Source organism: Macrobrachium rosenbergii, chromosome 51 (assembly GCF_040412425.1).
Source record: "Macrobrachium rosenbergii isolate ZJJX-2024 chromosome 51, ASM4041242v1, whole genome shotgun sequence".
Taxonomy (NCBI): Eukaryota; Metazoa; Arthropoda; class Malacostraca; order Decapoda; family Palaemonidae; genus Macrobrachium; species Macrobrachium rosenbergii.
Window position 1 is genome coordinate 18,272,050 of NC_089791.1, and position 144,179 is coordinate 18,416,228.

At 36.8% G+C, this 144,179-nt stretch overlaps 6 protein-coding genes across 10 annotated transcripts; 1 reads left to right on the plus strand and 5 right to left on the minus strand.

The window, feature by feature from the left end:
* Positions 1–6,561: 6,561 nt before the first annotated feature.
* On the minus strand, positions 6,562–65,904 carry arr (low-density lipoprotein receptor-related protein 6). Its single transcript, XM_067094855.1, has 24 exons — positions 65,623–65,904; positions 48,680–48,768; positions 47,396–47,527; positions 46,837–47,027; positions 46,272–46,482; positions 43,998–44,108; positions 43,318–43,531; positions 42,934–43,097; positions 42,450–42,623; positions 41,762–41,992; positions 33,367–33,508; positions 32,208–32,372; positions 30,686–30,827; positions 26,672–26,860; positions 26,266–26,373; positions 23,621–23,807; positions 23,364–23,495; positions 22,169–22,361; positions 21,600–21,937; positions 21,192–21,457; positions 16,053–16,245; positions 11,634–11,833; positions 9,073–9,176; positions 6,562–8,806 (listed from the first exon to the last, which is right to left on the minus strand). Exons 1-24 carry the CDS (start codon positions 65,678–65,680, stop codon positions 7,797–7,799), a joined length of 4,944 nt encoding a protein of 1,647 aa, XP_066950956.1. The 5' UTR covers positions 65,681–65,904; the 3' UTR covers positions 6,562–7,796.
* A 4,565-nt stretch (positions 65,905–70,469) lies between these two features.
* Positions 70,470–76,110, minus strand: LOC136833157 (phytanoyl-CoA dioxygenase, peroxisomal-like). 2 transcript variants are annotated; one of them, XM_067094856.1, is made up of 5 exons: positions 75,968–76,110; positions 74,269–74,464; positions 72,736–72,912; positions 72,059–72,274; positions 70,470–71,402 (listed from the first exon to the last, which is right to left on the minus strand). In XM_067094856.1, the coding sequence occupies exons 2-5, from the start codon at positions 74,452–74,454 to the stop codon at positions 71,169–71,171; spliced, it is 813 nt and encodes a 270-aa protein (XP_066950957.1). In that variant the 5' UTR covers positions 74,455–74,464; positions 75,968–76,110; the 3' UTR covers positions 70,470–71,168. The 2 variants fall into 2 exon arrangements, with proteins under 2 accessions (XP_066950957.1, XP_066950958.1); XM_067094857.1 differs by lacking the exon at positions 75,968–76,110 and adding an exon at positions 75,511–75,639.
* Positions 76,111–81,398: 5,288 nt separating this feature from the next.
* On the minus strand, positions 81,399–95,339 carry LOC136833158 (phytanoyl-CoA dioxygenase, peroxisomal-like). 4 transcript variants are annotated; one of them, XM_067094861.1, is made up of 6 exons: positions 93,723–95,339; positions 92,195–92,347; positions 84,170–84,374; positions 82,982–83,158; positions 82,133–82,348; positions 81,399–81,733 (listed from the first exon to the last, which is right to left on the minus strand). In XM_067094861.1, the coding sequence occupies exons 3-6, from the start codon at positions 84,353–84,355 to the stop codon at positions 81,491–81,493; spliced, it is 822 nt and encodes a 273-aa protein (XP_066950962.1). In that variant the 5' UTR covers positions 84,356–84,374; positions 92,195–92,347; positions 93,723–95,339; the 3' UTR covers positions 81,399–81,490. The 4 variants fall into 4 exon arrangements, with proteins under 4 accessions (XP_066950962.1, XP_066950963.1, XP_066950959.1 ...); XM_067094862.1 differs by lacking the exons at positions 92,195–92,347; positions 93,723–95,339 and adding an exon at positions 86,109–86,133; XM_067094858.1 differs by lacking the exons at positions 92,195–92,347; positions 93,723–95,339 and adding an exon at positions 85,097–85,302.
* LOC136832960 (uncharacterized) lies at positions 87,493–88,085 on the minus strand. The gene is made up of 2 exons (XM_067094613.1): positions 87,921–88,085; positions 87,493–87,795 (listed from the first exon to the last, which is right to left on the minus strand). The coding sequence occupies exons 1-2, from the start codon at positions 88,083–88,085 to the stop codon at positions 87,493–87,495; spliced, it is 468 nt and encodes a 155-aa protein (XP_066950714.1).
* Positions 95,340–95,384: 45 nt separating the features above from the next.
* LOC136833159 (cytochrome b-c1 complex subunit 7-like) lies at positions 95,385–106,468 on the minus strand. Its single transcript, XM_067094863.1, has 4 exons — positions 106,165–106,468; positions 101,011–101,070; positions 98,980–99,146; positions 95,385–95,660 (listed from the first exon to the last, which is right to left on the minus strand). The coding sequence occupies exons 1-4, from the start codon at positions 106,193–106,195 to the stop codon at positions 95,574–95,576; spliced, it is 345 nt and encodes a 114-aa protein (XP_066950964.1). The 5' UTR covers positions 106,196–106,468; the 3' UTR covers positions 95,385–95,573.
* A 5,357-nt stretch (positions 106,469–111,825) lies between these two features.
* On the plus strand, positions 111,826–124,633 carry LOC136833160 (SH3 domain-containing protein Dlish-like). The gene is given in 10 exon segments (XM_067094864.1): positions 111,826–112,092; positions 114,329–114,531; positions 118,496–118,630; positions 118,982–119,081; positions 120,562–120,692; positions 120,877–120,885; positions 120,887–121,067; positions 121,711–121,904; positions 122,054–122,254; positions 124,493–124,633. Coding segments are annotated over 9 exon segments (1,167 nt in total). The 5' UTR covers positions 111,826–112,043; the 3' UTR covers positions 122,219–122,254; positions 124,493–124,633.
* Positions 124,634–144,179: the final 19,546 nt, after the last annotated feature.

Sequence of the window (144,179 nt, forward strand, 5' to 3'; positions counted from 1 at the left end):
TTAATTCTTATGAAGAACACTTGGTCACTGCCGAACACACTTACGAAAAAAATTTGTTACATTACAATCCAAATTTTGTATGTGTACTTGAAATGTGTAACTCGTACGTTTTATGATTATCTTTGGTTACCAACGATGTTTTAATATATCAGAAAAGATGGATACATCTTTTTCCTCCAAAACTTAGAGAAGGAAATGAATCTCACATTAACCTTTAACGAAATTTTGGAATCCACAATATGTGTGGGCTCCGAACAAGCAGGGCACTTCATTTTTATCCGGAACTGCGTCACTTGAGCTCGTTACAAGAATTGCCTTGCAATTATTATATTGCCAAGAACGTAAGGTTTTAGTTATAGGAATTCTCATGACATTATAATTAGAGGATAAGTTGTTTTAACAAAGTTGGTTATAATTTAGGGATATTTGGTCTGCCATGCTAATATAGAATTAAACTGAATTTAGAATTTAGGTCACAGGCCAAACACTGGGACCTATGAGGTCATTCAGCAGTGATTCCCTTTCATTTTCACAATCTTTTATACAGTATGTTTTGGTATGACTGCATTTTCAGCACCAAGCTCATGTCAATGACATCCACACACACACCATTGAAATTTTGCACCTTATGTCCTGTTGAGGTGCCTCCTGGGCCTGCCCGTAGAGGGGTCCAAGACATTTCTGGTTCTGTTGCTTAACTTTTTCCATGACTGTGTGCTTTGATGATGCAGATGCCTGAAAACTGGCAGCTCATTTCTATTTTATATGACCAACCAACCAAGTTTCAATTGTGGGTCCCTAAAGGACTATCTAGCCATAAAAAATTCTTGTTCAGCAAATTACAACTTACAAATGCAAAATTTGTAGTAGTGTTGAAAAAGCAAATTTCTATCTGACATTACCCATTCAGACTCCCAAAGTTGGGAGAGTTGCAATATATATACACATTATCATTTACATTGCTTAACATTTTCTGTATTACAGGACTGGGTCATGCAAAAATTCATTCAATCGACAAATTAAGTCATGAGTGAGATAAATTTTAGAGCTAAATAACACTTCAAATGGACTTAAAAAAAAAAACACATTTAGCTCAATGGTTTGGCATATGAGAGTATTTTTGAAATTAGTTCTTGGTTTTCAATTACAGTACTTTACAATTCTTTATTAGATGCCTCTTCTTCTCCGAGGACATATTTTGAAAAATTTAAATTAGAAATGTGCTTCCCCAACAAAACAAGCCAAGTACAAAATGGCTAGTCAGACTAATCTAAATAAGGATTTTAATTTTCAAATCAGGGTCTAATTCAATCATTTCTATACATTTTAACCTACCAAATTAAGTAAATCAGTTAGAATGTGTATCATGAATTGTGTGTGATTATAAACTTTTACATCAGTTAGAATGTGTATCATGAATTGTGTGTGATTATAAACTTTTACAAGATTCTCAAATTACAATTAACTGCAGTCTTCTTTTTCACCTTCTCCAGTTGTTTATTTAAAGTTGCAGAAGCCATATATATCTCCACAAGATCTAATAGGAACAAAGTATCGTTTAGCAGACATCAAACTACCATAGCAGTTAACTCATTATATGATTAAGAGTATTATTTTGCTGTTTTGTTACGAAACTACCCTATACATGAACTTTGTTTGAAAGTGAAACCTAGACAAACATTCATTCCAGAGTATTAGTTTAGGAAGACAGCAACAAACAACATTAGCAATATTGTGTTCCATCCATCTCTTACTTGAATAATTCTGATATCTGAGACAAATCTTGCATAAGTGTTTCATGTTATTTTACATTTAAGTGTTTTAAAATCTACCCACCATGTCACAAATAAATTTTGCAGTGGCAGACTTGCTTCCAATTAATAGGGGATCTAAGGGCAAAGTAAATGATCTTACTATACTCATCTTTTCAAACCTGCTCAGATATTAACAATTAGATATACAGAGCTGAAGTTCCTGTGTTGAAAATTTTGATAATCACCACAAGAACACTTACAAGACATTATCAGACCATGACTAACTACAAGAATTGAATTAATTTACCAAAAGTCACATGAGGAAATATTTTCTAGGGAAATAAAAATACATGATTACTGATATAGTTTATTCCTTTGGCCTATCATATACTACATAACCATAGATGTCTATGGTCAGTAACACAAAAATACATGAGGCATGAAGCAAGCAGCTCTTTACAAATGTAAGACAATTCTGTGACAGCATATATGAGGCATTGAGGTAGCTCTGGATTATTCTCATACATGTTATCATTAATGCCCACACTCACTCACAAAAACTGATGACCTAACCTTGGAGCTGCTTAATCCATACTATTTGTCTTTGTCACATAACAAGAGCAAAAATCAAAAACTACAATAAAATATTGAGGAGATGAATCACATTTACGCTGCAACTCTTACTCATCATATCAGTGACCTCAAGTACTCAAGATTCTACTTCCTATACAATGATCACCTATTCTACATGAATACTTTTTTGGATAAAAAGTGTATTTTACAAAAAATTTTTTAAGAAACTAATTTCTCTGCCTGAGCAATGACATGATAAGTAGTACAGCACAGCAGGCAAGTCAGGATATATCATCAATAAGATAGAAAGGTAAAATAATTTTTCTTCTTCTTTGCATAAGTTGCCAAATCACAATCCAACAAAGGCCTCAAGTGATTGTCTCATGTGTGTCTGCAGATTTCATTTTGCAATTCACAAAGGACTTAGTATTCTATGGCAATATACAACAACTACCATCTTGGCTATTAAATTTTGCTGCCAAACCCAATTAGACAACTGGGTTAGTAATGTGGTTCACCTCAAGGTCTTTCCTTCATTTTGAAGTCTGCAACACTTCTTAATCCTTGTAGTTGAGTTAATTCCTGAGTTATTACTTCACTTTTTCTTTCCAGACATACATATATACAGTACTTCACATGCCACTTTTAAGCCAAGACCTCTTAACAATAGTGAATGCATAAAATTTCTATAATCAACATGCAAAAGAATAATAGCATACATAAATTAAATATTATGGCACATTACAACTGTATAAAAATGCATAGAATTTTCCATGACCCTATAAAATAAGGCATGACTACAAAATAAGGCATCTCCCATCATGGTATCTCATGGAAAACCTATCAGTTCATTAAAATGACCAATCTTCCAAAGTTATGAAAAGATCATTCCAACTAAATGGATGACAAATTTAGTACAGTATTAACGTATATATCCTCACATCTCAACCTTGCCTTATATATAAAATACCAGTAACTTCATTTAAGTGGCATTAGAGTATGATAGCTGCAAGGTAAAAATATTGACCTAAATCTATACAATACTCAGAAAATCACAACACAAGTGAAATGCTTAAGAGATTATTTGGTCATTAAAGGGGCCACAATAAAATTTTTTTAAAAGTTAGAGAGTAATTGCATCACCACATGATATCTAGTTTGTTTACCATGCAGAAAAAACCTTTAGGAAAAGGAGCCTTCAATCCAGCAAAAGAAACAAAAATAGTCCGTGCAGCACACAGGACGAGAGAGAGAGAGAGAGAGAGAGAGAGAGAGAGAGAGAGAGAGAGAGAGAGAGAGAGAGAGAGAGAGAGAAACTACAAATATATAACAATATACTGTACATACATATACAGTACAAATACAGTAAAGGGAACACATGAAAATAATTTTAAAGTACTTCTCTCAAACACATTTTTATTCACAAAGGCATGAAGGATTATAGAAAAAATGGAGTGGAGGATGAAAAAGGGATAGCATACCTGCATAAACTTTTAATCTGCTACTTAGTCCAAGCTCGTTAGGAATAATTTTTTTCCCTTTTCACTTTTAATTTTGTGAAAAAAATATGCATTTGTCAACTTCATGGACTTTGATTAATTTGACAGCTTCATGGACTCTGATATTTATTTTACAGTTAAGATGAAACTTTGACCTGTATTTCCAATAACCACTACTGTTGTCTGAATCATCGATTTCTTTGACTCACTTACAACACTGCCTATGAAAGAACACACTCAATACAATGATTACGAAAAACATAAGCAACCCACATCCGAGAATATTACTTTAAACAAAGCAAGGCAAACTCAATACAAAGTAATATAAATGAGCTTCTCTAATGCATAAATGGCATGATTTGAAAATCCCATTTTTTGCAAGTTTAATTTCATTACCATAAAAGCCTAAAACGACAGAGGAAGTAAAACAGAAATTGTCTTTGGAAGCAATGAACTTGAAACCAAAGGAGGACTGCAATCAGGAATGTTGATGAGATCCAAAGTTGACTACGAAAAGTATATTCTTAACAGCCCTAATTACACATGATGGATGTTGAAAGTAAGAGGTATGAAGAGTTGAACTACTGGCAAATGTATCCATTAAGAATGCCATCTACAGAGAGAGAAAAACATTAAAACTGCACATACATAGAAGAGCAATAAGGCAATAAAGTTGAGTTTGACCATCACGGTTATACGTTAAAGTACCAAATGGTTGACATGCACACACTCACACACACAGACATACTAAGGACAAGTGAGACTTTCTATAGCTTCACAAAGGACAACACATAGGAAAGGTCCCTAGGATCTCTTGCCTCACTCATGCAATATGGTAGTACTGTATAAAAGAAAAATTTATATTTCAAATTCAAACGTATGGTAAGATCACAACATTTTCAATATAAAAGCTAATACTCTAAAAAGTGACTAAGTTTAGGTGAACTTCTATTGAAAATCCTGTGGGTATAAAAACTAATATATGTGATCATGTAAGGAACATTTGCAGCATTTACTAAGAAACCCGAGGGATTCAATTAAATTGGGGAAGAGGCATTTTATCAACATCTTAAAACATATCACTGTGTTGTGACCAAGAGCTAAATCCCCTTCAGTTCTGAAAATTTACCTCAAATCTATAAAAAAATAAACATGGATATCATAATTAAAACAGGACCAAGTTCTTTTTTCGAAATGACACATGCCATACATGGTATCCCTTACAAATTAAATGACAAACCCTACTAAAAAATAACAGTAATTAAGCCATCTAAAAACAAATTAACTCGTACAATTAGGTACGCCTAAAATAATAATTCAAAATCATTATTTTCAACAATAACATGAATGAAAATTGTCTAACTGAAAAAAATTAGCTGTAATGTGTATGCTCAACACCTCACCTATCCATGTATACAATACAATTATGGGCATTTAAATATATATCTGATACAAAAAGTCAAATTGATATTCACACAAAGCAGTTTAAAACTAAGAAAAGACCAATGTCTACAAGAGACAAAATGGTTTTCGATAGTATCACAATTGCTTTTGTTATACATCCACTGTAAGGTCATCTCTGCCCCTTCGCTCTGCTTTAAAGTCAATTCTTGTAAGTCTCATTTTAAATCTGTGTCGTGCAATACAAAATGGACTATCCATTGCATTTTGAATAATGAATGATTAAAGAACTCCAATAAACTGCTAAATGTGACAGATTAGAAATGGAAAACCTGAAATACACCTTTATGGAGGTAGATAATGGGGGCCCAAGTAAACTCTTTGTGGGTAAGTTTTGTTACTTGAAGGCTGATGGCCAAGTGGTTCCTTGAAGGTGCACACAAGCAAATATTTGAAGAAGGGGAAAAACTTGCTTAAACTTTTTCATGAACTGGTTCCTTAATGTAACGACGTTAAATGTTAAAATAAATTCAAAATTTTATTTAATGGAAGCAAGACTGACAGTTGTGTATCAAAATGTGATTCTAAGCATTAGTGATTTCCTCTATACTAGTAACCCAAGACAGAGAATTTTCCCCCCACAGTTTTCACACATGAACAGGCACTGCTATACAAAAAAATAAGTTACCCATACCTACATGAAAAACTTCATGTAACAGCAAAATAAGTACAGTAAACAAGTTTGAGGTAAATTTTCAAGAATCATCAAACATAGGAATACCAAAAATAGAATTACAAAAAGGTTGGAGGAGTGAAACCCTTGAAATTTCAGAAATAAAACTTCATACTGACATCCCATAGTTTGGAGATGAAAACAATAAACAATTTAGCTCAAAAAGATAATTTCCATATACTGTACTGATATGTAAAGGACTGGCTACAACAAATATTTATAACGTATTCTGAATGCTTTGAAAGCTGCTCTATCATTAAAAATGAGTTTTTGATATATTTCTGGCATAAAATACACATTCAGTCCTATATAAATTTAAGACATTGGCCATTTACTTCATAAATGAAAATCCATTTATTGACCATTTTTCAGCAGTCACCTTGCAATTAATATACTTCATTCAGACAAGACATAAACATTGTGCACAAGCCATCTAAACCCTGCAAAATATATAAAACACATAACTAACAGCATACAGTTATACAAAAATAGGATTAGACAAACCATTATGAACTATAGAAAACATTACTGACTGGTAAATTAATATTTGTAACTGCCTTAAATTACAACTGAGGCCATTTTAAAAATTTTTAATTGATTCTTTTTGACTAGGGTACAATGCCCATTTCTTACATATATAAAAACTTTTAAAAGCTATTGGAAAGGTAATATTTACATACTACTACATTCTAATGGGCTTTGTAAAACAATTTCCTAGGGTGACATTTTGTCTCAAATAACTCAACTTACCTTTTACGCTTGAATACCTAAAGATAATATCCAATTGCAATGAAACTGTTCTAAACATGTCAATTTCAAGAAAATTACCGTAGTACTAATATGATATGCCAATAATACATGGTGCATATGTCAAAAGACACTAATGAGATCCTAGGAGATTGTATTCAGGTGGTAATGTATAATGGAGAGAAAAAAAAAGTTCATTGCACATGATTTATGTGAATGTGTGCTTCTGCGTAAATGTGTACTGATGATGACCAATGTAAACTGTCACCTGATAATCTATACCATATGAAAGCAGACACATCTGGTATACGTAAATGCATATTCATTCACATACATTACACCTCTTACAAAAAATTTAAGACACTTGTGGTGCTCTTATAAGTCATAACATGAGCAAAAGGTTTACAGAAAATGTCACTGGACCATGGACATCCCATCCTGATTTACTTTTGTTATTGGTCAAGGCATCTCACTCTTAAGACAGACCAAGTTCTCTTTTGTCTCATAGACAAAGACTGTCCAATTAAGCCAAATGAAACATGAGCTTAGGCCCAAAGAATACTTCATAGAATGACCACAGTTCAGCAAGAGGACCATAGGGACTGATGAAAGGAATTCTATGGGGAGGTAAAATTTACATCTTAAAAATTCTTTCTACTGACCAACTGTAAACTGTATAGGCTAATTTCCCAAAATTATATTACTAAATATTCCATCCCTCAAAAAAATTCCCTACAACTTCAAATTTTTTTTCTGAGCTTGTCATCTGACAGCTTGCACCTGAAATGAAACTAGCCCTGCAGAGTATCACATTTTCAAGGCAAGTAACAGTAATCACCTAAATATACTGTACGTGTTTGTACTCTTATGTACTTATCAAATTAATGACAAAAAATGACAGTTTATGCTCCCTGACTCAGTCAATCAAACAGAGGGTTTTTTATGAAATCAAATAACACCCACTGAATGAAGGTAACAACTGCAAAAAATCAATGGACATCCAACATGTGATATAACAATATATAAACTGTAAAGCAAGTTTCTACATATTTATTTACAATAAAAAATACTATAAAGAATTGACTAATACTAGTCAGAGGCTATGGGAGATGGGGGCGGAGGGCACGGTGCACGTGTGCAATAAGAGCGTTCAGTGGAGGGGGATGGAGGGCATGATGTCAGGTCACACATGTACGGCATCTGGGGTGTGGGTGGAGGGGGATGAGGATCGGAATCATAATCTGTCATAGGTGGTGAGGAATAATAAGTTGTGGAACCCGGAGTATAACAATGGGCTCCTCTGGGACTAACAGCTGAAGAATATACATCCGAGTCACACACATCGGTGGAACATGGCGTGGGTGGAGGTGGCCTATTTCGTGTTTTATAATGACGATAGGAGTGAAGGGTGGAGGGGGTTGCATGATGAGAATTACAACAGCAATGAGGTTCCAGGCACCAGCCAATGTTTTCTGCAACAGGAGTAGGAGGGGGATTCAAAGTTTCTCTTGGGTAATGTGTCATTGAGGATGATGATGATGATGCCCCAGTAACAGGAGTAGGATCAAAGATCCTGCGACCCCCTGCACCAGAGTTAATTATTCCTACACACATGCCAGGATGAGCACCTGGTTGACCTACTATAGCCATTGAAGATGAATGAGGTGGTTCTCCCCCATGTGGAGCTTCTCCTTGTACAGGTGAATATGCTTTTCCCCACTGAGTAACCACCAACTGATACTGCCTTGGCTGCTGTGATGATGGTTTTGGCTGAGTCTCCAACTCATGATCATCAAGGAGTGACGGTCTACGCCGATAATACACCACTAATGCAGCTACACATATCAAAACAACAACTGAGGCAACCACACCCACTATGTATGGAGCCTTGCTACCTGGATCATCTGGTGTTGGAGTAACAAGTGTAGAACAAGTTGCATCACTGGGATGATCAGGGCATAAACCACCTCTGGCACAGTAGATAGCTGTCTCAACACAACGCCCAGTCGACATGCACAAAACCTCTCCTCTTTCACAACAGCCAACTTCATCACTCCCATCATCACACTGTCTTTTACCATCACATATCATAGGTTTATCTGGAAAATAGTTGAAATATTCTTCCATTAATATAAACAAAAGAATGGGTGAACACTCTGGTACAAGCAGCCATATACCTACTATAAAAGCATTTTGCTAACTTGACAGGTGGGAGACCTCCTAAACATAAAATTATAGTAACTTTTTTTATATGAAAAATGACAAAACTCTACAAGGAAGGAGTGATATCTTTTTAATGCCAGGTTCAAAGCTAAAAGAAATTGTACCAATCTTCAACTATTAAAATAAAATAAGCAAACCTTACCTATGCACTGACCACTGGAACAACGGAATTGTGAAGGGAGGCACATTTCATGACCACATTTCCATTCATCACTTTTATCTTCACATTCTGACTGGCCATCACACCTGCAACAACATACAACTTTATTCAAGTGCATATCTAAGAAGTTGTAAAGGATATCAGGGTTTTGTAACTATTCATATACCCTTCACTTGTCAGACTGACAGACAGTTCAGCATCTTTAATGATACTGACTACTGAATTTGCAACATGGAAGCATTGTAAGAAGCATGAATGACCTGCTCCAATGGGAGCAAATCATTACTATAAAAGGGTTACAGCTGAATTTGTTTGGCTGGGAGGAAGGGACACTAAAAGAAGAGGGGCTGTATGTCTTAATAACATCTTATAATTCTCTCAACAATATGGCATTTCCCGCAAAACATGTGGCTGCAGTGTGTACAGAGAAATATCTATGTGGAGCCATCAACTGTATTTACCATATGCTTAAGCACATCAGGTAACATCTTCACATTAAAGCTTGTCTGTTATGTCTTTTGAGTCAGATGGTCTCTAAATGGTCCTTTTGATGTTTGTCGGCAAGTTAAAAACAGATTGAAGGCACCAATGTCTGTTACATGGCAACCCCGTGCCCAGTCAGAAACATGATGTTTCTTCCATCAGCCTCCCTCCATCTAAAGGGTGTTTTATCCCTCAAACTAATTTGATGGTTGTCAGCCATTTGACAACTGGGTCTTTCCCTGCTTTTCTGGAAGGTGGCTTATTACTGACTGTGTCAACAATTCCATTAATCAAAGGACTTCCCTGATATAAAAAAATCCATACCTCAGTATTGTATGCCAAGATCCCCTCATTGAGGGCTGTTGTTCTCGAGTCAATTTGTCACAACTAGTTTCTTTATCTCTTGTATTCCACTGTTTATCTCAACCAATTCTTCCCACACAAGACAACTTACTAAAGTGTGCCTTGTTCAAAGCTTTGTACACAATGCTAAATTCTTTTTTACCCTTCCCCCTTTGAGCAATCCTTCTGCCCAGATGCACTGCTCATTACTATTTACTTCTGATCCATTTTCTTTGGTATTTTCCAGCTGATCTAACCAACATTAACTTTGTCTTGATTAAATTTTTCCCCTTAACCCCTTACATCAAGGCATGATCATATGAGGCACAATACTAGCTCTAGATGTTCGATCTGGCCCGGCTCAGGGGAGAATTTATATTTTGCACCAGGCAGTTTGAACGAATTTTGTGGGAAAAAATGTTCAAATCACTTGAACTGGCCATAAATGGCAACGCTAACACTTCGGTCAAGGACACAGGGGAGATCAGTGTGACTTGAGATTTCATGTACTACATCTCCCTGTCCCAGGACATCTTGTATACATTTTCCAATAAATAAACCCTAGGATTGCTGTCGGTTTTAGTTCATATCTTTTACAACAGTATGGCAGCTATAACTGTAATTTTGCAAACTAAAGTACAAAGAAATATTAAAAAAACCATGTATTGCATAACTCACTGAAAGGTACTGCATCGCCCCATCCCAGGTCATCTCATATATATTTTTCAATAAATATACTCAGAAATTGATACTGATTTTAATTATGTTATGATATTATGTGAGCTGTAATTGCAATTTTTACAAAATAAAATCTAAAAAATTATTAGAAAGAACATGTATGACTTGCTAAATTAGCGTATTTTTACGAGCATCTCTGAGAGGTCCAGCTCATGGTTGGAAATATTCACTTTCAACTTCCCAAGGAATGTACAGGATATATTTTTTAGAATTTTTCCTCTTATACCATATGCATTTGCATATCTTCCTCTTTCCACTGATCTTTATTTTAAATTTGGTCAACCTTAAAGTTTGCCCAGTCTGGGGGTGTTCTTAATGTAAATTTTAGACCGCCCTATAAGGGTGAATCTAAGAACAAATTCTTCTGGCAAGCCCTGTGATTCTATAAAATGACTCTGTGCTATGGATCTAAAAGCAAAAGCACTGAATCCTACACCTATGAACTTAAAAACATAAAAGATCATCTTTGGATCTCTTATGCTGACACACAAAATACTGCCTAAATGAAAATGGAGGTGTTACTACCCACAGATACTGCAGCACAAGCAGCCTGAGGAGAAAACTTCAGAAGCGAATGTTATTTCCAATGAAACCCTTCATAATTTTTTGTGAGGCATCTCAAGCTAACATCCCACTTTACAGCTCTGAACCTTGAATCTTATTCAATTAGCTTTAAAATACAAAATCTTCTTCATGTTCAAAAACCGTAAATGATACTGATCCAATAGTTGACTAGTATCTCTACCAACTGTGGTTGCAGTTATCAATAAAAGCCAAGTATACAAAAAACTAGTCTCAAACACCAACTCTACTTCTCTGAATGGTAAATAATGAGTATAAAAAAATGTCTACTTCTCTGAATGGTAAATAGCGAGTATAAAAAAATGTCAATGACTAAAGTTTAAATGAAGTACCACTTTCCTTGAGATTCAAGAGTTTTCACTTTGTTCCATAAGACTAAATGGAAGACCTATTCATACCTCCACTTCAGTGGAATGCAATCAACAGAACCCGAGTGACATCTGAATTCCTTGGGCTGACAACTGGGTGGGTTGATACAAGTCTTTAGGTCATCTGCCAAGGACTTTCCTTCTGGGCATGCACACTGCTGATGTTGGTCCCTTTCAAGGCACAAGTGGCTACATTCACTCCCATTGTGGCAAGGATGTCCTCGCATTCTCTGAAAACAATAAGTAAAAAGCTTAAAGTTGAAACTAATGTATGTTCGTTCTTTCATAATGTACAGTAACCCTCCTTTTCATTCACACAATCCCCTTTATTATACCTTTCTCAATGCATCAATGTACATGTATTAAATCACATTAAATGGCATGAGTGCAAATAAATTTCCACATGTGCACATGAATGTGCAGAGCTAATATCAAACTTTGAGTGGGATCACAAAAACTACCTCAGCTCAACCAGGCAAACTAGCTGAGCATCATACTTATGCTGACTGGCTTGAAGAAAAGTTAACTGACTTACTGATGAGGAGGAAGAGCAGGAACTAAGGGATATCAAGTGCAACAGTTGTGTGTAGAGGGAAAATAAGAAGAATGAATCTGTCTCAGTCAAACAGCCTGCTCTCTCTTATTGTATGATTGTTTTTTCAATCATTATTTTAGGGTAAACTAAACAATATGTACTGTTCAGTACACATGACCGGCTAATGATAAACTGTATACTGTATGAACTATACTGTGCATCACATATGCAATTCACTGAAAGTATATATAAAAAGAGAATCCACTGAACATGAAGTGCATTAACACTGCACTTAAAAGTGCACTACTGTTCAAAATCACTGATAATCTGGTCGTTATTTTTACTTTCCTGTTACACTTTTACAGCTATACTCTTAAGTGATACTACATGATTGCATAGGATTTCGTTCAAAATTCACAAACTGGCAACCTAACATGCTCCATATTTATCTCTTATTTCAATGCAAAAACACGATTATTTCATACAATAAGGCCATAATATGTTTCATAGGAGTGAAATCTGTTGTATACTTCAAAACTGTACAAAAATATCATGTATAGGCAAATTTGGGAAAAACAGTGACAAAACATTTTCAAAACTTTCATTCACTCATTGCTGATGTGTTTGACAAAAAAAATCATCATCAAGCCTCAGCTCAAATGTTAGAATAATAATAATAAAAAATAACTGTCATAACATTAATATTGCTTCCAATGCAACCAAAAAATTTGAAACACAGTAGTCCTGTTTGATTGTTTTATGCCTCAACACTGAAAAAATGTAAATAAGTAAATATGAAAGTATTACTATAGCTAGAATGCACCCACCAATATCAACGGGTGAGCAGAGCATGTGACGCAACCATTAGAGTGGCGTAGCAACATGAAACACGTAGAACATAGATCTACAATGAGTGGCGACAGTGAAATTATCTTGAAAACATTTATTTTACATTTGTTAGAGGAATATTTGGATTTTCATAAAAATAAAATGATTTAAGTTACATTTCTTAACCACTTTAAAAATTATGGTTTACAAGCAAATGTTTGCCTATGCAATTCTTCTTTTGTTAAAGCCATGATTTTGTTCCTAGCCCTAGGTGTGTTAGATTTCTTTACTTTACATTTAGCATTCACATCTCTATATTAACAATTCAGCCAAAAAGCATATGAAATTATCTACACATTCTTGCACTTCGTTATCATATGAATATATTATACACCAAAAGGAATTTTAAAAAAATAATATTTTGAGCCAGTTAAAAAACAAGTGTTCCATAGGCCTTGATATTAATACTAATAGATATGCCATCTTCTCCATATAATTTAAATCATCATCATCTTTCATTCTTCAAGGAGCAGGTAATCTCTACAAATAAATTCTTTAGTGACAAAGATTACATCTTAAAAGGGTTAGATTTTTTTTAAGCCTATAAATCATTTTGCGACATACTGACTGCAACATGACTGTTGAGCTTATTAGGACTACTGTTATAATGCTGCAGAGGTAGTTACACTGACCAGCCCAAGGAGCATTTTAAACGCACTGTCATTGACAGCACCGCTACCCTTATCACACCGTGCTTTGAGCTAAGCGATGCAAAAAAAAAAAAAAAAAAAAAAAAATTACAGTTCAAATCACATGGATTACAAATTAAGCTAATGCATAAAAGCGATCACATTTATATAAATAGGGAAAATAGTGTTAGCTGTGAAACTGCAAACTTGTCAACATGTATGGCACTGGAAAAAAAAGTTTAACATTACTTCGCAACCGTTATATCTGAGATACTGGACAATACAAAGAGATTCATGTCGCCTCAGATTTGAGCATGACTGTACATGTGCTGCATTCATTACACAAGTACAAACTTTACATAAAATATTATACCTTTGGATGTCTTGTGTTTGATGACGTTAGTTTCTTAATTACGAATACATTGTTTTGGTTCGCTTGGCTATTGTGACGATGTTCTTGAATGACACATTTAGCTTACTTAAGTGTCTTGTTTTTGGTTTTTTTTTGTTTTGTTTTTAATATATATTTACAACAAGCAAACAACAGATAATTCTTATTCTACATTTATAACAAACAATCAACATAAATCATTCTTATTTCTTTATATTCTATGACAATTTTTAAGTCAGTGAATATTTCATCAGCTAGCCAGGGTTACAGTAGGATTTTTGGGTAGCTTAGAGGTAGCATAGCCTAAGCTACCCTATAGTCTATTTCATTCCATCTGTCCACTCACCAATGTAACTTTTATGTAGATGTGGCAAATGTTTCCGATATTGTAGGCTTATTGTGATAAAGATGCAACCTATTTCTTCAGTATTACATCTGAATACTTATACTGCATATATCAAGAACCCTCAACCTTCTTATTTAGATTATAAATATACCGATTTATGTCAATAATATTATAATACAAGCACACAAATGATGAACTTGTAACAAACAATTTACTGTACTAAGGTCAAACGAAAACAAACAATAGGCTTTAAATAATTATTGTTTTGTCTTACTGCAGGTAAATAAAAAGATATCTAGTTAAACAAGTGTGAATAAAAGTTATTTTAATAATTTCTTGCATGTAAATTACATGAATAGGTTAACATTCAAAACAGCATGAAGTCTCGGGCCTGAGAGAGGTAAATAAAACAGACACTTCAGTACTGTTTGGAAAGCAGGAATACAAGCATGATGGCAATGATACTGTGGTTTTCTTTGCTGAATACTTTGCATATTTATATAATTTTCTTCCTCTGTATACAAATCATTACAATAGCTCATTGACTGGGTACTGTTGGGACTATTTAGCCAAATAACTTATCACAGAAAAGTCTGAAATTCCACCGAGTTCCCATCATCCCTAGTGTTGATGACATACATACAGCATAAAAAGCCAGCCTAGACTTCCATATAATTTTTCACCGTTGGGCACTAGAACAATACTTACACAGAATGAATAAATAAAGGTTAATTTAATAAAATAGTAATTGAGACTGAAATGGAATGAATGTGTGCTTAAAAGAGGGGTGGTAAAATAAAATATGTGGTGAATCAGTAAAATAGTTCATTGGTTCATACTTCATGTTCTAGCAGTAATATTGAAGGTTATTTTTCAGTTTACAGACACAGATAATAATATGGTATCAGAATAAAGTTATTTTTATATGCATGCACATGCATGCAATGAAACTGACCATAAAGTCTGAATGATACGGATATTGTGAATTGAAGTTTGTGAGCATATGTCTGGGCTATAATAATGAGATAAATCATAATCACTGAAAGCTCATCGTTCGTTTGTATGAAAGCTCATCACTCGTTTGTTTGATTTGAGTAGGATGTTTGACACAAGATCATCTTTCATCTGTTTGTGTTGGTATATTATCGATACAAAGTGGCATGTTTATGATTTATACAAGAAGAGCAAAGGTTCTTTGTATGTATAACCATTCAAATGTTACTGAACACTGCTTAATATTTATGACAATAAGCTGGCATTAATGGATGCGCTGATGGTCAGCCAATCACATGCCACTCATGCACATGTGCCACATCTTCACCCAGGGTGGACAGATGAAAGGAAACCTACTACAGTCACAACTGATTATTCTGCACTTGGGAAGTATTTGCCTCCCCATCAAATGTATTAGTTTTAGTAAGAATGACTTGCAGAGTTATGTGTTAGGAAAATTAACAGTTGACGTACTTTTTCAATACTTTGCATAAGACATTCAAAATAACACCATGACTGCCCGTTAATTCAAGCAAGAATAATGGTACTACACATACATGCTTTAAACAATTCTAATGATTTGTACAGAAACTTGAAACTAACGTTGAAATTCAAGAAACTGTATGTAAATTTTCCTATTTCCTGTAAAAACACAATAGTGACAAACCTGTAATAAATTTGGTGTTACAGCAATGATGTCTGAGAGATGAGAGATTCTTCCTTGAACCTTTTCTCTTTCCTGCCCAGAATATTTATTTACTCTTTCTACTGAAGATAATTCCTTATCCACCCAGTACAGATAATTCCCGTGGACAGCTAATCCCACTGGCTGTCCAATGTGCTGGTCAACGAATATCTTCCTGTAAAGTTTCATTAAATTGCAAGGTTACTAAAAATTCTACAATATTCATATGGTTACTCTATTTAAAAATCAATGTTTTTACTATAAAACATGTATGTTGTGTGAAACCTCTTAATCACAATTGGCCTCAAGCCATGTGAAGCAAATCCAACCATACCAAAAGAAGGAAAGTCCCACCATGCATGCCCCGTTCACTATCCACTGTATGCTAACTAATACTTCTCATTCTTCTATGCCAAGCTCCATTGAGAAGCATGAAGGGAAAGGATGAGGATACAAGAATACAATTAACAGGTTCGCATAAAAACTTGTTTTGTTGCAACATGAAACTTAATAATCATGCACAGCCTGAACTGAATTTTAAAATGAAGGACAGAGTAGATGAGCTTTCAAAAAGAACAAAAGACCCAGGTATAAGAGGTTCAATTTCTGCTGGCAGAGGTTAGGACAACCTCAGATCTCTCGGTAGCTTAAAAAAGTAATTGATGCATCAGACGTAACCCCCAGGATACCACACATAATTAACACCTAAAGGGTAAAAGTGGATACTACCACAAAAAACACACCTCTATGGTGCTAAAAGGAGATTATGAAGATGATGATAATGAACTGCTGGAATCCTTTGAAATGTAGTGCATAACCCTCACTGATGATCACACTACAAAAAACATCCATAGATTCTACATAACAAATTTGGATAAAAGCATTCAAAAGAAACTTGCCAAGGCTAAATGATTCTTCTAAGCATATCAGGGAGCCCCTGACAAAAACTAAATAACAGAAAAAAGAATAGGAGGGTGCTTGAAGCCTTAAGGGTACTGATTCTGAGTGTGCAAGGGCCTTCTAAGAAACATTCCACTATGCAGAGGTTCTTCACAAGAAGTTAGGGCAAATCCATTTAGCAGCAGACTTGCAAGCCAATGAGGAACCAGGAACTAGGATGAAATAGCAAAAGCCTGGGAAATGATGACTGAGGGAACCTCCATAGGTAACAGTATGGACACCTGGTACATTAGAGTGCACCAGAGGAGGATGCTAACACCAAAAGCATCATAAAAAAAAAGCAAATATACCATGGCACCTCACCAACTGGGGGCAGATTGGTCTCTAATGGCACAGAACACTAGGGCAGATGAGCACATGGGATCAGTCAAGAACACAGGATCAGTATACTGGACACAGACAAGCAAAGTATACAAAGGAACAAGTGCACAAGAGGAGTCCAGAAGCAGGACAGCCATCAAGGACTGTTGGGTTCAAGATGCCGTAAAACTGGGAGCCGAGAAGCAACAAATGTCAAAACACAGGAGCAGAGCCCTAAAAGACATCACATAAGAAGGAGCCACCACCAACAGGAGCAATGCAAGAGGGTGAACTCTTGACCAATTTGACAGAGTTGGTTGGGAGTTCCAGAGAGATAAAAGGTGAACTTGCCAGATGGATGAGAAGTGATCTTATGATAGTGAGGCCTCTGGCCTGGAAGGAAAAATCTATCTAAAGTTTGAACACATCCAGTTTTCCAAGTTGTCCAGTTCAGGGATCAAACAAAGACTTTTTGTATGGAATGCCTTTCTTGACTCAAGAAATACATCCTATTAACCCCTTCGCCACCGGGACGTACACATGTACGTCTTTTACGGTACAGTAATAAAAGACTGCGACGTACGCCTATACGTCTTTCATCCCTCCTCGAAAAGCAGAGCTGTTTTCTTCAGCTTGGATGGGTTTCAGGCGTAGTATTGTGTATGAGAGAGGTGCAGAAGCTCCACCCACTACTCATTCTAGCCAATGAGTGTCCGATGGTCGTCGTGACGTCATATTCATATGGGATATTATAAGGGGTATCGTCCAGCAGCACATGCCAGTGCGCCTCAAGCTGTTATGCATGAAACATTGTCACGATCTTGTGAGTAAACCATTTGGATTCGAAGGCTAAACTTTTTCTCCTTTTGATTGCAGTTATTTTACAGGTTTTTTTATTTTTCAGTATCATGATGTCAGATGATAGTATTTCAGATTCTGGGTAGGAATACCTGCCAGATCTGACAGATGATTATAGTGATAGTTGCTTAGAGGATGACAGCGACACCGAGATTTTAGAAGACATTGAACCCATTGTCGATGAAGGTTGGCAGTTCATAACAGATCCATTTTGTGACAAGCGCCCAGACCCACCCCCCGATTTCACGGAGGGTGACAATGGGATCTCTGTTTGCACACCTGACTTCACCTGCCCACGAGATGCATTTTGTTTCTTTTTTTGTGATGATGATATTGACAGACTGTGTGAATGGATGAATGCTCGGGCAGAGGAGTATTTTCGGTCAACAGGAAAGTGTACTATGTTTTTTGAAAACTTCTTTCATTTTTTTTACACTAACATGTAATTTTTATTATCGTTATTTTTTCTACTACAAGTTGTAGTAGTAGTGGTATTACTGTTGAATTTTTTTATTATTATTATTGTTATTATTATTATGATTATGATTATTATTATTATTATTATTATTATTATTATTATTACCAATGCCATAAACATTCATTGATGTATACTACAGTAACTGTTTCCGTAAGAAAACTAGTATACTCGTATACTGCTATTACTACTAGTACCATTTTACTAATACTTTACTACTTTTTCTGCTACTTTATTTCTACTACTCTACTACTAATTCTATTTTTTTTTTTACTTTTTCCACTAAATATTACTTTTTCCACTAAATATTACATATACATATACATATTTTATACATATATATATATATATATATATATATATATATATATATATATATATATATATATATATATATATATATATATATATATATATATATATATATATATATATATATATATATATATATATATATATATATATATATATATATATATATATATATATATATATATATATATATATATATATATATATATATATATATATATATATATATATATATATATATATATATATATATATATATATATATATATATATATATATATATATATATATATATATATATATATATATATAATATATATATATATATATATATATATATATATATATATATATATATATATATATATATATATATATATATATATATATATATATATTCATATATAGCCAATGTGTATAAAAATATTCATTGGTATGTACACAATGTTTTCACATAAGAATATAAACGAAAAATATGAATAACAGAAAGTTTAGTGGGAGCAAATGATGACTGATATACTCGCGGTCTCATGCGGTATGCAAGCATTATCGGCAGTGCAACAGGCCAGTGGCGAAGGGGTTAAGGCAACTGTCTGTTACGAATCACCTTACAGACCTATCTCTAATACTGCTGGTGGCAGACATCTTATGTGAATGCAAAAACAAAAGAAATGCAGCCACTTTACCATGAAAGCAACCAAAAATCAAACTGAAATACTACACTTGCATTCACAATGGTGGCAAAAGTTTTTCTAAATAAAGATGAACATTCTGACCTCACAGGGGGGGGAGGTGAGCCAGACAGCAATTGTTATAAGGAATATAAGCCAATTATCTTCATTTTTTCAAGTTTGCTGAACTCGTGGGCGTGGGTTTTAATAGCTATCTTAATTGTTGGTAAGTTTCACTGCAAATGACTGACACATCCAGAAAGTGCACAAACTGAGTGAAAAAATGAACTAGATGAGTTTAAAAAAAAGTGAAAAAGTGAGTACATTGCTCAAGGGATCATGGAATGAGGCAAATGGCCCCCCCCCCAAAAAGCCAAAAAATATTTAAAAACTTGTAGCATATCCACTAAAACACAAACCTTGACATGTAAACTAATTCAGAATATGGCTGAGCAAGAATATAAACAACAAAACATATGAAACAAAAAATTTACTGGGAAAACTAAAACTATCTCAAGTCGTAAGAAGCACAACAAACATTTGGAGTTGAATGGAGGAATGAGGATCATTGCATTGGAGTGTGAGCTGAACATGTGCAGTAAGACTTTTCTTCAGTCTACCTCTTTTAGCTGATTATGATTAATGGGTTACATAGAACAAATCAAACAAAGATGTCAATACATAATACAGTATACACTGAATGCATGACATACAATTAAATTGCCTCGAAAACCTGAATTTTCTTTCTAAAAGTAGTTTCACAAACTGAAATCATCTTTCTAAAGATAGAGTTTCTATTACTTTCACAGAAATTCCTTGTTTAACCTTTGCTTGAGGTGTTACTACACGACTCAATGTGTATATGGTTCTCTAATTTTACTTTGATCCAAAATGACTCCTTTTCATAGGTGCCTACTCCTTTCCAAAACAATCGCTTATCAATAAGTAGCATAAATAAACCAGTTACAATCCTCAAATACAGAGCTAACCCAAAATTATGGTACTTGGTTCTTTGCTATATTTTTTCAACTCCTAGCTGTACTACTTGTTACTTTCTCCTTTTCATCCATTTCCTTTAATTTTGTCAAACCTGATTATCCAACTTCTCTGGTGATATCTTAATAAAGTTTTCATCCCTTTTAATGAATCTCAATAATTATTTTGAAAAAAGTAGCTATAAATTTACATCTCTTTTAACTGAATTCACTCAAAATGATAATCCTACCTAGAATTGTTTAATATTTTTCTGATGCAAAAATGTCACTGAAAACAAGAACAAAAAACTTACTCCTTGTTACAAAAAGAATGTGTTCATAAAAACATTAGATTTACTGAGTATGATTTTTGTTATGCTCTTTCAATTTTCAAATCAAATAATAACTTTTCTGGATGTGCAGCACAACAGAAAAATATAGCTACATCCTGAGTAAATATTAGAATCCATGCACACAACAATACACATCAAAATCATAAACTTTACAAATCACACCAGTCCTGAAAATCAAACCGTTACTGTGCTTCTGATCTAACAAAATTTGCCCATACCTGTCTTCGCCATCAATGGTTGAGGTTTCTATCACCTTGGTTCCTGTGTCTGCCCAAAAAAGCAAATCTTCACTAACATCAAGAGCAAGAGCAGAAGGCGTCTGAAGACCTTCAGTAATGATCTTTCGTCTGTGCAGGCCATCTAAATCTGCTTGTTCTATAACTGGAGGGGATACCATGTTCACAAAAAACAAGATTCCCTTCACTGGATGAACGGCTAGATGGCGAGGCTGATTTTCTTCCTCATGCCCAATGATTCCACCAACCTTATTTTAATACAAATAAAAATTTTTGTCAGTGAACTCAGTCACCAGCACCTTGTATATTTTAAATATAGATGAATGAATTCTAGACTACATATAGCATTAATTTCACTAGTTAAACTTAACATCGAAGTGAAAATCATACCTGAGTTCCGTCGAGTCTGGTAATATTGATCACATTATTAATAGCACATGACCAGATAAGAACCCTAGTGAAAGGTTCAACAGCTATGCTGTATGGATAGATTTTTTCCATGGGGTTATTGACGAAAGTTTGCAAATGACTGCCGTTGTGGTGAGCACGACGAAGAGTATTTCCCCGTCCATCAATCCAATAAACAAATTCATCAACTGGGTCATAGTCAATGGCCCTTACATTACGCATATTATGAATGGGAAGGATGAGAGTTGGAGCCTCAGTAAGATCTTCAACCAGTCTACTAACGACTGTCTTCTGACTGAATAACAGAAATGATCTTGGTGCTGAGGATGAAAAGGGAAATCTGTCATTAATTAAAATTTTTATCCTTATAGCTCGTAACAGTATCATTACAGTCTGGCCATGAAGATTATAAATCATTAAGAGGACTATGACTAATTATTTACATAATCCATTTAATCTGTAACTGTTATTGGTAATGTATCATCACTACAATCATAAACATTCATCAAACAAAATAAATTGCAAGAGTAGGAAAATATATTTGATATTACCTGTACAAGTCTTTCCATCACTTTCAAGTTTGTAGTGTGTAGGACAAGAGCAAGTGTGGTTTTGTGAACCAGTAGATGATGGGACTGCTAAACAAAGGTGAGAGCAGCCCCCGTTGTTTATAATACATGGATTCTTCCCAGATTGGCGTGATGAATGATATATAAGAATGTCCATAATATAATGTAGCTGCCCCTAAACAGAAGGGAAAGTAAGTAAAACTTAGATTAGGTAGGAAACTCAGTAAAAAAAAAACCTGCATGGAAAAGAACAAGTTTGTCACGGTGGCACAATTTTGGTTCATAAATAAGCTTTAAAATGGGTTCTACCTAAAATTCTTTACCGGAACCTTACCATAAGAAGCTTAATTTTACATGGAAATAACTTTAATCTGTACAATATACGTATATTTCAAGTTTCACTCATTTCCATGTCAACTTCTTAAAGAAACTGACATTTCCATGCCATTTCTTCAAACCAGCTAAGTAGCAATTAATAACAAGAGGGGCATCCCAACAACCCGGCCACCGGTTGCATCACCATTTTTACACTGGCTATAAGAAGACTACTGTGTAAACATTCATCATGATCCCTATTTAAAGATTAAGGATGAAAAGCAGAGAAAACTGAACTGCCACCACACCACCAAAATGATTTAACAAAAACCAAGACCAAAATAACAGTTTAGCAAGGGACACATGGGCTTTCCCCCTATTGAGACAGCCTCATCCACTAGTTTTATTTTATCAAATGGCCTGTTCACCTACTAGCTGCTAGGTATCAATACATAAATGAAAATCTGTGTCATCTGTAACTAATGGTTATCAAAATCGATCCCATCACAAGGGTCCTACACTCAGATCAAGAATAACATACTACACCCCACCTACCCAAGATCAAGAATAACATACTACATCCTAAAGTTACTGGCACATGACAATGGTGGATAATTTGGTGTTTTCTGGATAATGTCAAAGCAAACAAGTTGACTTTGGCCCTATCACACTATGGTGAAGTCTGTTAGCAATCAAGAGGCTATTTGCAAATGATTATCCTTTAATAAGCACACTGCTATGACATTCTAATATACAGTATTTTAACACTGCAAAATCCAACAAACCAGCGTTAAAGCATACTCATGTTAATGGTATTAATTAGTAACATCAGTAGAACACTTCATAAATGAAGTTACATTACCTGTATTCTGGTTTTATTTTCTCCATTGGATTTGATAGCCCTCTCAATAGTGCCTGTCTTCCAGTCGGCCCAGTATACATAATCTTCATATAGAGTCAAACCATATGGCTGAGGTAGATTACTTACAATAACCTTTGGAAGAAAATATTTGGATTAGTTTATTTTGGTTCAATCTTCTTGAAATCACTTATGTGAAAAGGAAATGGTCACAATATTGTGCTCATTCTGTGGCAAATACACAACTCATGGGTGTATACCTGTCTATTGTGACCATCTAGGTCACTGCTCTCAATCAACATTTTATCAATGTCTGTCCAAAAGAGTCTGCTATCCTTGAAGTCAATGGTAAGTCCATTGGCACGTCCCATGTCAGTAACAATAGTTAAAAGCTGTGACGCATCCAGATGGGCTCTAGATATTCTTGGTTCCTCGCCCCACTCTGACCTGTGTGATGACAGAAGTATCTCTGAGTACATATTGAAAAAAATAAAATAAAATGAACAGTATAACCAATACAGCATTATTCCAAGCAAATGCCAACTAATGAAATGTTCACAGCAAATAAAAGGGGGGCCTTTTTTTATAATGATTAAAATCCAATACTTGGAAAATAGCCTTTGCTGAGTATCATACAAGACAATATTTATCACACATCACTAAAGCATCTAATTCCCACTTTTTCATTTACATGGTTAGACATGAAATGAATGATCTCTTCTAACTTCCATACTTTCAACCTGAAAGCTCATTTGGGTAAGCAGTCTTCATTTATGACCCTTTTCCATGATTTTCTCGACTTTCTACTGATCTCTGTCCTGCTACTTGCATGCCTACTTGTCTTCTAACATCTTCTGACTCCTCTTAACACATCCAAACCCCTCAACTGTTGAAATCTCCATATACTTTCCACTTGTTGGACAGATAGCTCTCTGAAACTTCCTCAGTTATAGCATGACTTTCTCAAACTCAGGCCATGATTCTAGCTTTTTGTAGCCACACCTCTTTAAAATCTCAATGTTCTTAGTTAATGGCCATGTCTCTGTATGCAAAGTAGTACAGACCTTATACGCACATAAAACCTTTACACCTAAATTATCACTATTATATTTTGGCTTTGAGGATACCATGAAATAAGTCTTTCATATATTTCTACACAAATTACCTGCAAATAATGAATAAAATATATAAACACTCAAAAATTAATAATGAAAGAAAAAAAAATACCGAAATGAACAATAAATGCAGAAAAATATGCACTTCACTATCAATGCAAGAATGTTAAAACACTGAGCTATGATTCACACACTCATGAAAGGTATAGTATTTTTTAAAAATTTTACTGACTAAAATACTGTAGTTTGACTGGATATACCACATCAAAATAAAAAAATGAATTACACAGATGACCAATTAACATGTGAGAAATAGGTATTTATTTACCAACACGCTAAATGCCCAAAATATTGGGCTACAAATCACATGCTTATTAATGTAATAGTTAATACTGACTAAAAGGTATCCTTTACACATGCAGTTTAGAACCAATAAAAGAAAATAAAGGACTACAGTGTTATGGTCCAGTTTTTCTAACTGTTTCAAGCCCTCATCAAATCAGTTTAAGCAAGCATGTAAGCCCTTTGCTGTGAACACTGGTGGCGAGCTGAACCATAGTGTTGGATGCACTGTCTTGTCTTTGTAGCAGCTTTGTCTTTAGCTGATTTATTGTTCTTTTTTATTTGTTTAGTAATTTCTTAGGCTTTACAGATTTCTGAATTTACGTTAGGTTGCATATTGTGTAGGTAGAGGAGTCTCTGTACACTAAAACCTTGTAAGTTTTAATCTTATATTATAATAATTATCACACTCATCTTTATGAGGGTCAGCTCTTTTATTTGTTGGCCTCATAATGGAAGATTATTTCCAAAGATATAAATAAAACCAAATTCATTGGCAATACACCCACCTAAATGTTTAGATTCTTTTCTTACAGAATGAATTTTCTAAGCTGACTGGATACTTCGTGTATTAAATGCTAATTTATTGTGCAAAGAAAATATATTAAAACATGTTAGAATAAAAGTTTTACAACAATCCAGTACAGAAAAAAAATATTCAACAATCATGTAAAACCTTTGAAAGATACTTTTTCTCAATTTTTGGACAGCATTAATCAGCTTGTCACCTCAGCGTGACCAGCTGATATTACAGCAATAATGTAATTTATTTGCTTTGGTGAGAGAAAATCTACAAAAACTTTACACTATCCAAAACAAGTTTTAAGCTGCTTGTACTTAAGCAAGTGTGCATCATTAGCCATAGCTAAAGCCTTGTGAAAATATGTAATGCAATAAGTATACTGACTGACACAATGATATCAATCCCAGTTTCTTAAGCAATGTTCCAACTGTGGTGTGCTTTGTTAGCTCTTAAAAACTCAGATTTCAGAAGTCTTCAGTTTCTGGAATTTTGGATGAAGGATTACCAACCTTCACTATTTACCCTGCCATACTTTCATCTTAGTAGGAACCACACTGAGTAGATTCCTAGCAACTTCTGAAACCTGAATACTGTATATTGTGAGTAAGTGAATTTTGAAAATCTGCACTGCATTTCTTAGCAACTTTTGACTACTGATTCATTGTGAATACAATTACTGACTGCTGAACAACTGAATGATTTCTTTAGTGAGTAAGCATAACAGTGTGATTGTACTGAAGTGTGTGCAGTGCTGTGAATACTTTGAACATGACTTATAAGCATAGTGCCAGGGAACCCTACATTCCATTTGTCATTGTTCAGAAGAGCTACCTCTCAAAACAATTCTGAGTTGCACATTAACCAACTCCCAACAAAACCAAGCCAGTGAATCGTGACTAATAAAAATATTAAAAACCAGTCTTACCAATACATGAAACCTTGTCCAGGATCAAGAGCTATAGAACGAGGGCTTGCAATATTCTGCCAAAGAAGCACCCGTCGAGAGGTACCATCCAAACGAGCCACTTCTATTCTGTTAACCAATAAAAGTTAGAATAAAATTTCTAGACAGTTTTCCTTATCAAAGCAACCCTAAAACTTGCTGATGCTTATAACATAAGAGAACAGGTTGCATTGACTAAATGTTTTCCAGTTATAGCTATGCCACGGTTAATTCTTATATTCACAAAATTTTTATATAAAATTTGAATGTTTCTCATGAATACAAAATTTCAAAACTGTAGTCAATATTGCTGAAATTTCTGGTTAAATTAGAATGAAGCATAACTGGAGTTTCTATTAACAATCAAGGGCAAACTTCATTTACAAACCTGTTGTTTCCCATGTCAGTCCAATAAATATTACGAGCAAGCCAGTCCACGGCCATTCCTTCAGGATATTCAAGACCAAACTCAATCACAGGTTCTAGCTGGGACCCATTCATGAAAGCACGGGATATGGACTTCACACTTATGTCAGTCCAATATAACCGGTTGTCAATGCTATCAAAATCTATGGACCTGAAAATAAAACATTACACCCTTAACCACCATCTTGAAAACATTTTCATGTTCACTTTCCTTACTGACTTAAAAGTGAATACGTCCATTCTCCTTTTTCAGTAGTCTACATCTTCATTTATCCACTTTTACCATGATTTCCAGGCTCTTCAAACGATATTTCATCATGTTACTTCCCTATCTACAATGCAAGTGTGAATCTGATGCATGAAAGTTTGGTCTGATTACCTGACAATGGGTATTTTACACTAAAAACAACATTATACATTAAAATGATTTACATGTATAAAACAAAACAAAAATAAGGACAATAGTTTTAGCATTCAATAATGTATACTAAAGGTTTATGAAGGTTGATATAGCATCTGTCTGCCAAATATCTTCTGATAAAAACTACACCATATTGTATAACATTTTTAAAGTGTAAAAATTCACTCAACTCAAATATTTCTTGAAGCAAATAATGAGATGTATGCCCGCAAAAACATTGGTAGAATTATGACTCACAAAATCACTAAAAATAAGAAATTCCATAAAATATTAATTCATAATACCACTAGACTAACATGAAGGTTACTTTGCCATAAACATTACTACTCCAATGAAATGTTCTAATAAAAAAATTCAGCCTTGATTTCAAATTCTCATTTCTATAAAAAAAAAACTGTGCATAATAAACATTTCAACTGAATTCCTGCACAAAAACATGAAAATTTAAACTTAAATTACTCTGCTACTTCAAATGACAAATTTTTTAGTCTGCATTCAGCTTCTGCTTCTTTGTTACATCTGTTTTCTGTCTCAATTTTGTATTAACCTCAATTCTCCTTTTATAAAACACATCACCATCAAGAACATTCAGTTTTATAATTTAACAAAATGGATAATTACAAACAACTTCCACTAAGGATCACTTTCTATTTTGTGCTTCAGAATGGAAGCCTGTGAGCATTAATTTTTTCTTTCATTGGGAGCATCTTTTCAGCATCCTTTCTGGTTTGACATTTAAACTGTTCTCTCTGGTCCCTTCCAGCTGTGATGTCCATTGACGTTTACTTCAGTTTTAGTGACTTTTCTAAAACTTTGGATCTTTCCTAGATAGGATTTTTGGGGGTTGTTATCTATGACTAATATTTCTTGGGTGTCATTATCTTTATGATATTTACCGTACTTTGTTTATGTTTTTACGGTAATCCCCAACAGGGTTGTACTAAACACACAGCAAAGGTGGATACTTATAGAGTTAAAACCCTTGGGGGTCACTATCTAGGAGATCCAAAACTTCCCTTCAGGCATGCGTATGAGACTCAGTGTTCTGGTTAAACTACTCTTTAGTCATCATCTACTAGAGCAGATCAAATGACTGAGACATAAACCTAGCATTGCCAGCAGCTGTTGTCAATGATGCAGGATAAATTTTAAAAATTTGCTCATGTCAAATCTAATACTTATATCACAATTCTGAACGTAGTAATCCTTCTACCCTCTACATATTCATTTTTTATTTTCATTCTAAAGCTCACCCACAAAAACTACCTTATACAGAACTGGGCAAGCACTAATCAAGTTTTGTACACAAAATGTACACAACTTGAAAGGTCAAAAGGCAAACACTTATAATTCTGAAGTTCACCAAATATGAATGGGAATGCAGCCCTTGATAAAAATAGAAGGCCCTTGAAGAGGTGATAACATAATTCATACCTAACATAACAACATTGAAAATTTGACTGCCTCAAAATATCTACAACACAAAAACTTTTTTTCTCATGCTAAACAAAACTATCACCCATTCACTGAGTAAATTACGTATACCTTAGTTTAACCAGACCAATTGGTTACCTAGCAATGGGACCTACAGCTTATTGTGGAATCCGAACCACATTATAACGAGAAATGAATTTCTATCACCAGAAATGAATTTCTCTAATTCTTCATTGGCCGGTCAGAGAATCGAACGCGGGCCCAGCAGAGTGCGTTCGAACCAGTAGCATTCAACACTTTTTTAAACAAATCCTTCACTAGTTGATTAGCCATTCAAGAACAATCTTCTGCAGATGCAATTGCAAGAAAACTGCTACTAATCACAGAAAATTCTTAGACTAAAACCAATTTAAAAAACAAAAATGTCAGTTTAAAAAACTGAAATGAGCACAATCAAATTTTAAACATTTAAAAGAACAGTAGAGTCACATGAATAAAAGTTGGTTTACAGTAAACCCCCTGTATTCGCAGGGGATGTGTACCGCACACCCCCTGCGAATAGCTAAAATCCGCGAATACTTAGAACCCCTCTAAAACACTTATAACTGCCTATTTTGATAGTCTGAACACAAAAAAACCCTCTAAAAATGCTTATATCCAAGTATTTTTAATTAGTGAATATTTTTCAGTGAAAAATACAGCAAATGGGCAAATTTGCCATGAATAATGGACAGATATGTTCCACAGAGAAATCCGCGGATAGTGAGACTGTATATGGTACATTGGGAGCAGTAAGATGAGCTCTGTAATGAATACAGTAAACAGTCTGATTTTAAACTACATATAAAGTTATGAAATAAAATATTCAAAAACCACATCTTCCCAACAATAACTGACAATTCTGACCAATCGTTTTACTACAGCTGAACTTCTTAAAACCAGCATTCTCTGGTCCGGGCAGCGCCACGTATTATTTACAACTTCCCGACAGCAAAAATCTGACATATCTCTCTTGTTTTTGTGAAAATAATTGTTAGTACTGTAATGAAAATGTGTAAAGTCAAATATGTTTTTGATATTAACTTTAAATGAATATACGTATATATCTTTTTAGATTCCACTTGAGAAGGCTCTACCAAGTCAAACCTTTTTAATCAAAGTAGACATTTGGCAACGCACAAATTCCTTACTCTTAAGAGTGCTTGAAATACTTATAGGTGATACAGTTTTGATAATTTCTTTTATATAGTTGTATATTTACCCATTTGACATGCCACCCACGAGATCAGATGATGCTAGAGGTAAGAAGTGCAAGTAGAAATTTTTATCTATGTTAGAAAATGATTCTCCCATTAGTGAATGTTTAGTGTTCATTTTCCTAAATAGATGGCAGTGTGCTTTGTTTTTGTTTTGATGGAAAGCGTCAAAATGCACCGAATGACCATGGAAATTCACTCTTTATTTTTGTCATTTCATTACCCTCTACAATCAAAATAAATGACGATGACATTAACAGCGAAAATTATGAAGATAGTAAATTTAGGAGATGAAAGTCACCGATAATATTCTGCAGGTTTGAGGAAAGTTAAGTTGTTGACTTACAGTTAGGCTAACTCTGGAATGTAGGCTAATATGTTAAATAAAGTACACTATTTTAAAGAAAATTATACAGTATGAAGTTATAAAATGATGAAGTGAAATCATATGAGTAATAAAATTAAAAAAAGTGGCGTCAGAACTTAGCCTACTGCTTTTAGGCTATTTGTACATCAAATTAGCTTGCAAGACTATGTTCACATAGGGGCTTAATTTTTTAGGGATGTATTCTATATTCCGGGACTTTCTGTGGTCCGGCAGTGGCCTGGTCCCAAAGTTCCCAGATTTACGAGATTACACTGTATATGAATAATTCCTAGCAATATCATTTACTGGTGTCTTGTTGTATAGCTGACAAATTTAAGGATCTCAAAAGCCTATTCTATATAACAAAAAACTGTAAAAATAATGTTTACCAAAATAATACTCACAATACAATCAACTAAAAACAAAATTGAACACAAATTAAATTAGCATTACTGTGACAGTGTACAGGTACTCACAGATTTATATAACTTTACTTACATAGCTTCTTGAATGCCCGTTACAGGAATGGGAACGTTATGGCTCGTGAGGAGAGAAATGCGGCGAATATCTTCTTTACGAGTGTACAGGAGAAATGCCTCTGGAACCACACACTGTTTCTCATCTTGCGTAAGTTCGTATCCTAAAATAAAGTTAAAGTTATTTTACTGTCATGTTAGTTCCCCAAAAAAACAGAATACGATTACTTGGATTACAGGAATTGGTTCACAGAATGAGCCTGGTACCAGTATGTTATCCAGTATAATACCAAAAAAAGTAATCATCGATCAAATAGTGCATAGTTCTAATAGTATCAATAAAATTTTACACCACAAGCACACATGTTTTATCCACAAGATTATTCAAATATTCTTGAAAGTTCAGAGATTGTAATTTCCATGGAAAACATTAGCGTGAATTTTATCATAAAGATCTTGGTAGTTATGTATTTTACAAATATTCCAACCAACATATTTTATAAATATTCCAATCAATTTCTGCCCATGGCCAACCCTCATCAAACTTGACTAAAATCTAACAACTTTACAAAAATTGTGTGAAAAGAGAGACGGGCACACTTGGGCTTAATAAACCTGATTCAATCTTGTTGGTGGAGGTAATGAAGATTCTGAAAACTAATGAGTGACGTATGGAAATCCATAACATGAAAATGCATATGCTCTTGAAAACTTGAAAACTGAAATATAAAACTGACAAGAACACCCATAAGAGTCCATTTCTAGAAATAGACAGCCCAGGGTGTGTTTTAATCCACATGAAATTACATGAGAGCTCTTGAAATTTTGCAGCTACCAAATGAGTTTAATGGGCAGCCATGGATGGTGCCGATTGCTGCCTGCATTCTAATATACTGAAAATTAAGAATTTCATCTCATTACTTAATTTCATTTACATTTAATAATAGTTCGCTGTGCTTTAGAGACACAGGTGTGCAATTAGCAAATCAGAGATGCATTGTAGAAGGTGTGAGCAAACGTTACACACTTCAACTACACACTAATAAACAAGGCATAAGTATATCCTGAATTGCAGAAATGTCATCTAGTAACTGGAAGAAAAAGAATTACTACATGTGGAGCAAAAGAATTACTACATGTGGAGCATAAGGATCTGACATTTGATGAGACATTTATATACCAATTGTAAAACATTCACAAATTATTTTTCTTTTCAAGCCCTTCTTTCTTCCAAAGTATCCATAATCCTGAGTTTTGAAGTTCTGAGATAACATGGCTTTCATATAATGATAAAAAGGTTCTTTTTTGACAATGTATGTTCCATTCTGAGTTCAGTATACCATGGGTGCATTGGTGAATTACTGTAATATTACACTTGATTGTCCAGAAACATCAATAAACTGGCAAGGCTTTGAATTAAGTTTGCAGGAAATTCAGATGTGGATTTGTATTTATGGCATAAAAAATTAAGAGTTCTGAAAGTGAACTAATCCTGTTAAAAAGTAAAATAAAGTAAAAATAGATACAGCAGCAACCAATCTTACCAATTGGACATCCACATGTATAGTTGGTGGGTCTGTTAAGACACAGATGTGAACATCCTCCATTATCCTTCCCACATGGATTGGAACCATCCTTTTTACTGACATTCACAGCTTTTAAACCCATAAGATCCGGAAGATGCTCAATTATCACTTCACGCTGACCACCTGTAATGGAATTCCATACACTGTATGTTACTTTTTATAAACATGCCATGCATATAATAAGTGCAATTTAAACTATACTCAATGAATTAACAGAATACAAACTTATTTCAGACTGCATCAATTGGCCATATTCATAAATTGAGTATATAAACATTCAATAAAATTACAGACACTGAAAAACTGTGGAGTCTTTGTCAAACAACTTTTGTAAGCACTCCTCTAGGCATTAAGAAACCACTGATCGGTGGACCAAATCACACAGCATCAACACATCTTAAACCATTGCCATCTACACAAAGGGCACTTTAATGCAGATCTTTATCTTAGATGGACATAAAAGAGCTGGGAACTTGCCCCTCTACACCCACAATTAACTCAATTCTCTACAAATTCTAAAACACAAAGACAGGGAATCACCACAAAGCATAAAATAAGCCAAAATATATAAGCCCTACAGAAAGTTCCAAAACAACAAGGAAAATAAGATAACACAAATATGGATCCAAAAAGCATTTGTGTAGCAAACAAAAGCATTATTAAAACAACTAATTATTGTTAAACCAGGAAAAGCTAGGTAACAAGTGTTACTCCACAGAAAATCACTGATTGTCATCAACAATGTGGACTGAAATAGCTGAAAGCATTTGACATCACTTATTATTAATATAAAAATAATTAAAAAAGTGTAATTTTTAAGCATGAGCAGAAAATTTAAGTGCAACAAAATGCAAGGTTAAATACAAAAAGAAAAATGAATGCTAAGCTCAGCTAAGAGTGTTCAAAATGAGACTATGTTGACAGTAAGGTTAAACACATGAGTAGTGAGGTCAAGTATGTGTTCTGCTGCCAACCATCATGCATGCATTCTTTCATACTGTGGCAATGAAGCCTCCATGATTGCTAAGACTCACCAATATGCAATGAATTATGGATAGGTTTGTATAACAAACAAAATTTCTTTCATGCTGTTACTGTAGACGGCCACTATACTCACCATTCAATTTGTTAACCCTTTCAATGCTACGACGCTGCCAGTCAGTCCAGTAGAGAAAGTTACCCAAAAGTGAAAAGCCAAAGACATGAGGCAGATGATCGCCCACTACCACTCGTCTCTCAGAGCCATCTAGAGATGCCATCTGTTAAAACATGACATTTTTATAATAAAATAAAGTTTTATATATACTTACCAAGTAATTACATAGCTACAGTTTTTAACTAGTACAACAGGTTAAATTTAAAATTTGCGGTAACGCTTTGATTATTTAGTGCAGCTGACCAGTACCGCCCACTAACGGCAATACTAAAAACGACTTAGCAGATAACCTCATTCTGTTTAGGCTTATGTCCATCGGAGGGGAGGAGGGAGGGCTCCAATCACTTAATTGCTTGGTAAGTATATATAAAACTTTATTTTGTTATAAAAATGTAATTTTTATATAACTTACCAAGTACAGTAATAACATTGCTGAATCCCACACTGGCAGGAGGTGAGATAGATGGACATATTTTATTCCAAAACATTAAGTCATGTGATGTATTAGAAACAGAAAAGTTGCTAGCATAGAATACAATGCTTGTCGTTCCTTGTTAGTTAAGAGAGCCTGCAGTAGAAACTGCCTCTGGCTGGTGCTCAACTTGACCTGTAGTGGCAAGGCGGTAAAGTCGAGGGTCACCTCTACTTCAGTGGGAGCTTTGCAGACGAGGAGTACTCCAAGGGCTGCCAAAGCATTACAAAATAAAAAAACAACTGCCTTTGCCCTGGGTGCAGTACTGCAATAAAAACAACCAGATAACACTGTCACCTACACTAAAATAAAAACCAAAACCCATCCACTGAGAGTGGTGGATGCTCCAGGTACCTTGTACCCCCTCGGCTTCCTAAAACTCGGCACCTTACTACAAGGTGAAGGGACAGTAGGAGAAGATCCTGTTTCCTTCTGCGATACGATGCCAGTTACTAATAAACGCAAGGTACTGCCAAATTTTAACACTGCTTCACTTCCTGAAAACAGTGAGAAGCAATGATTACACTTCCACAAGGACGATTGTAGAATGGACATAAGGAAGTAGCGCCTGAAAGCTAATTAGGTAGAAGCTGTTCTGACGTCTTTAGCTTTCACTTAATGTGAGGAAAATGCTCTCTTAAATCTGAGAGTGTCTCAGAAAATAAAGTCCATTATGATAAAGGCCAAGATGATCTGACTGCTTCTGGGTGCTCAGAGTATAAGCTAGCGCCAGGCTGTGGTTTGTGTCTGGAGAGTTGCACGTTCAGAGCAAAAAACTGGCACCAGGCTATGGATGGCACCAGGAGAGCTTGGATGCCAGATGAGTTATGAGCTCGAGTGCTGCCTGGCACTCGTGGAAATCAAGGATGTCTGTAAAATTCTTAAGGGATAAAGAAACAGATCCAGGATTTGGATGGGTCCTCGTTCTTGGTTAGAATCCAAGGGAAAATGAGCTACCCACATCTCCTTCTTCCTTGCTTGGACGTGCCAAGGACTTGAAAGGTCATTGAGATAGGGATGACAAAAGAACTGGGTCTCTGTACCCCTAAATGGTGAATACGATATTCCTGGTTTCCTGCCAAGAAACGAGGTAATTCGCAAAGGGGCCACGGACATCTTGACAGAAGAGACAGTGCTTGAGACACCATCTTTGGAAAATTGTCCCTTAAGTCTGGCAGATGAAGAGAGAAGATTGACTTCTGTTTTGCAATAGCCGCTGCAGCACATAGAGAAAAGACTCAACTGACAAGCCTCTGAACAGTCTGGAGCCTGTCAGGGCAAGAGCAGACCACTTAGATAGATCTCTTGAGGTAAGGTTGCCTGAGAAGACAAGGTTGAGGAAGGATCTTGCAGAGCCCACCAACAACCAAGCAGGTTTGGGAACCATGACACAGGTAGAATAGGGATAAGATATTAACACAACTTGCAGTTAACCTACAGCTTGTGTAGCTCTTCCCTGACTGTGATGAAGTTCGTGAGAGAGGAGGTCCGATGAACCGGTCTGTAGCATGGTGTCTGTTGCACATGCTATAGGGATGGTATAGAGCACAAAAAAAAAAGGGGGGGGAGATGAAGATTTCTTGAAGGGGCAAACAGGTTCAAAAAGGGCCTGCCCTAAAGTTTCCGCAGATACTGGAAACCAGGGGATTGAAGGTCCATGATGAAGACAACGTGCTTCTGACAGCTTCCTTACCCTGAATGAACCGAGTGACTCGCAGACTTCATGATCTGTCCATAGAAAAAGTATTCTTACTATTTGGATGTGTGGAGACATGGGTCAGCTCCTGCTTACAAAAATACTTTAGAAAAGTGGTCTTGTCTGAATGGCTACCATAGTCCAGGAGTGCACTAAGGTCAAAAAGCACTGAACTTTATGTGAAAAACTTCTAGCTCTACGAGAAAGAAGTGAAGAATTCGTCCATCTGGGGACCACATCCCGGAAACTCCCCAGTTCCTCAAGACGGCTCCCCAGCCTCGATCTGAGACATTGAAAACTAGGTTTCAGCTCAAGGATGAAGGAACTTCCCTTCCAAAAGTAATGTTAGGACAACTACCACCGTAGTTCCGACTTGATTCAGGGCTGTGAGAAAAAACAAAGGTGTCCTGCTGAGTTTCCCTCCCTGAGGTGGACGTGAGATAAAAAACCTTCAAGCACTTCCACTGAAGGGGACTGAAGAAGTCAGTCGTCCAGGTAAGGACTGATATTCACACCCTGAAAAAACAAAGTCAAACACAAGGGGAGTGAGGACTCTATAGAAGACTTTTGCTATAAAGGGGCCCAAGACAGATCCTCGAGCTGGGAAGACCCTGTTCCATAAGAAAGAACGGGCTGTCTGGTTCATCTCTATTTGAACTTCGTCTTCTAATCGAAAAAAGAGGGGGACTGTGGGACATGCCTTTTGCTGATGACCATGCAGACTCGCAAGCTCTTTGTTGGGTGAGTCGGTAGAGCTGCGGACTGTCACTCGATGGGCTGGAGTTCAATTCCCCGCCCGGCAGATGAAGAGTTAGAGGAATTTATTTCTGGTGATAGAAATTCATTTCTTGCTATAATGTGGTTGATTCCACAATAAGCTGTAGGTCCCGTTGCTAAGTAACCAATTGGTTCTTAGCCACGTAAAAATAAGTCTAATCCTTCGGGCCAGTCCTAGGAGAGCTGTTAATCAGCTCAGTGGTCTGGTAAAACTAAGGTATACTTAACTTCATGCAGACTCGCAGAGAAATGAGCGAACTTGTAGATCCACGTGCAGAAATGCAGACAACCTTGCAGACTAGCTGCCGATTCAGCGGACTCAAAAGACAGCCATGAGGACATGTCGATATCCGTGCAGACTCAGCATTACTGAACTCAATAATGCCTTGCGTGGGCTTTGATGACACTTTCGTGCAGAACAAAAACGCGCGGAACTGTTCATGGAGGAAAATAATATCCGGAAGTTATGAAAGGCTTGAAGAATTCCATAACCGCAAAAGCCTAGGCACCGCGAGCGGAAGTTAGGTGTTCAGCAACGGCAACCGAGCACTAGAAAGATATTGTCGAGTGCTCTAGAGCAGGTGCCGGGTGCTCAGTAGACGGAGCCATGTGCTAGAAAGTTGGCGCCAGGAGCTCGGGAATGGACCCACGCGTTCGAGAATTGACGCCGCACAGGAAAACAGGTCTGAGAAGGTGCAAGGCGCTTCTCTTCTGTTTGAAGCCCAATTAAGGTCATTCAATGAAAAGCGAAACTGCAATACGGACGTGAGAGGCTAGCTTCCTTACCACGACAGGAAGCGGAGTACAGCAATCATCAACATGAATATCTTCAGTGACCGTGAAGAACTTTACAGCATTTTCAGTCTTCGCCAGCAGCCTCGGAATTGGATAAAAAAGGAGGACGAGTTGCAAAAAAAAAAAAACTCATATAGAGACTGTCTAACCAGGCTAACATCTTGGTGGGTACCAGAGTCCAGAGTAGGCTCAACCCCTAAGGTCCCAAACAAGGAGGGGAAAAGGGGCTAGAATTTGGACTGTCTGAAAGCGGCAGTGATTTCTATGGCAGACGGAAAAGCCCGTAGTTGCAAGAGATTAGACTGAAAATCCAAAGGAGGACTCTAGCCAGTGCTCCTGCTATCAGTCAAGAAAATTATGGCTTGACAAGAAGGCCTAGATCCATCTAGGCATTAGAGGGAGGAAAGACAAAAATACATACTTGTCTTGCTCCTTTAAACAAAAGCCCAGGTTCAATCTTGAAAGGCTTCTAGGAAAGAACCATAGGACAAAGCTTCCACCAACAAGCTTAAAAACTTGGACACAGATGTCCTCGTCCGGGGGTAGACTTGGTCCCTGTGTAATTGGAATTGGCACACAAGGCAGAACAACATGTTCTTAAAAAGTCAGATGCTGAGCCAAAGAGGAACTGGTGCCGGGCCCTAGCAGGTTGGTGCCAGATGCCTGACAGCAGGCGCCAAACGGACAGGTGGATGATAGGAGGCTGGGCGCTCGGACACTAGGTGCTCGGCGGCCACTGGCGCTCGGACACTGGGTGTTCGGCGGCCACTGAGCATTCAGGGGTGGACAGTCCGACACTGGGCACTCAGACACTGGGTGCTCATAAACTGGGATACAGGTGGACGCTCAGACACTGGGCACTCGGACTCTGTCCGCTCTGACACTGCTGGGCACTCGGACTCTGTCCGCTCTGACACTGCTGGGCACTCAGATTGGAAGAGCGTTTGGCACCAATTATTGGCGCTCCACAACTGGTACATATGCCTCTTCAAAGGCCGAGATACGCCTGAAAAGCACCTTCAACACCACTTGTCTACACAGGGATCCTTATTTGTCCACACTGGAATCCCAAAAAAAAACACCACTGGTGCCTCTAACTACTCACACTGGGATCAGTATCACTAGAGGACAAAGCAAGCAAATCCCTTCCAATGGCTATCCGTTGAGACCTGTGGACAGCAGGATCGACTGAGGAGTAACTACCCGGTGGCAAAACCCCTACGGACTCCCACTGACTGACAGTATGCCTCCTCCCAGGTTTGGGGGAGTCTGACAGGGACTGGGTTTAGGAGATCCGATAGGGCCGGATAGCCACATCCTCCACTACGCATCCAGTAAGACACCTTTCCAGTGGCTGTCTGTCAATATCTGGGACCAGCAACAGGCTCGACTGAGGGGGCGACTACATGTGTGTAAACCCCCCACCTCCCTTGGACTTCCAGTATGCCTCCTCCCAGGTTTGGGGGAGTCTGACAGGGACTTTATGTCTAGGAGCATCGGAGGATGAGTAGACACCTCTTTCACTACACAACGCTTCACTATTACAAGGTTAACTTATGTTAACACAGACACAAGGCTGGCAATGGCATAGGAAGGAACCGAGGGAGCCAGGCACAGGAGCAAGTAGAAAAAATTAGAGGGCTAGCAGCAGAAGAGAAAAACTGGATGTGGGGAAAGTAGATGCCAGACAATCAGGACCTGGTGTCGGGTGCTGGGAGCTCCCAGGTTGTAGATGGCGCCAAGCAACTGGGTGTCAAGTGAGCAAGTAGTATGTATGAAGTCGATTCTCGGCTGTCAAGAGCATAAATTTTTCCAAAAGCCCAGCGCAACCAAAATAAGCACAATTCTCTCCTTACTACGTTCTGCACTTACACTTTTTCAGTTCTCTTCAAAGGAAAGTGTAATAAGATGATGTTTAATTAATTGTTTGAAGTATACAGAGTACCATCATACAAACAAATCTCAACTCCTAAAAAACATAATTTGAGACTTGCAGATATTTCATTAAAGAAAATATTGGTCCTGTAGCAAACGCAATGTTTACGTTTTATTACGCTACTCGGCAAAGATGGTAGTGAATGCAATGTTTATGTTTTATTACTCTACTTGGCAAAGAGGCAGCGAATGCAATGTTTACGTTTTATTACACTACTTGGTAAAGGTGGTAGCGAACACAGTTTATTATTACGCTACTCGGCAAAGATGGTAGCGAATGCAATGTTTACATGTCTTAATACGCTAGTCATTGAAAAATCAACCTTTCTTCAGCCAATATTTTAACTAACTTTTTCTCTTCATGCTGGTCTGCCTAAGTTATCTCTACTCAGGCAAACAGTCTATAGCCCAGCTATGCTAGGTTAAGTAGACAATGACTGCTATTATATCACTAGTAGCAGATCTTCTACTTACTAAGTGGAAGTCAAGGAAGTATTTAATCAATTTGCAAAAAATTATAAACTTGAATCAGATCTTAATAACAAAATACCAATCCTGAAAGTATAGGCTTGAAGGTTACTCGAAATCAGCAATAATACATCACCAAAATCCAATGTTTACATCGAGAATGACAGAAACAGAATGAGGTTATCTGCTAAGTTGTTCCTAGTATTGCCACTAGTGGGCGGTACTGGTCACCTGCACTAAACAATCGCAGCATTACTGCGAATTTTGAATTTAAGCTGTCATACTAGTTAGAAACTATAGCTATGTGATTACTTGATAAATTACTCATATAAAAATTTTACTTTTAAGTAACAATGACCTTCAAAATATTTCAACAGTAAGCTTAACTTCTGACTTTCAATTACATTTTTAAAATCTAACAGTTACATTAGAAAGATCACAGCTATTACTAGCATTTATTGTTTAACCAGACCACTCAGTTAACATTCTTAATTCTTGCAGGGCTGGTTCAAAGGGTTTGTTAATATATATATCAAGAAGATTATTTAATATACTGCAACTCCTTACAAATGAAATAAGAGGATAAACTGAAAATGTTGGGGGGATAATGGTAAAATCTTTAAGGATCTGAGTCTGATCTTTGATGTATATTGCACGTTGAAAACTACAGACATGTTTGACTGTTAGTGTCGTTCTGAAAATTGGCATTCAGGAGGAAATGCAGCTATCAGCATACATCTAAAACCTCTAATCTCTCCCTGTAATAGCAATCATTTCTTAAACTACACTTTTATGCTTTTTAAAGATATGTTACAGCAATATTATTTATATTGTATGTTATACAAACATTATCCGCTCATTAACCACTCAATAAAGCTTTATCCTATAATATACCAATCAGCATGACTTTTGGTATGATCTGTTTGCAATTCTGAAGATTTGCAAATGCTAGTAAGGAAGGACACAACTTCTGTGGGGCTGTCAGCTTCTTGTTGAGAAATTGCTTCCTAATGTATTTCCTTTAAGTTTCTTATAAATTTTTATTAAAAGGAAAGCCTATTCATTAGCTAACTTTAACTCTGATAAGGAACTAAAAATACTTGATAAGCTATGAGATTTACTGTATTCTTTATTAAATTGGTTGACCACGTATCTTGCACATCAACTGACTGCACAGAGATCCCCATTATCTATTTATAAGTTTGTCCTTTTGCCATTAAGAAATTTACTGCATGTTAATGAAAGGCTTGTGGCCTGCAGCCTGAAATGTGGTGGAAGCTTACAACCAAGATGTGGAACATAATGAAATGTCTAAACAATGAGGAAATAAATAGTTCATCTGTAATACCTATTTACTTATAATACCTAAATTTGGCATTCCTGGTGGAGTCTATTGTACTGGGATCAAATGTACTGCCTTAATTGTATTCCTTGGATACAGTACATCACTTGGCTATGAACCATCCAAGTGGACACAATGATGTGAGGATAATGGAGTACACCCAATTCCAAATTGCAAATGGGAATCCATCACATTCTCTCCTTTTACTGTCCTATATGCATGAAAGAAGCTGACAAAATCTAGTCAATTAAAACTGGTGGTAAACATAAGCACTTGTTCCACAACTTGGTTATTAGTCTAAGTCCACATGCATTTGTGACAATTTTGACAGCCTAACACCCTGGCAATGGGACAATTGCCTTATTAGTAAGCCTTTACAGGCTTTAATTATTCCTATCCTAAATACAGTTCTGCTAATTTTTTCTTATCCTGGCATCTTCTATTCCACATATTTTTGTTACCATTATTCTTACTTTTTCTCCTCTCCTTTCCATTCGTTAAGTTGACACTATAATCCAACCTTTCAGGTATGAATTCTGTTCACTGGTCTAGCAAAGCTACTTATGAACAACAATATTTCACTATTACAAGGATGAAGAATGTAAATTAATTAAATGACACAGGTTTTCATACATAGAAGATAACCAGAGATATAAAGGATGATACATCATTCAGTAAGAATACAATTTCACCACAGATTGCAAGAAGTAATCACTTCCCAAATTAGGTGGTGAATTCTGTATACAAACATCATCAAGCAATCAGTTTCTAAAAGTCCTTTCCAATTTCAGATGATGCAAGTTTCATCACAGATGGCTTACATTAGTATACATACAAATAAAAAGATTATTTTGTTTAACATCAAACTTACCTCAATTTTGTCTGTTTTGGCATCACACCAATAGATCTTTCTTAGGGCAAAGTCAATGGCAACACCATTGGGCCACACAAGGCCAGAGTCAATGATAACCTTACGAAGAGAACCATCTAAAGCAGCTCTTTCAATCTTAGGCTTTTTACCCCAGTCAGTCCAGAACATCAGCCCACCATCAGGATCAACAGTAATAGCTCGGGGCTCATCTAAATTTTCAGCAATGATGATCTGATAAATAGGATAGAAATAAAACTGTTTTAACTATATATCTACATTTCCTCAAGGGTACTGATTAAAGCAAAATTACCTACTGCACTTTTGGAAGGTTGTTATATGTGACATTTGACAAGATTAAGATACTGCATGAATTAAACAAAAATGTTAAGGCATGTGGCTTGTCTAAAATGAAGATATGTAAACATACACTGTTCTTCCCTTAAAGTCATATAAATCTCTAACAATTTAACACCAATCAAAACTTAACGGTAACGGTTAGTGAACTTTTCTCAAGAAAGGAGTGCAGAACTCAGCCTGACTGTAATAGGTATAACAACAATAATAAATACCAACCTCCTGAGATACTATACACTCCTCATCATCAAAGTTTTCAAGTACCCTATGAATCAACTTGTTTTCACTTAATATTCTGACACTTTGCAAAGTAATTATTCATAATTTTCATTACCTTACGAGAAGTACCATTAAGCCTTGCTACTTCAATCCGATCAGGTCCAGTATCAGTCCAATATAGATTTCTGGCAATCCAATCTACAGCTACACCATCTGGGTGAAATACTTCAGCAGAAACTACTATCTGTTGCTCGGAACCATCCAGTTTTGCCCGTTGAATGCAAAGAGCCTGAAAAAATATATAACATTTTTCACAAAATGCCAGATTCATGAAATGAACAGGAAGGAAAGACATTATATGAAAATTTATTCAATTATGACATAAAAAGGTCACTTACACAAAAGATGGAAAGATGTAAAGAAAACACTACCTTGACTTGGAACCAGGTACTAAAGTGGGTTAAGCTACAACTTTACTCAACCATCCGCTCATGCACCTAACAACACTTGCACAGAGGAGCAACTGCAGTCTATGTAGAAAATGTACACGAGTCAAAAGGAAGAATAAAATATACAATGAACAGTCCCAATCATCATACCTCATCATCAGTCCAGTAAACAAACCCATCAATGGGATCATAGTCTACTGCAATGGCATGTTTCACTCCTGATACTGGCATTACCACAGCAGTGTGATCTGGAGTATCTAAAGAAATGCGACGTAGGTCTGTCCGTCGAGCTAATATCAACATTTCTTCTGGACCTGAAAGAATGACATTAACATATAACTTAACATACATAATAGTGAAGGTAAAAATGAGACAAAAAAATTATACTGAAATCTAATACTAATTACTGAACCCTATGTAAGAGATAGATATACAGTGCAATGATCAGAGAATGTTCTCAACACATTTACAAGAGCTCAAATATTTCTAAATTCAACAGGAAAAACTTTTATACAGATAGCAAATTATGCTTACCATCAGAACAGGTAAAATTGTCAATCAACTTCACTCCAGTTGGACATGCACAGGTGAACTCATTGGGTGCTGGAGCTGCTAAACAAAGATGACTGCAACCACCATTCTTTTCTTGACAGGGTGTTTTCTTATATGGCTGACGCGCTTGATCATACACATGTATATACATAGGAGACAAATTTGTCCCCAACTGCTTTTGTTCCTCACACAACCTCTGTCACAAAAGACGATCATTAAAGGTTTCTAAAAATAAATACATCTAGTTTATACTGAACAGACATCATCATTATCACTGTTGTTATTATTATTATTATTATTATTATTATTATTATTATTATTATTATTATTATTATTATTATTATTATTATTATTATTATTATTATTATTATTGTTATATTTTATTATTATTATTATTATTATTATTATTATTATTTGGCAATTTAACCACAGCACTGAGTCAAAACACTTGAATCTCATAGGACTGGATTTTAAACTTAAAATCTTAAAACTAGACTAGTAAAACACTGTAGCAATGCTGATCAAGGAAAATTATTTTGTTTTTGCTTATTTCTTTACAACTTTTCAACAAAAAAATTCTACATTACATTTCACTCAAGTTCAAGAACACAACTTGATCTAATACTCCCATTTGGAAAAGCAACATAGTGCAACATGCCTACCTTGTCTCCAACATTGCAATAATGAATTGCTCTGGTTTCCCAATCAGTCCAATAAAGTGTATGATTAAAATAAGTTAGAGCGAAAGGATGTGGTAGCTTTCCCTGCACTACCTGCAACACAAAAAACTTATTTAATAAATTATGTACAAGATTAATGTTCATTTCTGTATCTTGTAATGACATTTTTTTCTTTCTTTAAGCCTACAACTTAAAATCATTATGGACAGTCAACAAACTATAACCCAGAATGGCTACAAAGGGAAATCAGCCCGCAGAGAGACAAATTATAGGAAACCTTTCACTATGAGCACACAAAGGTGGACCGCTACCATCTAAAATATAAGTCAGGTATGCCCAATCCTCATTCAGACTGATACAACTTCAAACCTTTCAGTTGCTATCAAAACTTGTAGGCCATAAGCTAAAACCTCTAATGTTTTTAGAATTCTTATCATTGCCAAGGAGGGGAGACAGCCACAACTCTTGCCACTTGCTTGAAATACATGACCTAATTGGTCTTTTCATATAAGAGTAGGGATGGGACACGAGTAGAGGTGGGACATGTTAATGCATAATCATTATCTAAAGTGGCTTCTTTCACTTTCCTGTCTACTACCTTATTACCACAAACCCCCATGACAAGGAACCCAGAAGAAATGAAGAGTTTTCAGCCAAGATGAAATGTTAAAACTCTACTCCTGAGCTTAATGGACTCAAGGGTGAAGCTTTTAAAACTTTCTGAAAATCTAATGCACTCCTCAAGCCTCAGTATATGACAATGCATTTACCCTTGCTATTACAGTCAAAACTATCCCCAAATCATTAACCAATGATGTCAACTCTGCTGTAAATAATGAGGCACTGTCTGGTAAATTAGCTACAAAAGATTCACAATCATGGATTACAGCAGATCCAACACCATTCTCTTACACTGAAACATTGCTGGTAAGTAGCTTCACATCATCTTTATGAATACCTTAAGTTCAAAGAATTTATGAGTTAACCACTTCCAAAGGAGTATTATTCATTGAAAAAAATTTATGGATGTAAATTTCAAGTATGATCCACTCTGAGATATGAGGATCATTAACTTGCTAAATTTTCTCCCTCTTATGAGAGATGTTTCCAATTTGCTCATTTAAACTAATTTGCAAAGGTTTAGATGATCTTCCCATGAAACCTCTTCAGTCTCCAGCTGGACAACACTGAAGGAATGGTTACTGGGGGAAGATTTACTTCTGTGAAAGAACATCCTTACTTCACAGAAAACCAGCAATAATAGGGATCTCTAATTACTTCTACAGAATAGTGTTAAAAAAAAGAAAAAGACTGACTGTGATTTTTAAATCTGTTACACGCTTCACAGGTCAATATAAAAAGAAAACGAATTCCTTGGAACTTTACTCAAGTCCTACCATCAGAAAACTAAATCCTTGCTTCCTTTTCGCTGCTTCTGACATTTTGTATAAAAAAAGTGGCACTATATTTTCATCTACACTGAATTAAGCAACTTGAGAAACTAGAAATGAAAAAAAAAATCAAATTGAAAATAAGAAATTAAGCACAAAGATGGATTAATTGAGAGTTTTGATAAATATTCTGACTATGACAGGTTTCTATCAGTCAAGTACAATTTAGTGCGCTTATCCTCATTCATGTGGAGCAGGTGAAAATATAACCTTCACCTGAGCAGCTTCAGCTCCATCTCAATGCTTATCTTTACAGATTTATCATTTTACTGGTTTCAAAATTGCCCTATCCATTTTTATTCAGTTTTTACTTTGTTAATCTTCATTTTAAGTGTCTAATAATTTTCATTACAGATGCATTTTTTTAGTAGGTTACTTTCATTTTATTCTCGTTTTCATTTTTCATTCAACATCTCAGCTCAATCAGTTTGCAGAGTCTACTAAGCTGAGTATCTTGTTGAGTATGACATAATTTTTCAGTTCCCTTAGCAATTTCATAGTTTTTTATGGCATTTCACTTTTCATAAGTTTCCAAATTTTTGTGCAGTTGTTTTGAATTCAGTTAGGCTAGTCACTACCTTACAATTTTCTCTGCTTTTTGAATGGGTTTTACCATTTTTGTGAATATGAGAAATTTGAATTCTTTCCAATACTGTATTAATACTCTCCACACTGCCTGCAATTATTAATGATATTTATCATCAAGTATGCCTGGGACACAAGGCAGTGAAAGAACATAAAAAAAAACTATGAAGATCAGGTATACAAACACAGAAGAAAATATATCTGCAAAATATCCTCTTACCAGGGTTCTGCTGTTTCCTTCAAAATCTACAGAGGCGATGTAAGACAGCCTGGCATCAGCCCAATAAATAACCTGTTGGCCATAATCAACAGTTAATCCATTTGGCCAGTATATTTCTTTTGAAACAATAATCCATCTTGTGGAAGGATCACCATTCATTCCAGCCCTCTCAATTTTTGGATTTTCACCCCAGTCAGTCCAAAACATCAACCTAAAATGGAATTAATCAGAATGAAAAACTGGAAATAAAATAACACTACAGATATGACATCACTTCAGATGAAAGATGACCATTTAATTAATTTACTGTGAAATACTGTAACAATAATAACTAAAAATAATTATGAATATAGTACGTGGATTTTCAATATCTATCTTCATAAAATAGAGAGAGAGAGAGAGAGAGAGAGAGAGAGAGAGAGAGAGAGAGAGAGAGAGAGAGAGAGAGAGAGAGAGAGAGAGAGAGAGAGAGAGAGAGAGAGAGAGAGAGAGAGAGAGAGAGAGAGAGAGAGAGAGAGAGAGAGAGAGAGAGAGAGAGAGAGAGAGAGAGAGAGACTCAACTTACCCTTCTGAAGGAACTAAAGCTATGGCTCTAGGTTGATCCAGATCTTCCCAAAAGAGAACTCTACGTAATTTGCTGTAAAGTTCAGCCACTTCAATTTTGTTAGTATCTGAATCAGTCCAGTAGAGTTTCTCCCCAAGCCAATCTACGGCCAGTCCATCAGGAGAGATGATACCTCTTGTAATCTTTATCACCTAAATATGAAAATACATTTTAAATGCTTGTTGGTTTTGTGAAAAAACTACACATAAATATAATACTCCAAAATGAATAATTTGGTAAATCAAAGACTTGAAATACATAAGTGAAAACACTAAAATAATATGCAGCACCTTTAAGTCACACAAAGCCAGTAAATTATTAAAAAATCATCAGTTTTCTATTTGCAAAATATGACTCCCAAACACAAGTATAACAGTATTCACCAATGCTTATTACATTACTTAGCCATTTGCTAAACTGTCAAACATTACACAAAACTACATCTGCAATACCTAGGATGAAAGCTGAAAAAAGCAAACATGCATGAAAGGATTCCACGGCAATTTAGACTGAATCTTACCTCTCTATGATCCTTTGCTCCACCGCCTGTTTTGTTGATTTCCACACATTTGATAAGCTCATTGTCGATGTCGGTCCAGCATACAAGCTGTCCTTTATAATAATAATCAACTGACGCTGCATCTGTCACATCCTGAAATGAGTGTGATTTACATTACAAAAAATTTTATATACAATACCTGAACATGTACACTGTTGCAACCCTCAGACCTCAGGATAACTTCAGCAAATTATCCATTTTTATGGTATGATGGAAAAAAATACCTGACCTCATTAAAAAGCACAGCAGACATTTCACTCTATAGTTCAAATAACCTTATCAACTGTTTGTTCCTTTTAAAACCTATCCTCTTAAATTTTACATATAAACAATACCAAAGTAGCTTAACAAACCAGTTACATACATCACCACTCCACAAAAAACAAACTACAGGTAGAGAGAGAGAGAGAGAGAGAGAGAGAGAGAGAGAGAGAGAGAGAGAGAGAGAGAGAGAGAGTGTGTGTGAGAGAGAGATGAGAGTGAGAGAAATGAAATTATTCCCACACTAATAATAGGGTATCACACAAGTGGACCTAACACTTCAAACGTTCCCCACATCAACAGGACTGGATTTTTACACAAATAAGATAACTATTAAAACACTTTATTTAAAAACTTAATATCATTTGTAACAAAAAAAATTTGCACATAAAAAAATTTCTGAAAATAAATGGATCCATATACAATATCAATGGATCAATGACCTGCTTAACCAGTTTTTGAAAAGAAAATAACACTGCCATGGCTTATAAATAATGGCTAATAACTCAACTTACACATAATGTGAATTTTTCACTACTATGGACATTAGTAACGGGTCTCAGATTTGTGAACCTTTCTAAAATTCAATTGTCATACAATAATTTTTAGGATTTAACTTAGTAGTAATGAAAGGTACTAAAATGTGGATGAGCTGCCTAACTACCCATTCTTTTTGCTGCACATTAAATCTAAACAATGGAACCAAGAGTGTGCAGTCAATGTAATACAAAACTGGACCCCACGTAACATCAAAATGCTTTCTAATAATTTTAGACATTATTATAAAAACAGGAACTGTATATTTTTACACACATTCCACTGCAAGAGTGAAAAAAATGGAACATAATTGCAAACACAAAACACACATACAGTATACCATCTTTAACCTTTCATCACACAAATTAAAATGCCAAATATCCTCAACACAGATCACTAAAACCAAGATAATTTTCCCTTTTTTCTTGAAATAAATAAAGTACTAACCTTTACAATTACTTGACGTGACTGCTTCTCATTCCCCACCTCTATTATGCGAATATCCTTGCGGTTGGCAAACAGGAGCTCTGGGTACCCTAAATAGAAAATAAATGTTACAGTATGGTACACACAAGATTACAACTTTGGCATTTGTAATAAAACAAATGCAATGAATGGCATCTCTTATACAAATGGCACCCAAAATCTTAAGGAATCAAATTGCAAATCTGCAGTTCCTTTGAAAAACAAAAGTTTTCAACAGTGAGTGAAATATGGAAATAAAAGTGTCAAGGGTCAACAATCCGTAGAATTCTGTCCAGGCGTAATCACCTGTTACTCTTTTAAGATATAAGAGACTGGGATCAGTTTTTACTCAAAATATGAAATACATGTAGAGGTATTTGTTTAAAAGCATAAGAAAATTTATCTAAATGACTACAATAAGCATTCAAACACTGCACATGCATAAGACATCAGTATTCGTACTGTACAATATATAGCACTGTACAGCTTTTCGTTAGTATAAAAATGCATACAGTGAATTCCAGACATTCCACAACTTTAATTTTGGTTAACTTATTTCTTTTTCACAATGAACAGTTTATTTCCTTGATAACTTATATACAAGGAGTCTTTCCCTTTACACACCAAAGTACAATATTAGGGAGTATTTTATGTTTTCACCAATAATGCTTCAATCCACTATAATGGTATCACTTGAAAAGAGGAAGAGGATAAAAGGTACACTAGAGAATGCTCTAATTATTAAAATTCTGCTGTTCCTTTATTTAACCATAATTAGATGGAAATCAGAAATAGGACAGTTACACAATAAAAAATCCCTAAATCAGGATATTTTGTGACTTGGGTGCATTGTGGCCAAGTAGGTCAAGCCATATTTTACTTCACTTTATTTCCTAATTGAGTGATTAGGAAAATTAATAGAACTTCTCTGATTTTTACCATCTCCCTTGTCCAGTTAAACTGGCATCACCATCTTCCCTAACAAAAGTTAGGGCCTTTACAAAAAAATTAGTTTGCCAAAAATAAGTATCAAACATCAGTTTTGCACTATTAAATTTTAGTTTTCTGTAAAAGAAAACTATTGTCAGCTGGATGCAATTGTCTGCTAGCCTCAGATTTTCATTTTATTTAAGGTTAAAAAAACTACTGAGGCTGGAGGAATGCAATCATCAGAACATATCAGCATTTGCAGCCCTGAAAGATAGATTTAGCAGAAAACTGGATTCAAGAAACTTTGGCACATTTTTATTTTATTTTACAATCATCTTGCAACTCACATAAATTGTTCTTGTTGCCTACTATGTAGTGCAACTCTCCCTCTTTCCTTTCATTTGGGTGATGCAGGAATATGAGCTTTTCAGAGTTTTCTGTGGACACAATCCCTTGTTTTCCATGTTACCTGCTTTCAAGGAACCTCAGTGTCACTAACTGGGTTTTGAGACATTGTGCAAACTAGGCTTCAGCATTCAAGTCCATCTGACAAAAGCCTCAAATTCTCACATAAAAAAAAAAAAATACCATTTCAATATCAACATACAGTATTTATACAGTACCTCCAATAATGTAAATCTCAATTTTACATAATACCTATGTGAAGCAAACAGGTTACAGAGATGATACTGCTTATCTGTTAGTGCCTTATTTACATTACTCTTATTCAAAATGCAGCATAGTTAAAATCGCATGGACACTAAACGTGAAGCATAACTTACATACACAAAGGCTCCATTATGTGTATTACTCTTAGTTGTCCCAGGTGCTTGAGGGTATATATGATGTCTGTTTACATTCTCTGTAACTGTTACCTGATGTGGCTTCTGTCCTTTTCTCAGACTTCAGTCTCAACCAGCATTACAGGCTGCTCTATGAGCAGGAAACATGCCATCACAAGGATGGTTTGATCTAAAGCACCAAAAGTGAAGAAAAAAGCAACACCCCAAGAATGCCCTTAAGTAACATTCCAAAGAATAAAAAGGCAAAACATTATCTAGGCCAGCCCTCCAAATCGCCTGTTTACAACCAAAAACTGGTTTACTAGGCCTAATGGGAGACAATATTTAATTACTTGTAAATGTTTGGAAGAGTCCTTGGGGAAACACATCGCCTGGAAATTGCCTCTTTGGCTTAAAAAGTTGAACTAAATGCCACTTGAGTCACAAGTGTGAATTGTTTGCTTTGCTGAGCCAACATGCTGGGCTTGAAGAGTCCAGCAGTTGCAGTCACCAGTAGATGTCAATAAGAATGTCTCAGTACTTCCCAAGTCTCAGTACTTCAATTGTGGTAAAAAGTGAGGTGTACTGTAAACTCCGCCCATTACTACTGAACAGCCATTCAACCTCCCCCCCTAGATGTTCAACAGTTTTCAACAATACCAGAATACGGCACAATATTTATCGTGTGGGGTCACTCAAAGTCAAACTGACCACTTTGACTCCGGACCATGATTCCCTCGTGGGAGAAGCAAAAAATTTATGACGAATTATTTGAAATTATGATTAAAAATTATTACATATACAATTCTGAATTCTAAAAATTCTGAACTCTTCACAATGAAAACAATATAAATGTGTTCTTTAGTTTGACTTTACTTTTAAAACAATTAAAACCCCAAAGTTGACATCTTTCAGCTTGACAAACTTCCTCTTGCTCACAATCCCAAACCGTTCATTTTCATGCTTATTTGATATAAATCACTCAAGCTTTCCCTCATAATTCAAGATTTCTATATCTGAGCATGCTCTTTTAAAACCCATTCACAATTTATGGCTCTGCTTCCTATAGCTCAACTATTTAATGAATACGATCACTAAAACCTAGTCCAAATTATACCTCATAAAATGTTGTCTTTGAATGCGGGTGGCAATGAAAATAGGGATTAGTGTCCACACCAAGATACGGAGAAGCCCCACTGCCAGTGTCACTGTAAATTCCGTAACGTAAATGAGAGAGAGAGAGAGAGAGAGAGAGAGAGAGAGAGAGAGAGAGAGAGAGAGAGAGAGAGAGATTTCTGTTGAGGAAAATTGAAAAATAAATAATGTATGGAGCAAATAATCCTCTGTACAATTTTGGGGCAAAGTAACTTTTGAAAATGCCAGTGACTTTCGAATTTATACTCTTAGACCGACTCCCATTCATCAGGTTCTGGCATCTGGGGAAACTAGACTTACAATAACAATGTCGGAACAGTGATTACATCACATCTGCATTAGGTATGTATATATGCGCATTTTCCCTCCCACATTCCCTTCAATGTCATTCCACTTGAACGCTTCCTCTCTTTGCCTATAGCGGTCTTGTGAACTATATCCAAACAATATTAGTCTCCGCAACCCCCCTTTCACCAGTTTTCTTTCTCCATTTGAAGATATTTGTTGTATTTGTTAATATGAGCCAGATTTATTTATAAACTATTATTTCATTAACCAAGCAACAACCGAGTAAATACAAGTTTCACTGGCCAAAATAACTAAACTTCTTTCTAAGCCAGCCTTGTGGTTCATACGCTTGTCAAGCAACTCCTTTGTTTACAAGACAGAGGAAACAAATGGACGCATACGAACAGGATGATGAATAGAAATAATCAAAGTAAATATTATTTACGATATATATATATATATATATATATATATATATATATATATATATATATATATATATATATAGTATATATATATAATATATACAGAAGTAATGAAATTAATCGTGTGTGTATATATATAATTAATATATATATATATATATATATATATATATATATATTAAAAAACCGGAAAACTGTTACGGAATGCATTTTCTCACGTCTCAACTGAATATATGCATTAGTTTCAAGTACGAATATGCTCTTTATAAAACATATCTTCAGAGATACCGTGGAAATGTTTAAGCGATATCTGAAGGTGTTTGCCTTTGCTTATTACTACGATTTGCTGAAAATCTGGGTATCATAAATATTTACTCAGCGAGCGTTGGGCTGACCACTGGGAGTCGAGGGGTTGTTTACCACGGGTAACAGTTCGAGGGTTAAATTTCACCAATTCTCCATAGCTGGTGAATAAATTTACCCATCTGGCAACACTGTTCATGATACGTAATTCTTAGATTCTTAGTCTTGTGTTTTACATGCTCTGGCCACTTCTTGAAACGGAATAGCAACCTTTTCTTTATCTTTATATCTGGCAATACTTGGCTGTCACGGGATGCATTTTTAAAGTAAACTGCATTTTTCCTAAACAAGCAAACACGAAGTCATTATTTGGATACTCTTCGGCGTAAAATGGTTCAATGCAGTCACTGAAGCTGTAACAAGGTATTTTATACCATAAATATGAGGATGGTTTCATACTTAACGGGAGCCGTGTTGCCAAAACAATGATTTTCATTCCATTGAAGGAGTTTGTACGAGTTTCTTAAGTGTGTAGAAGCAACGTCTTTATCTTACGCTGTACAATCCCGCTAGAAATTACACATGTTTTCACAGTCAACATTTATATAATCCTGGCAGGGTATTGTATAAGAGGACATGAATGGAGGGTTATAAGAAATTCAAACCAAGTCAACATATAATTGATTCCATCCGAAATGGCGGTAGGGTTAAGCCTAAAGTTCTCGAAACGTATATGATAACCTCGAGATGACGTCATATTAACGCCTGTACTGTACTGCTTAAACTGATTCTGATTCAACATTATTCTTTTTGCACCGTCCAAAATCTGGGCTAGAATGTACTTAACATATAATATAATCATAATAATCACCATCATCATCATCATCTTTATTCTCAGCACGAGGCCATATACATGGAATATACAAAGTAGAGTCATTACAACAGATACACACCCCAGATACACGAGTTAAAGTGATAAAAATGATAATTGGCAATATCCACACAGTTGCTAAGGTAGCAGTAGAAAAAATAGTAATTATATTATTAGCAGTGACAGTATTATTTTTGAGAATCATAGTAAAAATATTAACAAAAAGCATATTAAAAACTGATCGCAATTAAAACCAGATTGACTAAAAACTAATTTCCTGCTAGGGACCTTTGGTGGAATACTTAAGTCGGCCCAGAGGGCTAAATACGAAAAAGTGAAAAAGCAATCTCAATGACAATAGTAACATTAAAGATATATATTAATTTTAATAATAATAATCGTAATCATATTAGTAAACATAGCGATAAACATTAAAAAAACACCATCAATAATGATAAGTAATAAAATAATAACAATAATAATAGAAGAAAAAGCATATGACACTTTAGTGAATTGCAAAGACAGAGTAAGAATACACGGCACTCAGGCCATCCCAGTACGAAGGGAGATAACGCCAATTCATGATACAGACGTCTTATTATTCCATCTTTCTCACAATTTTGATCTTCTTCTTGCCTAACTACTGATGATGCAACGAATGAGCAAACTGCTACTGTTTCTCAGTCGGGTGATCAGACTGGACATTGTTCGCTGATAATGATTTTTAGATTATCCAGGCGGTTTTCTTTGAACATCTGCGTCGCAGAGTGATAGTGAGCGTGTTGGCGAGACGTCTCAGAACAAGGTCTAGAGAATGTATATTCTCTAGACCTTGTCTCTCAAAATGTCACTGTGTACATACCACGGTGATGTGTCTCATGGTTTCTCGTGCAAAGTTCGTCCAAAGGGAACACCCAAGGTCCTTTAAATATATTGTGAGTATATTTAAAGGACATTGGGAACACCCATATATGCAGTAGCAGTACGTACGGAGCAGCAGTTTCCTGTCTCGGTGACAAAAGGCAAACCTCCTTGCAATCATGTTGCCGCTTGTACATAGTTTACGTCTTTGTTCTATGTCTGCCGTAACTTTTAGGTCGTCCGTGATAATGTGGCCCAAATACGTTAATTCATGCACAAATTCCAGCCGATGATTCCCGAGGAAAATTTGTGGTTCTGCAATATGTTGCATATTGCGACCTCGGAAGCAGCGACAAGCAGTGGGTCTTGGTTTCGTTGTATAGGATATCAAATTCCTGACTATATTGGCAGCAGGTGTCGATTAGTCGCTGGAGACCTTGCACAGATGGGGAGATCAGAACTATATCGTCGGCTGCTGGATGGAATACTATAGGGGAAAGAGAACCACCTACCCTCCATCCAATTTCAATTCACCCCTGAACCTCAAGTGATAAGCCTTCCTGTTCAATGAAGACTGGGTAGCTACACAAGATGAGCTCCCACCTCATCATAAGAAGAAATCGTCTAAAGAATTGTGGGCAACATCTTTAAAGTACAAAGAGGTATAGGTAGCCTGGAAGAGGCAACAATGCCTGAATACTTGCGCCACTTAATAGTTCTTCTAGAACTAAAGAACACTCCTGACTTCATGGGCCCTTTCCAGGGTGAAGAGTTGCCTCCATTGTCCAATGACTTGTACCCCACCTGGTGACCCACAAAACCAGAAGAAAATCAAACCTTGGACACCTTATTATGCCTGCCGTTAATAGCGGTCATTGACACTTGGCTCTAAAATGTCAAGTTCTTCTTTAATCTTCATGGGTCCTAAAGTAGGTCATCATGGTCCTCAATACGTAGTCCCCCAGGGAAGATAGAAAAACTATAAGTCCCTGAAGGGTTCTATGTTTTCACCATAAACTAAGGATTGAACAAGAACAAGAGATATCCTTGACCCTCGATATGCCAATCCAAATACTGTACAAGAGGCTGTGAAGTTCACTGTCTTCATTTTCATAGCTTGTCGTATTTCTGCTTGGTTTCCTTGACAGAACTATTTTTCAATCCAGTTGTCTTACTTCTCCAGTTTTCAGCAAGAGAATGCAAGCTTCATCTGTGTGTTGCTTTCACATCAAATGCATTTCTTTAGTTTTTATAATGAGGACAGCCTTGCCTGAATTCTTTAATACAAGGCTGTGAGCCATTGTCCTCTAAATAAATCACATTTATGCAGTGCCATTTCTTTTACTGTTTCACACAAAGTTTCTACACTTCAGCAAATTTTTTATCCCAGTTTCTTAACTTGTCTATTTTCATACAGTACTATGATTATAACACACTTCCTCAATGCTTCTCCAACAGCAATTTTTATCAGGGTCACAACCCTGGTCTCTAATTCTCTCTTTAATCAATCTTTAAAGTGTTATGATACAGCATTATTTTCTTTAATAATCTCTTCTGTCCCTACATGGCACTGCCCATTTGCCCATTTCTGCAATTATGCATACTAGGGAGCACTGACACACAGACTCCATGATTTTATACTTCATATTTTCTGATTTACTCATATCATATATATAAAATATTCTAGAACTCACTGAAGCACAATGCATGCACAAGTGTGCAGTGATGTCATGAGCTGTACAGATGGAACAGACAATTAAACCAGTTGGCAGATGTGAAGAGGTGCAACAATGGAACATGGAGTCTCAGTGTAAAAAGAAGTGAAGTTAGAATACAGTAGTTGAAAACCACAAACAAATGCAAAGCTCTGTTATAAGCCATTTCAGAGCTATGTTTACACTGAAACATCATGTTCTATTACTGCTTTTCTTCATTTCCAGGCAACTTGTCTTCCTGTCTATACCACTTAGCATAACTCGTGACATCACTGCGTAAGTGTACACTTGCATCATTACATCATGTGTCCTAAAACATTCCGTCTTTATTTGTTCCTCATTGGACGGGTGGGTACCGTTCTCAGCTAGCACTCTGCTGGCCCCGCGTTCGATTCTCCGACCAGCCAATGAAGAATTGGAGGAATTTATTTCTGGTGATAGAAATTCATTTCTCGCTATAATGTGGTTCAGATTCCACAATAAGCTGTAGATCCCGTTGCTAGGTAACCAGTTGGTTCTTAGCCACGTAAAATAAATCTAATCCTTCGGGCCAGCCCTAGGAGAGCTGTTAATCAGCTCAGTGGTCTAGTTAAGCTAATGTATACTTAACTTATCTGATAAGCACCACTGTTCATTCTTTAATGTGTTATCAGTCCTATTACACATGTATGATGGTGGTATCAAGTTACTCCTAAGGTTTCTCTCCAATTATCATTTGCAATTATTCTTTTCTTGTACTTGAAGGTTTGTCTCTAACCTGCAGTGTCCTGCTGTGAGTGATTTTAAGTTTATAAAAACATGGTCCTTTCTGAAGCTGGTCAAATATTTTGCTGATAGTTTTTAATGGGATTTTGGTGAATTTTGTATTCATTTTCATTATAACCTTTTGGATAATCCATATTTAACAAAAAAGGATATTGGGGGGGGAGACCATACCTTTAGGTCACTTTACATTTGATGGAAGATCAATGGAGGACTGAACTGGGTTAACCCACCATTTCTGATGGAAATGAACACCAAACTAATTAAAATCATATAAGTATAAAAAATGACATTTTTATGATAAAAAAAGTTTTATATATAGGCTACTTACCAAGTAATCACATTGCTATAGTTTCTATTAACCGGCAGCTAAATATTTTTTTGTCGCTATTTTGTTTGGCTAGGTGACTAACCCCACTCACTTTTGGGGCAAGAGAAGAACAACTAGCAAAAGTATTCAATTTGTTTGTGCCATAATGTTCATGTGAGGGGAGGAGGAGGGCTCCAATCATGTAATTACTTGGTAAGTATATATAAAACTTTACTTTATCATAAAAATGTCATTTTTATATAAGTAACTTACAAAGTAATTACAATGCTTATTCCCACATTGACAGAAAATGGGATGCATGAACAAATCTACCCCAAAACATTAATCATGGTAATGAATTTGAGAACAGAAAGGATTGCTAGCATTAAAAAATGCCCATTGTTTCCTTACCTGATAAGGGAGCTGCTGCAGGAAGGTGTTGCCTCTACTGGCACTCTCCTTATCATGTAGTGGCGCAGAGGTACAGCTGAGGCTCACCTACTATATTAGTGGGTACCTTGTAGCAAGGATGATTCCAATTGCTGAAAGGTAATAATGTTGCCCCTGTCCAGGGCACAGTACAGAAAAAATGACAATGAAATAAACATCACTTAATACCATAAAAAGTTAAAAACCACTGCCCAACTACGAAGGACTGGAGGGCAATCCGGTACACTGTACCCCCAAGCCCCCTTAAAAACTCAACCACCTCAAATCAAGCAAAGAGAGGAAGGAAGGATTGCTTCCTACGCTTCTTCCCCCAACACAATGCCAGCCACCGAAAATGGACCCAAAGTACTGCAATTATCGTAAACTGTTTCAATTTCCTTCAAATTATGAGTTGCAAAGACTGACTTCCAGTTCCAAAAAGTCGCTTGCAATATCGAGGAGAGAGACAAATTATGCTTGAATGCCAACGAAGTGGCTACAGCCCTAATTTCATGAGCTCTCACTTTACACAATGGAAAAACTCATCTTCAACAGAAGAATGGGCTTCTGAGATGAGGTCTCTAAGAAAGAATGCAAGGGCATTCTTTGAAAGTGGCCAAGAAGGATTCTTAACAAAATACCATAAGGCATCTGAAGGACCACAAATCTTCATTCTATGAAGATAAAACCTTTGAGCTCTCACAGGACACGATAATCTCTCTTCCCCACTTGGGCCTACCATCTCAGACAAGCTTTTAATTGCAGAGGAATGAGGCCATGGACTGGAACTGGACTCATTCTTGGCTCGAAATCCCAAAGAGAAGGAACAAACAGCATTCTCTTGAGAAAAACCCACTCTTTTGCCTACTGCATGGGCCTCACCGATTCGCTTTGCGGTCACTAAAGTGATTAGAAAGAGGGTCTTTCTAGTTAGATCTCTCTGGGAAACTGAATGCATAGGCTCAAATTGGGGACCACACAGCCATTTAAGGACCATGTCCAGGTTCCATGGCACTACTGCTACCTCTTTCTTTCTCTTACTGTCAAATGATCAAATTATCCACTCCCGTATCTGAAGACAGAGCTTAACTTTGCCCTATAACCCTTGATCATTGCAGACGACAGGTTCCTGTCGGTCTTAAGATATAGTAGAAAAGTCTGCTATTTCGGCTATAGATGTCTGAGAAGACAACACACTGCACTTCCTGCACCATTCTCTGAAAATTGTCCACTTAGCCTGATATACTCTATCAGAGGACTGTTGCCTGCATTTGGCAATAGCTTGCAAAGCCGATCTTGAAAACCCCTTCTTTCTAAGAAGTTTCCTGACAGTCTGTATCTGTCAGGACCAGAGTACACAATCCCTGATGAAAATGCCAGAAGTGGGGTTGTTTTAGCAGATGAGGTTTTTGAGGTAGCAGCCTCAGAAAGTCTGCGAGGAAGTCGAGAAGATCTGGGAACCATTCCTTCATTGGCCAAAAGGGGGCCACTAGGATCATTGGCAGATTTTGGTGAGTTTGGAATTTGTTGATCATCTGTCTTATCATGCTAAAGCATGGCATTGGTTGCCCATGCTAAAGGATCCGGAACTGGCGAGCGAAACAGAGGGACAATGGTTTCTGGAAGTCACAAACAAGTCTATGACCGGAGTCCCAAACAACTTCCAAATATCTGACCAAACATGAGGATCCAGAGTCCAGGTCCATGGGTAACACCTGTCTTTGGGGACAGAACTCCCCAGAACCCTGAGCTTCCCTGAATGAAGTGAGTTGGGGTTGATTTGAAATTGCTCTGCCCAAAGCACAAAGGTCCTTGCCATCTCATAAAGGAGATCTTCTTTTGTCCCCTCTGGTTTTTATATACGCTAAAGCAGTCTGGGTGCTGTCCTGTTCCAGTGAGTTGTGATTGTCTTGTTGCAGTCTCTTTGAAAAATTGTAACCCCAGATGAACTGCCTTCAACTCCTTGACATTTATGTCATCCAATTTCTTTGTTCCAGAGACCAGGTCCTTGAGGCAAGACTTTTCTTGTCTCCCATCAGAACTCCTGAAAACCTAGGTTCAATACCAGCTCCTGGGCAGAAGTCTCGGTTGAAGGTTCAACAAGGAAAGATTCCCTTGCAACAACCTTCCTTCTAATCATTCCACCATCGCAGATCTTCTTTTATCTCTGGAGTTACTCAGAATAAGCCTAAAAAGAGCCTGGGTATTTTTTCCTGTTCCAACTGATGCTTAAGAAGAGTTGGAGCAGTCTCATATGCAGTCTGCCCAGGAGTACAAATTGTTCTATGGATGATAACATCGCAAGAAGACTTATCCATTAGTTGGCTGAGCATTGGTCCGGAAGATGAAATCTGTGAACTATCTTGAGGCATGACTGTATTCTCTCCAGTGAGGGAAAAACCTGAAAACTCTGAGAGTCAATCCCAGCTCCTGGGCTAGGAGAAGAGTCTTTTGAAGGTCCTCCAAACATTCCTCCTGATTGGGCCCTGTGGCCAATCGTCCAAGTAAAGGAGATCTTGATTCAATCAGATGGAACCATTTTGAGAAGGGACGAACACTGTAGGGCCAAAAACACTTGAGGCGCTTTCGATCAATAACCCTAAATGTTAGCATGGAACTGAAACACTTTGTTCCCAAACAGAATAACCTCTCAGAAACTTGACCTCGATTCTCTGATGTATTGGGACTCCCAGAATGAAGGAGCCTGCATGTCTATAGATGTCATCCAGTCTCCCTGGCGAATGGATGACATGATGGTTCGATTTGTCTCCATCTTGAACTTTGTCTTCTGGAACAAAGACATTCTGCTGACGTCCATGATGGGCCTCCAGCCCCTGAAGCTTTGGGCTCCACAAAAGACAACTGTAAGTCTGCAGTGGGGAGCCCACATTCTCTACTAGTTCTATCATCCTCTTCTTGGGAAGAAAATCTTGCATACTTTCTGAAGGGCCAAAGACTTCTTCAGACCTGTAGCCTGCAGGAACAGGTGACAATGTCCAGCAGGGAGAGCTGCTTATAGGGGCTTTTCTTTGAAGGGGATAAAATAGCCTTCTTTCAGAATGTTGACAATAAAGGGCTCTGCCCATCCCTCTCCTCTATCTCACACTTCTCCCAGAAAGAAGGCTGGTTTCTTCAGAAAGTTAGGGAGGACAAAATCTCACAGGCAAGAGAACTCACTGGATGAGGAAAACTCAATGGCTCTGGAACCTTAAACAAATCTGCTGGAGGTGTAACAGGCTCCATCAAAGGAATCTTTGATCTTCACTGACAGCAAAGGAGGAGTCTGCAGTGGGGAGACAACCTGGAGGTAGTCCCGGGAGGAGGGAAACCTCCTTTGAGATGCCTTCTCCTTGGACATAAGATCTTGTCTATTCTTTCTAGAAGGAGGGAAGCTGAAAATGGCTCTTCTGTGTTCCCTCTTCTCTGCTAGCCATCCTCAATAACACCGAAGACTTTCTTGGCAGAAGAAAGCACTAACTTGGGTAGTCTCAAACAGAAGACTTGGAAGACTGTGACTCCCCAAGAAAAGTCGACGTGGGCGAAGAAGGAGCTGCTAGCAAAAAGCAATTTGGGAAGGTAGCAAGAAGATACCTTAGCAACGATGCATAAGCTGAAGGATGAGCGTCTTGAGCAATAACTTCTTTTTCCTCTTCCGAGGATACAGGAGACAAAGCCAAGTCCCTAGGTTGAGGGGTTGATGGAGCCTTTTTCAACAGGCTCAAAATACTGTTGAGCTTGCACTGAATCGGGTCTACCATGGAGGGCACTTGCTTGCTAGAAGAGGGTAAAGAATGAGGCGTGGAAGTTTGAGACACAGAAGAATCCCCAACTAATTGGGGAACAACAACAGCCGAAGGAGTCAAAGTGTCGGCAGCATAAGCACGGTGGAGCTCTGGAGCCAACAGAAGATCGGGTGCCAAAGGAAGCTCAGGTGCCACTGGGAGCTTCATCTTAGTTGGCGATCCATGAATCAAAGAGTGGATGAGCAAAGATGGGCACTCTGTGACGCTCTAGAGATGATGGGCACTCTGGCACAGCAGCACAAGGAGGAGCCAACGAGCCCTAAGACGATTTCAAGCGCTCAGAAGAAACCAGGCATTCGGCAGTCAGGGTCACTTCCAACACTGCAGGCCACTTGGGAGCCAGAGGAGTCTCAGGGGCAAGAGGACACTCAGAAGAAGACGTCTTAGATGAAGAGCACCTACAAGAAGCAGGATACTTGGAAGCTGCTCTCTGACTTTCAACCAAGGGAGGAACAAAAGGAAAAACGGACTGTCCCAATGACTACAAGATGGGAGGAGGACTGTTCCTTGAATTTCTTAACAGTACTGCAAAATGGGAGGGGACTCCTCAAACAGATGAAAGATGAAAGAAGATGCATGTCCAGGGATATGCCTTTCCAGCAGCATTTGGCTGCAACCTGGGATTCTACAACAGGTTCAACCAAGGGGATGACTACCAGTGGGCAGACCCCAATGACCTCCCTTAGGCTATCAGTTTGACTCCTCCCAGGTTCAGGGGAGTATCACATTTGCCTTTGCCTAGGAGAATCAACGGGACAGGCAGCCACCTCCTCCACCAACACATCACTGACACTAGGCACAATTAGGCACTCCACTGACACTGCACTGGCACAAAGCGTAACAGGGAGCTCCAAATCACTCTTTGTCCATAAGGATCTTAACCAAAGAGGCTAATTGCACAATAGATTCAACAATCAATTTGAACCTTTTATCAATTTAACACTCAAGGCTGGCAATGGTGTTGGGTTCAGGAGCTAGAGAGGCAGGTAAAGGAGCGGGAGCAGAGCAGGAGAACTGGGTACGAGATCAACAGAAATAACAGGAACATCAATCTCAATGTTAGCATTATCACTATCATGATCAACAGGAGATCCCTGACTAACTAAAGACTTACTAATCTGTCGGGCTGTCACTTTTCTCTTTTTATCTCTAGCCAGTTTGTTTAAATGAGATCTTAAAGTCTTCCACTTCTTACTGTCCCAGTCTAAACATCCATTACATCACAAGTCTTCTGAACAAATTTGTCCTCTACAATCCGTGCAGATAAAATGTGAATCCTAAGATTCCTTAGTCAAACACATTTAAAACTAGACACACTTGAGTCTGACACTTGGAAAAAACAAGTCAACTAAGTCACAATCAGCAAATTAGGAATGTCGTTATAAAGAGAATCAAAATAAAGGCCAAAAAACATTGTCTAACTTTATCTAATAGTGCTGAAAGGCTATCAACATAAAAACACTTCACCAAATATGATGAGAAATCAATAGGAAAGAAGAATTCCAAAATCAGAGCTGCTGCTAAAAGCTGGTGTACAGCCATCAGCCAGCAGAAACAAACTGAATACTTTTGCTAGGTGTTCCTCTCTTACCCTGAAAGTGGGCAGCGTTAGTCACTTAGCCAAAAAAATAGTGCGACCGGAGAATTTCAAAATTTTTAGCTGCTGGTTAATAGAAACTATAGCATTATGTAATTACTTGGTAAGTTACTTATATAAAAACATATTTTACCAGTTTATAAGTTACTTTTGAATTATATACATTCTGTCCTTAGCCTTTTGCATAATTTTCAAAGACTTAAAAAATAAGGTTTTGCTGAGCAGTTATTTATCATATTTCAATGGAATTATTATTATCAATTCTCTCCATAAACACTTTGTTCACCCATATCTAATACCAGGGATAATGCAGCAAGAAACTATACCTTCAAGGTCCCATTAGCTAATGAGTACAGGCTGATAAAGCCCTAACCTTAACCACCACTGGCCAGGTATGGTTAGGTTACAAAATGTTCATAATTTTCATTCATTTTAATGTTTCCCACCTAAAAATAAGTTCCCAGGAGTCTTTACAGGTACTATTGCCAACCCAAAACTTTCTCAGAAAATGTCTAAAATGATGTTTTTTCTGACAGTTCAGCTGAAACATCAATAACAATACTCACACTGATTTTTGGTCCTGGACTGCCATTCTGCATTCTTGGCATAGGAAAGAATGTAGAATGGCCAGTCTGGATCCATCAATTGTAAAAAGATGTACATATTTTTTAAGCAGCTTGGTTAGGCTTAAAGAAATAGTTATTTTAAGTGTGCTGTCCCAAAGTGCTACAAACTTGACTGTGGCATAAGAATACAGATCAGCACACCTAAGTTTCCATTCGGAACCATGGTCAAGCTTTACCTACGACCTAACTAAAACAACTTAACCTAATCATTCCTAAGGCATCATGCCCAGACCTAACCAGAATTTATCTCATCTAGCCTGACTTAGGGCTCCATGCCCTGACCTAGCCCTCTGAACCCCCAAGTAACATCAAACATGTGGGCTAGCCGAGGCTACCCCTTAGTAGTACTGAGTCTGATACTTACGTTTTGCCATATTTATTTATCTACAACAGAAATTACCTGCTTACCTCATTTGCAATCACTGAGGTTAAAATTGTTGAGTTTCACCATTCTTTTTGGCCTTTTTTGAGTGTTTCAAGGAGATAATGGAAGTACTAGAACATGTTTAATCATTTCAAAAACTGAGAGATATTTACGCAAAACACTTTTCAAATACGGCTTCCAAATAACACATAGCAGGTAACAGGTGAGTGTGTTAGCACCTTGAGTTTCTACGAAGTCAAATTTGTCACATGTAATGGTAAAAAAACATTTTGGCTAAGTCAAGTGCTTCCATTTTGGAAGCTGGAATTGAAAAGAACATCTGCATCCTGATCAGAGCTCGGGCACATGCCAGCAAATTAATCACACTATTCTGGTTTATTGGATTTTAAAAAGTTAATTAACCTAGGGCTTGACCTAGGTCAACTAGGCACAAAACTGGCAATAGGCTGATTACAGTACCACATTAAGGACCTCATAAGAACCATAGAAGCAATGTGCTGTGTGACAGGGTTCACGTCAACTCGAGAGTCATAAACATGTACATTTCTAACATAAAATTGGAAGTGAACAATTTGACAGAAATCAACTGAGAATGTGGTTTTTTGGATGGTTTAGGACATGAACAACTTTTATTTTATATACTACTTTTTTCATTTGGAAGCAGTGGAAAGGAAATATGGCCCTGTCATGGCATTTTATAAACTACCTGTTTGGCATTAGGGTTTAGGGAGCCTTATCATTGGATTAGGTATACAATGGTAAGGGGTTTGGATTACCTGGCATGGTAAACATGATGGAGTTAACCACATGAAGATAACTTGTGCCAATATAACCTTTTAGCTAAACACTATAGAAAAGGGTGTAATGATGCAGTACTGGTGAAATAATCTTAGAAATCTACTGAGATGACAAATTCACAATCTTCTGTTTATGTTTTAATGTTTCTCTCCATGGGGATGCTACTGGGCATGGCAGACGCTCCGAAAGGTGCCGCGTTTAGTACCAGCCCCTTCGGAAATAAATTAAAAACATACAGTAAACAAGATGGTAAATTTCTCAATACCTCGGTAAATTTCTCAAATAATCTTGCCCATACTACACTATATAAGCCGTCTTCTATATCCGTCAGCCCAAAATTATACCGTAGCAATAAACTTCAAACAGTCACCTCCTTACATTTACCCCTACCATTTCTGATGGAAATGATAATCAAAATCATCAGAATAACATTGAAAACTATCAGAATCTTATCATTAAAGTTAAATTGTAGATATTTGCAAACACTTTTTGAGCTAGAATAACTTCCTTGTGGACGTTTCTTGGTAACTGGCTACGCCACAAATACATCACTGAATCCCCCATATCCTAACCACCACAAAAGCTTGCCTGACCTGTAAGAAGTAACACGATCCAAGCAACATTTCTACTGGAACATTTAAATAAAAATCGACCTTTAGCCAGCCAGGCTCCATACAAAACTAGTTTACTGTAAGCTTTGTTAGGTTACCGAGTAGCCTGCACTACACAAGGCTATGCGGAGCCTATTAAGACCACAGTCGCCAATTACAGCCTAATTCCTAATATTTCTTTACCTCCCATGAAACATTACATCATTTCGTCCACCGGTACTTAAAATTAACGGCCAATTCGGGCAAGTCGTAACTTACGGTAGATGACACTCACCAGTACAAAATGATAACGGCAACACAATAACAAATGCCAGAGTTATGGTGGTGTGCATGATGGTGTTTGGCGCTTCATTATTTAGCTTCTGGAGTCACTTGAGCGTCAGCATATTTTAACACTGAAACAGCATTTTCAACCACTGCTACCTAACTAGTCATGATGATGGACTTTTCTGTCACCAAGAAGTAGTAACTATCAGCGCTGGAACCATCAACATCATAACAATACACCGCGGAGGCCCGAGCGCACTTGCGAGTCTAAAGGTTCTTGGTTGCATTCTTTTTAGTAGCTGTGACACATGGCTACGATTATTTTTCTCTTTTCAGTTTGTTGATATTTTGTTTACGATGAACAAGAATTTCCACGTGCCATTTATGAAACAAACATCCTTAAAGGGAATGACACATGGCTCGGATTTTTTTTAATTGGTCAACATTTTATAAGATGAAAAATTATTGCCATCCATCATTTATAAAAAATATCCTTAAATGGAATACATCCATCACAAGTAATAATAATAACAAAAATAAGTCTTCCGACGAAGTGTCGAAATGTTGAAACAATTTTCATGGAATATTTGATCTATCTTAGGAGATAAAAAATTTATGCAACTGGGAGATTTTCAGTAAGAAACTAAGAACAGATATCATGTTACCACAAACAAGACTAGCTTGCATAAATTAAAAAGGCTTCATCAAATGCTAGCTCCAGTACGTTTATAATATATAATCAACATTTAACTAAACACCAAAAGGCATTAGCAAGAATTGCATGGTGGTTAAAGAATAAACACAACAAATACAAATTGATTTTTTACTTCTTTATTTTCTCCCATGCGCATAATGAATCTCACTGTACTTCACTATACTTTTTTTTTTTTATACATAGGTTGATGGGATTGGTAGCATTATGTTAAACCCCAGTGAGGCTATAAACTGAAGTCTTTTCATTTACTGTATATAATAAGATTAGGGAAAGAAATTTATCACAGGAACAAAGTATGAAATAAAGAACTTGTCCTGAAGGAAAACTTAATTATTTATTGAGTTATCTAAGGTCATAGCAACTGCAAGGAAGATGAAACATATTGAATATTCATATTGCTAATTTAGAGTTATAGTTTTTCTACACCAGAATAAAAAGAGGAAAGATCCCTTATCATTTTATCATGAGAGCTATGACTAATGAGAAAATGGTAAACAGGATCTCATTGTCAAGTATCCGTAGCTACAAATACTTGACAATGAGGACTGTTAGTCCTAAAAAGCTTGTCACTTTTCCTGAATAAATATCTCCGCTAGATACCATCCGGTTTTAATGAGGTCCTGTTAGTAATTGTATTAATGCACAGAACAAATGTGTGTGTTAATATATATATATATATATATATATATATATATATATATATATATATATATATATATATTATTTTTTCCATTTTCTCTATGAATGGATGGATGGATTATGAAATTTAGGGACAAGCCCAAGCACTGGGATCTATTTTGGTCATTCAGCGCTGAAGAATAGCAGAGCAGAAAAATATTCTAACGACTTCTAGTAAGGCATTCCAGTAGCAGGGCAAATTCATTTTGCATAGTAAGTCTTGGTCATGTAAATTTTGATGCAATTGTTTCGTCAATATTTCACCATTTAATGGCAACTTAATTAGATGCCCTCATGGTAAGATATATTCAATCGCCCCACAGAAATATCTTTATACTGCAGGTGAACATAGTATACAAGTACTGTACAATATATGAAATCATTCATTATTTTCGAAAAAAAATATAACAAAGGTATCTCACGGAGACTGACAGTTCAATTTAGAACATTTGTAATGGAAATTTCCTTGTTTCAAAGCAATCTTCTATGCAAACTTACTTGTCCGTCCGAAATTACTATAGAACTACAGAAAACACGAAATGTGTGTGAAAGAACGCATCTACCCCAGTGTTTATGCAGATGCGGAACGATTTTTTGTATCGGTCCGCCAATACTTCATTGGACTATTAACTCAGGTTTTGCTGCGCTCAAGTAAGGAGTTCCTACTATGTGAGTTTAGAAATTACAATGTATATAAAATATTTGCAAGCTTAAGCTCTATAGAAACACACACACATGTATATATATATATATATATATATATATATATATATATATATATATATATATATATATATATATATATATATATATATATATATATACTATATATATATATATATATATATATATATATATATATATATATATATATATATATATATATATATATATATATATATATATATATATATATATATATATATATCACTAATTTCTTACATACAAATGCGAACACAGGTTAGGTGGTGAAATGTATATTAACTCGGAGGGAGCTAATTATTGTTATTGACAGGAGAGGCAGTATGGACGATTTGGAATAAGTGTGGTATTTTTTCTTAAGAGCGATTATCATATTTATTAGAATATCAAAGCTCGACCTGAATATGCCTTTAAAGGAGTGACATTAGCTGCAAAAAAATGGTCTCAAACAATAATAGCTGTCTCTGTGGATGTTTTACGATATTTCAACTTTTTAAGGATATCATGATGAGAGAACTAAGGAATACAAGCAAGAAATGTAGGTGTATGTTTGGAGAATAGATAAGAAAAAGAGCCATCGATATGTGCAGTAACAGGAGTTTGCAGATGATGCATTGTTAGTGAGTGATGAACAGCTGCAGAAATTGGTGAAATAATCTGAACGTGTTTCGGAAGGAGAAAATGTAATAGAATTGTAGAGTGAGATAGGATAATCACAGGAAGGGTGAAACAAGTAAAGTGGCAGGATCTCAGCATGTGATTTGGAGGAGAGGAAGAGTATCTAGGGAATTAAAGATTAGGAGTTTATAAGGCATTGTTGAGCAACTCTCCTATGAGGAAATTAAGCATGGGTATAGAAGTTGAGAAAAAAATAAGAAACTAGTGAAATTAATTGTTTGCATAATAAATGTTGACTGAAAAGAACTGGAAGGATGAAAATGCAGAGATATGGTGATGTGGCAAAAAGATTAGCGTAGATGGAAAAATAGATCAGACTGTTTTGGGGTGAAATAGTCATGAGGAGACCATGAAGGATGGTAGTTTGGTAAACATAATGGTTACAAAATTCGAAAACTTTAGGATGGGGAAGGAGAGGCATATTTAGAAAGTGCTTCCTAAGATTTAATGCCTCAGAAATTCGGAGACCTAGCTCAGTTTCTTTACATTTTCAGTTGCTATGTTCCTTGCTCCTTATTTTTGAAGTGCAATCACGCGTAAAAGTTACCTAACACTATCTCTGGCCCTTAGGCAAAGCCAAGTGGTTATTTGTTTTGCATATTTCCCTTGCGTTATTTTCTTTCTTTATAAACAGGGATTCTCAATCTGGGGTTCGCTGAGAGTTTGTAAAGCTTCATTAGGTGACTTAACTTTCACTCCTGTGGTACTACACGTATTGGTTATGATTCTAATGGCTTACTACAGAACAAATAAGGCAAAAATTCAGGTACCTGAATGCAACTATAACCCTATTTTATAATTATTCTACAGTCATCTACAGTACTTCTGGTCGGTTATGTGCGAGTTAGTGAATTCATTGGGAACTTATGGAAAAAAAGGATAGCAAACCCTTTCTTACACTGTTTTGCTTACCTGTCAGGTTGAGCGTATTCTCAACGGCAGTAGTTTCTCAAATGAGTGCTCTTGTTACTCTAGTATCGTTGTAGATCCAGATTAGGTAACTGAGACTAAGGTTATGCCAGCGCAATGAGGGCCGTTCTTCTTATTCTTTTCAGCTTAATCATTATTCAGAGTCGCTATTTTTAATGAACCTTCTTCAGCTGTTTCTATCTTGAACAGCTTATTTCATAATTGGTTTTGGAAGATTATTTTATTGGGGGCTGCCCTTCTGATTCCAGCCTTCCTTATTTATCCAGGCTTGATTGACTGATTGATTGATTAATAGATTTTAGACATACATGCCAAGCACTGGGGCAGCTAAGGCCATTCAGAGCTGAAAAGGAAATTGGCAGTGAAAAGGTTTAAAAGGTGTAACAGGAGGAAAACCTCGCAGTTGCACTATGAATCAATTGTTAGGAGAGGGTGGACAGTAAGATGGAAGAAAGAGAATATGAACGGAGGTACAGTAAAAGGAATGAAAGAGGTTGCAGCTAGGGGACGAAGGGACGCTGCAAAGAACCTTAAGTAATGCCTACAGTGTACCGCGTGAGGTGCACTGCCGGCACTAACCCCCTTCTGGTTATCCAGGCTTGAGACCGGCACTGAGTTGGCCCGTCTTGCCCATGCACGTTCCCCCCACCCGCCTTCCCGTCATTGGCTGGGGGGAATAAGGGATGTTCTCTTGAGAATTAATCGACCTGACATTTCGGCTGAATAACAGTGTCACCTTGTATTGCAACTACCTCCGGGTCTGCCTTAGGCAAGAAGTATAACCTGCAACCCCGTTTGCTAGGGTACAACTCCACCGGCTTATGGAAGAAAAGACCTCAAGGACCTAGTTTGAAAAAATTACCACTATCGCCCCATTCTTTAGCTGCCCTGATTTCTCTTGCCACTAAAGGAGTGATTCCTCCTAAAGGGAGATTATCCATGTTTTGCCTAAGCGTGCGCGTCAAAGGTTTCAGCACAATGGCCTTTGTTTGAAAGGGGGTACCTTGCGGGGTACAATAACTATTCGATCCTTTTGAGAAGACATAGTTGTACATACTCTGTAGATAGTAGTACCTGATGGAGCTATGTTACTCTTACTCGGTTTATACTCGTCGGTCTGTCCAGAAGAAAATAGGTAAAGGAAAAGATCCTAAAAAAGGGCACTATATTCCAGCATACAAAACTTACAATGGATGGCCTTATTATCTGCTCAAAATGTTCCATGGATGAAAATTAATAATGAAATCTGCCTTCAGATAAGAGAAAATTATCATAAGAATGGCAAGTTCTTCACTGAATAGCCAAAGTTTTCCAGTAGGTCTATATCAAAATAATGTACATGAAACAATAAAGAAAGGTTGATCGGGGAAAAAACTATGAATGAGGTCTTGAACGACGCGACAAAGATACACTTCTTTATTACGCGTTACTTTGGCTGGACGGTCCTTGTTGGGAAGAAATCCTACCATTCAGTAAAACTCAGTAAAAAGCACTTGAGGAGTGAACTTTGTAATGGTCTAATGGAATAAAAAATAAAACTGTGAAACACCATAATTACCAAATCGGAGGTCTAATAAACAAAGAAGCAAACATTTTTTGCATCATATACCCACACGTGTGTGTGTATGCATGTTTTAAAAGCTAACCATGACTAAGAAATCAAATATAGAAATTTATTCCTGTCTTTTCTCATCTAAAAATGAAAATGAAAGTAAATACATTCAAGGAAGGCATCTTGTGATTCTAATCATTCGCTCTCACGAATCAAAGATCTCGAATAAGAGAGAAGATCGTGTTTTTTAAAAACACCAGAACAGTCTATAACAAAAATGTCTCCCAACAAACGCAACCTAATACGCTCCTGACGCTCTCTCCATCTCCGTGAACTCTTTGTGGCGTTTCTTGATGTCGGCGTCCCTGGAGATGCACTTTCCCCGTAGGACCATCCTTTGGCAGTCCGACTGGTGCACCTTTGCTAAAGGGGTGTCGTCGGCGGACATCAGCTGGATCAGGAACATCCGACGGACGCGGTCGCTCGTGTTGTCGTATGACCCGTGAATCAGCAAGTAGGAAAACACCACAATCTGTGGGGTGTTTAGGGAAAACTTTATTAAGCAATTACAAATACAGTTGCGTTCTGGATTAAGATTTTGTTCAGTCCTCTTTTTAAATTGTATTTTGATTAATTATTTAGAAAACACCTTTTGAAATCCTAAATACTTATATTCGAAGATTCAGCAATTACTCAGAGTTACACGCCATTGTTACTCATACAGCAGATGCTCATTTGTCCATGAACATTATTGGCACTTTTGGTCCTGCAACAAATACTCTTGCAGACATTCTACGGTACTCGTTGTAGTACAAGGAATGTACCAAGCAATGGGTGTATTTATAATAAATAAAACAACCGGATTAAGAATATAAGGCATAACTTATTGAAAATTTCAGCTTGTATAAAAGACTCGTGATTAGAGGTAATGCAATCGAAACAATAAAATGAATAGTTAGGAAAACTAAGTGAAAAATAAGGCTATGTGACAGTGGCAGAAGTTGGAGGGAGAATTTTGGGTTAGATGACACTATAGAAGGAAGATTCGAGATCTACAGTCAAGCTGTAGACAGACCCACCTCAACAATGTAGCTTCAAAAAGGTTGGAGTAAGAGATTTGTAAAAGGGTTGGGGGAGGCATTACAGTGTATACATATGTGCATGTATAATGAAAACCGTATTTAGTACCTGTCCACGCTTCAAGGAGAGAGGAGTTGCTTTACTAATCGGAAATTTGTCTTGACTCAAATAATGCCATCCTGGAGCATTGCTGCAGTCCTCTTGGGGTCCCAGCTTGTGAGAACCCGGGTAAACACAAAGGCCGCCGTTCTTAGGATCAGCTGCGTCCATGCTGACGAAGACAGCGATCATGGAATCCTTCTCGAAGGGGAAGTAGTGATAATCCTGTCGGGAAATGATGAGAATACAGATGAGAGTGCTCTAGATATCCGTGAATTCCAGTTTAAAATCACATAGAAAGAAACAATCAACCTGAAGTTTGTCTTATGCCAAGATCAGTTCTTCAGTGAATGAAATTTGTTTTGTCTTTCTACGTAGCCAGCAGATATATGCATGATTACACATACCTGGGTACATTGCGTATGTGAGTCTAGACATTTATATTTTTCATACTGATATTATCCAACAGCTTAACAAAATTACGAAATTTATGCAGAAAGCAGAGAGCTAACCAAACGCACTGATATTAGAAAATTTCATATAAATCTGACAAAAGGGTGAGGAAAGAATAAAGAAAACTTGAAAACAATGATGACAGGCAATTGCCCAAAGCAACACATTCCCAGAGGAAGTTGCTATTCCTATTAAGGAAATTTCACGTATCGAGAAATATGACCCACACAGACCTGATGCATAGGGAAAGGCGACCCAGTCCCAGGAGGCTTGGTGTGGGCCTTGGTATGGTGTAGGAGAATGTTCTCTGTGTCCATTATATCCTCGCAGGCATCAAGCATTTTGGGATGCATCAGGAGTCTGGTGAAGGCTGCCGAATGCATTTGCAGGCCATGGATAGACTGAACTTGCTGTTGAAAATAATGCAGTTAACAAGAAAATGTGTTTTGTAACTGGTTAAAATTAGCCTAATCCACTGCATTTTTCCTGTCAGCGACCCCGATTACGGATTAAGCTGAGAGGAAGAAGACTGAAGATTTCTGTTGTCACTGGAGTCTTTATACACTTTCTCACTTAATGAGAATGTCTGATCCTATTTTATTAATAATGGTTATACACAGATACAGATATATATATATACTTGTATGTATATGTATATATATATATATATATATATATATATATATATATATATATATATATATATATATATATATATATATGTGTGTGTGTGTGTGTGTGATATATGGATTCCAGATTCTTTAGTTTCCATAGTACTACTTTTCGAAGACATACAGTCTTCGTCATCAGGTACTGACATAGGTACCTGACGAAGAAGATTGTATGTCTTCGACAGCTGGTACTATGGAAATTACAGTATCTGGAATCTAAAGCATCCCGTGTTATTGAAGCCTAAATATACAGTATATATACACACACAACTACAGTAGCGGTAAAAAAGAACAATCACAAAACGCTATGCTAATGTATTTCGATTTTAATTACATTTTAATTATATTTTAATTATTAAGCAAACAAAATTCTTAACTGCTACTCATTTGAGTATCTATTAATCTAGTTATATTTTCTGTTATTTGCTTCTGTATTCTACTTTATTTCTGATGTTTAATAATGTTTTTTTCATATGAAAGTAAACACAATAATAATAATAATAATAATAATAATAATAATAATAATAATAATAATAATACTAATAATAATAATAATAATAAAAGTTAAAGGTCATACCAGGCGTGTATCATTTTCTGGTTGAAAATTCATCGAGACTCGAAACAAAATCAAGACATGTTGGAAGACTCGCATAACTAATAACTAACTAAAATTACAACAAGGTTTCCTCTACTGACAATCTCCACACAACTCCACGATTCTTGTAAATAAAAAAAAAAAAAAATCCGTCTCTTAATTAGCATGTGTTCACTAACAAGGGCTAACTTTACTAGGTGACAGGAATATCGGTTTTGTCTTTGATATTTGTTCAGAACATAAAGAATGCAAAATTACAAAAGGAACAGTCGCAAAAAAGGCATTATAACTATTGATTGTGCTGAGGAGCAATTCACTTTTCATCTAAATTATATTATCATCATGACCTATGCTGTCAAAATTCTCTTCCTTTTATCATTAAAACCACTTACAAGAGGAACTATATCTAATCTATACCCGAGAGAGAGAGAGAGAGAGAGAGAGAGAGAGAGAGAGAGAGAGAGAGAGAGAGAGAGAGAGAGAGAGAGAGAGAGACTCACTGTTTGTTGCTTTTGAGTGTTCCAGTCTCCCTGCCAGGTAGCCTCAAGATTACTGTCGGCCTTTCGCTTGAAGATGTCATCGTATTCTCTACCTAGCTCGTCAATCTCGGCTTCGCTCAAAATGTCCAAGACTACGTATCCATTGTCGTTGTAAAATTTCTTCTGTTCTGCAGTCAGGAACTTCATAGCGGGGACCCTACGAAGAAAGGAAAAATCATTCTGAATTTATTATAATGAAGTGTGAACTTCATATATATTCATTACAATATACATCAGTTTTGTAAGCCTTAATGACAGAGATTGTTTATTCAGAACCAGTTGTCAGCATTTCTTCACTAGCACAGTTTTTGGCCCAATTAGACGATGTCTTGAATAACATCATTTAAAAATTTTCAATTTTTTTTTATCTGAGAGGTTCAGAATCATTATATATATATATATATATATATATATATATATATATATATATATATATATATATATATATATATATATATATATATATATATGCATATATATATACATATATATTATATATATATATATACGATTATAATCACTTTAGCACAACATTCATTTACCACACATTACCATAGGTGAAAAATAGGGGACGGGGGTGCAGGTCTGACTGGTTTCGACTTTATTACCACATACAAGGCTTGGAATTAAAGTCGAAATCGGTCAGACCTACAACCAAATCTCTGTATTGTTCACCTGTGGTAACGTGATATAATATATATATATATATATATATATATATATATATATATATATATATATATATATATATATATATATATATATATATATATATATATATATATATATATATATATATATATATATATATATATATATATATATGTGTGTGTGTGTGTGTGTGTGTGTGTGTGTGTGTGTGTGTGTGAATCAGCTACGAAGAATGTAAATAACCTTTGATATGTCGGGGAACGTAGATGAACCAACAGTTTGGTATAGTTTGGTCTGATTAGTTAAGTTTTTTTTGTTCATATTAAGATAATATGAAACAATCTTTATTTAGCATTATCACTAAGTATTTAATATCTATTGAACACAAAACTGCCACTGTCATTACTAAATGACAACCCTTAAATGCAGAAAACTTCCTTAAGTGTGGAAAAACTGAAGAGATATCGAGAAGCAACGTGATTTTTTCTTATCACGAAAATGTAAATGAAATGATGGGACGTGTGCAGGGAATTATTTTACTAGGATAACTACCTACGAATGTCTCTATAAGGCAGACCCGCAAAATGAACTTTTATCCTGGACAAAATAAGGCGTAGCGTTTAGAACGTGAGTGCAGCCAGAGTTACTGGTTTCTGGGCAGCTTTATCAGGAATTCGGTAGCGCCGACGCCGATGCAACAGAGTTGATTAAAATGCGGACGCTGAGTCGCCACCTACTTCGGTGTTATGTGTAAACAAACATGTCGGGAAGGTATAATTCTTGAAACTCCCCCACTTCGAGACCTTACAAACAGAAATGAGATCGGAATAAGAACTCTCACGCAAGATGTTTCTCAAAGACCATTATTACATGTGAACCCTTGGGTTTCGTTAGTGAAAATGAGAATCATTAGGAAAACAAACCCACGTAAAGCAAAGTGATAAGCGAAGGGTATTTTTCAAAAACATTACGTATATGGGGTAAAAGGAACCAAGAACGAATCACACACCAAGCTTGTATCCAGACAGATGAGAAACAGAGACGAGAGGAAGAGACAAGGTCTCTAACGGTCACCAATTTGCACCAAGTCGGAAGAGAAACTAAGGCGATTACGCGTATGCGATAGTGCTAGTGCCTGCTACTGTCGAGTGTGCCGGCAGTGTTGCCACAATTCCACGCCACTGGCTTCCACGCTGATATATGCTTTCCTTTGCTGTCTAAAGATCATTTCCCGTAAACATATGTTAACCGGAAAACCTGTTTATCGTTACGTGGGTCTTTGACATGCTACAGCATTCAATGATAATGAGATTATTATATAGATCTAAACATTAAATGCGATTACAATATCACTTCGCAAAGAACTTCCCTTACCAAGTTAACCACAATCACTTGTTACATGTATTGAAAAAATTAAACGGATTTGTTTTTCCTTAATTAAATGGAGACCTAAAGCTGTCATTCTGTTATTGTTTCCATTCTACGTATCAATCGAGACATCGCTCGATCGACCTCTACTGCTTCATAAGTTGGCGCGTAAACAACCATTCTTTGATGGTTCTTTATTCAGTCATTATTATTATATTATTACATATATATAAATATGCAAATGACCGAGAATATAGGTAAATGAATCGTATAAGAAAATAATATATCTGACCACAGTGACCCCCTAAAAAGTGGATAAAATTTTTCCACACTTGGTGTGGCAGAAGGTGAAATGAAGATGCCACTTTTTCACCGATCATGCTATACTTGAAAACTTCCACGCCGGAGGCCACATTTCTACGTTTCGGCAACACTAGATCATCTCAGAACCTACTCTTGGTTCCTCAGATATAAAAACAGAGCTGCGGTTTAAAAAGGTCATGATAATTCTAATTAGATACGGTATTAGGCATGTAGTGTTCTTGAATCTAGAGAATGACTATAAGAAAGGCACTTAGGTCTAGGACTATCGATTATGATAACTTTAATTAGAGAGTATTTGGCATAGTGGTGGTCCAGAGTATGCCTATGAGGACAGGCACTTAAGTCTAGGTCTATCGATTATGATAGCTTTAACCACATACAATATTAGGCACAGTGGTGTTCCAGAGTACTGTATACCAGGAAGGACAGGCACTTAGGTCTAGGTTTATTGATCATGACAACTTTAATCAGATACAATACTAGCATAGTGGTGTTCCCAAGTGTCTGTAAGGACAGGCACTTAGGTGTTGGACCATCGATTCACTATTAGATTTGCTGAGGTATTTGTCGAGATATTTAGCCTCCCAATGCTACAATAGGTATTAGTATTGGTACACTAATAACGATTGTCTATTTTTTTTTTTTTTTCTTAGGTCTCTGGGCGTTTAGACTGACTGATCCATGAGAAGGGAGCTCGAAGTCAAGATTATTCTACGACATATCTTCTTGTGGCAAATTACTCTTGAATGGTAAGGAAGTGTATCACTCCCCCGCCCCCACCCCTCCCATTTTTTAACCTAATCGGTGTTAATGATTCATGTGGTTTACTTACAATGTATCAGAAAACGATTGTAACATTTTTTTACCCATAAAGTCTATAGTAAATTGGAAGATAATGTGTCCATAACAAAGCCTAGAGATTGCATGATAGTGCATATTTGATTTGTTACATGGATCCTCCAAGCTTTCGTGGACGAGGTAGAAATAATCTGTCCTTTTGCTTTTCAAAATTTCAGCCAAATGTTGGTTTTCTCAGAAGCCCTGAATAATGTTGGTTTTCACAGGTCTACCCTAAAGCCAAATCAAAAGTCCTTCAAAAGAAGGCTGAATACAAAAATGGGAATAAAAGCACGTTAAAAGAAAAAGAAGAAGAAGATATATATATATATATATATATATATATATATATATATATATATATATATATATATAATTATAGTTATCAAGAATCGTAGCATAGCAGCCATTCAGCTTTTCTAGCCTTGAATTTAGTGAAAGTAAAGTAATCGCTAAAAGCCGGCCCGTACTTGCCTTAAGCTATTGAGAGTAAATTCGTCACTGCACAGGCGACCCCAATTGACCTAGTCACCAATACATTAAAATGATCAGCATCCCGATCTGTCCCCTTTTTTTTTTATCTGGGACAATCATTCAGAAGGCACGGTCAATAAGGTCGAGGATGAGAGGCTGACGGTCACTCCCTTAAGCAGCTTAGTTCAACTAAGCTGCTTAAGAAAACCATTCCGAAGGCAGATTGAGTTGGCTGGATTGTCTTTCCGCAGGAATACTTTGGGGAATACAAACAGATGGCCGGAACACCTGGACGAGTGACACATTCTTAGCCTGCTACCACGTGGACCCATTACTGGGGCCCCTGCTCTGGACAGAGGCCTTAAAAAGGGCCTTGGACAGAGACATCTTTGCAGTTAGCCATACACAAGGGCGAGTGATACAAGTCGCTGAGAGGTCACCCCTCACCCTTCCACCCAGATGTCCACACCAGACTCCTGATGTGAACCCAGTACTACAGTCCTCCTCGAGCTCAGGCCCCGATATACAGCCCACCTCAAACCGCGGACCCAGTACTACAGTCATCCTCGAAAGGACCTACCCAGGAACCTGAGTACGATGTCACACGTGTGTGAATGCCCGTTGTCATTCTACGCCAGAGCCCCACTAACACCCACTCCCCAAGGTAAAGTACGCATGGAGGCCTTTTCAGTCACGACAGTTTGCCCTTTTGAAGTGTTACCGAGTGCCAGTATTGTTTTCTCATCCTTGTGTCATTTGTTCAGTGCCTTTTGCAGTGTTTCGTGTTCCAGTGTAAAGTGTTCAGTTATTCCTCGAGTCCTTGGCATCCTCAGTGCAGACTCGAGTCATATTCTGTGTTATTTTTTTCTTTTACTGGCGTGTAATGTGTAAATCTCTCTTGCAGAGGTACCTATTCGCAATGGACTCATCTTGGACTGTGCCTTGCCCTTATTCAAGACTCCAGTAGGAGGATCTTCAGGCGTTGCAAGCCCTTTAACGATTCAATTACCCATTTTCCCTTCTAATGCTTTTCTTTTTGTAAATATAATTCCTTAATTTATCCTAAGTGTTTACGTAACATTTCCTTATGAAGTAGAGCCTTCAGCTCCTAAAACCATCCCTTTTTCTTTGTTTTTTACAATTTCCCTTTACATAAGTCAGAACTCCAAGGCCAAATAAATAAAGTTTCCATTGCCAGCCTGTAAAAAATCTCTAGAAATCATATAACCCCAGGGAAATTCATAAAAAAGAAATATATATTTATTATACATACATACATACATACATATACATATATATATATATATATATATATATATATATATATATATATATATATATATATATATATATATATATATATATATATATATACTTATATAAGTAATACCCCTGAACTTGCGCTGATTTGAGTTGCACGAATTCACAGACAACGAATTTTTCATTGGAACCTAAGACGCGAACATTTGCAAACACTGAGAAACCCTGCAAAAGTGTTTACGTTTCATTTTTTATGTAATTTATAAGTTTTCAAGCTTTTATGTGTAAATTAAATAACATTAAATATTATTGAAAGTAATAATTTCTCTCTCTCTCTCTCTTTTAGTGAGATGAGAGAATTTTTATGGTACATGTATACAGGTATGTTTATTTGTATGATAAATAAACTTTTTACCTAATAATAAGTAATAATTTTCAAATAATAAGATTAATAAAATTAAATAATAATAATAATAATAATAATAATAATAAAACTGTAATTACAAAATTTGTATTATTTTAAACAAACAAATTCTTCCCTCGTCTTTTGTTAAGAAGGTTGAAGGCAAAAGCTGTCAGACATGTCATTTAACATGACAAGAAGGGGAGTGTTGCTAATCAGTGGTCATATTTTTCTTGTAATTCTCTGTTCTCTGTGTGTGTGTTTGTCCGTAATATTCATAAAAAATTTCACTCTCTTAAGTAAGGACAACTGTTATCCCTCTCTCTCTCTCGTTCGTAGTTACTGTACAGTAGATAATTTTAAATTGATCTAATTATACCAGTACCATTTACGAACTGTAAATGCGCCATTCTAAAACATAGAGACATAGAGCATTTCAGAACCAAGAGAAAGAGACGGAATAAAGAAGTTTTTAAAAGCGAGGTTGAGAAGACTTCTAAAAATAGATCGGTGGAAGGGGGGGAGAGAATCACACACTCCTATATTCTTACGTTATCCTTTTATTTCTTTTTTTTAAAGGGGAATGTATTAAGCTAACTTTTAAATGAAAATACAGTAACCTTAATTTCATTTAAAAGTTAGTTTAATACTGAATTTCCATCTTTTGATATCTAACGTAAGAATAACTCTCTCTCTCTTTCTCCCCGTAATAATTCATAAATAATTTAACTTAATATTTCAAGTAAGGAAAATCTCTCTCTCGTGTGTTATTCTCTCAGTCTCCGTAATAATTGATATGTAATTTCACTATCTTAAGTAAGGACAACCCTTCTCTTCTCTCTCTCTCTCTCTCTCTCTCTCATATATAGTTAGCGCTCACACATTTTTACAACTTATTAATTCTCTGTACGTCTTTAGCTGTACAGTAGATAGTTTAAATTGATCTAATTTGACCTGTACCGTCTACGAAGTGTAAATGCACTAGTGTTGCAAATATGTTCTAAAACATAGAGACATAATAACTAAGAGTTGTATTAGTCAAAATAAAAAAAACTGAGAAAAGGAAAGATTTCTTGTCGGAAGTATCTGAAACATGACAAGGAGAGTTTAAACAATTTTCCTTCATTTGTTTCCCGATCTGAATCTTGAGCTGTTTTTTGATGATCTGTAGCCTATATTTGCCCTCAAGAATTTTACCAAAAACAATTCTAAAGATGTTGTTTAGATCAACACTTTGGTCTTTTCTAACCAAGGAACTAACCTAATTTGAAGTATAATTAACCCAAGACTTGAAGATTTAAGTTTCAAAAATACGCACAAAACTGAACTTTGAAGGTGTCATGCAGAAAACCACATAATGACACGCCTACTGAATTAAAATTGTACATTTCTTTTTATTGATATGGGAAATATCACGATTTTTATTGATGCCTTTTACAGTTCTGTGGTACACAATTTTTCCATATGTTCACTCTTGCTTGGACACATACCAACGATCAACTGTTAAAAAAAAAATAGGGCTCTGCAACATAAAATACCTCACCATATTTATTCTTGTTTATAGTTGACTTAACGCCTAATCATATTCGTGTACCGTACATTTTGATGGCCTTGAAAATGATTAAGAACGTCATCATCTTGGATACGTTGCTTCCACACTTCCCTGTGCCTATGCAGGGCTCGGTGGTGATCTTCCGGTTGTTAAGTGTCCTCGGTTCCCCGTCCATTTTTACACTGTGACATGAAAACTGCTTAAGAAAAAAAAAAGAGCATCATGGTTTCTCTTCTTTATTTTTCCTTGCAGGATGACAGGGTTCCTGAAATGTTGAGACATATATAGCGAAATGGGATTCGTATTCTCAAGGTCTACATAGGAGCTCCGACTTCTTTCTTCTTGTTTATTTTATCTTGTAGGATGGCAGGTCTCCAAACCGAAGTGCCGCCAATCATTCGCTCCCCGCGAAGGACCATGGTCTGACAAGGCCTGATCTCCTCATTGCCTAATGGCGCATCGTCTCCCGAGTACATCTGCATCAGGTACATTCTCCTGTCGTGTCTGCTTGTATTGTTGTAGGAGCCATGCACAAGCAGGTACGAAAATATCAGTACCTATGCGGTTTAAAAGAGGTGTTCTTAGGTTAACTGTCCCAGTCATGAGACTATATCAGTATTAGACAACAGCTTTTGTGAGCGTCATACACGATCACAGGTTGGTCTTTGCTTTAGATAATAGATTCTAAGGAAATCTTTTTCCTAGCGAGATAGGTTTTAGTTGCAAGGGTATCACAAAAATGTGAAACATTCTAAAGTCTTATGCGGAATCGCATTTTTGCGTTATTTTCATGTGCAGCTTACAACCAGAAGTGATTGGCTTGTGATATGAGTAAGTTAAGGTATGATAACACACACAATGGTTTTTTTATCAGTTATGGAAACAGGTATAAAAATCATTGAAAGAGGTCACTTCCACAAAGGGGAAAGATGCCTCAGGTCCTTCCATATCCTTACCTGACCCTTATCCAAAGTGAGCGGCGTAGCGTTCTCCAGTGAGAACCTACTTTGGTCAACGTAGTGCGTCAAGGGATTATCGCTGCAGTCCTTCTGAGGTCCAAGTTTGTGTGATCCTGGGTACACGCAGAGACCCCCGTTTTCGGGTCTTGCGTCGTCTAGGCTAACGAAAACTGCCACCATCGAGTCTTTCTTGTGAGGAAAGTAATGGTAGTCCTGCGAGGAGTGGAATGATCTTATAGCTTCAGACATTGGTGTAAATCATTTCAATTCTGTTAAAGATATTTTTCAGCAACTAAACGTGTCTCAGTGCTGGATAACCCGGTATGGAGTTCAATGTTTTGTATAACTATACTGTACGTAGACTCCATTCTTTGCTTGAAACTTACTTGCACGTAATTTGGAAAAGTATGTATTTCAACATCGAAATTATATTATTTCTAGATTACTTTAACCTAAAGTCAGCACGGGCTCTTATTCGCAATAAAAGTTTACATGAAACTGTAGCACACACGAATAGTTTTCATTCCAAATAGCATTTACTCTCTAAAATTAATTCACTAAATTCAGAATTAATTCACTAATTCAAATTCAAATTCAAAAAATTTACTGACATATATTACATATACATCAGATGGGGTGAATCAGCATGCTGGTACACCCTCCAAAACATTTTAACAATACATCATTCGCATCCCAAAATTACTTATTCCAATAGAAATTGGGAAACTTCTTCATATACTTCTTGGAACCATATTATTGTTAAGCAAACAACACACCTGCTCTGGAACTGTATCAGCACTTCAGTCCACTAAAGGCTACTGGGTCTCCTCTGCGAAAAGTCCTCACCTGATGCATGGGAAAAGGCGAGCCTGTACCGGGCGGTTTCTTGTGAGCTTTGGTGTGATGCAAAACGATGTTGCTGGTTCCTATGACATCCTCGCAGGCATCCAAGATTTTCTCGTGGAGCAAGAGTCTGGTGAACACCGCGGAGTACAGCTGAAGGGCGTGGATTGAGTACACCTCCTGCAGACGAGATAAACAAACGACGTCGGTGGCCGGCCAGGTTGGTTTCGAAACTTCATATGAACGATCAATGGCGCAGCTGATTCCATCAGTGGGAGGGCATAGGTAGGGCCGAGATATTTTTTTTTTAGGGGGGGGCCAAAGAAAATTACACAGAACTAATGTACCAATTCTGTAATTACTAAAATATACTATTCTCGAGTGCATATATCCATGTGGATGAAGGAAAATAATAGTATTAGTAATTAGTAAACCTGTATTTGAAATTATAGAGCTCAATTTTCAATTAATTTTCAACTCTTACTATATGCAAATTTATCAAATACTGCAGTGTAAATTTCCTCGCAACCTTATATTCAACACTAGCCTAATTTCTATTATCAAGCTTTAATTTTCAACTATAATATAATATCTTTGTCATGTAAATATATCTAAATAGTGCACATCATCAATAACACAAAAGACTTATGACCCTCCAAAATCGCTTCAAAATGTCAACCTATCCCATTCCCTCTTCTTCATCTCCTCTCCCTGGAAATTAAGTCTAAGCAGCAGTAGCAAATTGCATTGCACTTATTCAAAACTGTAACTATAGTTTCAGTCACTTCATACATAAGTTGATAACATTAAGTTGGATCAAAATATCATGAACAAACATGTTACTTGTGTTAAAAACCTTCAACTATGATTATGCTTTTGACCACTAATGGTTTAAAGTTTAGCTACAAAGGGAATTTCAACCGGGGGGCCAAGCACCTGACTGGGGAGTCCGGGCCATCCCTAGGCCGAATAGCGACGCCACTGTGAACGATTGTATGGAACAGCTACGGACCCAGGAATGGAAACTGTTTTTTTAATATTTTCTTATAAATAAACGCGCGACTGGCTTTCTGCGAGCTTTGCATTACCAAATTCACAATTAAGATATGTTTTATTTTTTTACTGAAATCTTCAGTTTGCTACGTCGTCCATTCGAAGAGAAAATTATGAACTTTATGTATAAAGTCTTACGGTTTTTTCTCTTTGCTTGTTCCAGTCGCCAGACCACGTAGCCTCCATGTCGTCTTTGTTGTGCCTGGCAAAGATGGCATCGTATTCCTTGCTGAGTTCGTCCACTTCATTTTCGGTTAGGAGGTTGAGCACTATGTATCCATCCCTCTCGTACGTCTTCAGCTGATCCTCGGTTAGGCATTTCATGACTCACGAGAAAGTAATTCTGGGGAGGAAAGTTTTTTTTTATAAATACTTAAAAGTGAACACACAGGTTTTATATATATATATATATATATATATATATATATATATATATATATATATATATATATATATATGTATATGTATGTATGTATATATACATATGTAACAACTTTTTACCATATACAGTAGGTATGTAATTGTAATTACCACAATGCCCTTTTAATTTCTCAATTTCATCACACTTTTTGGATAAGCTTGTCACTACGAAGGCTGAGACCACACACACACACACACACACACACACACACACACACACATATATATATATATATATATATATATATATATATATATATATATATATATATATATATATATATAAAATATATATATATACATGCTGTATATATATAGAGTATATATATATAATATACTGCATATACACATATAAATTATATATATATATATATATATATATATATATATATATATATATATATATATATATATATATATACTGTATGTTCATATATGCAAGCGCACATGCACTTACCAGCCAAGAGAACGGTTACACGTCTCCAGAGACAAGTAGAACACATCTCGCTCATATCAAGATAGCCTTCTCTATCTAGCAAATCTGTCCCATCACAGACACCGTCTCAAATGGCAACATAGAACAAGAAAACAGCCAGTTGTCAAAATAGCCTAAAATATAAACTGGAAATATAACGTAAACAATACCTTAGATAAGCGTAAATGGGAATACTCCAGCCGAAGTAAAGACAATTCTGGCACAATACCGAAAATTAGACTCTCTACTGCTGCTGTTTACAGACGAACAACTGGTTTGGCTGTACTCTCAAGGTCAGTGTGTTTTAAGCGCATGTCACGAGGGTGTTTGGGGTTGGGGGATCCATGGTGGACGGAGGCTTCATTAATTCCTTATCTCTCTGCAGGTTTTGTTACTTTGCGCTGAGAAGTCCTGATGAGAAATAATGTTTGTGCCTCATGGTAGCTTCACAGGAATACAAGACAAACGTGTAATTATATATATATATATATATATATATATATATATATATATATATATATATATATATATATAATATATATATATATATATATATATATATATATATATATATATATATATATATATATATATATATAATATATATATATATATATATATATATATATATTATATATATATATATATATATATATATATATATATATATATATATATATATCATGTCTGTCTGTTCTTCACATCTTTGTTTATTATCGATGGGATGATATAAAGCCCAAAGAAACTTAGTAATGATAATTCCATTAATATGACGAGAGAACGTCCAAAATGGCAAAGTGTCAATACGATAATTGCTATCATCAATGTTCTAATTGTTCAGTGTTGGACTTCTTAAATCAAAGCAGATGATAACACAACCTGTATCTCACACATCATCTTCGGTAGAATCCCCTAGCCCTCACTATCAATTTCTAATACAGTATTGTGACTCATCCACTGAAAAATCAAGGCTTGACAAGGAGGTATTAAATTCGTGTTTTCCTGGTCTCACACCAGACCTTATAGTCATAAGTTAGCCAGTCACCTAGCATTAGCTATAGTTATGTACGGTAAAGTACCTAGGGAGCAAAGCCTCTATGGGTCTAAGAACAGCTTGAGTCTGCATTAAAAATTTAACAATTTCTTGCTTGGAAGTTTAAAACAATAAGTGTAATTACTTACTGTATATATCTCGTCACCCCTGTTATCTTTTCCCAAGCCATCTCCTCACATCTCAAGTCTCAAACCTCTCGAGTTCTGAAAATGCCTCGGCAATGTTGGTTACTCTTATCGCCTATGTACTTTTATGCGGGATCACCATTCTTCTTTGTTTCATTTTTGTCAATTCTCATATAACTTTCTTAAACTTGTTATCACCTCTCATTCTTCTGTGTTCGTAAGAAATCTGCATGTATTCCGGAACTTGAAAGTGTTCTCTCTTGGACTTACAATACGATCTAATCCTAACATTTTTCATTTCTCTGAATTCTGATGGTGTTGTGAGAACAAAAAGGTCAAACTGGGTATTAACTGATTTATTTATGTTGTTGTTTCAGATTTAGCTGGCCTTGTGCCAGCACGGGCTCTTGCTCTGAGAGCAGCCCGTAACTCTATGTTGATGATGAGTCTGTGAGATGGGTAGGTCAGATGAAAACTTTATTATGATGCATGAAAGTGATTTTGGTGGGGGTGATTTTGAAGTGAAAATATTTAACAGGCAAGGTTGCAACCTCTTTGAACCCTAAGGTACCCATCAGATGAGGATAAAAGTATGATAGCAGTGAGTGTTGGTTAGTGGGAGAGGCCAACAAATGGGGAAAAAGAAGAGCTTGAGTAGTAGGCACAGGTAGCTAGTATGCTAGCTCGTGACGATCTAAAGCCATATTCCTTGCCCGGTCCTAATTCTTGTGTGTGTGTGTGTGTGTGTGTTTTGTGCATTTATTGGGTGTTGATTGTAGTGGATGAAAGGTGATTTTGATAGGGGAAAGAGGATGGAGTGGCTTTTGATTTGTTGTCTGGTTTGAAGTAGGGTCGGGCCTGTTGTGTCTGATTTAAGAATTGGGAAGGAGAGCGGGTGGTTAAAAGTAAGGATTCTTTAGAGTTACCGTGGTGGTGGGTGGGTGATTTATTTACCTGGGCTCAGATATACATGGCAGAGGGCGGACGGAAACGTAGTGCCCGACCTCCGATTGCCGTGACCTGCACTCTGAGCAATGTGTTTGTTGACAGTCAAACAAATGGTAATTTTAAGAGACATAATATACATACAACGATAAAATATATATCGGCAGAAAGGCCAGGAAACTCTACACATGAATATTTACATGAGATTCTTGACATGTTATTAAGTGTGGTGCATGAGCGTGATTGATGCAAAATGAAAAGACGTCTGACGTCTTTACAAGTACTCCGTTCAAGACAATTATTATGAAATAATGATTGGAAGATTTCTTGAAATAAATCACGGAACCTCTTTGGGAACAGGAGCCGGCCCCGAGTTCTTGATACCTGCGGACATGGGGCGGCTCCGACTGCTGAATCTCGGCGGTTTTGTCGACCTGATGGCTTAATTGCTTAATGCGGCCCTTGGGACGTCCTCGACCACATTTCGGGATGCCGATGGGTTCATCCAGGCCTTGTTTTGTGGAGGAATTCTGGGACGCCTGCCGGTTTCCTCCTGAGTTCCACTGCCCATCAACAAGGCTGGCTTTAGCCTGTCGACAGAAACCCAGTCTTCCCGCCCGTGGATGTTGGTGAGGTAGGCCTTGGATGCCCTACTGACGACATGGTATAGGCCTCTGTATGGTCTGGTCAAGGGTGGGCGTCGATCCTGATGAAGACGTACGTGCAGGAATCCAGGCCTCCTGGGCTGTAGACGTGGGTTCTGTCAATGAAAGTCTTTCGGCAGGGCTTTTAACCTCTTGCTATTTCCCCCAGCCTTGAAAGGGGCGTATCTGCGATGTCTGGCTCCGTGTGGAAGAACTCTCCCAGTACGGCCAGTGGTTTGCCATAGACTTTCTGTGTGGGAGATTCGTCGCCGTTTGTCCTTGGTGTGGTGCGGAGACCCAGCAGGACCCAGGGGAGCTGCACCTTCCAATTGTCGTCAGTGCAACGGGCCATCAGAGCTGCCTTCAATGAACGGTGGGTCCTTTCCACCATGCCGTTGGTCGGAGGGTTATATGCTGTTGTCCTGTGGAGAGTTGTCCCCATCAGGCGTGCCAGGGAGACCCAGAGCTCCAATAAGAATGCAACTTGACAGGAGGGCTTCTGCGCAGGCGCTCATTGATGCTTCTGTCATCGGGGTTGCTTCCGGCCATTTTGTGGAATGGTCTATGACCGTCAGGAGGTATCTGGGGCTCCCTGATTGCGGCAGAGGCTCTACGACGTCTACATGGATGTGCCCGAAACGCAGACGTAGTTGAGGGAAATCTCTGATGCCTGATTCCATGTGCCGGGTGATTTTACTTGTCTGGCACGGTATGCAGTTCTTCGCCCACTCCTGAACATCCTTCCTGATCCCGTGCCACACGAACTTTTCTGTCATCAGGCACGCTGTTGTTTGTCCTGATGGATGGGACAGCCCGTGGATGATGTCAAGCATCTGCTTTCTCCTCGACGTAGATATCAGGGGGTGCGGGCGGCCAGTGCTGGTGTCGCAGAGAGGTGTTGAACTGGACCCACGTCTTGGCACGTCTTCCCACCTTAGTGCAGTGAGTGCCGTGCAGTAGGCTGCTGTTTCCGGGTCCGTGGCCTGTTCCTTTGCCAGGTCCTCGTAGTCTATGCCCAGGTGGACTGAATTTATCTCGACTCTTGATAGGGCGTCAGCCACTGGGTTCTTCTTGCCGGGGACGTAGGTAATGGTGCAGCCGAACTCGGAGATAGCGGCCAGGTGCCACGGCTGTCTCGCCGACCATGCGTCTCCCGCCCTCGTGAGTGAGTGCACCAACGGGTTGTGGTCTGTCAGGATGGTGAAAGGGCTGCTGTCCAAGAGGTACTTGAAGTGCCACACAGCTTGGTAGATTGCCAGCAGCTCCCTTTCGAGTGTACTGCAGTGGATCTCCAGCGGCTTTAACTTGCGGCTGAAGAAGGCCAGAGGGTGGGGGGGAACCGCCTGCTACCTGCTCTAGCACGGCTCCGCAAGCGATGTTGCTGGCGTCAGTGGTAAGTCTCATGATGCGTTAAGGTGGTGGCTCTGGTGAGGGCTGCCTTCATCTGTTCAAACGCCTGCTACTGCAGAGCTGCCCACGCCAGAGCTTTCGGCTTCCCCTTCAGTAGTCTGGTTAGGGGATACTTGATGCGGACTTGATAGATTTTGGTGTTGGAAATTTCTTCACTGCGTCCACTTTGGAGGCCATGGGGCGGAAACCTGCTGGAGAGATCTTGTGGCCCAGGAAGTCTACCTTTTCTGCTCCGAAGGTACACTTGTCGAACCTGACAACCAAACCGTTCTCCTGCAGCCGCTTCAGCACTGCCCGGACTTGGCGCAGGTGTTCCTCCAGGGACCTGGAGAAGATCAGGATGTCATCTACATAGCAAACGCAGACAGGTAGGTCCCCCAAGATGGTGTCCATAAGGCGCTGGAATGTGGTCCTGGTGTTCCTGAGGCCGAAGGTGGAGTAGGAGAAGGTATATGTTCCGAACGGAGTGATGATGGCTGTCTTCGGAATGTCGTCGGGGTGCACTGGTACCTGAAAATAAGACTTAAGCAAACCCATTTTTGTAAATACTTTGGCCCCATGCAGGGCGCCTGTTAGGTCCTGCATGTTCCACAAGGGATAGTGGTCCAGTGTCATTATTAGGTTCAGTCAACAATAGTCCCCACAGGGCTTCCAGGAGCTGTCTGGTTTCCTTACCGTGTGGAGGAGGGATGCCCACGGACTAGATGCCTTCCTGCAGATGCCCATCCATTCCATCTCGGCTAAAGCTCGTTTAGTGTCTTGGAGTTTTTGGGGTGGCAAGCAGCGGAATTTGGTGTGTGTTGGCGGCCTGTTGTGGTGATATGGTGATGGATGCCGTGTTTGGCTTGGGCTCCTGGCAACTGATGCAGCTCTGGCTTGAAGACGTCTGGGAACTCGTGGAGGAGGGGTCTGTATTTGTTCGGAGATGGAGCAGACAGCTGGCATTCCCAACCGGGTGGAGAGCGGTCAGGAGCGGCAGGTTCCGGTACCCAGCAGGCATTTTCGGCCCGACGCCCACCAGAAGTCCGTGGTGTGCGAGGAAATCGGCACCCAGGAGAGGTAACTTGACGTCCGCGATGACGAAGGGCCAATCATATTTATGGCCCAGAATGCTTATTCTGTGGGTCAAAGTTCTGTAGCAGCAGATGGGGCTTCCATTTGCGGCCACCGGTGCAGTTGCGGCGCTGGATGTGCGTTCGCGGTCCTCCCTCAACGGCAGAAACACCGATTGCATAGCCCCGGTGTCTACCAGCATCCGTCGTTTTGATATGGCGTCGTGGATGAAGAATCCTGCTGGCCGGGGCTCCTTAAGGTTTGCAGCCACTGCTGTTATTTGTGGCCGCCTTTCTTGTTTTTTATGAAAGAACAGGGGTTTCTGCAATTTCTGGCGGCGCTTCCAAACCTCCGATGGAAGTAACACCAGGCTGGATTTGTCCATGTCCCCTGCTGCTGCAGCTGAGCCTTCTTCCTGTATACCGCGTTCATGTCCTCTGCCTCAGCTTTTTCTGTTACCAGGTTACAGGCTGCGGGTGTTGCGGTGTGTTTGGAGGCAAGTGTGGTGGCTCGTGGAGTCTGCGTGCAACATTCACCAATTCGTCCATTGAAAGGGCATCTGTATCTGTGATTTGCCCCCTCACCTCCTGCAGAAGGCGCTGCAGGAATATTTCTCGCGACAAGCTGATTTCCTTCCTCCGACTCTCCACATTGACACCCGGCAGCATCAGGAGACCTTATAGTTCGCCCCAGGCGTCCCTGGGTGATACGTCCCCCGGAGACTGGGTCATCAGTCGAGGGTACTTTGGGCTCTCTCTGGGACAGGCATGGAGTATGTGTCAGTGAGCTTATCTTGCAGGTCTCTGTACTTGACTTTGTCCAGCTGCGAGTCCAACCATGGGGTGATTTTGTTGAAGACCTCCTCCGGTAGCGCTATCATGGTTACGTCCACCTTGGTCTCCTCGCCTGTAATTTTCACCACTTGGAAATGGACATCTGCCCGCAGAAACCAGGATGCGTTATTTTGTCGCGAGAACGGAGGGAGTTTTATCGCCTGGTTTATTTCTGCCTCTGAAGGTGAGAGAGGGGCGATGCAGAGGATTTGGATCCTCAGAATAACTTTGTACCTCTGTGTCTGACATTTTTCCTCACATCAAAATGCGAAATATTTAGTCCGTTAATGGTGTTTGGAGCTCGTCAGAAGTCAAAACTATGTACTGTGTGGTTCAATTAATGACTTCTGAGTGCGGTCGACGAGAATCGTGAATGGTGGGGCCAAACCGCTCGAGCACGCCAGAACGTATGTGGGGGGTACACCATAATTACTCTGTTAGTGGCGTGGGTGTTCTCCCGAGGAAGGAGCTTTCAGAGGCCTAGACTTTTGTTGCCATGTGGTTCTGCTAAAGGCTCTCTGAAGGTAAAGCGGTCGTAGTGAGTCCGTTAATGGCGTGCCAAACCTCCTGTGTTTACGTTCCACCGGGTCACCAGTTGTGAGGACAAAAAGGTCGAACTGGGTATTAACTGATTTATTTACCTGGGCTCAGGTATACATAGCAGAGTGCGGACGGAAATGTAGTGCCCGACCACCGGTTGCTGTGACCCGCACTGAGCAATTTGTGTTTGTTGACAGTCAAACAAATAGTAATTTTAAGAGACATAATATACATACAATGATAAAATATATGTTGGCGGAAAGGCCAGGAAACTCTGCACATGAATATTTACATGAGATTCTTGACATGTTAACAAGTGTGATGCATGAACATGGTTGATGCAAAATGAAGAGACGTCTGACATCTTTACAGAGTCTAATTCTCCATATTCATTTTAGTATTCCATCGTAAAACGTTGCATATTAATAGCTGTTGTTCATTAAATGAAAAATCAAACTTAGTCACTTATTACGCCACCGACATAAGAGTGGAAGAAGAAGCGAAACGATGCAAGTTATTCATAAGTGAAGGAAAAGTTCCACTGAGCAGCCTATTGTTTTGTTTCTTTTTACACGGTGATAACAAGCATTTGGGGAGAGAGACTTGGGTAATCCCTTGCCTAGTATTACCTATTATTATGTAGTCTTGCACTGATCCCACTAACCTTCTTTCAGTCCTGGTGGCAAGGGACATTTCAATGGACATCACATGTACTTCCGATTAGACTTAACTATACAGCACCAAAAAACTGCATTGTTCTATGGACTGACTGATCTCCATCTTCAAGTCTTCACTGGTGCACCGGATCCATTCTTTACTGCAAATTTAGAAAGCAACTTATGCACTGGGTTCCATGAAAATAATTTTTTATGAACATTTTGGTTACTTTGCCATTAAAACTTTAAAAATGATACAATGAAGTCTTGTATCAAACTGTACCTAAAGCTCAAGATTAAAAATCTTTATCACTTTCTGAAATCAGCTGACCGACTGCATGCTTATGGTGAGCTTGAATGTACTGATTTTTAGGCCATACTATTTTTAAAGTAGAAAATTTCAACTGCCTGCTCTTTGAATTACAGTACTAAAAAAATAAAAAAATAAAAAATTAATCATCAATGGCAGTCTCTTAAATGCCTAAAGTGCATTTCAGTTTTGCAGAATAGGTACTTTGTACTGCAGCATCAGCATGGCCACAATGAATATCTTTTCCTTCGCATACTTTTCCATATCATAAGATGTCTACAACCTCATCTCATTTCATGGGTAACAATAGGTCAACATAAATCAGTTCCCTGAAGCATCCTTTTCTTCACTACTTTTTAAATTCCTCTATAACGATAAACAGCAAAGGAGTCAGCTTATCTTACATAAACATTTTTCTCAGATTCTTCTGATACACCCCCACTATCTACACTCATTACATCATTAGATTAACCAGTCTTTCTAGTACCCGCTGCTTTTATAATGCTCATCAAATTGCAAGCCCTGTTAATGTCAAATAACTTAAGATCCACATATATGTGGTACAGTACATTCTCTTTCTCTCCGCATGGTTTATCTCCTATTGACAAATGTGAATTTTTACAATTTTATGTACAGGAGTTTATATCAATGTCGTAGTATTTAGGACAGCAATGCTGTACGTGGGAAATATTTGTAAAGTAATTCGACACTACTTTCTGTACAAGCCTATGTTTTTTTAACCAGAGGGATTAGCTAATGATTTCCTTCTCTTTCTTAGCTTTTTCTGTTATATGTCTTACCCATATCATTTAATTTTCCGTCTTTCAAGCATTAACATTGGGATGAATATACTGAAAGCAATATTAACCGTTTTTATACTGTAAGGAGTTGTAGGTTAGCTGGTTCATACTATGCATGCTTTATGTCAGTATGGGCTCTAAGTGTGATAAGGTGTTAAAAGGAATAAGTGACCTGATGTTGACCTATGGACTTAACCCAGCAAAGCAAGATAAAAATTTTTTTACAGAATCTTTAGTACTGAGGTAATCTCTCCTGTATCCATTCAAATAGAGACAAGGGGTGTCACTAAAGGTCAATGAATTTAAAAGGAAATGCAAACAATCACAATAGTGTGTAAAATGAACCCAAACATAAACATTCAGTACACTTACTCCCTCACATTTACATACAGTATAATGCCCCCTGGAAGAAAATTCAACACTTACCAAATCAGACAGCATGCTATGATACTGCAGAATGAAGTTTCCTATGTTGGAGGATATGCAGCTCAATGGTAAGAGCAGAAATATTTTTCAAAGCAGGAGCCCACTTGTAGATGGCTGATTTGAGGTAGGGTACTAAGACTTTCAAAGACATATTTCCAACAACTCTCAAAGCTAAGGTCTAGCTCTTCTTCATCATCGTTTCACATGGAGACCTTCATCAGTAGTGTAAATTAGCTGCCACGAAAATGCAAAAACAACAGAATGTATAGGGTACAGTGACAAAAAAACTTTCGTTTATGTAAGCTACGAATGGGATGGTTAGGTTTACACTAGTCACAGCACCACCAACACAGTACAAGACTGAAGCCAATTTGGCATTTGTATTAGTGCATCACCCTCAGTGGAAGTCACTCTGTCAGCAAGCAGTATTCAACTCCCACACATTGAATGAAATCATTAACACCAGCCCAATTCTACATCACTTATCATCTAGAATGCTTGTCTGTAAACAATCGATTTGCCGATTATGGCTTTTTATTCACGATGTAAACTGGAAGTGTGGGTATTAGATAATGGAAAGGTTAGTTACATTATCCTATCAAAGTAGCAATTCTTTTTCTTAAGTCTATTTTGAAATTCTTTATATTCCTTAGTTAGTAAACCAACATACAAGTAGCTGCCTATGTACCATTCATTTGTTTACTTTCAGAATTACAAAACAAGGTTTTACTCGCTCCCTATCACAACCAGACTTATGTTTCCGATTACTCCTAGCCACAGCTAGATTCTACTGTTGCCTTTTCAAGTATGGATGGACATAGGCCTTATCACAACCACCATCTATGATTTCCTGTTCGTAGAGATGAATGGGTTTCCTTCCACCAACCAATTCTCATTTTCTAGCAATTAGGTACTGCATTATTTTTTTTCTTATACTGTTGAGCTTTTATTTTTTAACCATACAATTTCATTTGCTCTATTTTCTAACCTTGTGCATGTATATTTTTAGGATCCTCCTTCCAGTTGCTATTATGCTTTTGTTGTATTGTAGTTTCATATCCTTGTGAGTACATGCTTGGTATACTTTTCATTTTTCCACTTTACATATAGTATACATTTCATCTGGCTTCCAATATATTTTATGTAAATGAATAGGCTGTGCATTCCCTTTTTTAAGCATGAGATTATACATGATCTTCAGTACAGAGTACTTGATCCTGTATTGGCAAAAGACAAACATTACTACTGTACTGGGTTAGATGGTCGGTAATGTGAAGATTGCTGTAGAAAAATTTGTAACATTTTCTGTTGAATTCTCATCCTTCCACTTTTTTAAAATGACCCTTTATTTTCCATGAAAGATTTGGCCAAATTCTTGTGAATTTCTTGCGTCAACTTGCACCTGCAGTCTATTGAATTTTAGAGATTACTTCTACTCATATTGTCAAAACGACCTTGACATTTTCAAGCAGAGGTACATCTTTTCACATCACTGACGCTAGTCGAGTTTCTTGCATAATTATTGCAACATCTAGGCCTGTATTCACAACCACACAATTGCTGTACATTCATTTGAAAAGCCACTTGAATTTTCATTTTGTAGTCACCAACCAAGTCCTTTCCTACATGCAATAAAAAAAGCTATAAGAAATTAAAACAGAATTAAGTTAATACACTTATATTTGTTTTATACAAATACCAGAAATTAAATTCTACACACATAGAATATTTAAGGTTCAGTTTGTAAAATGTACAATAAATTACAGAGCATTGGAAACAAGAACCAGACAGCTGATATTACCACAGCATCTTGTCTATTAAAACAATTGCAATGTTCTCAGCAAGCCAAAATTACTTCTTGTTCCATTCTTCACGTTCATGTCTCTCTCTGACAACTTCTTGCAAGTAGGCCTGAAGGTATCTCCCTTTCTCACGATCCTAAAGACAAAAATGCAAAAAGTAAGTTAGTGCTCTGTTCTACCAGTCATGTTTAATGGAATTCTAAAACAATTTCATGAAATCCTAAACAGTGCTGATCATCAGACATTTGATTAACACTAAAGAAAAATATGCAAGATTATAGGGACTATAATTTTCTAGAAATTATCATAAATCATCTGCTGATTTGATTTTAGGAAATACAGGCTGTCAAGCCAAGCACTAGGGCACGTTCAGCCATTCAGAGCTAATAGATATCTGAAAGAATTTAAAATGATCAAGTGGACTGGTATTTGGTATTTTGAAAGAACATTTTCATCTCACATAAAAGCTGGAAAAAATATTTTCATTGCACACACAGAGCAGTTCTCTATTCCTTCCATCTCATATGACAGTCAATGTAGTATACACTGTAATACACCGGTATTTTGCTTGATAGTCTGGTTTACCCTTTCGTAGGGACATGCATCCTTTGATGCGCAATAATGGAATAAGAAGACTACTGGGGCGTATCATATGAATATCATTATTCGCATCCATGAAATTTGAACAAATTTTCTGGTAAACATTCAGATCACTTGAACAGACCATAAATGACTACACTATATGGTAGCATGCACACCTTCATGGGGGAAAGTACAACATCTCCCTGTCCCAGCACATCCTGTATATATTTGTCCACAAATATACTCAGGGACTGTTGATTTAGTTCTCATTTTTGCATTATTATATGAGCTGCAGTTGTTATTTTTCAAAATAAAGTAAATACAGATATTAGAAAGAACATGAATACCTTGCTAAAAGGTACTACATCTCCGCATCCCAGTACATCTTGTCCATAAATATACTTGGGCATTGTTGCTGGTTTTAGTTCTTTTGTGATATTACGTGAGCTGTAACTGTAATTTTGCAAATTAAATTACAAAAAATATTAGACAACACGTATATAACTTGCTAAAATTAGTGTATTTTTACAAGTGTCTTGAAAAAGAGGCCCTGCGCAGGATGGGAAATATTCACTTTTAACTTCTTGTGGCAGGTACAGAAAATTTTTGAGAATTTTTTTATAACATGAACATTTGCATATCTTCCTCTTGACAATGTGTTTTTTACTTTTTAAAAATGCCCATTCATGGGGTTTTGTTATTGTATATATAGGCCAGTCTGTAAGGGTTAAAACACAAAAATTTATGACACCTTGACAATTTTTGTGGTGGTTTGAAAAAATTAAAAACCAATTCTACATGGCTTCATAGCATACAAGGCATCAATTTCACTTGCAGCCCTAAAAGAATATACTGTTACTTAAAACACTTCAACAGTGATTTGTATAACCAAGTCAAAAGTGCTGGACAAAAATATTTATTAAAAAATTTACTTGTATGGCACTCTGTACTTATTCTGATAACCTTGATATCCTGGATCACTAAACTGTTGCACTGACATTCTTAATCTGCATAGAGTATATTTCTTCATATATCTACAGTTATTTATTCATCTATATCTTAAGAAGGAAAAGCTATTGTTCATGGGGAAACAAAACTACCGTACTTCATTTCAAAGCCACTCAAAAAACTTGAACTAAAAGAAAAACCCACCACTGTACTGTCAAAGCATTATCCAATAGCTCCACTAGTGTCATCCTTATTGTTTCATGGGTAATTGAATCAATGAAAACAAAACTCTTTGTCTATGGTGGTAGCAAGCTTACTGGAATTTAAGTAATTTAAAAATATGCTGTAGTGGCCTTGAAACTCAAAAGCACTGATTTTTTTCTTAAATATCTACAAGGGGATTTAAAAATGATAAAAAACTACTGATATTAATATGTATGTACCTACAGATAAAATGCTATCATCAAATTTCTGTAATTTGGTCTGATTTGTTTCAACACATACTATTACAGTGGACGCCCCAGATTCGCTGGCTCTCAATTCACGGACTCAGTGATTTGCAGGTTTCTCTATGGAACATACTGTACATACACATTATTCGCGGAAAATTCGCCTATTCATCGTATTTTTCACTGTAAAATATTCACTAATCACTGTATTTTTGTATCATTTTCATGACTAAATGCACTTTTTGTAATAAAACTATTAAAATACTCAGGTATAAAGCATTTTTATAGGGATTTTTGTGTTTGAACTATCAAAATAGGCAGTTCTAAGCATTTTTAAGAGGGGTTTTAAGTATCTGCAGGGGGGGGGGTAACGCATCCCCATTGAATCCGGGGGTCCACTGTAGTTGTAAACCAATTGACAAAACTACGCATTAAATCAAACATATCTGAAACTCTTCTCTTTAGTTTTTGATTTTTTATACTGATGGCTGCCTATCCTCATACTTCCATTAGTTACTCAAACAATTTGTTACAGTCCCAAGACTACTGATATTTATTTCAATCTCAAACCAGACACAGCTAGTATGAATCCAAATATTTAAGTTCTGTAAAATAGCTGGTACCTTACTGTAATACAAAGAGCAACAGAAATGTTAATATACTGGCATCCAGTATTTTAACTATCCAACTGGGCCCATGAACAAACCAGTGTAATACCTGAAATCTGCAACTTATTCATGTACAGAACACACTATACATGAGTGACTTTTGATACACCTATCAATTTTTTAAAGTAGCTTCACCAAACCACTGAGTAGAAGAACTTCTAGAGCTGGCCCTAAGGATTAGTTAGTAATATGTAAAATTTATTTGTAATAAATTAGATTTGATTTTAGAGGTTGCTATGTTGTAAAAATGTTAAAATTGCTTCTAGACAAAATTTTCCATTTTCAGCTAAAAATTTTTTCAGTGTGTGGCTTTTAAAATACTGTTTAAGTTTCATGGACATTGATAATTTTGGCATTCCATTAAAATATGCTATATAGATACTTGCATTTGACACATATCACAAACTGGTGGGGGATTGTGTGGTAACTGTGTTACATGACTATGTCCTATTCTTGATCTTGTTAAGGGTGCTTATTGTTTTCCTATTATTCATGATGATGATGGCCTTTCTCTGAGTGTCTTTAGTAGTTCTTAATTTGTTTGTTATAGGGGTGTCATTCCAGTCACATTGCCATTTTTCCCATATCACTGATTTAATTACATTTAGCCAATCTTCGACTGGAAGATGGAATTGAAAGATGGGTGTCTTACTTGTCTATCAAAACATTGATGACAATTTCCATCTACTCTATTTTAGAAACACTGCCAAATAAACAGCAATTTTTCTCATAACTAGTCACTTTTTATTACGCAAAGGTGACCTATTTGACTCAAATATCATCTGATACTTATTAACTTGAAACTGACCTCATCAAATGAAATCCACTGATCCTTGGGAAGAATAGACTTTGTAGCTGAGAGGTGAAGGGCCCTGTTCATTCTGTAATTTCTATCATCTTTCAAACCCTGGGGTAAACGTCGGAGTGCTTCCTTCACATCATCATTTTCATATAAACAGTCATCATGGTACAAACCTGTAAGCAACAGAAGTTGACAAATAAGCATAAGAAATAATTAAAACTATCTTTAATCTTCATAACCATTTAGGCTGAAGAAAATATTCAGAATTCATGTGCAAGCATCTCAGTTCTTGAAATTAGTTGTTCCTGAACCTAAATGAGATTACACAAGATACTATATGGCATGACAATTTTTTAAAATGCAATTCTAAAAATTAGTACAGCACATGTATAATATGTAAAAAAAAAAACATCATGCTTAAGAAAAAGGAAGCTACTATAAAGTATGTGTAAAGTAATAATTCCCATAGGAAATCTGAAGTGTTTGAAAAACACTGATACACTTACAAACTTCCGTCATGAAAAATTCTCTGACACAAACACTGACTAAATAATATCAAGTTACACTTGCGTGATGGGTAGGTGTAACTATACTGCATGTCCTATTCAAGTGCATGTTACTAACAGTGCATATTCAAATGCACTGTATAAAACAACAGAGGGAGGCAAGGGAAAACCTTAGTTTACCTTTAATTCAGGTTGTAGAATAGGCAGCAACTGTGTGAGAACTGGTTGCCACGTGGCAACAGTAACAATTAATGCATGGAATACACAGAAGCTTGCTGCATGAAGACCATGTAATGAGTTCTTGATGGGTAGATTCCTTGTTATACCTCAGAATATTACTGAAACTTATGGGTCAAGGCTAAAAGCAACAATAATTCATCAGCAATTACAGTACTGTCACATTTGTATGTGGGGCTGAAGTTGCCTTGTGTCCACTTTTTATCACCTGACATCAAGAGTGGTACACCTTAGTACAGTAAGACCACAAAGATTGGCCTCAAGAAAAGGGATCATTAAACTGCTCCTCATTAAGGTCATGTTTACAAGGGGATAAGGATACTTGATGAGGTACAGGTCTACCAAGAATTTTGGCACATCACTGAATACTGTATTGTGGACCTTCCTCCTCACCCAGAACACTATTCTATCAAAGTTCCGATACAGGTTAGTATGCACCTGTAATTTTGGCTTCTGAGCGTTCGTACCATTGAGATATTGTACTGTATACCAAATTAACATTTGCATTCCATGAGTAAGGGAGGAATTGGTTTACAGTAACTGTTATACAACTTATCAAACCCTGCTTACTTGAATATACAGATGAATTCACTGAACTGATAATTCAGTCAATTCAACTGAAATACAGTAGTTCATTTTCAGTTGTGCTTAAGCAACTGTTTCCTTAACTATGGGTTTAGATTTTTGGATTCCTAGCATTTGTGATATGAATCACTGTGTTGAATCTCTCACCAACATTCACTTAAGGCTCTTCCTTTCCCTAGTGTCTGTAATATTTTACAATGGGTACAATATCACATGTTGAAAAACATCAAAGAACATGGAAACCAAATACCATACTAACAAGTAAAAAAACAATCGAATTTTCTGTAGAGTGTATAATCAGGGCCACGAAAAATAGATCTATCTTTTGGTGGCCTTGGTATAATGCTATATGATCCTGGGCCCATGAAACTTTAACCGCAGTGGCCTGTCCTATATCGTTGCCAGACGCATGATTATGGCTAACTTTAACCTTGAATAAAATAAAAACTACTGAGGCAGCTGGAGGGCTGCAATTTGGTATGTTTGATGATTGGAGGGTGGATGATCAACATGCCAATTTGCAGCCCTCTAGTCTCAGCAGTTTTCAAGATCTGAGGACATTGCAGCCCTCTAGCCCCAGTAGTTTTCATGATCTGAGGGCAGACAGAAAAAGTGCAGACAGACCGACAAAGCTGGCACAATAGTTTTCTTTTACAGAAATCTAAAAACTACATACAAGACCCTTAAATAACACACATTATTTACTGACCTAACTGGTTGAAGCCGGAGAGTCGGAAAACCAGTCGCTTTAAGGAGTTCATAAGAGGACCTGTAATAAGAAAAATAAAGATTACTTGACTTTAAGTGAGAAAACCTTGAAAATACATAACTATTAGTAATTTAGCCTAACATTTAATGATAGCACTGCAATACTTCTTTACAATACTAAATTTACAGGAAGTTTGGATCATCTTAAGACTTTATTTTTTAATATACTGTATACCTAAGTCACAGTCCATTTACAATGAATAAAAAAAAATCTAATATGCACAGCAAAGTATCTTCAAGTGTATATACTGGTAATTCTTCATTTACAAAGGGGATATGTTCCTAAAGATGACAAGTAAGCAGCAATCATGGAAATAGATCATAGATTCCTCATAAGAATCAATGGTAATAAAGGGATTAAGCTCCAAGACAGTGAAAATTTCTACCCTTTTTGGGAGGGTTCTGATACGAAATATTAAGCAAACATCATTAGTAACACAGAACATTAAAAACTCAAGGTTTCACTGTCCATCAATACTGCCTTGCCTTCATTCCCTTTACTCTCCTTTCAATTTGTGCTGCTGGCTCTGCCAATAACTCCACATTATCCCATAAGTACAAAACAGTGGAATAGTGGGGAAGGGGGGGGGGTTAAGTTGAGAGGTAATGGAATCTCTACTTGTTATTTGATACTGAAGCATGAAAATGCTGTACTGTATTTCTAAAAGGAGAGCCTTGCAAAAATTCTAAAAAGTCCCCACACAAGGTCTCTCTACCATCTAATGGAAAAATGAGGATATCATAAGGATCTAGACCTCTCTCTCACCCCAGGGATGAGGATTACCTTGTTCTCGGACCTCTAATTACAATGGAGCAATAAACACTCTCTCTCTCTCTCTCTCTGAGAGTAACATTAAGATGTATGGCTTATGTGAAGCATATATAAAGTGTTCCAGAGCTGGTGCTACAATGCAACTAAATAGGTAAAGGCATTGCTTTTGCCTCCTGTGGATATGAAATTCAATCAAAGCTGTATTCTGTATGTCAGTCTTATAGTCTTAATGAGTAAAGACTTCAGGCAGGAAGATGAACCAGAAGAGAGTTTACAGGGTGTAATTATATTAGTGAACCGAAAGAAATGAAGAAAGCACAAGGAGCTTTGATGAAAACTTCTATAATGTCACCATACTGTGGGGAATCTTTACTCCCTGAACCTATGCTGCATTGAAAAATGCCCAATTTCAAAAGAATTCAAGACATGGCTCAAATAATGAAAAATATTCAAAGGAAGTGGTTTTGCTAGCTGTCAAAACTTATAAAGTTTGTCAAAGTATGAGGACCTTAATGACAATTCTCTTATGTTGCAACTTCAAGTGCAAGCCAGCCTTCAAGTTAATGCTGCTGGTCACGCATTACATTACTGTACTTAGAATACCACCACAAAAAAGCATTACTGTATCTGGAAGGAATTACAATATCATTCAAATAACCATTTAGCACAGAAAACTTCAGAAACTATAAAAAATCTGTAGTAAAGATGATGACCATTCTGAAACAATACAGTATAGTGCTCTTTGCCAACATGTTGCTATTAAGTGTTGCATTAACACAAAATACAGTACTTCCAGTACTTTGTAATAAACTACCAAGCTTTTGAAGATGTCTTAGCTTGAAAAAAAAAGGGAACTAACTAAAAACTCAAAATTTGGTTGAAACACTAAAGTATGATTCATCTAAATGGCACTACTTTAGTTACCTCATCAAATGATGATTATCAAACCATCAAACAAAAGTATTAGGCAATCATGAATATGCAAGATCGAGGACGTTACTAGTTGACATGGCTATCCAATTCTCATTTAGGTCTAATGACTTTCTTCAACCCCATGATAAGCTTGAACAGCTAAAGATGAGCGCCACCACGTCTGCCAGGAAAGATTTAATATTTTTTTTTTCTTTTATTTTGTGGGAGGGAAAGTCCCTTAGTCTTTGACTACATATTCCGCAATACTATGAAGCTGCATCCTAGGAAGGAAGACCATGGTTGCACATATAACCCAAGGGTGACCTAGAGGTAGCTGCAATACATGGCTACTTCATTCTCTCCTTTAGTTACATTTCTACCATCAATGAGCAAAAAAAAAAAAAAAAATCCATTTCTGTACAGGTCAAGAACATCTAAACGAAAAACTGGATCCCATTCAGAAAATTAAACCTTCAAATAAACTGCAACAAAGGAGCTTTATACAGCAGCATGGATAAGTCAAAACAAACTAATGCTTAAAAAACCAGAAAAATAGATAAATATTAGTATTAACCAATTCCCAGAATGACAAACAAAATGAAGCTCCCAGGGTAGCTACTTTTTTCCACTAGGGTAATGGTAAATAGGAATACTTTGCATGACGCTAGTCTAAAAAAAAAAAAAAAAAAAAAAAAAGCTGGCAAATGCAGAATATCTTGAATAAATGAGCACCGTGGATGTCCCTCGGATAAAAAAAAATTGATAGAAAGATGGAAATTCCAGATCTCTAGACAGAACAGGAGTTACTACATTTAATTTCTTTTTACCCATTTCAATTTTTGTCAGTGATCATAAAAATACCCCTAAATTTTACAATACTGCCTATGTACAATGCTTTAGTATTTTTCTTAAGCCCCTTCACAACGAAAAATCTCTGCTGCTGGGTTCATGGACTGGCAGAATTCTCCCATCTTTAACAATGTCTCAATGTCATCCCATGAGCTCTCATCGAAGTGGTAGTTTTACACAAGATTGATACTGTATGCCTTTTTGATCTTTTAGCTTGCTCTCGCATCAACTCCTAGTTTCAGTGTTATTCTCAGTTTTCAATTTTTTTTTTTTTTACCAGTTCGGCCTAGTAACTGGTTAACAATTTTTTTTTTTTTTTACCAGTTCAGCCTAGTAACTGGTTAACAAAACACATCTTTCGATTTTCTGGTAATCAAATAGCAATATCTTTTAAATTCTGAAGAACCCCATTTTTCCAAAATCATCCTAAAATGTCTTTAGAGATAAGTACTACAAAGTTTATGGTAACAGGAAGGGAAGCACATAAAACAAAACCATAAAAGAGGTCATTTTTAGTAGAAAAAGTGTGGTGTACAAGAGATTCTCAGAATCAGAGAAATATTTATAGGAAGAGATTCTCATCAGAAACGCATTACAAGAGCAAATCGGGAAGGAAGGAGACTTGGATATCCTGTTATGGTAGATTAGGACACAACACCCTAAGTTAGGTTAGTTTAAGATGGATCCCTCTAATACATAGGTGATAAATGTATGTACCAGTACAATACTTTTTTTTTTGCATATCATTATTCTTCTGCTGCCGCAATTAAATATCCAGGTAATTCTAAGCCGGCTGTCCGCGATGAGCTAGACTGTGGCAATTGGCGTTTTTCTATGTTATTTTACTTGCTTTACAAGAATTTAAAGTAATATTTTGTCAGCCAGCTGTAACTAAACTGTAATTGACCTTTGAAGACTACACGACTTGAATTACCTAACACAGGGTAGGTCTAAGCCGGCATTCCGCGGCAAGCCCCACCCCCCCCTCCATAGCTAATACAGCAAAATAGTAACCAGTAAACACCTCTAGGGTACGTTAGGTTGGTATTTTTAGGGATGTTTACTGGTTACAATTTTGCCGTTTTAGCTATGGAGGTGGGGGGGCATGCTGAGGAATGCCGGCTTAGACCTACCCTGCGTTAGGTAATTCAAGTCGTGTAGTCTTCAAAGGTCAATTACAGTTTAGTTACAGCCAGCCGACAAAATATTACTTTAAATTCTTGTAAAGCAAGTAAAATAACATAGGAAAACATCAATTGCCATAGTCTAGCTCACCGCGGACAGCCGGCTTAGAATTACCAATATCCATATATATATATATATATATATGTATATTTTTTTTGCCATTCCCCACCTGTAGGTTAAACCTAGGTTCCCACTGGAGTCATCCACCAATTATCAGATTTAACTTAGGGTTAGACTTGGTATTCAATTAACATTTACTGCAAAATGCTTCATGTCCCATTTAGGCAACCCTATACCTCAGATTCCCAAAATGTGTCCTATTGTTGTAAGTGTTTGGGAAAGAAGGTTAATGAGTTAATGAAGCATTCCCAATGGAAATGGCAACCACAGATTTCAAGAATCACATCCAAATTTAAGTAGGCTATACAGTATAGTTAAAGCAAGAGTTGCGAATGTTCATTTTGTGGGTCATGACCTAATTAAATGTAGGTCAAAGACATATTTCAACAGGGATGCATTCTAACCTGATCTAACCTATCCCAAGGTGCTGCACCACCCTGACCTCAATGGCAGGTTCTGCCCTCTGCTTAAGATGATGCGCATAGCATATGACGTGGGCACAACTAGGCCTATTCTGCAGCATCACCCAAAACCTGACTACGAGAAAATCAGTTTATATTTCCTACTACAATACTGGTTCGACCTACAATTACCATAGCATTTACTGGCAGGGATAAATTGTCTGCTCTTATAAAATTTTGTTTTCTACCTTAGTCCAATCAAAATGCTCTTTGTCGAGGTCTACTGACTAAAATGCTGAAAGGTCCAATATCCAGTGACTTAAACTAGCAACATAAAGCTTATGGATTAAAACAAAACAATGGCGGCTAGGGAATAGCCTATAGTAATGTCGGTAATTTGGCCACTATAAATCCTCCTTAGCCTACATAGGTTTAGACTCACCTTAACTGGCGAAAAACAAAAATTGATCGCAGGAAAAAACATAAGCTAAGATAATTACGTATAATAAGTACATGCTTAATAAACTGGCTAGCCTATGCGTGGCAAAAAAAAAAAAGGCACTGAAGCAAACGGTTTAGTTAGCCAAAACTAGATCTTAAATTTTGGTCTACCTGGGGGATGGTTTCATTCCAATTTAGAAATATGCTATATTATAAAGACCTACAAATTTATTAAAAACTTGACCTGGCTACGCAATCAGCTGATGGGGGTACGAAAGATTGCATAATTACGGTTGATGGTCGGCTTTCCCTCCGACTGGTAAAATCCTTTCCCACCTTTTACGATACACCATTATCCAATCTCCAGGTGTGTTAATTATGGGAATATCTATATATACGCCTATAAATTACATACCCCCTGCAACTTTTACAGCTGATGAGGCCATTTCGTCAGGAGGAGAATGAATTTGACGGCGACTAGACTTCCTTCACCGTGAAATCTATCTGCAGCCGAAGATCTAGAACTGAGAACCACATATATTAAAGTGTAGTCTTGGCAAGTGCCAAATGGGGTTGTGAGCGCCATCTATATTTATGAAGTGAAAACACTGGACCACAGCTGCTTATCTCGGTCAAAAAATCGTTTTAATAAAACGTTTTGCATTCATGATAAGAAAAGAAATGATCTCTTCATATTACACGGTGTACGAGGATAAGAATATCTAATATGCGTGTGTAGAACTCTCAATATCGAGAACAGGAGTAATTCTGTATAAGGTTCACAATAATATATCAGTGGTAGAATGTGAGACTTATCTGCCATTGATATATTATTGTGGACATACAAAATATCTAATATATTCTTATTTTTTATAATAAGCGTTATTCTCATAGATGTGTTAATAATTTAGCATGGGAAGAATATAGTACATTCAGACACCGCTACAATTATCTAGTAAGGAAGAGAAAAACTTAATATAACCATCAGAAAATCCGAGAATTAGGACTTTAAGGATATGAATAAATTATATAGACTTCAGGGCAGCTTAACTAGAAATGTAACGGAACAAAGGTTCCCCGAAGGTTTCAGTGATCAAGAACTAGCTGACAATTTTCTCGAATTTTTAGGGAGAAAATTGAAAACATAATTATTACTTTGCTGAAACGCTGAATCCGATAAATACATTACCAACAAATAATAGACTAACGCGATTTACTAGTGTAAATAACGATGATGTTATTAGGATTTTCCAAAAGCAAATGATATAAGCTGTGCACCTGATACGATGCTAATGTCTGAACTCAGTAGGGTGGGAAAATGTTTATGCTTTACTGGTATTATAGCGAAAGTTATTAATGTCCATTTCAGAATGAAAGTTCCCTACATCTGAGAAAGCGGCTATTGTCAAGCCGATACTGTAAGCACTATAATAGTGTTACTGACTAATGGTCTATGTATATTAAAAGAAAAAATCCCAGAATGTGTCTGCATTATTATGTCTATGATGGGTTGAGTTTGCGGATCTCACAGAACGCCATTAGTGGAGTAGGACCCTTGGAAAAAAAAAACAGTAAACAGTGATGTTGCGAAGTTACAAAAAAATTTTTTCCGCAGTGCTGCCATCTATCGACATTAAAAATGTCTTCTTGGTACCTGTGTCATAAATATGACGAAGTCACATGTATCCCTCGTATTATCTTTATTGCCGAGATGATGTGGTATTGAAAAGCTGAAAGATAATCCCAGTATTGCTACTGCATTGAGATTTGAAAGTAACTTATGGAAAAGTCAAATGTGGAAGCATGAGAAGAATATATTGATGTATATGCAATAAAGCTCACGCAACAAGGGTTTACAGAGGAAAAACAATGGGGAGATGGATAAACGAAAATATCGAAAAAATTAACATCGGGAGAATAAGACAATAGAGAAATGATTGATAATTACCAAGACAATCCAAAAATCACAAAAACACAGTAGGATGCGTAAGGGAAAACTTAAAACATAATAAAGACATGTTTACTAAAAACCAATTACGACCTTTAAGGCAAAGCTATTCAAGAAAACTGTTAACCATAACTGGCGGATACAAGAGGGCATCCAAATATGAATATGGAAAGCTGATTTGTATCTGATTCTCCAAATCATTATCTAGTTAGGCAACCGTGCTTTTTAAAAAAAACTTAACACCCCTAAGAAAGCTTGAATGACACAAAATACATGTACTTTATTGCAGAAGACCTACTGTACTTCTGGAGCAATTTTGAAATTTATAGTGATAATGTTCACATCGTTCCCTCCAAATAACATAGCAAGAATGGTTTGGTTTATTTAAACTGAGCTTTTTTTTTATGACCGCACGGCCCTTGTCTAAAGGCACTTTTCCATAGTTCTGCGGCACGTCTTTATATCCTTCTTCGGCCGTGAGCGTTTTAAAAGATACATAGTAAGTTATTTTAACTTGTCTATCGCTTGGAACTTTGATAATTCTTGGTCACAGTTTTGACATCTAACTTCCTGGGAAAGACTGACAAATTTTTATGTTCTTTCTCCACCCTTGACTGATTACGACTTTGGTTCTTTTCTGATGGTAACATCACTGAAATATGTAATTCTGGGTCTGCCCGCTCCATAGCATTCTCTTCGATACCTTTAATATCTCCTAAGTGCCTGGGACCATTTGCGCGGACAGCCTTCGGAAGCCACTAAATAATGCTTAAATATATATATATATATATATATATATATATATATATATATATATATATATATATATATATATATATATATATTACTGTAATATATATATATTAAAATAATTTTTATTATTTACTTCTTTGCACATTAATTCTTGGCTATTTATGTATGTATGTATATATATATATATATATATATATATATATATATATATATATATATATATATATATATATATCTATCTATCTATATATATATATATATATATATATATATATATATATTAAAATAAATTTTTATTATTTACTTCTTTGTATATTAATTCTTGGCTATTGTTTATATTTTGTGTATGGCTGTGACAAAAAATTCAGTTCTTGTAAACAGAATTTTGAAAAAGTATCAGAAGAGTCAAAAGGGGAAGAGCAATGTGGGTGTACAGTAGATAAGGAGGGTGTGGGAATCTGGTGTTTCTAGTTTTCTGTAAAAGAAAACTGTGTCGGCTTTGTCTGTCGTCCGCACTTTATTCTGTCAGCACTTTTTCTGTCCGCACTTTTCCTGTCTACCCTCAGATCTTAAAAACTACTAAGGCCAGAGGACTGCAGATTGGTTTGTTGATCATCCACCCTCCAATCATTAAGCACACCAAATTGCAGCCGTCTAGCCTCAGTAGTTTTTATTTTATTTAAGGTTAAAGTTAGCCATAATCGTGCCTCTGGCAACGATATAGGATAGGCCACCACCGGGCCGTGGATAGTTTCATGGGACACGGTTCATACAACATCATACCCAGACCTGTTTTCGGTGGCCTTGATTATACGCTGTAGCGGCTGTACAGAAAACTCGATTGCACCGAAGAAACTTCGGCGTATTTTTTACTTGTTATTGTTCTTGTCCGACATGCTGACCAAAGGGAAATTGTGTACATACGCTAACATACATTGATCCTATCCTACCTAATAAAGACGCAGTGAGGAAGATGTCAGAAGGTAACATACTGAAACTACAAAGACTACTACGTTGAGAAGATGACGGACTGGCTAAACAAAAAGTGAGTCAATGTCAACGCTGTTATGTTTAGAAGGTTGCTTCATATTATTTTTACGGTTGGGCTGATGAGAAAAGTTGGTAAAATAATAGCAAGTATTTTTATGGGATATAGAATGGGGTTGTTAATTAAGTATACCTTAGTTTAACCAGACCACTGAACTGATTAACAGCTCTCCTAGGGCTGGCCCGAAGGATTAGACTTATTTTACGTGGCTAAGAACCAATTGGTTACCTAGCAACGGGACCTACAGCTTATTGTGGAATCCGAACCACATTATAGCGAGAAATGAATTTCTGTCACCAGAAACAAATTCCTCTGATTCTTCATTGGCAGGTCGGAGACTCGAGCGCGGGTCCAGCAAAGTGCTAGCCGAGAAGTATACCGACCAGTCCAACCAGGAGCTAGAATGGGGTTGTGAAATGGATACCGATTACATTACATTTTGTTACCGGTAGTAGGTTGAACTGCAAAGACTTGTGGAAGAATATAAATTGTTTGCTGAAGAGAGTTAAAAGCTAACTTCAACAAAAGTTAGGTAATAAGGGTAAACGGAATCCTGTAAGCTGAAGAAAATAATGTCAGAATGGATGGTAAAGAATGGAAATGGTTGATTATATTAAATATTTAGAAATCAATGTGGTAGCCTACATAATAGCAAAATGAGACAGGTGAGTCACAGAACTTACAGAGCAAGAAAGGTAGCAAGATTCAAAGGGTTCAAAGAGATTGATAAGGACAGTGGAAAGCAGTGTGGAATCAACGCTCTGATGATAATTCTATTGAAATATATGAAACGAACAAAATTGTGGGAATTATCGGTAAAGGGGTTCATTCTAGATGTAATACTGTTGGCACTCACACGTTCGCCATACTGCTACTTGATCAGTTAGTGAAGCAAGCGATGCTGGGTCTGGTCAGTATTTGGATAGGTAACCACCAAGAAAAGCTAAATATTGACACTCAAACCCCCTTCAAAAACCATGGGAATGGAATGTAATATAAAGTTTACAGTAGGCCAAAAGCCAAGCACTGGAACCTATGAGGTCATTCAGCGCTGGAAAGGAAATTGAAAGTAGGTAGGTTTGAAAGGTGTAACAGGAAGAAAACCTCGCAGTTACACTATGAAATAATTGTTAGGAGAGGGTGGATAGCAAGATGGAAGTAAGATAATGTGGATGTAGGTACAGTAAATGGAATGAAAGGGGTTGCAGCCAGGGGCCGAGGGGACGCTGCAAAGAACCTTTAGTAAAGCATACAGTGCACCCCGTGAGGCACACTGACGGCACTAGTCCCCTACGGGGATGAAAAACCTTAGGGCAGAGTATGGGCTTAGCACCGTCACTCTTCACAGTTAATTAATGAAAACCTTTTCGGATCAACCCCTTTAAAAGGATGATGATATTTGGTAAAAAAATATATATTCCTCATGCTGAAGGCAATAATGCGTATGTAGTATCTCTGATCATCTTGAAGAATGAAGTTGATTAACATTGCCTGTAGTAAGTCCGTAGATGAATGACACCTAAATTTCTTAAACATCCGCGGGGCTAGCAACCTCAGCCCACAAGTACTTGCTGAAAACCGGAAGGGCAACGCCTGGGGGCACTCTAAGAAGAAGAATGCGTATTTTAATTGAACATCCGGCATTGTCTCCCAATTATTGTGCAGTTCGGTTATTTCTTCTTAGCTAGAATGCAGAGGAACAGTAGGCCGGAGTCTAGGGATGCTGATTTCTTTGAGTAACTGGGAGTATATACCCATACGACCCGAGAAAGATTTCCCTTTTACTGACAAACGTAAAAAGTCTTGTTCTTGTGTTTTAAAATGCTTATATCTCATAAAAAGCATATAAACACCTGCGGAAGCCCATTTTCATGATGAAAGGTGATGCACTGATTGATGTGAGGCATGTGTTTGTTTGGTCAAAATCATTGCACTCAGCGTATTTGTGTCACGATGGTTGTCAGTTCTTTAGTCCTTGTTTCTTAATGTTTCGTTTTCAGTTAGTCCGACCCCTCTATAGTGAATTTTACAATCAGTTTCTTGCTCCTTTGAAATATGAGCCGCATGACCTAAATACTAGGTAAAGTGATTTTTCTTGGAACGTATTATCCTGTCAGTGAATAGTTTTATAATCAGATAGTCACGAAGTGATCATCTTTTTACGATAAGGAGGTTAAATAAAAGGGCTGCCTTTAAACAGTATTACCAGAAGTCGTTTCCTCAACAAGAGCCTAAAACTAGGCAAATGATACCGACAAAAACTCGAATGTTGTTGTTGAACCAAGACTGGCATCACTGCCACTCACAAACTGTTGGACTCGTTTTGCCTTGATGTGCCAAATCGCTTGTGTTTCTACGGTTTACGGAAATTTCTTTGATACCAGTGATTTCTGCGAGTTGTAACCTGCACCATAAATTAGTTCGGCAGAATCCAGTTTGATTATGCGCTGTAAAAGATAGCACTTAAGTGACCCTAGACCCCCGTTAAAAACTTGGAATTGAAGGAAGAAACGCGGCATCGACGCTCGTCTTAGAAAACAGCAAGATGGCTTTTCTGTGTCCAGTCAGAATCCGACGAAACAAGAAAAAGAAAGGTAAGAGGCTTGAGCACTTATATTTTTATGAGGCATATTTTACCCATGTAGAATTCAGCCTTACCTCGAATTTCTGTTTCACAAACACTGAACCAGGTCTCATAGCACTAATCTTAAATCGACTTGACTTGAACAGGTTAAGGTAATATTCTTTACTATACTTTATTCCAAGTAGCTATGAGGTAATATTGCGAATCCTCAGGAGTTATCCCTGTGACAGATTATTATATACCAGACCCACCTTGCTGCCCAGATGCTGACTTGACATGAATCATAGGCTTGGTTTGGATAGGTTCTTAGGGTAAAATGCATTGAAGTTACCCTTTTGCTTGGCTACCATTAATGTAGGCATACACTTAACAGTCCACTCATACTAGCATATATACTATCACATAAAATTATATATATTATATATATATATAATGTGTAAAATTATGCTAATCTGTTTCATATAACTGGGGGCAACTCCAGAGGACAAAAAAAATACATTATTACCACCATATTCTTAATTTAGCTTGCTTAATCATGGTGAAGCCATGTGCAACAAACTTCCACATTATCTGCTTTGTAAACAAGCACTGAAGGCCCATCAGCAACTAGCCTAGTCTAGTCAAACATTGGTATTCAGTACCACACACACCCACTTATTTGCATTTCCATTATTTTAAATAAGGATCTCAAGATATACCCTCAGCAGTTTTATGGCTTACCTTGTAATTGGTACTACCAACAGAAACCAAATATAGCAAAATACCTCACCAGGGTAGCCTGTGTTATTGACTTGGTTAGTCTCACCATTTAACTTTAGCAGTGCACCAAAGTTCCAGAATCGTGGATTGTACATCTTATGTATCTATAATGGTTTAATTTTTAGTACCCACTTGGGTACATTGCCAAGTTACTAGCACATAGTATACTGGTGAGTATATTTTTATATAAGATACTTAGCCTCAATGGGTAGTGGTCTCTGAGGACAATTGGTAACATTTTGGACCTTATTGGGATAATAAGGACCTTCCTTTCCAATACCCTTTCCACTCCCAGTCCGCAGTATTGCAGTCTTACATGTTTTACACGTTTTATCAACTTACATACATTATGGATAGCCCGTGCAGTACTTTGTGGCTCGCTCAATGAGTGCTTAATAAAGTTTTGATTTTATATCCAGTCAACTGCTAAAAGTTATAGGCAAGCTGGGAAGTACCCTGCATGTGCTCTAATCCAAACCCAAGAGAAACTAGTAAACACATAAAGTAAAAGGAAAGGAATATGTTTGGTAATTTTGTGTAGGGTCACAATTAGCAGGAGTTTATTTTTCCGAAGGCCTGCTCTAGAAATGCTATCATAAAAATCCATTTTCATTTCATTTTTCAAGTTGTACGTGAAGCCAGTGTTGGGTTGATGTAGTCTGCTGTAAGATAATGGAGTTGTTAACGACAGTTAATTTTATTTTTGCCTCCATCATGCTATACCCTGTTGTAGGCTGATCAGTGTAATTGCCAAGGATATAAAATAGTAAGACTTTGTCTATCATGGAAAAGCCAGAATCTTGTATGTTAATTGGTTCAAGTTTGGAGCTCCACACCAGTCCTCCCTCATCCTGTAATGCTTTCCAGGGTGGGGTACGGATGGTTTAATCCAAGCCAACAAACCATTAATGATAGAATATGTATCTTAGGAAAATTGCATTATCCCAACTACATGGACAAAGTAAATCTGTTGGTATTGTTTTCATATTCTTTTGTGACAAACAATAGATAGTTCTGATTATTTTCATATGTACTACTGTAATTCATACTTTGAAGTTGTCTTAGTTATGTTCACCTTGGATATCCCACCTAATATTACACATGAACATGGATGCTCATGCTTAATGCTGTGATGGATCGTGGCTTTAACTTTGGTAAATGTGTCAGCTTGAAGAATTTCCTTACATTGTTTTACAATGCATCTTCTGTTGAAGGTATCATTGTTTGTTTGTCCTTGTCTTCTATAGATTTTTTAATTGTGTATGTGTTGCCTATTATTTTAAGTTTGGGAAAGGCATTCTTCTGGGAGGTTTTTGCTGGAATCAAGCACAATTATTGACATGCTCAGTAGATACTTTGCCATGCTTGTAGTGAAACATGATTATCTTGAAGATTAAACATGAAAAGGTCCAATTATTATGCTCCCCAGGAAGACAAAGACATGTGTTTTCCTTACTCAGGATAACTAATTATTTTACGTTCATCAGGTTCGGGTGGCTATGTATCTGAAGGAGAAGAAAAAGTTGTTCGGGCCCCAGGTCTTGGTCGCATCACTGGGTCAGCCTCCATAGAAACTTTAGTCAGAGTGGGCCTTGAAAAAGAAGCGGGTCTCTCTCCAGATAGTAAGATGGTGGTGCTTCATGACTTCACCCCCTGTGTAGATGATGAACTTGAAGTTAAGAGGGGAAATGTAAGTATAGTACTGTATTAGTCAGTTTCTTTATACTTTTCAAACTTTTTTCTATTATTAGTTAATTTTGTTGTAGGTACATGAAACTGGAGATTATTTGTGACGGTATTATGGCGTACCTTTATTATTTCAAGATTTTAATTTTAACCCTTTCATTTGGTGAACCTTTCCAAAAAAAAGTTAAGTATACCTTAGTTTTACCAGACCATTGAGCTGATTAACAGCTCTCCTAGGGCTGGCCCGAAGGATTAGACTTATTTAACGTGGCTAAGAACCAACTGGTTACTTAGCAACGGGACCTACGGCTTATTGTGGAATCCAAACCACATTATAGCGAGAAATGAATTTCTATCACCAGAAATAAATTCCTCTAACTCTTCATTAGCCGTCTGGAGAGTCGAACTCTGGCCTAACGAGTGCTAGGCCACAACTCTGCTGACTCGCCCAACGAAGAGCTGTGAACCTTTCCAAGTCATTCTGGTGATAGTTTATTTTGAAAAAGAATAGATTTAATTTGCATTGATATGTGCTAAAAATTGTTCTGTGGTTGTTAGAAATTGCCAGGATTAACACAACAGAGCATCATGAAGGACTCTGGTTTTGGATTCTGGATGAGACATAGGTGGCCCAAAGGATTAACAGCCATTTGCCCATACATATAGATGTTTTGTGGCTGAGTGTATTTAAGAGACAGTTAAAATCAACTTATTAGTCCTTTATTAAAGAACCTATACAATTCATAAAAGTATGTGTCCAAAGGGGATTAAACTAGCGTTTTAATATTTTTAGTCTCGGTTTTGCATTGCATTTCAAGCTGGTGTTCCTGTGATGTATCTTTGTGTGCTGATGGCACTGCTACCTGCTTCTGAAGGTTGGCATTTCTGGTTCAGACTTTGTTTTGCTTTTATTAAATAAGACTTTCGAAGAAGATTTGAATAATTCAGAAGAAACTGTGTTGTATTTCGAAAGTACTGTACTCAGATTAGGTCGGATAGTATTTGCCCATTGGTTCTCATATCTACAATATTGACAAAACTGTCAAAAAGTCAGAAATGACATTAGTGAGAACAAGGGTTGTGAGTGATTTAAAGGTTGCTTATGAGTGGCACAGGCAAGGGACAAGTTATTGCACTGTTGCACAGTGTTCTAGATCCCTAAGACCCCTTCCCACTCAAGTTAGGGCCAGGGAGAACCCAGTAGTGGCTGACGACTCAGCAGGAAGCCTGATGGGCCCACCTAATCTCCCACCTCTATCTTGTATGGACAGTGCAGTGCAATAATGTTGCAAGTGAAGGCATTCAACCCATGAGCTAGGCATGAACTCGGGACCATCACTTTTAAGTCCATGCAAAACCAACTTAGCTATCATGACCCTGGTTGGTTGAGGATAGTGATGATCCTCATGTCCAGCAAGCAGATTCAAGCTCTTGCTGTTTGTGCACAGAATATTTATGATGACAGTCAAGATGACACTCTTATTCTTGTTATGCCCAGGTTTAGCACATTCTTGGAAGCTCACAATATCCTCACCAACTGCTGACTGTCATAACTGTGACAAGGTCTGATTTAGTAATGTCTTAATCAACTTGACTTGTAATGCAAAGACCACTGTTGTCAGGCTTCAGCAGCAGCAGTCCTTTCAGAATGGGGTCACTCCCCCAAAGCATTCATATTCATTGCTGTTAGCTTATTTAGTAGCTCCATCTACTGCATCAGAATTGCATGACACTACTGTCAGGCTTCAGTAGCAACAATCCCTTCAGAATGGGGTTGATGATTTCTTCAGGGTCACTACCTTGCAACATTCGCTTTTATTACCATCAGCTTATTCAGTAGCCCCATGTACTGCATCAGAATTGGATGCCAGTGCATCCTGCCATCATTGTTCTAGTGTCAGACCCCTCTCCCTCCTTGATGGTGGCACCTGAGTTGGACATCTTGCTTGGGAAAAAACCCAAGTCAGATACTATTTTTGGGTTATATACACCATATATATTCATGTATCATGCGACTTTTGAAGACCTAATTTTGAAGCTAATTTTAAGGGGGTTGCATCATACACGATATAACATTAACTCATGTAATATTTACACATCGGTATCGTATTATAAAATACAAACATAACAAATACAGTACAGTATTCATCTTTCCCATGGATCTTTTAAAAAGTTATGCTTTACTTCACTGTATCCAATAATATTGTATGTACGTACAGTAGTCTCATATTACTATTGTATTATAAAATACAAACATAGTGATCATGTGCCATTTGCTTTGTTTAGGTTTTCGTGGAACAACGATACCGTTCAGGAATTTTTGTTCAGGCATCAGTTTCTGTTTAAAGATAACCTTGGGGGAAAGTTTTGTCCCATCTGCCATAGGCCTACACATGAAAACAACAGTAAAATGTGTTCTTTCATGCCCAGTAGTTTTGATTAAAACATCTTTCTCTCCAATTTTATTTACAGTCGAGTTTAATGGCTTATTGAAGTTTAGGGGAGTTTCATCCATGTTGCCAATGCATAATAATTTATAGTCATTAGCAGCTTGAACATTGTTTGTTTTCTCAGCTTCATCTACAACTTGCAGGTCAAGTTTAGAACTTAAATAACTAGAAGATGGGATAAAGAGATGGGGGAAAAGAGGTTAGTATATTGTAATTCGGTCTCTCAAAAAAGGACCTCCCATGATACATGAGATACACAGTAAAATAATTTTTTATGGGTGAAAATTCGGGGGTCGCACGATATGCGAGATTACGTGTTACACGAGTATATACGGTAACTGCTGAGTCCATCACACTTTGCACGCCTACAGCTGCCAGTGCTGACATAGTGCCACAGTCAAGGACTGAGGTGTAGTGCCTCTTCTGTTACCACTAGGTCACATGGAAACAACCTTCTACAGTAGATCAGTTAGATGTCTGATCTGGTAAATGTCAGAATGATTTCCTAAGGCTCCTTACTGAAAGACATTTGAATGAGAAAGTAAAGGAGAAAACTGTGTTGTTTTCATTCTTCAATTTAATTTTGAATATTTATAGCAATCACTATACAGTACAGTATTTTACTATTTTTGTCAAAATGATCTCGTAGTTGTCTGCACAACTCAAAAGATAACACTACTACAGTGGTGCACTGTACAACTGTGATTATGAGTAAGAGAGATAGAAAGCATGCATGGTGTACATTGCAGTTGTTATTGCAACTGTTGTATTGAATACAGTATAATAATTATGCTCTTTTGCTGGAGTATACCAGTGATATTATATACTGTACCATATAATAAAGTATACACTACTGTATAGGCACTGTAAGTGTGCATTCACAATTATAAAAGCTCTCATGATATGAGTATATCAGTTATATTCTAGCATATAATACAATATACAGCACTGTATGGACACTGTATATACAGTACAACTACAAAAACATGCAGTTTTTCATTGATCCTTGCCTACATATGTAATGAATGTACAGCATCTGCTCCTGATGAGTCCAGGTGAACTTTTCCCTCATTAGCCTATTTCCTTAGGATGCAGTATTGCATGGTGGAATTGTAAGGTACAGTACCATAACAATTATGGTTGCCTAATACTTAATCCTTTGTATGATGTAGCAGGCTACCTTGTTGCCCAACTTCTGTAACTTGGGTTCTAATTTTACTTTTCATTTGAAAACAAATCCCATATTCAAGTCCTTTACTTCATAGTTGTAAGGCTGAAATTCAAAGTATCTAATTACATTGCTACCCATTTTGCCTCCCTTTACAAGTCATTGTAAAAATAGCTTCGTTAATACTGTACTGTGTGTATCTTTAAAGTACTGAATTGAATTTAGCAGTTGGAAAATATATTAAATACTTTTAACTTTATTTCATCATCATCCATATTCATTATTCTTTGTACTGACAGAAGTGATCCTTCAATCATTGAAAGAACTGTTGTGGTATTTTTCCATTTCAGGTTGTAAATGTATTGTACCAAGAGAATGACTGGGTATATGTCATTGCAGAGCATGGTCAGCAAGAAGGCTTCATCCCGCATTCTTACTGTGCACCTTTTGGTTCACAATTAGGGGAGCTTACCATTAATCATAAAGTGAGTATAGTACTACAGTGTTTGTCAATTTGTTTTGAATCAGTAAGACCCTTTACTATATTTTCCCATTAACTTGGAATGTTAGTGCATTTGTTGGTTATTAAACATTGTGCATTTGCTTTCCATCCAGTTAAATAGTACATGATATAAAGTCATAGTTTTAAAACTGATGATGGTCATATGTACTGTAGATTTGAGCTCAGTAGTAGTGGTGTAAACGTAAGTCCCCTTTGTATGGAAAAAAGGCTCTTGTTTCTCTGAAACACAATATCACATTTTCAGTAGGCTTTAATTAAGCTAGATTAGAGTATAAATGAGTATAAAGCAAAATACAGTGCCACTGATTTTCAGAAAAAAATGCCTCGAGACCACAATTCTACAGATGGTGGAGGTGGAGGACTCGACACAGATCACAACACAACTATAGGCACTATCAACTCAGGTGGAACAGGTGAGTGGATGAACTATTTTCTGTGTTTTAAGATATGCCATGGATGTATTGCTGACAGAAAGATTTTTTAAAATATTTGGTTTTTAAGGCCTGGAGCATTTTTCCTTTAGTGAAAAATTTGAATACAATTTAAGTAAAGCTAGGTGGCCAAGGAAAATATTTTTAAAATCTTTTGTAAACTTTAAGGGATCAACTTTTAACAATTAATGTATTGAAATTCATCTTCATATTTATTTAGTCTTGTGTGAACGACCAAAAGAGCCCAGGTTTTTTTTAAGTAGGATTTTTTAACATATGGTAGAATGGATGTGCTATAATTTCCTTTTATTTATATAGTTAAAGAAAAAAAATCTGTTAGAATCTGCACTCACAGAAGTATAGGTCAATAAGTTAATCATGGTCATAGTTTTTTTTTCAAGATGTTGCTATTAGATTATTTTCAAGATGTTGAGAGGAGACTCATTCAGGCTTAGGAAGAAATATTAACCTTTACAGGAAGGGCTGAAATATATATTAAGCACACCGATATACCGAGCAAACGTTAAGGTTGGCCAATTTAAGAAAAAAAACACATCAATGGAAAGAGGAAGATTTGCAAATGCACGTGGTGTAAGAAAAAATTTATAAAAAATTTTCTGTACCTGCCACAGAAAGTTGAAGGTGAATATTTCCAACCATGTGTGGGGCCTCTTTTCCAAGACACTCATAAAAATATGCTAATTTTACCAAGTGTATACATGTTTTTTCTAATTTTATTTTATAAAATTATAATTACAGCCCACACAATATCATAACAGATAAGAGCTAAAATCAGTAACAAATTCTAAGTATATTTATTGTAAAATATTTATGAGATGTACTGAGATGGGGAGATGCAGTACCTTGTTGTGAGGTATAAATGTTTTATCTATTATTTCTTTGCATTTTACTTTTGCAAAATTACAATGATAGTTGATATACTATCATAAAAGATAAGAACCAAAATCAACAGCAATCCTTGGGTATGTTTATAAGCAAATAAATAAAAAGACGACCTGGGATAGGGATGTGCAGTACCTTTCCCCCCATGAAATCCCAAGTCACACTGATCCACCTCTATCCTTTACCGAGATATACTAGAGTTGCCATCATTTATGGCCCATTGAAGTGATATGAAAATTTTCCTTGCAAAATTCGTTGAAACCGTATGGTGCGAAAAATTGATTCTCACCTGAGACAGTCCACTCCTCACTCTACCTAGAGCTGTTATTATACCTCAAATGATCATGTCCATCCAGTAAGGGTTAATGAGTATTGTTGCTTTAATGTTAATATAATATTTTTCACCCAACGGATGTTTTAGCTGATTTTGTTTACGAGCTGTTTTATAGTAGTTGTTGTTCAGTGAATGATAGCTTTGTACTATTTCTTGTGTGATTTAAAATGAAATATCTGAAAAATGTGTTCAGGTATTTTACTATTTCCTTTGTGATTTATATAGATAATCCAGGATTAGTTGGTTCAGATAACGAAAGTTACGGCGGAAAGCTTATTAGTGTACCACCTAATCGAACTCCTGATTCTTCAGTTCAAAGTGGCTCTGCAACTCCTGACATTCATCCGTTTTTCAAAGTGAGTAGAATGGTGTTTCTTCTTCTCTCCCTCTTAATGTTTGCTCTGAATTGTGAATTTTTCTTTTGTCTTTCATAATGTTTGCCCTACATTGTGCATATGGTTACTGGTATATGTTTTTAGAAAACATATAGCATTGATAAATGCTTTCATTTTGATTTTGAACTTCTATTTTTCAACCAAGGACCCGGCGGGGAAGGTATATTGTTTTGTATACTTTCATTGCGAGAGATGAAAATGATGTCAGCGTAGAAAGAGGAGAGTTTGTTACAGTTCTTAATAGAGAGGATCCAGATTGGTACTGGATTTTAAGATCAGATGGTCAAGAAGGATTTGTCCCATCTGGCTTTGTTTATCCTGCTGATGTGATTCAAGGTAAGCAGATTAAAGCATTGCTGTACGTTTGAAATGGGAAGTAACTGAGTAATGTACTAACAGGGGGTGTATTTAATATGCCCTTTATGGGTAGATTCCCTCAGGTGAAATTTGCATGACAAATGTTACAGTCAGCACATTTTAGTAGACTTTGTTGAAAGAAGCACTAATTTATTGCATGGTAGATTCATGTATGAATTGCTAGGTTAAGTTAGCCACATAGAATAATGCACTTTTTATAACAAATTCAAAGATTTTATGACTTGTTTGTAAGTGTAGACTGACTGAAGTTTTAAATTTTGAAGTAATAAAAATTGTAGACTTATGCATGACATTTAAAAATTTCCAGCAAAAACCTAAATCTCGTAACCCTTCCATTCTGGACAAATGGTAGAGGCTTGAAGTTGTAACAGACAATTCTTAAAGCAGAGGTACTTCTTTTTTTCATTATGTCTAAGAACATTTCATGTAGCATAAAGCACTTGTCTAGAAGAGGATCATGTACAGTTTTTAAAGTCATATTTGACTAAAAAGATGTGTATTGTCTGTCTGTAAAGGAATTTTGACTTGTCTGTTACTGAAAAATACAGATTTGATCTTTGTATCACAGTAAGCACATTTTTATTTTTACAAATGTTTTCAGATCACTTAGAGCAAGGTGGTGCTACTACTGGGGCAGGGGGCGTTGGAGTGATGGGAGGATCGTTACATGGCAATTTGGGTAGTATGGGTGGTCATCAGCTAGGATATGGCGCCTCTCAGCATCATGGCAACCCTGGGAATAGTGATGATTTGCGGTTCCATGGCTCAGAATTAGTAATGCTTTATGACTACAAGGTACTTCTTTACAATAACAAATGAACTATGAAGGTTTAAAACTGTGAGTATGTTATAATGCTTTGAGTATATAAATCTTGTATATATACTGTACTGTATTATAGTTTTAATAGAGAATAATGAATCTTTATTAAACTTTTTATCATCAGGCCCAGGCTCCTGATGACTTGTCAGTTCGTCGAGGGGATTGGATTTATGCAGACCTCAATAACCAGACTGTTGATGGTTGGTTGTGGGCATATGCTCCCAAAACTCGCAAATATGGCTTCATACCGAAGGCTTATGCCCGACCTCCTGCCATGACCTCTCTATAGAAGAAGATTGTACAAAGTCATTTTATAGCAATGAATGTAAGTACAGCAAGAATAATAATAGTATTTTGTTAATGTAAATGGGTGTAGTAATATTTTATGTCTACAGCGTAAGAGGTAGTGCCTATTTTGATTGAACATGACTTATTGTGTTTATGGTGTCTGCCATAATGCATTTTTGTTCCTGGCAGGAACCTTGCTGTTTATCTGACAACTCTTTATTCTGCTTAGTAAGAAATCTGTAATGGTGCCTCTGAAAGCACTGGAACTCCATGTGACTGTCTCTACTGTTATGTCATCTTCTGATTGTCTCTACTGTTATGTCATCTTCAGAATGTCAGAAGATCTTCTTCTACTGCCAAGATGTGGAGGCTGTGTTCCTTATATGGCTATGCCCAAAGACCTTAAGTTGTTTGTGCTGGCTCTCCAATCTCTCAGTAACTTATTTGTGTTCAGGGCACTTGGAACTGGTGGTAATAAGAATACCTGTTCTTTTCCTCCAAACCAAATCAGATTTTCCTTGTCAAACTTCAAACTACCTGTTGCTCTCTGGTATCATTATTGTTTCTGATCATTTTTTGGACCTGATCATTTTGTTGCCGAACCGGTTGAGCTCAGACTGACCTGATGGACCGGAGTTCAAGCCCTGATGAAGAGTTAGAGGAATGTATTTTGGTGATAGAAATTGCCCTCCTTGATTCCACAGGTGTTGCTAAGTAACCAGCGTAAAATTAGAGCTGTTAATCAGCTCAGTGGTCTGGTAAAACATATGTCTTTTTGTGCATAGCCCTCTTCATGTGCCCTCCTTGCATGACCAGCTTATTCAGCAGTGCCATATGTCTCAGAAGTGACTACCACAGCACTGTGGTGTTTGCATCCTCAGGAATCAGTTTGACATGTCTCAAATGCTCTATCCCCAATCTCAGGAGCTGTTCATTGATGTTGTAAATTTTCTGATGTTTTGTTCTCACTAGGATGACTTTAGGGAAAAAAATTCATTGTTGGACTATCAACTGTTTCAGTTCTGAACTTACTCTCAAGTGATGTGAAAATTGATCAGTTGTCAAGATACCAACCTAGTCTCATGCCCTTTTGAGACTAACTTAGACTCCATCACCAGCAAATACTAAAGAGGCTATGGAAAAGTCAGAGCAAATGGACAAGAGTCACTAACATTCCTTTACACAGTACTTTCAATTTTTTGTGGTGGTGTTGGATGAATTTATCAGGTTATTGATGACCAGATATTACCATCCCATTGTATATTATTACCGAGTCCTTGTCCCTTAAAAGGGGTCTGTCTCTTAAACTTGGGCTGGTTTAGGTTGATCAATGGTCTGCAGCCTCCTGTTGCCTTGGGTACTACAACAGTCTTGTAGTAGCCATTGACATATCTTAAGTTCTCACTATTGTAGCTTTCATTAATGCATTTGTTTGGGTTTTGCCTTATGCTGTGAATTTCTTTGACATTTTCTTGTAGTCTTTAGGGTTATCAGGGATTATAATGTTTAGGGGTATACAGTGGAATATTGTATTACAGTATTCATGTTTAATGCAAAGTATCCATTTTGGTGGCTTTCCACATTTCTAGGCTGTGGCAATAACTTAGAGAAGATTGGAAATTTTTTTATTAAAATTTAACTGCCAGGAATTTAGTTAGAAAATATTCACATGTATTTTTAATTTTTTAGGGCTCTAGAATATGAAAATAATTCATATGTATTTGCCTTGTGTTAGGGCTCTAGAACAGGAAGTTATTGGAATTTTTATGGGTAGGTATGAACACTGTATTTATGGTTCAGTTCCTAATGCTATCTGTTTATTGTACTTGGATGCCATTCAACTAAACTTCATGCTAGAGATGGACATTTATTCCCTCCTGGTTATTGACTGTCACAGTCACATTATTTCCTTTTATCGACTTGCAAAGGCTCCAGCAGTTGTTATAACTTTATCAAGTAATATTACAGTAATTGTGATATTTGAAAGTGTGCCTATTACAGCCATGGAAGTGCTTATTGCTTTAGTAATTTGATAATGACTTCCAACACAAATCAGGGACCATCGATGTGCATGCTCATTTGTTTAGATTGAATATGTACCCCATGACACTGCATTTGGGAAGGTACAGGTAATTATTAATTGATGATTAACTAAGTTATACAAAAGGTGTAGCAGTTTTGATTGTTGATTTTAAGAAATATATATTTTTGTTGGATTTTGTATGTATGTCTTGATGTTTATATATCTATTCACTTGACTTTTTTCTGCTTTCAGGTAGGTTAGATTGCATATAACCAGTGTGAGATATATGGATGTTAGTGGAGCGTGTTGTCAAGAGATGATGCTCACAAGGTGAACACATGGATAGCATATCGCCATCCCAAAATGTATAATACTTTTGGTCTTGCAATTTACAGGACAGTGATATTTGAAGGTACAGTAACTAGATTTGATATGGAGACTGCTCCACAGAATAGTAGTATTTATAGAAATACTTTATTTTAGTACTGTACTTGTATTTCTTGTGCTCTGCTGTGCTAAGGGCTCAAATAACTGTAGGTTTTAAACAGTGTCAAAATTTACCAGAAACACTTGAGTATCTCATGATGTCCATCTTAGTGATGTCTTTTGTAGCTATACTCTGTAAGTGATTGTTGTTTTTTTAATTTGTAGGTTATTGATTTTGTAGATTTTATTTTTGTAGTGTTTGTGGCTCTTCAGTTAAATAAGTGACTATTAATTTATTAGCAGAATTCCCACCAAGTGCCAAATATTCACTATGCATCAAGTGGTTGATTGTGCTGGAGTATGTGTATATTGCTTTACAAGGTTGTATGTAGTTGTTACTGTAACCCATTAATGTTATTATGTACAGTACATATTGTTATCACTGAACATTTTAAAGTATTCTAGTACCACTTTGGCTGTATTGTGGCACAGATGATATTACTATTTTGTATTTTGATTGTGCAGAATAACAGTCTATATTTGTAAGTAGTTTTAACTTATGTGGTTGAGACCTTTATGTATATATGAAATGTTCCACTGTTTTCTGAAACTAAGTAGTTGTTGTTCAGTAATGGTGTTTGCCTTAAATACTTTCTAAAATGGAGTCTGTCCTGGTTCCCTTTATGTCCTTGTGAAGCTTTAGCTCCATTGTTTAAGGTTTCTAATATTTCAGGAATGAGCTCGTGTAGTTAGTAATGGGTACGTTGTAACTTATTTCCTTGATAGTATTGGATGACTTACCATTTGTTATTGAGTAACATTTTGTAAAACCTCTTTACTACAATGTTTAGCAAAGTTCCAAAACCCTATTTTACTTTATAGGGAATACAACGCGTAGAGGAAAATGATAAAACGAGAGTAAACAATAATATTATGTAATGTAGACATGATGTTTTGTTGTTTACATCAAACAAAAGAGTGTAGCATACCCTGTAATAAGTATTTGTTGGTGAAGCAGAAAGAAGCAAGAAATAAGAAATCATACACTTGTTAAACAATTTAGAAAAGTACAATATACTTGAGAAAATAGAAACAGATGATTAAATTATGATTTACTTTCATGATTTTCTTGACTGTTTTAATTTTCTTGAGGGTCATTGAACTTTTGTAGATTGTGTTTAATAAATGCATAATTTTTTACTTCTTGTTTCGTTCACCTTCACCTACTTTTATTTACTAAGGTTCCCTGTTGTGTGGCTGACCATAGAATGTTTGCTTTACCATTTAGAAGATAGTATAGTGTTCTTCTTACTTGGTATCTATGTAGTAATTTGACCCACGTTGACACCAGGTAGCTCATTTGCTTAAAACGAGAGTTTCAAGTTCACTTGATTAAAAGTCATTGCCTTTTTGTTTTGTTACAGATTAATTTAATCAGACCAGTGAGTCTTTTTTTCAAACTTACAGGGCTGGCCCAAAGAGTCTATTATTGATATAAGGGGGAAATAGGAACAAATAGAGTCAAAGGAGTTTTGATAGGTATATGGGAAGATCAGGTGAATAGATGAAAAGTAAAAATCAAAGAAACTCAGAGAAGTGCAGCTACAGATGCAAAGAGCGTTGACTGCTGTGTCTTTTACCCTGTATAAGGTATAATGTGCCTTCTTCCTACAGGTTTTGTGTACCATCTGGAAGGAAGAGCATGCACAGGTTTTCAAAAGGAAGTTTAATGATGTTACTATGTGTATGGCAGGTAGTTGGCACAAATGTCAAGCAACATGCTTCTAACAGGATGTCAGTGAAATGAAGGAAATCTGTTTGTGGAAAGTGACTTGAATGAGACCCTTTTAATCTTGGAAATTTCAAAAGTGGCATTTCCAAGATTAAAAGGGCTCACCATTTAGAAACCTCGTGGTGGTTGGAGAAGAAAATACATGCTCTACATATGAAGACCTCAGCTGTGGGAAATATACTTTGTATATGGTTGCTTAAGTATATCTTATGAATCATGAAAAGAAGATAATTAATCCATGAGAGAGGACTGGTGTTGTTAATCAGAATTTTTGTAAAATGCCCTTTGGAATTCAGGTAGAAGAATTAATACATTATTGAATGAACCAGCAAGTGGCTTCAGGGGTATAATGTAGGAATTTGAGTGACCTGCCAACTTTGGTACATGAAAATATGGAAACAAACATTGGCTGTATCAGAGGAATAGAGCTATAGATTTTGATGGAAAGGACTCTTCTTTGGAATTTTTCTATCCTAGTAGAGTATGTAACTACATTGTAACTGGCTTCGAAGAATGTGAAAATAATAGCAGTTCATGATTGCAGAAATATGTGTCTGTTTCTAGCTTCTACGAGTAGAGAACATGTGTTCCTGAGGTACAGGCCATTGTTGTGTGCTGTTTACCTAAAGGAAATGTAATTAAACAACTGAGTTATACAGTTTTTAGATCCTTAATGGGCTGACCCTAAAGGTCGGGTCCTCATGATTGGGGAACGTTAGAGCATGACAAATAGATTTAAGTTGGACAGACATGTGAAGTAACCAAAGGAAATGGGTGGAAAGTAGGCAAAAAGATGCTGTGAAGAATCTTTAATACTAATTACATTGTGCCGTTCAAGAGCTAATGTGGATGGTATGAACCTACTGGACACCATTGTTGAAAGTGATTTCTTAGAGTAGTTTAACTGTATTACTAAGCCAAAATACTTAGCCTTGAGAGGATTGAATAGTTTTTAGGAAGAAGAGTTATTGATGAGGTAAGAGGAAATACCGATCTCTTATCTATTTAATTTTATTGATGTGTGTTGATATAAGGTTTGCCTTTTTGTGAAATAAAAAAATCACAGGAAGTCCCCTTTAAATCAGAAGTGTAAAAGTGCCATGGACAAAAGGTATAAGAATTGTTGAAGGACTTGAAACCAGAAATAATTTTGTTGACATTTGATCAGGAGAGTGGAATCAGATGTAATGCAGAAAACAGGTCAAAGGTATGTGTTGTCAAGTCATGCTAGTCTGTAGATCATCTGTATATTATTTAGATGATTGACACAGTTGTAAAACAAGAAAGGGAGCTTGAATGTTGTTATTGACCAAGCTAGGAAGATGGAAAAAAACACTAGTTATAATCACTGTTATTTGTATACAGCATTTTGAATTTTGTTATGTTGGTCTTAGTTTTGTGATTTGGAAATGATTATGTATTAAAATTATCTTGGCATCGTGAATCTTATGATTAAACATCTATTACTGCATAACAGTTTTGCTGTATGACTACATAACAGTTTTGCTGTGACATGAAAAGTAAGTTGTCAGTAAACCGATTGTACTATTGTATGACATATCGTATTCCATGTTTTGTGTTTTTCATAGATACAAGGCTTATTTTATGTTTTCATTTAATGTTTTATGAATTGCAGTAAGATAGCTTTCCTTAAATAGAGAAAAGCTCTTAGTATAATTTTAAACTTTTCTACACAATAATTCTTGGAACTTCCTTTTTAGGATGGTGAATTTTATTTATTAATTCATTCTGTGAGTACTGAATTCTGTAGGTTTTGCAGTTATATCAGACCACTAAGATTGCTAGTGTAAATGAGGTTAAGTTATGTACGTGTAAGACTTGCTAATGCAGTTGTTTTTTCATTTGAAAGGGCACTACCTTTAGTGGTGTGAATCTCAGCACTTTGCTTAGTAATTTTATGGGGCTATTTCCTAAGTTGTATATGATAACTTAGGAAATGTTACATTATTTGTTTGCGTGGTAGTCTTTATATTTTGCCCAGAAAACAGCAATTGACAGTTAAGTACATTAAATTAGAATGACAGTGAACTTACCATTGATTGACAACTAGAATTCAGTACTGTACTTCAAAGTTCATGTTATTTATTTTAGTTTTAGCACACAGTATTTGGAATATGTGAAATATGTAAGTTAGGTAGTCATATCATTCATTTCAGTGTCCAGCTAGCAGTTGTGCATTATGAGTGGTTGATTTGTGGATGGATCAAACGGTATAAAACTTGTATATGTAGTTGGATACTGTACAGTGTTGATTTCACACATTGTATTTTTCCCTTTAGAAAGGTTATGCCCCTTTCTTTAGGTTGTGTATCTTTCGTACACAAAGAGTGAAAAGTAGGAATTATAGAAGTTGTAGGAAAGCAAGGAATATTAAACAGATTCAGGACTGAGGAAGAATAATGACAAGAAGAATAATAGCAAGCAAGAGAATGAAAAGGCAGTACAGAGTTCGAGCAGATTATTAACACTTAAAAATATACAAAGCAGATGCTTACACAAGAAAGGGCAAAGGAAAATGCTCTGAAAACGTGAGGACTAGGACTTGGGAAAAGGCAGTGGTTGAAGGCGTTCATTAACTTCAACCTTAACCTCCTCAAATAATCACAACACATGTCAGTTTCCACATCAGTAGGTGGAGAAAGAGTGCAAAAAATAAACGCAGGGACAGTGGTGGTTACATGCCTGCTTTTACGACCCAAGTTTCCTATATTACAGTGATCTAATTACCTGAATTTGTCTGATGTACAGTATTAAGGTTCTGACGATTCAGTATATTCTGATTTAAAGAACTTTGAAAAATGTGTCACCAATATGTCGTGGAGTAAGTTATGACAACTTGAGTGCAGTAATGTGATATATGCTATTGTGATTGACTGCGATCGTTATTTATGAAGAATGTAAATGCTCTAATATTTATTTTAATAAGTAGCTTTGCTCACATTGTTTTTCATCACATTCATCATTGTACAGTAATACTAGTTAATAGTACCGTAGTTAGTTCAGTCATTTGTATTTTATCATTGTCATGAGTTTAAATTTTTTATGTGTATATACATCCAATATATGTTGTTTGATAAAATAAATTGTCAAAAGATCTTCAGAATATCTTTAATCCTTATAAAGGTAATGAATACAGTATTGGATATAATTAGCAGTAAATGATACAAGGACTTTTTCTTCATTTTACTGAGTTGGGGAGAAAGTCCTGCTGATATCATATGTTTTTGTTTCATCATAAGTTTTATGGTGGTTAAAGTTAATTTGGTGGAGATTTTGGCAACAGATGCAACACGAGATAGAGGAGCCTGATACTGTTGGCAGCATTTCATGAGAAAAACTAGCATATCAAGCAAGGAGGCTTTTATGCATGGAATTTCTGTGTGGCCAGCCATTCTCCCCTGCCTTCCTGTGTTTTCTCCTTCCCTTATGCATTCAACAGTCAGAACTTTTTTTTTTTTTTAGTAGTACAAGGAGACCCTTTCGTAGGCCTAGGAAAGACCTTAAAATTTTTACAGCCCTGCTGTTGTAATTTTTTGAATTTCTGAAAAAAAAGTTTTGTAAATGGATTTGGCTGGAGATATATGAGCCGTCTCATGACACAATATTAGAAACTGTCACAAGAAGGGCTTTTAGTGGTGACCCCTTCAGAAGACTGGTTGGGAAAAGTCATACCTCGCATATGTTAAAAAAGCAAGGGTAATGATGAATCTTTGCAACATTATTGGTGAAGCTTTGAATCTGAGGGTGAGTGCAAGGAAGAAGCTTCTTATTTTAGCCCCATCCCTCCTCGGATTTAAGGCCTCTTGTGAAAGGGGTAATTGAGAAATTTTGACACCATTATGTAACCCCTTAATCTTAAAAAATAAGGGTTTATTGCCGAGTTTCCTTCATTTTAAACTGTAATCCAAAGGATTGTTTGTGTATTTTTCAGTAGAAAGTATGAGTAAAAAAAATCGTTTTCAACTAATAATTTTGAACAGAAAAGGAGACCAGAGCCACGAATTTTGAAACTGCTCACGTTTCCAGAAATATATTTAAAAAGCTCCTTTTTTTAATTTAATGGGGAGCATTTTTTGTTGCACTGAAGTTAGTGATATTTTAAAAGAGGCAAATCAACCAGAATGGAAATTGAAAAGGCAGGAGGTCATTGTGTCTTAGAAGTACATGGTGAATGAGACCAGTGTGTTTGTAGAATTACGACCCCCACAATCTAATACTCCAACATAGGTGCACTGCAGGCCTTACTTAAGGTTCCTTGCAGCGTCCCTTCAGCTCCTAGCTGCAACCCTTTTCAGTCCTTTTACTGAACCTCCGTTCATGTTCAATTTCTTTCGTCATCCTTTCCAACCTCTCCTAACAATTGATTCATTGTGCAACTGCGAGGTTTTCCTCCTGTTACACCTTCAAATCTTTTTAGTGTCAGTTTCCCTTTCAGCGCTGGATAACCTCATAGGTCCCAGAGCTTGGCCTTTGGCCTAAATCCTATATTCTATTCTATTTAATCTAATACGCAAGAGAAAGTGAGCTTGCGTTTCGTAAGGAGAGCTCTGTTGTATTTCTGTGCTCTCCTGCTTCTGTAGTACCGATTGATTTTAAAATTTTGCTGTAGGAAAGTTAACTTGGGTAAGTACGAAGTTTCTGGAATCCTGATGAGTAAATTGTATTTTGTGGATCAGCTATGAAAATTAGTATAACTGCTGCACTCGGGGTGCAGCTTGCTTGAAATTCACCATGTTCAGATTGACTGACTTGACGCTCTCTTTTCAAACAAATCGTAAACATCGACGAGAAAAAAATTACCTTCCCTTCTTTAGGTGCTTTGTAATATATGTATATTTTTTATGATGTATGCAGGTTTAAAAGAACTGTAACTAATTCCTTTAAAAAAATGTTAGACTAAAATTCGCAACTCATGTCTCTTATTAGTTGATCAAAATAATTTTTATTCTTTAAAAGGGAGCGTTTTCCAGCGCATTTTTCAGTGACTGAAAAACTAGGTCTACCTATGATGCTCAACGTAAATGAACCTGGACCTAAACCTTATGTGTTTAGAAATTCGTTGCCGTTTATAAACGTGATAATTCAACCCCCCCCAAAAAAAAAAATTTAATGGATCAGTATCTTTTGAATATACTGTATATGCTATATATTTAATCTTTTATTATTCGTAGTGTCTGATGTAAAGGCAAATTGATTTGCTTTTCTGGTCCACAGTTCTGCCTCTCAAGGGAAGAGAGATAAGTTACAGGTAACAGAAGCTTGAGGAAAATTCCAAAGCTTAGCAGTAGGAGGAGAGAACCTATTGCTGAACCGTGTAAGCCTAAGAGGAATACAAATATCCACAGTAAAATGTGTGTGAAAAGGTAGCCTGACGGGTGTCATGAGCCTCTTTGGGAGGATGAAGAATTTTCCCCATGAGATCAACAGGGCAGCCCGAAATTGTATCTTTGAGAGAGAGAGAGTTAGAGAGAGATGAGGTGACGGAGGGACGACTGGTAAAACTGTTTCTATTGTTTGTGTAGAGTCCGGAAGTACACGCCAGGCCTCTTACTCATTCTCTGGTAGGGAGGTAGTGCTGTCAATGCACTTCATGGGGTGCACTGTAGTCATTACTTGAGGTTCTTTGCAGTATCCCTTCGACCCCAAGCTGAAACCAATTTACTAGACATCCATTCATATTCTGTTTCTTTCATCTTACATTTCATCCTCTCCTATTATTGTTTCATAGTGCAACTGCGAGGTCTTCCTTCTGTTACTCTTGTAGGGGGTTATTGCTGTCAGTGCACCTCACATGGTGCACTGTAGGCATTACTTAAGGTTCTTTGTAATGTCCCTTCGGCCCCTACCTGCAGCCCCCTCATTACTTTACTGTACCTCCGTTCATATTTTCTTCCATGTGACTTCCCACCCTCCTAACAATTGATTCACAGTGCAGCTGTGAGGTTTTCCCCCTGTTATACCTTTAAAATCTCCCTTACTCTCAATTTCCGTTTCAGCGCTGAATGATCTCATGGGTCCCAGCGCTTGGCCTTTGACCTAAATTCTACATTCTATTCTATCCCTCCTGTTACACCTTTAAAATCTCCTTTACTCTAATTTCCGTTTCAGCGCTGAATGACCTCATAGGTCCCAGCACTTGCTCTATGGACTAAATTTTGTATTCCATTCCATTCTTATTCTTCTTCAACCTTACCTCACTTGGTCAAGGGTCCTTGCTGGAATGGCACCGTCTTAATAATACAATTATTATATTGTTATTTGTTATTAGCCATGTGTTCTAGAATCTGTTATTTGTTATTCTCTTTTTACATAAAACCTTGAGCCTTTCTTCTCTTCATTTCTTTTCGTATGCAAGGTCATGGCTTTCCAGCTGGTTGTCAATGTATGCTCACGAATAATAATAATAATAATAATAATAATAATAATAATAATAATAATAATAATAATAATAATAATTTGTGTTAATACGGTAGCGGATACTCTGTATGATTATTTCCCTTTAACATTTAGGGTCCCGATGCTTTGAAACATTTCACGAAAAAGTACGTTTATAAAACTATTATGTCATGTAGGAAACGTTTTTGAATACGGTGTCTCTCTTTAAATGATTAGGGCCGAGGGTTGAGTAATATAGTGAAGCTGACTTTGCAACACTATTTTTCGTCTCCTATGACGCCGAGGGCTTATAATAGAGTGCTACCTTGATGTACAGAGGCAGAAAGCGATGTTTTATGCATTTTGAGCTCTTGACTTCAAGTCCTCAAAAAGGAAGGTTCCTGTTTCTAAAAAAAAAAATATCTTTTCACTTTTTGTTTATCTATCTTTTTTTTTTTTTGCAGTTGTGTGGAACAGACTGAACTTCCGTTTGGCAGCGTGAACAAAACTTCCAGCGTCTCTGAGGGCTTCAGTTTCCAAGTAAGGTTGGCCATTTTTGGTTGTTTTGTATGGAGACTGCTTAGAATAAAACTAAAGTTAAAATTTTCATACTGTTGAATTGCACACACACACACACACACACACACACACACACACACACACACACACACACACACACACACACACACACACATATATATATATATATATATATATATATATATATATATATATATATATATATATATATATATATAATTATATATAATAATCATATATACAATGCCCTCTTAACTCCTCGAATTCTCGTTTTTTTTTTTTATATACGCTTGTCACTAGAAACCTTAGGATCCAATTGTAAGAAATATGAAGAAATTATGATGGATCGTTAGGTTTTGTAGTGACAAGCGTATCCAAAAAGCGGGAAGAATTTGGAGGAGTTAAGAGGGCATTGAGGCAATTACAATTACATATGTATCTGGTAAAAGTGGCCAGTAGATTCTACATTATATATATATATATATATATATATATATATATATATATATATATATATATATATATATATATATATATATATATATGTGTGTGTGTGTGTGTGTGTGTGTATATATATAATATATATATATATATATATATATATATATATTATATATCTATATATATATTGTATGTGTTCTATCATTCGATCTCGTAAAACCCGTCAGCCTAGCATTATTTCGTTACTCCATCCACTGCCAAGGTTTGTAATTCTTTTCCTGCTTATGGTTTTTATTACTGTAACAACCAACAATCCTTAACAATCCTTCATCCTTTTTTTTATTTTTACTCATTTGCTTTAAGTGTTGCACTAGAAATGGACTATGCCTGTGTTTGTGTACAAGCGTGTGAATGTGTGTGTGTATGACATAAATAGACCTAGAAATCGCTTGTGATAGAGTCAGCAGGAGTTGGTGTGTATGTATGGTGCAGAAGGTATTGTACTGAGGGCAACTGGAACTTTTGAAGGTGGAAATGAAGCTTGCGTTACATGGAGATAAGAGTGTCTGGTTTGGTGTAAGAGTGAGTTTTGAGCAAGGATGTCATAGTCTCCAGGACTGTTTATTAATTTTTCTTTTGCTGATGATAGTTTCATAAGGTGTTACTAAAGATAATCTGGAGAGTGATGAATGATTTCGAAAATTTTTCAGAGAATTTTGAATGTGAATGTTGGCAAGACTAAGGTTATGAAAAGGAAAGGTCAGGAAGCAGGAGCAGTGAATGTTAGTATGGTTGGCAGAAGAATTGAATTGCTTAGTTTTCGAGTGCAGTAAATTTGATGAAGCGAAAAGACAAACAGCAAAAGAAAAATAGCATTTTGAAAGATACAAGGGTTGTCTACAGGTGCAGACGCAGGAATATTTGAGGGGGATGTTAAGTGAAACTTCCTTTATGATAATGAAGAGTGGATACTGAATGCAAAAGAAGGGAAAAAGTTAAGTTCTTGAAATTTAATGTTTTTGGAAAATAAGGGGAGTGAGAAGCGTTTTGTGATAAAAAAATGGAGTGTTACTATGATGTTAGATTTGGTGAAAAGAAAGATCATGGTCCAGGCAGATGGAGAGGATACGTGACGATAGGTCGGTAAAAATACCGCATAATGCAGAAGTGTTGGGAGAAATAGAAAGATTGAATGCATAGAACGTTCCTCGTAGATGGAGCGAGAACGTTGTTGGAATGGGAGAGTCTAAGTATTCAGGAAGAGTGAGAATGCAAATAATATGGACGTAGTGCACTGCTAATGGGCACTTATAGGCTTATGAAATGTTCGATGTAATGAAGTTTTCTGCACTAGTACTTCTTCCTTGATTTAGTAGTTAAAGGTTGAGTATTGCAGTGATTGTTTTCGTGTTTAACTCTTTAACCACACACACACACACACACACACACACACACACACATATACATATATACACATACATATATATATATATATAATATATATATATATATATATATATATATATATATATATATGTGTGTGTGTGTGTGTGTGTGTGTGTGTGTGTGTGTGTGTGTGTGGGTGTGTGTAATTACAGGACATCGTTTAAACAGGATGGTGTCTGGTAGAGAATTTATTCGCAAAAACTACAAGCTTTCAAGGACCAACCAGACGATGAGGAGAGTCCCTGTGAGCTTGTAATTATACTTTGTACTCGTATGAATGCACAGTACAATTGTGCAAGTGATCAAGCTATATAAATATATTTTATATTATATATATCTATAATATATATATATATATATATATATATATATATATATATATATATATATATATATATATATATATATATAAATATATATATATATATATATATATATATATATATATATATATATATATATATATATATATATATATATATATATATATATATATATAACAATGCACAGTACAACAAGAACTATATAAATATATTTATCTATAATTATATATATATATATATATATATATATATATATATATATATATATATATATACACACAGAACTTTTTGCCTTATTAAATTAAACAAAGCTTTCTCAAGTTGTTTTGCAGCACATCATTTGTAGCTTAGTATCCCTAGGCCTAAATGTACTCTTGGAATCGACGTATTTTCTGCATTCCTTGCCCATTTACCATTCCACGAACCCCGTCCCTTCCAGTCATTATGATCCTAAGCTCCCATTGGTGTATGTTTGCTTCATTTTGCATCAAATTTGTATAACTGTTTTTCCTCAACATGAAAATGATGGACTGTAAATCAAGAGTATTTGCAGTTACATCAAGAAGAGGATGTTCTAACTGTCCAAGAGCAAACTCAGTTTAAAAGTGACAATGTACACATTGACATCTCACATTTTCACTTAGACATCATCCCTAGGCAAAAACTTTCACTCTTTATAGCGGCCCCACGATCCAAATGAGCGAACGTTTTCTGCATAGCCCGAGGGTTTGTTTACGTTGGGTAACATCGATTGAGCATAGACCGACGCGCGTGAAAGTCGTGTACTGTACGTATCTGTACACCGACTGATATAACTTATATGATTTTATTCTAATCACGTACATATTTCACCTTTAATAGTTTTTGAAATTTTGGTATTTCTTGTTTTTACATTTGCGTTATGTACTAAAGGCCCGCAAAGTTTAGGAAATGAATGTTGATAAATATTTGAACCACTACTTAAGCCTTTGTATATCATCTCCCACGGGAAATGTTAATTTCTGTCTTATTAATTTACTTTTCTATTCTTCATTTCTGTTAACTGATCACTTCTTTTACTGTTACCTTCTGTTATCTCTTCAAATGAACACCATATTTATTGGAAGCTTGAGTTTCGAGTTAATGGCCCCTGTGGCCTTGTTACATATGAATAGGGTTATCTTTTGAATAATAATAATAATAATAATAATAATAATAATAATAATAATAATAATAATAATAATAATAATAATAATAATAATGTTCTCGCAAGAGCCAAGTGTTATGTGGGAAACAGTACATTTTTCGCCGTATAAGTACCTGCTATATTTCTAATTGACGTGATTTAGAAAACGCAATATTAATGTCATTACTAGACAGCATTGCTGAAAGGTGGCCATTTAATTCATTTGCTCTATCTAGCATATTTTTTCCCCTCTAACAGTTGCAGTGTAGCTTTTCATCAACGCTCCTTGGTGAGGCTTTCCATTTCCCTGCGTTTATCCCCTGGTCATTCAGCATCCGAGGGTTTGCAACGGGATCGATAAAATCTGCATAGGACAGGGGCTCTGAGGCTGGGGTCCAGGGAGGGTTTCGAAGGGTACAATTTAAAGACTAAAGTTTCACTCCTGCCAGCGTCGTTGTGTGGATTATTGTGCGGATGGTTAACTGCATATTAAATGCAGCGTATTTCCAACAAATTGGTTAATACAATTGTTATAATTTGTCAGAGATTGTTTTTGATTTATAACCATTCTCTAGTCGTTGTCAGAGTTACTGGTTGATGGTGTGATAACTTTGGGGGTAGACGCATTTTTTTTTTTTTCGCGTGGGGTTGGGGGATTGAGGACAGTGGGAAGTTGGAGAGATTGAGAACCCCTTTCGTAGACGATGTTTTGCTGTTCGGAGGTTGCCATGATGACTAATGCTATGCACCACCATGAGTCTGGTTGGGGCAACCCGACTAGACCTTGATATTCTATCCTCTTCCTACTCGTGAAGGTTAATGTCATAGAAAGTTACGTCTTATTCCATAAAAGCACCCAACTAAATGGGTTGCATTATGTTTTCCAGTATTAATTACCTTCCGATATTCGACTTAGTAACACAGATAATGGATTATTTGACATTTAACGTGTTGATTGGAACAGTAACCTATTATGCACAAGTGCTAAATTACATTAACGCGTTCATTGGCTCAATAAGATAATGTATTAGTACTAAATTTGCAATGCAAATAATGAACAATTAGGATCCTGCGCAATATTAGCCTACTATATGTGTTGGTGATGCAGGCACCAGCACCACATGCTTTATAACGAAGGGAATGAATCTTTGCAGATGCAGCTTACCAGTATTGTGTTACCTAAGCCTCTGACGTATGACCACCAGGGCACTGCTTGCGTTTAATGCAAGTTTGTCAGAACAACTGAACACTTGGATGCTCTTTCTTTTCAAAATGCTCGGCGAGTCGAAATGAAGACGTAAATGTAACTGCAGGCTAGCGTTATAATTTCTTTGTTCTGGTGTGCGTACGTTCGAGACCACCACGGGCATGCTTTGCTGTACTGAGAAGGCAGTGACCTTAATGGAGAAACTAATCCCCAGACATATATGGGTAAAAATGTATTTTAAGTTAAAAATAAATGTATACAGAGGACTTACGGGAATCTGCTCCTGAAAGCTCTCTGTATAGATTCATTTTTAAATATATTTTTACTCATACATGACAGTGGCGTTAACTGATATGGTATTGCAGACAGTTCTTGCTAGGAAAGAAATCTGAGAATTATACTAGAATATGTGCCCCTTCCTCCGTTTCAGTTCGTGCAAATGAAGCGGCCGCAAGCGTTGCAACATATGGCTATGATAGTCATGCAAGGGAAATGTCACGACTTACGAAGATGACGTGATATTCTTCGGCTTATTCGTAATGACTTGCTAAAGTTTCCTGTGTATGTGGACTGACGGTTGAGTACTTGGAAAGAAAATTATGGTCGTTCCAGACCTTCCTTTCATTCGTACTCACGAGAATTACAGAGAGAGAGAGAGAGAGAGAGAGAGAGAGAGAGAGAGAGAGAGAGAGAGAGAGAGAGAGAGAGAGAGAGAATGGGGTGAATATTGAAGGGGAGATAAGTCCCAAACCCCTCTGGTAAAATCGATAAGTTTCAGTTTTCCTACGATTGACTGATTTGTTCACCAATCCGACGTTACAACATCAAAAGGTTATTGAAGCCGAAAATAGACATTTGTATAAAGTGAATGACATAGAAAGGTAGTTGATCCGCTTGCACGTGGCAAACACACTGACGAGGAAGATGAGAGTTAGGAATGTTGTGGGGCTTTTCATTTGCAGAAATCGAAGGCTGAAACGCTCGTAACTCTTTTTGACGATGAAAAGTTATGACACATCTAACTTTGCTGTATTAGAATACAATCATGTCTTGTAGTAAAGTACAGTTTCAATATTTAGACTATGCCATGGTCTGGGCACTGGGTCTGCTCGTCAAATTTTAGAATCCCAATTTAGTTATTTAATGTAGGCTATAAACTGATCTAGATAATTCTGTAGTTCTTTAGACCCAACTTAAATGTACTTTTCGCTGTAAATCTAGAGCATGTAAGTTACTTGTTCTGATGCATAAAAGGTATTGCACTGTAACGCCGGTTTCATATGAGTCAGTCAATTGTTGGGTCATTATGAAACCTCGTTTAGAAAAACACGGGACCTTTTCATTATTTCTGTCAGGAAATAAAAGAAGATAGCTGAATTTTATTGTAGCTTTTTGAAATTAAAAGTCAGTTTATTTGAAATGTGGTGCACTGTAGGCATTACTTAGGCTCTTTGCAGCGTGCCTTCGGCCCCTAGCTGCAACCCCTTTCATTCCTTTTACTGTTCCTCCGTTCATATCCCATTTCTTCCATCTTACTTTCCACCCTCTCCTAACAGTTGATCCATAGTGCAACCGCGAGGTTTTCCTCTTGTTAAACCTTTCAAACCTATTACTGTTAATTTCCGTTTCAGCGCTGAATGACCTCATAGGTCCCAGTGCTTGGCCTTTGGCCTAAATTCCGTATTCAATTCAGTTTGAAACGTATACGAAATTTGTGCACTGTAAATGAGCAGTAGGCCTTTCAGCTGAAACGTAAATGTGAACAATCGTGTACTGCTTGTAGACTCTTTCTTTCTTTCTTTCTCCGTTTCTTTCCTTCTTTCTCTCTATTTTACTGGCCGCATGGACACTTGTGCGTAATTATAACTACCAACAGAGGAAGGTTGCAGAGGCGACACCTTCCATAAATGATATAGACTTAGAGCTGCCACCCAAGTACTTCACGCCACATCGGAAATACCCAAACGTCAAAAGCTAATTGATTTTACAAAATAAATAATTCGTTTTCTTGTTTTTTTCAGTTTGGGCTGGAAAAGGTTACAATATCACCCGTCTTATTTTCCTCAGGGGTAGTGCCGTCAGTGCACCTCATGCGGTGCAATGTAGGCATTACTTAAGGTTCTTTGTAGCGTCCCTTCGGCCCTCAGCTGCAACCTCTTTCATTCCTTTTACTGTACCTCCGTTCATATTCTCTTTCTTCCATCTCACTGCCCACCCTCTCCTAACGATTGATTCATAGAGCAACTGCGAGGTTTTCCTCCTGTTACACTTTTCAAACTTTTTCACTGTAAATTTCCGTTTCTGCGCTGAATGGCCTTAGCTGCCCCAGTGCTTGGCACGTATGCATAAAACCTATAAATCAATCAGTTAGGATTAAAAACTAAAACGGAATAATGAAATAGATAAAAAGTCAATTGAAGATTGTTCCTCGGTAACATCGCACTTCTTAACGCTGTAATCTTAACGGGGATTTTCTTTCATCACCATCACCCAGTTTCACTATCTCGTGTGAGTGTGATCGAAATGTGAAATTTTCTCTCTCCCTCGGTCGAGGGAGAAACCCATCCATTTACTGATAATTACTCCGTTTAGATCTTCCAAAAAATGAAAGCAGCCGAGTTCTATGTTTCTTCTCACCGTCATCACTGTCTGTCGCTGTGAGAGCCCGGGAAAGATGAACGCCTCTGTGTGAATCTTCCTCCGGTGGAAAGTCTGTCGTACTGCCATGTTTCGAGTTTCTAAATGATCCTATTTATTTCCGTCGGTTTCGTTGTGAGAAAAAAGGTTTTAGTGGTTGGAACTAAGAGAAGTGTTCTAGGTAATTAAACGAACATTTTTACTTTCTTGATATTTGCAGTTCTTTCGATGATTGCAGTTACTGTGAAGCTGGTTGATATTAATTGACAAACAGTTTGTCATTATTGTGACCAGCTCAATAGTCATTTTCATTTATCGGTTATCATCCCCATGTTTCCTTAGTACAAGACCTTCCCTTAGTACGTATATTTCAGCAGTATTAAGAACATACTGACCTGTTAACACGAAGGATGTATATTTAATCGCGATTCAACGGATGTTTTTGAAAGTTGGCTAATACGTGTTATGACGTATTTGATAATCGTACAGATGATTTTCTCTGCTTGCGGTTTAGGCTGGTCAGGTGAAACACTAATGAGCACGTACGTGCGTGGAGGTTACTGTATGACTATATAAATATTTCATACGACAGTTAATGTATATCTGTTAATTATATGTCACGTTAAAACTACGGTTTATTCATAGGATATGCTTCATATGAAAGTTATTGCATATATGCATACATACATATATATGTACTGTATATATATATATATATATATATATATATATATATATATATATATATATATATGTGTGTGTGTGTGTGTGTGTGTGTATATATATATATATATATATGTGTGTGAGTGTGTGTGTATATGTTTATATGTACAGTATACACTATATGTATGTGTGTGTGTTTTTAGAGAGAGAGAGAGAGAGAGAACTCTTAATAAAGTTAATGCACATTTGCAAAATATATGTCATTCTAAAGCTATTGTATGTTATTGAAACATACATCATATACGACAATTATTGAATATTTGTCGAAAAGTTACTCTATATATATACTAGATACGTATATGAAATACACTTCATATGAAAGCTACTGTGTGCATATAGAACATGCTTCACACGAAAGCTGCTTGATATAAAGTGTACTTCATAAAAGCAACAGTGTAGGCTTTCAGAAACTGAAGTCACGCACTTGTGATCCATGGCGCACATCGCCAGATGTTACCCGGGCAAATCAGACGAGTGAATCGATGTCACTTACTGAAAATAGGTTTGTTGATGCGCCAGGTTTTCGCCTTTCAAGTTCCACGTTTTGTAAATACATCAAGTTTTCGCCTTTGAAGTACCGTGTTTTGTAAGTATGACACGCGTTCGTTTGTAAATTCAGAGCTTTGTAAATGTACTTTGTAAATTCTATTCTTTGCAAAGTACGTTGAGATTTCGTTTTTCAAAGTCGGAGCTTTGTAAGTACGTTGAGTTTTCGTTCTGTAAATTCCGTGCTCTGTAAATATGTCAAGTTTTCATTTTGTAAATTGCACGCTTCGTGATATATCATGTTTTCGTCTTGTAAGTCCATTGGTTTGTAAATATGTCAAGTTTTCGCTTTGTCTATTCCGTGACCATGTATATGATTTATGATGGATGCATCCTGTGATATGATAACCGGTGTGATTCATTCCACTGTTAAAACTGGACTTAAGGAGAAGAGAAAGTAACTCGAGGAACACTGAAACACAAGACAAATTAAGGCAAGTCAGAGTCAAAGACTTTCCGGCAACATTGTGTAATTTCCTTTATGTATTTTAGGAGAAAAAAATAAAAAAATAAATAAATAAAAATTGAAACCGTGCTGTAAGGAAATCAGAATGGCAATCAAGAACCTTGCCCTGCTGCCCTTGCCTTTTGATAAGTATTAACTGTCGTTTTTATACGCACTGATGTACTCATACAGTTAAAAATGACGGTAATATAAAAGAGAGAGAGCCGACACAACGGTTCCCGACCTTAGGCACTTGAACCAAGGTACGCGTATTGGACGTGTGTGCATCGATCTGTGGACTTTGTTGCACATACACACATACACACACACACACAAAATGGAAGCACATTCCTTTTATTTTACAAAGAGATATTTATCTCTGTTTGTTGATTTGATTACTCATATTTATTTGTTTTCCTGTGTTGTATTAAAATTATATTCGTGTGTGTTACTTTTTTCATATTAAGGTATCCTGTTTGGAATTTTGCTCAATAAGTTTTTTGTTTTAGTTTGGTTGATGTGAGTCTGTGATCATTTGTGTGGGATTTCTGGTCTTAATTGACATTTATGAGTAGAAATACGTGATTTAAGATGTCAGAAAAATGGCTACACTCTGCCCCTAATAAGTTGTAAATGTGTGAAGAATTCATCTCAAACAAGCCAGTGGGTACTCTGTCTAAATGTATATTTGGAAATTTTTTATGGAGACGATTCGATTTTTAGCTATATTCCATCAGTGTTGTATTTTTCACATCCAGTATAGTATTGTTAAGTATAGCAGTGTCAAAAGGCAATAGAAAACTTGATTTTAGATATCTCTCATAGTTAAAGCATACTTAGACAAGCGCATGTGCTCTCCTGAACAATTTGTTTGGAAACCCGAAAGTTTTATTGGTAGGTAGATTAAGCCAGGTTCTTGCCAGTTCGGACGCTTGCAAAAAAGCTGCCTTTAAATGCAGTTACTTTCCATGTTGTCTTTTAGTAACCTCTACTGTAAATCTGGAAGTCTTGAAACTAAGCTGTTTTTAAAAATGTTCTTTATATTCTTGATGGGAGAAAATGTTCATTTTCCCTTGTTTTAACTTAGGCCGCTTTCACACCAAGGTGGCACGTCGCACGTGGTAAGTGGCAGGGTGGCAGGTGGCAAGTGACGAGTGGCACGGTGATTTCAGACCAAGTAGCACGTCGCCACGCGTTTCAGGGTGGCAGTCCACTTCACAGTGCACAAGATGGCATCATCGGATGAAGAGGTTATTGTTGCTTTGATTGGTGCTATAGTCGCCCGCAGAAGACGAAAAAGGAAGAGGCACTGGATACCTCCATATCTTAAAGATAATGTAGAAGCTCACAGTGTTTATGTGGTTGCAAAGCAACTAGAGCTCGATGAAGAGAAGTTCCAGCTTTTTTACCGAATGCCTTATCTTGTTCATCCTTCGAGATGTGCTGAAGCGATGTTGTGTCATACAGGCATTTGTATTTCTCCACAGCTTCTACAAATTTTATGTTAAACAGTTCGTTGTCTGGAAGGGGCATACTCGTATTTGTGCACGAGAGCAAGCGCAAAAGACAACTGACGACAAAAAAAAAAAACTGTTTCCTACAAGGCTGCGTGTCCCTCTCATCAGGCAGTGTTGTCACATGTGCTTGCGCACATCTGTCTAGACTCTAGACTCTTTAAAACTAATCAACATGTGTCACACATCCAGAAATTTTCATTTTACTGTATATTTTGTTATTAAAATAAATAAAAATGTAATACTACATCGTCTAATAAGAAGTTTGGAAGTGAAGGTTCCATTGATGTTTGGCATCACAGTCCGGGGTGGCAAGTCGCACACTTAAAAACAAAACG

Coding starts and splice junctions, on each gene's coding strand:
- LOC136833159 (XM_067094863.1), bottom strand. CDS start 106,195: ATGGCCTCATCAGCTGTAAAAGTTGCAGGGG. Junction 101,071..106,164: donor AGCTGTAAAAGTTGCAGGGG/GTATGTAATTTA, acceptor TTCTTATTACAG/GTCCTCTTATGAACTCCTTA. Junction 95,661..98,979: donor AGTGGATTTCATTTGATGAG/GTCAGTTTCAAG, acceptor TTTTGTCTTTAG/GATCGTGAGAAAGGGAGATA.
- LOC136833158 (XM_067094861.1), bottom strand. CDS start 84,355: ATGAAATGCCTAACCGAGGATCAGCTGAAGACGTACGAGAGGGATGGA. Junction 83,159..84,169: donor ACAAGCAAAGAGAAAAAACC/GTAAGACTTTAT, acceptor TCTCGTCTGCAG/GAGGTGTACTCAATCCACGC. Junction 81,734..82,132: donor TCACTTTGGATAAGGGTCAG/GTAAGGATATGG, acceptor TAAACCGCATAG/GTACTGATATTTTCGTACCT.
- LOC136832960 (XM_067094613.1), bottom strand. CDS start 88,085: ATGGTGGAAAGGACCCACCGTTCATTGAAGGCAGCTCTGATGGCCCGT. Junction 87,796..87,920: donor TCTATGGCAAACCACTGGCC/GTACTGGGAGAG, acceptor CCACGTCTACAG/CCCAGGAGGCCTGGATTCCT.
- arr (XM_067094855.1), bottom strand. CDS start 65,680: ATGCACACCACCATAACTCTGGCATTTGTTATTGTGTTGCCGTTATCA. Junction 47,528..48,679: donor CACGTCAAGTAATTGTAAAG/GTTAGTACTTTA, acceptor CACTCATTTCAG/GATGTGACAGATGCAGCGTC. Junction 43,532..43,997: donor ATTGCAATGTTGGAGACAAG/GTAGGCATGTTG, acceptor CTTTTGTGACAG/AGGTTGTGTGAGGAACAAAA.
- LOC136833157 (XM_067094856.1), bottom strand. CDS start 74,454: ATGAAGTTCCTGACTGCAGAACAGAAGAAATTTTACAACGACAATGGA. Junction 72,913..74,268: donor ACACTCAAAAGCAACAAACA/GTGAGTCTCTCT, acceptor TATTTTCAACAG/CAAGTTCAGTCTATCCATGG. Junction 71,403..72,058: donor TCTCCTTGAAGCGTGGACAG/GTACTAAATACG, acceptor AACACCCCACAG/ATTGTGGTGTTTTCCTACTT.